The 114,063-nt window shown below is 40.6% G+C and overlaps 1 protein-coding gene, 1 long non-coding RNA gene and 1 pseudogene across 6 annotated transcripts; 2 read left to right on the forward strand and 1 right to left on the reverse strand.

The window, feature by feature from the left end:
* Positions 1 to 2,836: 2,836 nt before the first annotated feature.
* On the reverse strand, positions 2,837 to 57,941 carry LOC100023606 (cytochrome P450 4B1-like). 4 transcript variants are annotated; one of them, XM_056815183.1, is made up of 14 exons: positions 57,616 to 57,941; positions 54,086 to 54,416; positions 37,055 to 37,193; positions 32,136 to 32,180; positions 28,839 to 28,966; positions 28,456 to 28,580; positions 28,030 to 28,184; positions 19,750 to 19,856; positions 18,896 to 19,086; positions 17,151 to 17,210; positions 11,193 to 11,326; positions 9,301 to 9,365; positions 8,168 to 8,250; positions 2,837 to 7,455 (listed from the first exon to the last, which is right to left on the reverse strand). In XM_056815183.1, exons 1-14 carry the CDS (start codon positions 57,750 to 57,752, stop codon positions 7,287 to 7,289), a joined length of 1,869 nt encoding a protein of 622 aa, XP_056671161.1. In that variant the 5' UTR covers positions 57,753 to 57,941; the 3' UTR covers positions 2,837 to 7,286. The 4 variants fall into 4 exon arrangements, with proteins under 4 accessions (XP_056671161.1, XP_056671162.1, XP_056671163.1 ...); XM_056815184.1 differs by lacking the exon at positions 17,151 to 17,210; XM_056815185.1 differs by lacking the exons at positions 54,086 to 54,416; positions 57,616 to 57,941 and adding an exon at positions 46,724 to 47,341.
* LOC100012231 (adenylate kinase isoenzyme 6-like) lies at positions 41,683 to 42,190 on the forward strand (annotated as a pseudogene).
* LOC103106489 (uncharacterized) lies at positions 47,345 to 61,998 on the forward strand. 2 transcript variants are annotated; one of them, XR_008916051.1, is made up of 5 exons: positions 47,345 to 47,566; positions 48,245 to 48,367; positions 56,822 to 56,917; positions 57,731 to 58,037; positions 60,064 to 61,998. It is a non-coding gene; the product is annotated as an uncharacterized LOC103106489 (long non-coding RNA). The 2 variants fall into 2 exon arrangements; XR_008916050.1 differs by having other exon boundaries at positions 47,357 to 47,566; positions 57,731 to 61,998.
* The last annotated feature ends 52,065 nt before the right edge of the window (positions 61,999 to 114,063 follow it).

Here is a 114,063-nt window from a genome sequence, read left to right on the forward strand (position 1 = left end):
TGTCACAGACCAGATTTGAATTCAGGAATGTGAGTCTTTCCTGACTCCAGACCTGGCACACTATCTATCCACTGTGTCACCTAGCAACCTGCCTGGAACATAGCATGTTCTTAATAAATACCTTTTCCCTCCCTAACTCTCCCCTTCCTTCCTTTATTCCTTCTTTCTCTCAATCTCTCCTTCTTTCTTTCATTCCTCCCTCCCTCCTTCCTTTCTTTTTCTTTAAATCCCTACCTTCTGTCTTAAAATTGGTACTGAGTATCAGTTCCAAGGCAGAAGGGTAATAAGGGCTAGGCAATAGGGTCACAAAGCTAGGAAGTGTCTGAGACTATATTGGAACCAGGACCTCCCATCTCCGGGCCTGTCTCTCCATCCTCCATGCTACCTAGCTGCCCTGCTTCCTCTTTTCCTTCCTTCTTTTCTAATGAATCATGGATATAGAGGACCTATTTGGCAAAGGGACATCTCCCAACTTAGAGCCCAAAAGTCCTTTTGCTCTCTTTGTGGAACCCTCCTGATGCCCCTTTATGTCATTCTCTACCATGTGGGTCAGGCAGCCAGGCTTCCAGGATGTGTCTATCTTTCTAGAGTCCTCACCCAGTATTTCTCTCCACTACGAGGAGCTATCCTCCCTGAATCTGCCTTTTCACAACTAACTTGCACACTATGTCTACCTGTCCTGGGTGGCTGCTAACTCATCCATAGCTGCTGACCACCAGACTTTTTTTTTAAACCCTGACCTTCCTTCTTAAAATCAATACTGTATTTTGGTTCCAGGGCAACAGAGTAGTAAGGACCAGGTAATGGGAGTTAAGTGATTTGTCCAAAGTCCCATTACTAGTTAATGTAGGAGGCCAAATTTGAACCCAGGACCTCCTGTATCCAAGTCTGGCTTTCTATACACCAAACCATCTCACTTCCAGTCTTTTTTAAACTGACAAAGTCACCTCCTAGGCAATCCCATTTTAGCATACCATTAGTCTAAAATCATGAAAGAATAATACAAAGAGGAAGAGGTAACCATTCAATTAAGTACATATGGCAGCTGCATGAGAAATAGGAGCTCTCCTTCCTTGCCCTGACCTTGAAGTGGCAGCTCAAAGGACAAGCAGCTACCTTAATCTCAGAAGCAAAGTGACATGAGCAATAGAGGCTTAGGTTTCCCTTTGGATGTTCACCAAGTTCTGGCTCAGTAGTACTTGAATCATCAATTCTTCTGGCTTAGAAGCCAGTGGGAAGACTTTGGTATTCAGTCAACTGTGGCTAGAAGTAGACTCCCTAAATTCCAAATGGTGGATTAGAAACAACAGAAAATGTCTGTACATGCTCTGCATAACCCATCAGGAAGGGAAAATTCAAATGTGTCCTGGGCCTTTTACATTTACTAATTCAACAAGGAGCAAGCATTAACCCAGAGAAAATATTTTTTAAAATACTCCTTGAAGGGCCACTTCCAAAAAACCTAAAAGATTTAAGACGTTTTCTAGAATTTATATTTTACCATAGTAAATTTGTAAAGAATAATATCTTTTTGCTCAACTCCTGAACAAGGTTACTTGTAGACACATCATTAAGGAGAACCCAAACCAGAAGTATATGAAGCATTACTATACTCAAAGACTTCTGAAGGCATTTGGAAGTGGTGGGTTATATATGAATAAGTTTGTAAAGATTTGATCATTTATTTCACACCAATGTTGGTCTATGCAAAGCAAAGCAGGTCCTACAACAGGTGCTAACTGGGAAGGTTTGTCCTATAAAAAGATAGGGATGGTCATTAGAAAATTGTTACCTTTATCCAGAGAAAGAACTGTGGGAGAGGAAACACAGAAGAAAAACAACTGCTTGATCACATGGGTCAATGGGGACATGATTGGGGATGTAGACTCTAAGCAATCACCCTAGTGCAGATATCAATAATATGGAAATGGGTCTTGATCAATGACACACATAAAACCCAGTGGAATTGCTCATTGGTTATGGGAGGGGTTGGGGGAGGGAAGGGAAGGGAAAGAACATGAATCATGGAAACATGGGAAAATTCTCCTAATTAATCAATTAAATAATTTTTTTTAATTTAAAAAAAGAAAATTGTTACCTTTGCCAGAAGAATATTAAGTGACAGTGAAACTCAATATCCTATACAAAAACTGGAGTTTTCTTTATGTGGCCTGTTCCCCAAAATCAGGGACCATCAGTATAGAACTAAATTTCACAGATAGTTTAACTATGGAGACATCTGTGAGGGCTGAAGGGAAACTGAGAAGACAGAGAGAAAGGACTAAAAGAACTCATTCCCAGAGAGAACTGAATTTAATGCTATCTTACAAAACAAAATATGAAGAAATTCTAGAGAAGAAACTGGCTTGCTGAGATGGGAAAGTGGTGTAAAAATGTTTCTAGAAGTAAGGAGATGTTTACAATTGTATTGACGCTGACACATTATAGGTAAACATTCATTTCTTTGTTATCTGTGGGTTTTTTTCTAAATTTTTAACGAATAGCATAGTCAGGAATCTTGGTGGGTTTTTTTTTTTTAAACCAGGAGATGTGGAGAAATAAGAACAACGAGGTGGCCCAGTGATTGGAGTGTTTGTAGGACCTGGAATCAGGAATACTCCTCTTCCTGAATTCAAATTTGGTCTCAGACACTTACTGGCTAAGTGACCAGGGTACATCAAACTCTGTTTGCCTCCATTTTCTCATCTGGAAAATAAGCTGGAAAATGAAATGACAACCCACTCTAATGTCTTTACCCAGAAACCCCCAAATGGGGTCACAAAAAGGCAGATACAACTGAACAACAACAACAAAATGCAGTCAGATAATTCAGAACTCAGGGGGAAGAGATTTTATCATTTATTAGACAAGTAATGCTTAATCAAATGGGGTAGAGATTCGGGGTTATTTAATTCTTAACCTCAGACTCATTGATTGTTGAGAAACATTAGTGATCAAAATAGACATACAAAGATACCACCTGAATTTTCACTGAAAATTGTTTAGGAAAAATGTTCATATATAAAAATACAGATCTGAAACTATTAGTAGCTTTAAAACATAATAGATTTAATAAATCTCATGATTCACCCATACACACATGGAAAAAATCACCTCAAGTTACAATTCCTATTTCTATTTTTAAAAATTGCAGGACTGGAGGTCTGGTCTTCACATAAAATGAAGATGGGACTGACAAACACCAGCAGCCACTTGGATCTACTTGGTCAGCGCAGAGGCCTGAACTAGTATGGCAGCTGAATGAGTGGAAAAGGAAGGAGAGAGGTAAGAGATGTCATAGAGGTAGAAACAATAATTTTTTGCATCTGAGGAACTCTGTTGAGTACAAATGAAACTTTGCAGACAGTAGCTACAGAATGTAACCTGATTTTGACCATGGCCACAAAGAATCGAGACTTTCAGGAAGGAAACTGATCTTTGAAATAGGTTTACCCATATTTCTTGGGGGTGGGGGGTTCACCCTTAAAATCAATTCTAAGGCAGAAGAGCAGTAAGGACTAGGCAATGGGGGATAAGGGACTTGCCCACGATTGCACAGCTACGAAGTATCTAAAGTCAAATTTGAACCCAGGACCTCCCTTCCTATTGACTGAGTCACCTAGCTGCCCCCAATTTGCCCATATTTCTACATTTCATGTCCTTTATGACTTGATCTTTGAAGGATCTTGTGGGAAAGAGCCAGGAGCCATTTTTATTTAACACATTCTCTGAGGCAACTATCATAACACCCATTTGAACTGATGAACTGAACCTAGAGCAAAGCTGCTACTTTTTCTCTGAGTCTAGGGGAAATCCTCAGGGTTTGGGAGGAGGTATCTTTTCTAATGCTATAGTTTACAGATCATGAGCCCCCACCAGTGTGGTTTATCCCTATTGATTATCATAGTATTTAGTCAGCCAGATTTCATTTGCTCTAAGAATAGTAGGTGTAAAAGACACCACAAGTCTATAACACACTCTCCCACGTGGACATACAGAGTCAGGGAAAAGTAGACTCAAGCTTAAAGAGCACATTGTCAAAGTCGTAACTCACAATCTTTTTGTTAGTCCCCAAAATGTTCCTCTTAGACATAGCATAGCTTTTCTTCTGGACTCTTTATGGAGCCTTGAATCTATCTTGGCTCCGGATGCAGACAACTCTGCCAAGTATTCTACGGTACAGATGGGAAGGTGGAAATTCCTCTAGACCTCCCGAGTTCAAAAGGTCCTCCTCTAGACAATGGGGTGAAAGAGTAAAGGAGAAGAGGAAATTCCTTTCTCCTTTCCCCTGCCAGAATCTTTCTCAATCACAAAGTGGTTCAATAGTTTATAAATGGAATTGGCATGGCAGACAGAGCCCTGTGCCTAGAGTTATGAAGATTCATCTTCCTGAGTTCAAATCTGGCTTCAGACATTTACTAGCTGGATGACCCTGGGCAATCCACTTAACCCTATATTTGCTTCAGTTTCCTCATCTATAAAATGACCAGAGAAGGACATGGCAAACCGCTCTGGGATCTTTGCCAAGAAAATCCCAGATGGGGATCACAGAGTCAGGCATGACTAAATGATCAAAATAACCAAGTTTCCAGAGCCAATCAACATTCTCTATACAGCATCACCCTGTACACCACCACTAAATTCAGCTGAGACCTCCAAATTGACTAAGGCCTTTTCACACGTGATTGGAATGTATCTAATTAACAGCATTCAATTGAGATCCTTCTAACCTGGTAAAGGTTATAAAGGCATCACATTTTATTTTACCACTTACTTTAGATGAGGTGATAATTTGATTGATTGATTCAATTAAACCCCACTCCACCGCCGTGACATAGGGAAGGAGAAAGGTGATGCAGAAAGAAGCTATCTTGCTGAGTTGCTATGAAGTGTGGGACAGACAGGGTTGGGGTATTAGAAAGATATAATCTGGAACCCGCTTATCTGTCCCCATCCCCGGATTGCGTGTATCAGGAGGAGCATAAGGCTTCCTAAAACTGATCACAATGTAATTATGATGACCATTTATTAAGCTCCTTCCTTATGAAAAGGCCTGGGAAATGCATTGTCTCATCTGATCCTCACCATCATGAGCCCCGTTAGGACTATTATTACTGTTATCCCTGGTTGACATCTGGAAACTCAGAGCAAGGAAATGACTTGCTCAAGGTGAGCTAGTAAAGTGTCTAGAGCAGGATTTGAAGCCAAGTCTTCCTGACTCCATGTCCAACACTTTAACTATGGCACCACCTGGCTGCTTCCCATTAGTTCATCTCTTTCCTTAGCTTCAGAGACAACCCACTTAACTGATCTCTCCTCCTCTGTTTCTGATACTGATTCTTACTTTTTTCCAGCTTCTCACATCTGTCCTTTGCCACTTGGATAGCCCATGCTCATTCTTTTTCCTCTATAACCTGTTCTTGCTAACTTCTTCATTTCTCCTATCAGTCCATTGTTCAATGGTCAACCCTGATGTGGTCCTCAATTCTCCTGACTCTCACTTATATCCACCAAATTTCCCAATCCAATCAAATCTACCTCCCCAGCCTTCACATTCCTCTCCCATCACAATTCCCATAGCCACCGCCTTAGCCCAGTCCTCATAACCATTGGTTAGAGCTTCCTAACAAGTCTTTCTTCCTACCTCCATTGTCTCTCCTTCTACCATCCATCCTTCACAGATAGAATCTTTCTAATGCATAGGTCTGGGGGAAAATATATAATCCTTTGAGACAGTGAGGTAGCAGACCTAGAGTTGAGAGGACGTGCTTTCAATTTTAGCCTCAGACACTTTCAAGTTATGTTACCCTGGGCAAGTCACTTACCTCCAATTGCCTAACCTTTACTGCTTTCTGCCTTGGAATCACTACTTAGTATAGATTCTAAGATAGAAGGTAGGGGTTAAAAAAAAAGACAAAGAAGGAGTCCTTTGCTCAAAAATTGTCAGTGGCTCTCTATTACCATATGTACAAAATTCAAACTCTTTCCTGGAATTCAGGGACTTCCAAAATTTGATACCAGACTTTCTTTATAGAGTCAGGAAGACCTGAGTTCAAATATTCTCTCTCTGACAGCTATTATTTGTGTGATCGTAAACAAGACCCTTAACCTCTTTCAGCCTCCGTTTCCCTATCTATAAAATGGAGCTAATAATAACACCTACAACACAGTGTTGTTATATGGCTCAGGTGAGATAATGTATATAAAATACATTGTAAATATTAAAATGATATATAAATTTAGTTATCATTATTACTATTCTTTTCCCTCCCCTCCCACAAAGGCAGATGGTGTTCTCCAAATTCCAGCCAATCTGAATTCTCTGCATCCTGAAAACAGCCACTCTTCTCTAGCTTCTCTGCCTTTGTTCACACTTTTTTCTATCCAACTTACTTTGGTACTGGGCACTGTCCTAGGTACTGGAAGTATAAAGACAAAACTGAATCAGCCTCAAGGAGCTTCCATTCTTCTAGAGCAGTGATGGTGAACCTTTTAGAGATGGAGTTCTGGGTCTTACCCCCAAACCCCCACCCCAGACCAAGTGCCATGCCTGCCACACTCCCCATTACCCCACGCAGGGGAGGGAGAAAGCACTCCCATTGGGCTGCTGGGCAGAGGGGTGAGTAATATGAAGAATGTTCTAAGCAAATGTAGAGAGCAGGAGGGGAGTAGCCTGAGCACTCTGCTCCCCTCCAGCTCTGCTGCCTGTGAGCTGCCCACCTTCCCCCCTGTGCACTCCCATTGGGCTGCTGGGCAGAGGGGTGGATGATGTGAAAAAAATGTCATCAGGCACAGTGGAAAGGGGGATAGAACCCTCACTGTTCTAGGGTATACAAAATGTACATAAGTAACCGCTAAGTGTATATAAAATCATACAATATTAAGAGGAAGAATAAGTGCTAATAGTTGAGGAGATTGAGACAAGCTTCCTGTAGGAGGTGGCATCTGAGCCATGCTCTGAAGGAAGACAGAGCCTCAGTTTCTTCCCCTATAATATGAAGTGTTTGAACTATAAACTTGTTCTTGCAAACTGATACAAAATGGTATGATATAGCTTGTTCCTCTATTAGAAGGTATTTTTGCCTATCTAGCTATATATGTGTGTCCAAGGAGAGAGAAAAATCAACATCCTAGTGCTTGTGTCGCTCGCCATTCCTGTAGTGGACTCCAAGCTCCCAGGGACCCAAGATCATGTTCGACCAGCATCAGCAAACCCATTTCAGCACCACCCCCTCAACCCCATTTCCCACTCAGGCATAAGACAGAGCTCTGGGCTCTTCTCCTTCCTAGATCAACTTCTTCAGATTGAGGTAGATGCCATTCTTCGAACCCAGGACGAGCTGAAGCCGTTTGATAGGTGGCTTGGAGGGCTCTAGGGAGAACTCAAAGTGAAGGAGACAGAGGGCTATGACCACTTTCATCTCCATCATGGCAAACTGCTGCCCAATACAGTTCCTATAGTCAGAGAAGGAAACACAAAATCAGCATTATTGCCAGGATTGTTCCGTGGCTGGAGATGGAAACAGGCTCATATTTATGGAACCTGGCATGAAAGCAAGGCAAGCACTTTGTAAGATTAATAAACAGCAGGCATCCTGTGTCAGGGGTAGAATTTGAACTCGTGTCTTCCTAAATTTAAGGCCAAGTTTCTTAGCACCCTCTTGAATTAAATTGAATTGAGTCAGCCTTTTCCTTTCCCCCACCCTCAACTATCCTTTGAGATCATCTCTCCTCATCTCAGCACACCAAGCTCTCTTTCATCTTTTATTTTTAAACTCTTAGAGTTAATACTATATATTAGTTCAAAGGCAGAAGATGGTAAGGGCTAGGCAATGAGGGTTAAGAGACTTGTCCAGGGTCACACAGCTAGGAAGTATCTGATGCCAGATTTGAACTCAGGACTTCTCCTCTCTAGGCCTGGCTCTCTATCCACTGAGCCAGAGAGCTGCCCCCCAGCTCTTTTTCTTCCAGGGTTCCTAGGAAGCCATCCTTGCTCAAGGCCCTCCTCAAACAACCTGTGTGAGAGGTGCAGGGTGGGCTGAGTCTGAGGCAGATTTCTCCAAGTTCTGCCCTGGTCAAGAAGACAGTTGACTCTACTTGGAAGGCTGCAGTTAAAGCATTAATGTGACTTCCCCAACCCACCCAGATGCTAGAACACAGCACGTACCTAGGCCCAGCAGAGAAGGGCACGAATGCATAAGGATGACGAGTAGAGGAGTTCTCTGGAGAGAAGCGCTGAGGGTCAAACACCTGCCACAAAAGGAAGAAAGATCTGTTTTCAAATCCTTCCTCTGACACTTGCTAGCTGGGTGACTTTGGACATCTAACTTTGGCAGCCTAAAACCTTGCGGGTTTGGAGAGGGAATACATTCCAAACACAAGGCAAAGTTGGATCAGAGGTGCAGAGGCTGGAGGACTCAGGGCATATTTGGGACATAATGGGAGTTGTCTAAGTACAGAATATACGTATATGAAAGCTCTCTTATGCCTGGAGAGCTAATGTGGCACTAAGACTAAAAATAGGGGTGGTTAGAGGGTGTCAAGTAGAGGCATTTGAACTTCACTTGCAAGGGAGGAGAGAATGACTAAAAAGAAATTTTTAACCCTTAATACTGTGTATTGGTTCCAAGGCAGAAGAGTGGTAAGGGCTAGGTAATGGGGGTTAAGGGACTTGCCCAGGGTCACACAGTCAGGAAGTGGCTGAGGCCACATCTGAACCCAGGACCTCCCTCCCATCTCTAGGCCTGGCTCTCCATCCACTAAGCCACCCAGCTGCCCCCACTAAGGACTTTTGAACAAAATAAGTCTCATTTGCAAAGATCTACAAGAAGACTATCCTCCCTCCCCCACCTTCAATGGATGGATTGTAAGAGGAAATGAGGGGAGACAGGAAGATAGGTCAGAATGGTCATAGGAGTCTGTACAAAGCCATAGAGCAGAGAAAAAAAGAGTGGATTCAAGAGATGGAATCCATCCATCTGCCACAGAGGTAGAATTAATAGACATTGGTAGCTGATTGGATATGAAAGGGAGAGAGAGGGATGAATCAAAGATAACTTCAAGGTTAAAAGGATGGGAGAAGAGGTGAATTGTGGGAGTACAGGCAGAGAGAGTGAAGACAAAAGGAAAAGCAGCTTAGAGGGCAAAGCTAATGGGCTTTTTCCTAGCAGAAGGAACCCCCAGACCCTCCCCTACCCAAGTCCCTCAGCCTGGCTTCCTAAGAACTTTCCCCTCCCCTCCTCCTGTGAATGCCTTCCTGGACCCTCCTACTCTTCCTTGTGATGTGATGGCTGGAGATACCTCAGGCTTGTCCCACACCGCTGGGTTTCTATGGAGTGCATAGATGTGGAGAGACACCAGGCTACCTGTGGGACAGGGAGAGAGATGCTGGGGAGAGCAGTCGCGATTTCATTGGGATGGAGTGTTCCTAGTAGGGATAGCCTCTCCTCTGGTGCAGATAAGTCACTCGTCTCTAAATAAGTCTTACAGGCCCCTAAGAGATTAAGGGACTAGACCAGAAATCAGGTCTTCCTGCCTTCCTGCCTCCAAGGTCAGCTCTCTATCCACTATACATGCCATACTGCTCATCTCACCTAGTCACTCCAAGATGGGTATTGACAAATGAGAAAACTGGTCCCTGAAAATGGAAGTGACTCTGGCAATGTCTTGAACTCTCTAGGGTTCGAGGTCTCCTGACTCCCAGGATGGGTCTCTCCTCCGGGAAGCTGAATGTATATTGGAATGGGGAAGGATGGTCTAGTCTTCTTCGAGAAGTGACTGAATCTCCTTGGACCTCCCAGTGTCCAGCAAAGCTCGGTGTTAGCCATGCTGCTGTCCACGCCAGGGCCTATTGTGGCAGAGGTTGTCTTGTGGAAAGCTGGGGGAAATTGGGAATATATGAGGGTGGCAGATCACGTGTTCATGAAGGAAACTATTGTGAGCTTAATGAAATGTCAAGGATTGGTCCAGCTGGAAAACAGTCCCTGAGGCAGGGCCAGATCAGTCCACAAAAGGTAATTTTGGTAGCAACCACAAGGGATTAAACAGGCTCATCCTGGTATGGAGGTCACTTAAGACCCCACCAGAATCTATAGAGTAAGTGGACCAGTGGGAAGCCCCAGAGGCAAGAGGGAGGAAGTGCCATAGTCACTCTGTGGCAACCCTATGGGACAGAGAACGAGGTCACACCTGCTGAGCCAGGCTAGAAAGCGTCCACCAGAGCTATGAGCCAAATACACATGGCGATACACCTTCCTCTGCACTCCAGGGTTCCCTTACCCTGTCAGTGATTCAAAACACAAGATGGCAGAGAAGGGAAACCAAGAGAGTCTGGAACTCCTGAGTGGACACCCTCTCCCTTCCCGCAGGGAAAGATTGTGAGCATCAGCTGCAGGGTTGCTCTCATGCTGACATTCTGAGCCTGACTTCTTTTCAACTCCATTTAGGTCAGGGGCTGTTACCCTGGTTGTATGTCACGGACCCGTCGGACAGATTGGCAAGCCAATGGACCCCTTTTCAGAATCACATTTCAAATTGGCATGAGATTAGAATATTGAAATATACTTTTTAGAATGTTTTAAATTAAAAAGCAAAAACAAATTCACAGACCCCAGGTGCAGAACTCCTGCTTCAAGGGAAGGCCATTTTAACTCTTGCAATTTGCCACGAAAGGGAGCAGGACCCTATTATCCATCCTCATTCTCTCTCTCTGTGTGTCTCTGTGTGTCTGTGTGTCTGTCTGTCTGTCTGTCTCTCTGTCTGTCTGTGTCTGTCTGTGTCTGTCTGTCTGTCTCCCTCTCTGTCTGTCTGCCCCCCTCCTCTCTCTCTGTGTCTCTCTCTGTCTGTCTGTCTCTGGCTCTGTCTCTCTCTCTCTGACTCTGTCTCAGTCTCTCTCTGTCTCTGTCTCTGTCTCATCCTTACACACACACACACACACACACACACACACACACACACACACACAGAACTCAGAGAGATCCTTGTCACTGAACATGTTTCCTTCTGCTCCTAGGCACTAGAACTACACTAAGTTATATAAGCTTGTGCCTGAGACTTGAGGTCTGTGGGACTTCTCGAAGCGTGACACCTGGGGCAAAGGCCCTGGCCAAAAACTCAAAGAATTCTGAATGGTCAAGACTTGACCCATGTCGCCCACCTCCCATGCCCAGGCTCCAGGGCCACCCTCATCCCACCTGCAGGTAGTGACTTCCCATCCATGAAAGTAACTGGCTTGTTCAACTGGCGGTATACTTGGGGCACCGGGGGATATAGGCGGAAACTCTCCTTGATGCACATGGTAAGGTAGTTCAACTTCCCCAGGTCTTCCCTGCATGGAAGGAAAGCAGCAGGCCAGAGTGGCCCATGTACAATGGTCAATGCAGATCAGATACATAAGCTCCCCAGCCCTGCCACTTCCCCAGATATCCTAGATCAACCTTACACCTATTTTTTTAGCCCTTACCTTCTGTCTCAGGTCAATACTAAATATTAGTTTCAAGGCAGAAGAGCAATACGAGCTAAGCAATTGGGGCTAAGTGACTTGCCCAGGGTCACACAACTTTTTCTTTTGCAGTAATATAAGTTTTAAATCCATTTGTTCTAATATTAATGCATGCCCCAAAAGCTTTAGACTATAAAAATGATGCCATTGATTGTTTTAAAAAAAATTATGGGTCTTTGCTTAACGATTCTGATTCCAGAACAAGAGAATACAAAAAGAGCCATTTCACAGTGTCAAAGAAGCACAAAGCTTAAACTGTATAGTGCCAATCGAGCACAAGGTCAAAGAGACCAACCAATCACAATGGGATTGATGAAAATTTTGAGCCAAGGCAAGAGGACTTGAACTTGTTTGGGGTTCGAGGTTGTGGCTGTTTAACATGTGTTAAAGGCAGGTCTTCTTTGCCCCACATTCTACCAAATATCTCAAATTTGGCTCCTACCTGGCTCCAATAATCTAGTCCCTTTTCTGTCTTTCATGGTGTGGCAAACTTGCTATAGTCCTGACTACTGATTGGGTAAATGCATAATTTCTTAAATCATTTTACTTGGGCCCTGATAGGTTTGTTTTTCCTTTACTTAGACATAAAACTTTTACATTTTGTATTATATCCACAAGTTATTTTTCTCTTTTATTTGGATTTTTTCATGTTTTTTATTTTCTTTTGCAAATTGATTCATATACCTCATGACTCAGCCATATATCCCTGAGTGATCCCTGTGTGTGTTATTATTCACCTCAGGGGGGCCAAGTTATTATTGTGAACTTTGATTTAAATTTGAGCAATTTTAGGATAAGAAACTTGCTACCTCCCAGAATCCAGAATGCGCCATGAAGATAGATGCTTGCAGAGACCACATGCTTCACCAGAAGATCCAGAGTGAACTTTGGGATGTGAATTGAACTAAGGGGGGTTGAAATGCTTTTGTTTTGAATGTATACTTTTATGCCAAAGGGGACTGCCTCCAAATTGGCTTTTTGTCAACCTAGTAATCATTGGTTTTGTTCTCTTTTCCTTTTACCCACAAATTATTGTCATCTTTAAGTTGATTTGTTTCCATGATCCTTTGGGGGAACCTGGTTTCCCAATAGGATCATAGGGGGGATATCTATAAATGGAGATTTTGAGCCTTTGGATTTCATCCCCCAGAAGTCCCTTAGTGTTGCCCAAAATTCCATTTTCCTGCATCCCCACATTTTGCATGATTGTATTTAAGTAGCTGTAACTCCTCCCTTTTTCTCCCTTGGACCCACAACCTGGCTGAAGTCAGGCAGTTCTTTTGTTTTAGTTATTATTAATAAAACTTTGTAAAATATAATACTTAGTTATTGATTATTCATTTTAAAACCCACAGAACCCAGAACCTCCCATCTCCAGCCTGGCTCTGTATCCACTGAGTCACCTAGCTACCCCAACCTTCCGGCTATATTCAGGAGACAAAAAGAAGGGGTCTGTAATACTCACCATTTCCTTTAGCAATGGGCCTGTCCAAGTGTACATTCTTAATACTGGGTCTGCTAGCCCTCCCTCCTTCTTACTCAAGAGGCTGTCTTTGATAGCTTTGCCCAAGTTACCCCTCCCTAAAATGCTCTTCCCCCTCCCCTGCCTCTTACTCCTCTTCCTTTAAGGGCCTGCATGTGCATCTCTAGTGGTAAGCCCTCCTTAACCACCCCAGCCCACACAGAGCCGGTACCCCTTGGTTCAACCTGTGATCTCTCAAATAGCCCTTTGCCATTTCCTCCCTATTCCGGTCACACTGAGAGCTCTCGGAGTGCTTTTCATCTCTCCTTTGGTGCTTAGCATTGGCTAAGGGGACTCGGGAAAGAAAGAGAGATGAAGACAGGAAACAAAGACTTGCTCAATTCAACTGAACAAACATCCACTGAATATCGACTGTATTCAAGGCCCTCTGCCATGAGCTGAGGACACAGAGAAGGGAAATGACACAGGCATTCTAGCCGCAAACAGGCTAGAACACAACGAGAACCTGGCTTGGGATTCAAAGACCTGGGCAGAAATTCTGAATTCATTCTTCTTAGCTCTGAACTTATGAGAGCCGGGAAAAGTCAATTGGGCTGCTGCCTTGGGAGGTGGGGAGTCTTCTCTCACTGGAGGTCTTCTGGCAGGGGCTAGATGGGCACCTGTCAGGGACACTGTATAAAGGAAAGCCCTTACTGGACTTCCCTTGGACAAGGTGTTCCTGAGGTCCACCCTCGATCTGAAAGTCTCAGATTCTGTAATTCTGATTAATGACTTTATAAGCCATGGAGTACCCTATGAATGGAGCCCCAGGAGGGTCCTCTTCTGAGAACTTCTCTTAGCATGGCAGAGGAGGTGAGGGTGACCCTCAGTTCTTCAAGGTCTGGTCAACAGATCACAAAAGTCTCCATATGTCTTCCGAAGCTGAAGAGATCTAGAATATGGGCAAGAGGATGCTCTGTGGACCTGTCACTTAAGAATCAGCAGAGGTTGGCTCAAAGATGTTCTTTTCTGGAAACTGAGCCACCAGGGAAGGGACTTCTCCAGTCACAGCAATTCATTTACTAAGTCAAGGGGAGTTATGGTCTGTGTTGGCAAAGGGAGGACCACCTTGGGGGAAGCAACCTCAGATCCTAAAAGTCTTATTACTCAAGAATGTAAAGCTTATTTCCTCTACTAGATATGAGATAGAGGCAGAGACAGAGAGATAAGGAGGCAGAAATGAAACCCTATGTTCAAGAAAAAGGGGAAGCCGGAGGACTTTGTTGATGGGAATTGTAGAGAAAAGACATAAGACCAGAGAAAGACATTAGGACTAGACTGTGAAGGGAAACAGTTCCAATGAGGAAGGAAAGGGGGATGTGACTGAAGAGAAAGAGGAAAATGTACAGGGCATTCCTCAACCCTTAGATTCACAAAAGAATTGTACAGAAATCAGAAGCAGGGCCAGCTCTCTAGCACCAGTCCTATAAAAATGATATAAGGAATTGATTTAATAGAGTCAGAAATTCTCAGAATAATCTAAGATTTTGCAAGGAAATCTAAACACAATAAAAGGATCTTTCCTTTGGCTCTTTTGAGGAGAAAAGGAAGAACCAAGAAAGGCCAGGACTGTTGTTTTACATAAATAGGCTGATGATGATTCCCTAAAGACAGAAGGCAGATTTCTTGCTTTGCTTGTTTTCTCTGCCAAGGGGACTGACCTTTACCCTGGCATTGACAAAATAAAAATGATTAACATAGTCTAAACAATGAAATGACACAAGGGAAATAAGGAATAAGGTAAGAGGGCAGCTGGCAGAATTAAAGGCACTTATCACACTGCTTTATCCTCAGATTCTAAAAAACTGGAAAATATAATTGCTGAGTCATTGTGAGTGATCTTTGAAGGACTATGGCAATGTTGGCAAAGACATGGCATCTGTGTGGAGCTGAACCTCAAAGGGCTGTTCCATTCCCTCTCTTCCTACCCCTCCATTCAGCCACCCAAAGCAAGCATGTTCTACCTCAGCCCTCTCTGGTAATGCAGCTGCTCACAGACAGCTTCAATTTGCTCTCTGAGCACTCAAAAAGGTTCACCAACACTGGACTATGGATACAGGGGAGATACTACAAGAGAGAGGAGTGACAAATGTCCAGATTTTTTTTAAAGGGGAAGGGTGAAAAAGAGAACAGATTTTATAAACTATAAGCCAGTGTGCTTCTTCTGAAATCTTGAGAAAACCCCTAGATCGATCTTAAAGAAGACGGTGTAGTTGGCAAACATTCAGAAAAAAAGCAATGATCCCAAAGAGCCTGCCTGGCTTGAGCAAGCACAGATCATGCCAGATGAACTCTATTTTTTCTGGCCAGGATTATTAAACTGAATTCACTGGAAGAACAAAAGGTCAAGATATCAAGGGAATTAATGAAAAAAAAATGTGAAGAAAGATGGCCTAGCCATTACCATAGCAGTAATTATCAAAACAGTCTGTTACTGGATAAGAAAAAGAATGGAAAAGTTAGGGACAGAATCCATTCTAGTAAACAACCATAGTAATGCAGTGTTTGATAAACCCAAGGGATCCAAACTCTTGGGACAAGAACTCACTATTTGACAAAACTACTGTGAAAACTGAAAAACAAAACTAGGTATAGACCAGCATCTCACAAGATATGGTCAAAATGGGTCCAATTTAGACATTTACTATAAACAAAATGGGGGAGCATGTAATAGTTTACCTGTCAGATCTATGGATGAGGGGAGAATTTATGACCAAACAAGAAATAGAGACTTACAGGACATAAAATGGATGGTTTTGATTATATGAATTGAAGAGTTTTTTTCCACAAATAAGGGAATACAGCCAAAATTAGAAGAAAAGCAGAAAACTGGGGAAAAAAATTTCCTCATTTCTCAAATGTATAGAGAGGTGAGTCATATTTATGAGAATACAAATTTTCCCAAATTAATAAGTGATCAAAGGATATGAACAGTTTTCAAAGACAGCTGAGCTATTATGGCTATTTGAAAAAATACTCTAAATTACTCTTGATTAGAGAAATGCAAATTAGAACAACCCTAAGGTACCACCTCACACCTAGCATATTGGCTAATATTGACAGAAAAGGAAAATGAGAACTGTCAGAGAGGATGTGGGAAAATTGGGACACTAATGCACTGTTGGTGGAGTTGTAAATTGAGGAACAACTTAGTACTTTGCCCAAAGGGGTATAAAACTATGCATACTTTTTGACCCAGCAATAGTGCTATTAGGTCTGTATTCCAAAGAGATAAAAATGAAAAGGAGAGATGACCTATTTGTACAAAAATATTTCTAGATGCCCTTTTTGTGGTAGCCAACAATTGAAAATTGTGAAAATGTCCATCAGTTGGGGAATGACTGAACAAGTTGCAGGATATGCTTATGATGGCTTATTATTGGGTAATAAGAAATGACAAGCAGGATGCTTTCAGAAAGCCCTGGAAAATTGAAATGAACTGATGCAAAGTGAAGTGAGTAGAACCAGAAGAACACTGACTGTACACAATAATAACAATATTGTATGGTGGACAACTGTGAATGGCTTAGGTATTCTTAGTAATACAATGACCCAAGGCACATCTGAAGGCCTTATGATGGAAATGCTATTCACTTCCAAAGAAAGGACTCATGGTGTCTAAATGCAGATTGAAACATACTATTTTTCACTTTACTTTATTGGGAGGGGTTTTCTGGTCTGTGATTTCTTTCACATCATAACTAGTATGAAAGTGTGTTTCACATGATAACGCATGTATCAGATTGTTTACCATCTCAGGGAGAGGGAAGGGGAATGGAGGGAGGGAAAGAATTTAAAACTCAAAAATTTTAAAAATGAATGTTAAGGGGGGCAGCTAGGTAACTTGGAGGAATGAGAGCCAGGCTTAGAAACAGGAGGTCTTGAGTTCAAATGTGACCTCAAACACTTCCTAACTGTGTGACCCTAGGAAAGTCACTTAACCCCCATAGTCTTTCCCTTACCATTCTTCTCTCTTGGGACCAATACACAGTATTGATTCTAAGATGATCCAGTAAAGTATTTTTAATGAATATTAAAAGTTGTTTTTATATACAATTGGGAAAAATAAAATCTTTTTAAAGGCTTTCTAATCTGATAGTTGAGAGGAATGCTCTGGATACCAATTACCTTATTTTCAGGAAAGTTTTTGATAATATTATCTTGTTAGTCTGGCAGAAAAGATGTGGACTAGATGAGAAAACAAATAGATGAAATCAGAATTGTTTGGACAAATGGACTCAAAAAGTCCTTGTTCCACAGGGAGGGAGGTTCCAGTGGAATGCCACAGGGGATCTGTGCTTGGCTCTGGGCTGTTGATTGTGTGTATCAATGATTTGGATAAAGGTGCAGGTGGTGTGCTCATTTGCAGATGACACAAGATTGAGAGGGAGAGCTAACACTATGGATAACTGAATCCAAAGGGATTTTTAACCGTCTGGAACATTGGCCTGAATATAATAAGATGAAATTTGAAAACAAAAATAGTCACACTTTGGTAAAAAAAAAAATCATAAATACAAGAGGGGCAGACATAGCTAGATAGCAAATTACCTGAAATTGATCTGGAGTTTTTAATGATCTTTCACTACATTAAGAGAGGTATATAAAGCTAGGTGGTACAGAGGTTACGTCATTGGACTTAGAATCAAAAAGACTTGAGTTCAAATCCTGCATTAGATGTTTTCTATCTATATGATCCTGAGCAGTCACTTAGCCTCTGTATCTCAGTTTCCACATTAGTAAAATGGGGCTGATAATAACAGCACTGACCTCACAGGGATGTTGTGAGGTCATGATGATTTGATATGTGCAAAATGGTTTGCAAACTTTGGTACATTATCAATGCTAGCATAGTTTCCAGTGTATTGTGTTTATTTCTGGGTGCCATGATTTAAGAGGGACACTGATAAAATAGAGAATGTCCAGAGGAGGGCAACCAGGATGGAGAATGGCTTTGAGTCTCCACCATATGGAAAGCAGTTTAAGGAACTGACATGTTCAAGCTGGAAAGAGAAAGCTCAGGTGGAACATAACTGTCTTCAAGTATTTGATGGGTTGCCCTGGGGAGAAGGGACTTGTTCCGCTTGTCCTCTGAGGTCAGAGTAAGAAGCAAAGAGGGAGGATGCAAAGAAGCAAATTTAGACTGAATGTCAGAAAGAAATTCTAACAATAAATTGTCCCAAAGTAGGATGGGCTGCCCAAAGGACGGTGGGGTCCCCCTCAACTGGAGGTCTCTAAGAAGAGGCTGGACAACCATTAGTTAGGTATGTTAGAGTAAAAGTTCCTTTCATATATGGATTGGATTAGAGGAGTACTGAGATACCTTCATGGGAGATTATATCAAATAGACAAAGAAAGGTTCAGTGACAAGGACTATTTAGAAGATAATGAAACATCCAAACCTTAGATCTATAGTCTGGGGTTAGATCCAAGTAGATGAGATGATTCCCTCTCAAGGTCAGGGCTGGAACTGGCTCATGGTCATTCAGGGGACAGGGAGGAGCATGGAAAGGTTGGTGAGGAAGTCTTGTCTTATAAGGATGTACTCCTATAAAGGATGATGATGATGAACTCCCCCCAACTCTGCCAATGGAGCAGATCTGGGGCTACCAGAACCTTGGAGTCAACCATAGCAGTACAGTCATTGGATCCTAGATTTAGCATCTCAAAATCTCTCAAGAGCAACTAGACCAATCTCCTTACTTTATGGATGAGGAACTAAGACCTAGAAAAGGAAAAAAGACTTGCAATGGCCACAACATGAAAAAGTGGCAGAACCAGAGGGAGTAAGTCAGGTCCTGATGGAGTCCCTGCAGCAACAGGTTACATACACTTCTCAACCTGTCTGGAGACAGGGCAGGCCCAGGGCTCACCATTGGATGGTGTCATGATTTCCCAAGATTCCCTGGATCTCCTCCCGGCAAAGCTGCTGGTGCTCTGGGTAGAGGGCCATGCAGTACAGGAACCAGGAGATGCCACTAGTGGTGGTGTCATGACCCTCGAACATGAATGTGTCCACCTCAGCCCGTAGGTCTGCATCTGACAAGACTGACTTGCTATCATCCTTCAGGAAGAAATGGAAATGACAAAAATGAATGGATGGTACAAAGAGGGATTCAAAGAAACTTCAGGGAGAACTTACCCTCAATAAGAGCTGCTAAACAGTAGGAAAAAGACATGAATCAAAGGGAAGTAGATCTTTTTTTTTTTTATGAGGGCTGGAAGAAGAACCATCCTTCTATATTAAGGCTTAAGATTTAGACCTGAAAGGGATCTTAGAGACTCTTGAGCCAAAGCTTCTCATTTTACAGAGGAAAAAAATGAGACTCACACAGGAGAAGTGACTTGGCAAAGGTCACACAAGTGTTACATGTCAGAACCAGGATTTGAACCCAAAGCTTTTGATTCCAAATTCAGTGCTCTTTCTTCTATAGTACATTGTATTATTTTTCACTCTGCCTGTCTGTATCCTCTGTACCACTCACAGTCAATTTCAAGTTATATACTCCTCCCCAGTACCCCCAACTTTGAGTAGACAGTCCCTTTCCCCATTGACCTCTCCTCCTCTTTGATGAATGAGCAAATTCACAAGGACAAAAACAGGAACAGAAAAGAGAGCCCATGTACTATTTGGAGCCTGAAGGGTAGAAGGTTCTAAAAATTCACTTTGGCTTTCCCTCATTTGGGCCCCAGATTGACCCATCCCTTAGAAGCCCTTCAGACTCACTCCAGCCCCAAGAAGAATGTCTAGAAAATCCAGGCGTTTCTTCTCCTTAATCTTCTCTTGTTCCTCTTCCTCCTTCAGGGCCGCTTTCCTCTCCCTAATCACCTTGTCTGTGCCAGGAAATCAGTGCATTAGTACTGGAAGGGGTGGAAAAAGTCAGGTTCAAATACAATTCATAGAAGAGGAAATCAAGTCCTAGAGTGGTATGTGGTGGAGTCAAGGTCACGGAACAAGAGTGGGTGGAAGAATAAGACTAGAAGAGAGGGACTGACACCCCATCCAGGGCTCTTTCCACCAATTACACTGGCGTAGGGTTATGTATGCCTCAGCCAAGCCCTCACCCCAGTGCATTATCCCAATTCACTACTGCTGAGAGGTCCACTGGTTGCAATCTCTAACCTTAACTTTAGTGAGCTAGGGGGAGAGATTCTAAACCAATGTTGTCCTATGAGGAGTTCCAATCCAAGGGAACGTAGGCAAGTAAAGAACTTCATAACTGAAAAAGTAGTTTAAAAAAGAGAAAGACAGGGGACTTCCGGTTAAGATGGCGGCTTAGAGAAAGCTAAAGCTCAGATCTCCGGAAAACCCTTCCCGACCAATCTCAAACGATAAGCTCCTAAGGCGCCGAAATTCAAAACGATCAACAGCACAGACCCTGGGAACCCTCCTCCTGGACCTGGACCCGGTTCAAAAGGTACGGCTCCCCTTAAAAGCCAGAACCCGAGATCACCCGGACCTCAGGGGTAGGAGCGCAGAGTCCAAGGCTCCCGGAAGCCGCAGCCCGGCCGGCTCAGAGAGCAGGGTCCTCGGAAACAACAACCCTCAGGGCCTTCTACAGTCCCGGTGAAAGTTACTGCCTGGGGCTTCCGCTGCAGAGAGCTGGTCAAAACAACAGCAACCCTCAGGGCGGGCAAGACAGCCTCACGGGCTGGATCCTGCTATCCAAGTCTCAGTGAAAGTCTGTGCTCTCGGAGCTTGGGGAAGCGGCAGCCCATCCCCCCGCAGGCCGACAAAACAGCCTCACGGCCAGCGATTCTGAAGGCAACTTCCGGAAAGCGAGCCGGGGGGAGAGTGTGGCCTTGTGGTCCGACCCTTCCATTCCAGTTCCAGTGAGGCATATTCAGTTTAACCCAGGGAAAGCCCATAGAACTATCTGCCCAGGACTGCCTCTGAACACCAGAAAGAGACAAGAAAAACTAATCCTCCACATTCAGAGATGACAAACTCCACAGAACCACAGAAGCCCCAAAATACCAAGAAAAATAAGAAGAAAGGGGCGACTTTGGACACATTCTATGGAGCCAAAATACAAAATACAGAGCAGACAGAAGATAATATAAAAGAAAATGCTCCAAAACCTTCCAAAGGAAATGGAAACTCTCCACAAACCTATGAAGAATTTGAATCAGAAATGACCAAAAAGATGGAAGCCTTCTGGGAGGAAAAGTTGGAAATAATGCAAAAGAAATTCACGCATCTACAAAACCAGTTTGACCAAACTGTAAAAGAAAACCAGGCTTTAAAGGCCAGAATCAGGCAGCTGGAAGACAACGATCGTGTAAAAGAGCAAGAATCAATAAAGCAAAGCCAAAATACCAAGAAATTAGAAGAGAACATAAAATATCTCACCGACAAGGTGATAGATCTGGAAAATAGGGGGAGAAGGGATAATTTAAGAATAATTGGACTCCCAGATAAGCCAGAAATAAACACCAAACTGGACATGGTGATACAAGATATAATCAAAGAAAATTGCCCAGAGATTCTAGAACAAGGGGGCAATACAGCCACTGACAGAGCTCACAGAACACCTTCTACACTAAACCCCCAAAAGACAACTCCCAGGAATGTAATTGCCAAATTCCAAAGCTATCAAACAAAAGAAAAAATCCTACAGGAAGCCAGAAAAAGACAATTTAGATATAAAGGAATGCCAATCAGGGTCACCCAAGACCTTGCAAGTTCTACTCTGAATGATCGTAAGGCATGGAACACGATCTTCAGAAAGGCAAGAGAGCTGGGTCTCCAACCAAGAATCAGCTACCCAGCAAAACTGACTATATACTTCCAAGGGAAAGTATGGGCATTCAACAAAATAGAAGACTTCCAACTTTTTGCAAAGAAAAGACCAGAGCTCTGTGGAAAGTTTGATACCGAAAATCAAAGAGCAAGGAATACCTGAAAAGGTAAATATTAAGGAAAGGGAAAAATGTTATCTTCTTCTTTTACTCAAACTCTCTTCTATAAGGACTACATTTATATCAACCTATGTATACTAACATGTGGGGAAAATGTAATGTATAAATAGGGGGTAAAGAAAGACCAAATAGAATAATCATTCTCACACAAAGATTCACATGGGAAGGGGAGGGGAAGAAAACTCCTATAAGAAGGAGAGGAAGAGAGGGGGGGGGGGGGTTACTTAAACCTCAATCTCAGGGAAAGCAGCTCTGAGAGGGAAAAACCTCCAGATCCATTGGGATCTTGAATTCTATCTTACCCAACAAGGGTAAGGAGAAGGGAAAACCAAGGGGGGGAGGGGGAGAGGGAGAACAAAAAGGGAGGGTAAGAGAGGGGGGAGGGGGAGGGAACAAAAAGGGAGGGACTAAAAAGGGAAACATCAAGGGAGGGGACAAGGGGGACTGTTTCAAAGTAAATCACTGGACTAAAAGGTAGAGCCGAAGAAGAAAAGGTTAGAATTAGGGAAGGCAATCAAAATGCCAGGGAGTCCACAAATGACAATCATAACTTTGAACGTGAATGGGATGAACTCACCCATAAAACGTAGACGAATAGCAGAATGGATTAGAATCCAAAACCCTACCATATGTTGTCTTCAAGAAACACACATGAGGCGGGTTGACACCCACAAGGTCAGAATTAAAGGATGGAGTAAGACCTTCTGGGCTTCAACTGATAGAAAGAAGGCAGGAGTGGTAATCATGATATCTGATAAAGCCAATGCAAAAATAGACCTGATCAAAAGGGATAGGGAAGGTAATTATATTTTGTTAAAAGGGACTATAGACAATGAGGAAATATCATTAATCAATATGTATGCACCAAATAATATAGCACCCAAATTTCTAATGGAGAAACTAGGAGAATTGAAGGAAGAAATAGACAATAAAACCATACTAGTGGGAGACTTAAACCAACCATTATCAAATTTAGATAAATCAAATCAAAAAATAAATAAGAAAGAGGTAAAAGAAGTGAATGAAATCTTAGAAAAATTAGAATTAATAGACATATGGAGAAAAATAAATAGGGATAAAAAGGAATACACCTTCTTCTCAGCACCACATGGCACATTCACAAAAATTGACCATACATTAGGTCACAGAAACATAGCACACAAATGCAGAAAAGCAGAAATAATGAATGCAGCCTTCTCAGATCACAAGGCAATAAAAATAATGATTAGTAATGGTACATGGAAAACCAAATCTAAAACCAATTGGAAATTAAACAATATGATACTCCAAAACCGTTTAGTTAAAGAAGAAATCATAGAAACAATTAATAATTTCATCAAGGAAAATGACAATGGCGAAACATCCTTCCAAACCTTTTGGGATGCAGCCAAAGCGGTAATCAGAGGTAAATTCATATCCCTGAATGCTTATATTAACAAACAAGGGAGAGCAGAGATCAATCAATTGGAAATGCAAATGAAAAAACTCGAAAGCGATCAAATTAAAAACCCCCAGCAGAAAACCAAATTAGAAATCCTAAAAATTAAGGGAGAAATTAATAAAATCGAAAGTGATAGAACTATTGATTTAATAAATGAGACAAGAAGCTGGTACTTTGAAAAAACAAACAAAATAGACAAGGTACTGGTCAATCTAGTTAAAAAAAGGAAGGAAGAAAAGCAAATTCACAGCATTAAAGATGAAAAGGGGGACAGCACCTCCAATGAGGAGGAAATTAAGGCAATCATTAGAAATTACTTTGCCCAATTATATGGCAATAAATACACCAATTTAGGAGAAATGGATGAATATATACAAAAATACAAACTGCCTAGACTAACAGAAGAGGAAATAGAATTCCTAAATAATCCCATATCAGAAATTGAAATCCAACAAGCCATCAAAGAACTTCCTAAGAAAAAGTCCCCAGGGCCTGATGGATTCACCTGTGAATTCTATCAAACATTCAGAGAACAGTTAATCCCAATACTATACAAACTATTTGACATAATAAGCAAAGAGGGAGTTCTACCAAACTCCTTTTACGACACAAACATGGTACTGATTCCAAAACCAGGCAGGTCAAAAACAGAGAAAGAAAACTATAGGCCAATCTCCCTAATGAATATAGATGCAAAAATCTTAAATAGGATACTAGCAAAAAGACTCCAGCAAGTGATCAGAAGGATCATTCACCATGATCAAGTAGGATTCATACCAGGGATGCAGGGCTGGTTCAACATTAGGAAAACCATCCACATAATTGACCACATCAACAAGCAAACTAGCAAGAATCACATGATTATTTCAATAGATGCAGAAAAAGCCTTTGATAAAATACAACACCCATTCCTATTAAAAACACTAGAAAGCATAGGAATAGAAGGGTCATTCCTAAAAATAATAAACAGTATATATCTAAAACCAACAGCTAATATCATCTGCAATGGGGATAAACTAGATGCATTCCCAATAAGATCAGGAGTGAAACAAGGATGCCCATTATCACCTCTACTATTTGACATTGTACTAGAAACACTAGCAGTAGCAATTAGAGAAGATAAAGGAATTGAAGGCATCAAAATAGGCAAGGAGGAGACCAAGTTATCACTCTTTGCGGATGACATGATGGTCTACTTAAAGAATCCTAGAGATTCAACCAAAAAGCTAATTGAAATAATCAACAACTTTAGCAAAGTTGCAGGATACAAAATAAACCCACATAAATCATCAGCTTTTCTATATATCTCCAACACAGCTCAGCAGCAAGAACTAGAAAGAGAAATCCCATTCAAAATCACCTTAGACAAAATAAAATACCTAGGAATCTACCTCCCAAGACAAACACAGGAACTATATGAACACAACTACAAAACACTCGCCACACAACTAAAACTAGACTTGAACAAATGGAAAAACATTAACTGCTCATGGATAGGACGAGCCAATATAATAAAAATGACCATCCTACCCAAACTTATTTATCTATTTAGTGCCATACCCATTGAACTACCAAAATACTTCTTCACTGATTTAGAAAAAACCATAACAAAGTTCATTTGGAAGAACAAAAGATCAAGGATATCCAGGGAAATAATGAAAAAAAACACATATGATGGGGGCCTTGCAGTCCCTGACCTAAAACTATATTACAAAGCAGCAGTCATCAAAACAATTTGGTACTGGCTAAGAAATAGAAAGGAAGATCAGTGGAATAGACTGGGGGAAAGCGACCTCAGCAAGACAGTATACGATAAACCCAAAGATCCCAGCTTTTGGGACAAAAATCCACTATTTCATAAAAACTGCTGGGAAAATTGGAAGACAGTGTGGGAGAGACTAGGAATAGATCAACACCTCACACCCTACACCAAGATAAATTCAAAATGGGTGAGTGACTTAAACATAAAGAAGGAAACCATAAGTAAATTGGGTAAACACAGAATAGTATACATGTCAGACCTTTGGGAGGGGAAAGGCTTTAAAACCAAGCAAGATATAGAAAGAATCACAAAATGTAAAATAAATAATTTTGACTACATCAAACTAAAAAGCTTTTGTACAAACAAAACCAATATAACTAAAATCAGAAGGGAAACAACAAATTGGGAAAAAATCTTCATAGAAACCTCTGACAAAGGTTTAATTACTCATATTTATAAAGAGCTAAATCAATTGTACACAAAATCAAGCCATTCTCCAATTGATAAATGGGCAAGGGAAATGGATAGGCAGTTCTCAGATAAAGAAATCAAAACTATTAACAAGCACATGAAGAAGTGTTCTACATCTCTTATAATCAGAGAGATGCAAATCAAAACAACTCTGAGGTATCACCTCACACCTAGCAGATTGGCTAACATAACAGCAAAGGAAAGTAATGAATGCTGGAGGGGATGTGGCAAAGTAGGGACATTAATTCATTGCTGGTGGAGCTGTGAACTGATCCAACCATTCTGGAGGGCAATTTGGAACTATGCCCAAAGGGCGACAAAAGAATATCTACCCTTTGACCCAGCCATAGCACTGCTGGGTCTGTACCCCAAAGAGATAATGGACACAAAGACTTGTACAAAAATATTCATAGCTGCGCTCTTTGTGGTGGCCCAAAACTGGAAAATGAGGGGATGCCCATCAATTGGGGAATGGCTGAACAAACTGTGGTATATGTTGGTGATGGAGTACTATTGCGCTAAAAGGAATAATAAAGTGGAGAAGTTCCATGGAGACTGGAACAACCTCCAGGAAGTGATGCAGAGCGAGAGGAGCAGAACCAGGAGAACATTGTACACAGAGACAAACACACTGTGGTATCATCGAACGTAATGGACTTCTCCATTAGTGGTGGTGTAATGTCCCTGAACAACTTGCAGGGACCCAGGAGAAAAAAACACCATTCATAAGCAAAGGATAAACTATGGGAGTGGAAACACCGAGAAAAAGCAACTGCCTGAATACAAAGATTGAGGGGACATGACAGAGGATAGATTCTAAATGAACACTCTAATGCAAATACTATCAACAAAGCAATGGGTTCAAATCAAGAAAACATCTAATGCCCAGTGGACTTACGCGTCGGCTATGGGGGGTTGGGGGGGGGGAGGAAAAGAAAATGATCTATGTCTTTAACGAATAATGCTTGGAAATGACCAAATAAAATATATTAAAAAAAAAAAAAATTCAAAAAAAAAAAAAAAAAAAAAAGAGAAAGACAGAGGAAACTGGGAGATCCCTTCCCCGCCCCTCCACACCCCCCCCCCCCGAGAAATATCCTCTTCTGTGTTGAAATGATGGGAACCTCATGGAGAAGTTACTATTCATTTCATTGTTTTCAAAAGCTGGGAATAGACTTACAAACATGCTCCATTTCAAAAAACCAGCGTGTCCCATTTGTCCTGGAAAAGATGAGAACCTTCCAGCCCTAACCCCCATAGAACCACAATGGCCCTTGTCCCCAGGGCTCACTTCTCTTCCTTCATCCCTTCTCCAACTGTCCAGTTCCTTTTCTGATCTATTCCCCGGGATATTCTTCCCACACTACAAATCCCAACCTCCTCTCCCCCTCTAAGCTAGCCCAGTCTTAGAGAGAATGCTGTTCATCTGAAAAGCTGAGTGTCTAAATGAGCTACAAAGACAATAAGAGTTGACAATATGATGTAGGGCAGCCAATAAAAAGCTAATGTGATTTCACATTGCTTCCAGAGAGGCATAGAGGCCATAATGATACAGCTGATAGTTCTGTGATCTGCTGTCCTTTTCTGACTTCCTCTGCAGAACTCGGTTCAGTTCTAGGCACCACATTTTAGGAAAGACACTGATAAGTTAGAGAACATCCAGAGGAGGAGGACTTGGTTGATGAAGGACCATGAGATATGAAGAACGTTTGAAAGGAATAAAGATGCTTGGCCTGGAGAAGGAAGATTTCTGGGCGGAGGGGGGGTCCGATCATTGTTCAAGTATCTGAATGACTATCAGGTGGGAAAAAGATTACATTTATCCTTTTCTCCTAAAAGCAAAGCCAGGACCAATTGGTAAAAATTGCAAAGAGGTAGATAGAGCCCCAGGCTTGGAGACAGGAGATACTAGGTCCAAATGTGGCCTCAGAGATTAAAAATAGGAAAGAAAAGTGTAGAGGCAAATTTGCCGATATAAAGAAAAACTTCTGGAAAATTGGAGGTGTTCAAAGGTGGAAATAGGATGCCTGTACTGCCAAGTGTGTTCCTTATCCTTCGATGTACTTGAGTAGGGGCTAGATAACTTATTAGAAATGTAGTAAGCTTTTCTCCTCAGATATAGTTTGAATTACATGCTCTCTAACATTTCTTATAACTCGGACTCTGTGAAATACTTCCTCCTGCTTCAAAAGGAAAAGTCATGTAGTATGGTTTGGTTAGGGAAGAGATAGAAGACAGGAGGCCACAGGGTCACAGAGGAACTGCATTTCCTGTTGGACAATAAGGAGTAACCCTTGGTGCTACCATGGGGGTAGACCTTGAGATATAGCCTATAAAGAGGGGAGAGCAGAGGAGAGAAGGGGAGGGGAGGGGAGGGATAAAAGAAGGACAGCCCCAGGCTGGAGACACACCAGTGTGGTCATGGGCAACCTTGCAAGCTTGAAGGAATTTCCGGCCAGGAAGTGTAAACCAATAGTAGAAGAAGTCATTGTGATAATGGAAAGTCGCCATTCTCTCTTGCATCAACAGGGTGAGCTTCCCAATGGCCCGATGGTAGTTAATGTCACTGTAGGGACCAAGAATAGGAAGAACTAAAACAATGGAAAGGGGGAGGAGAGAAGAAGGGATGCAGCCATACACCCTGGACCTTGGAAGACTAAGTCCCATATTTTCCATGAAGACCCTTACCATCCAGACCTCAGTGATGTTCCCTTATGATGTTTGTGTCTCTTCCTCAAACCAGGGGATCCCCAGGGCAGGGCTTTCTGAACAAGGGCTTACTTCCCAGGGACAAGGTAAAGGCAGGTCCCCAAGACAGTCAGGGCCCTTTCCCTAACCTCTGTGTCTGGTTCCCACTGCTCCTTCCAAAGATACATTTAGTCAGAGTGTCCAGAGCCATGTGACCTACATCCATGAAGATGTTGACACACTTGTCTGTCTGAATCTTCTTATCCCATTTGTCCTAAAAAAAAAGATGAGAAATCAGAGAGCCTTTCCACCTTTAACTCCCATAGATCCACTGTGGTCCTTGTCCTCAGGGCTCACTTCTCTTCCTGGATACCTTCTCCAAATGTTCAGTTTCCTTTTCTGATCTATCCCCAGGGATACTCTACGCACACTGCAGGCCCCAACCTCATCTCCCCTTCCAAGCTAGCCCAGCCTTAGTTTTGTCCTGAGATGTAAAGCAATGATCAGAGCAAGGCCTCAAGGAGTCTCTCACCACCATAGTTTTGGTAGACTCAACAAACAGATCCATGTATGGCTTCAAGACCTCGGAGTGAAAGGCAGGAGTAAGCAGTTTCCGGTGCTGGAACCACTTGGGCCCATCCAAGACCAGTAACCCCTTCCCTGGAAATGAGAAGAACACATAAGAGAGCAGTACTTCCCTCTCAGGACAGTCATTTTCTGAACATGATCCAAACACATGGAAACCTTGAGAAGGACAATGAACCCTCTTCTGAGAGCACACAGTAAGCCTTCAATTAAATGGAAATTGAAGGAGTCCTTAGTTATGGAATAAGACTTCATTGGGGGGTAACCTACTTAAGAAAGCATATGAAGAAAATGAAAGAATGGCAGAGCTGGGAATGACCTTGAACTTTGAATAGAATAAAGAATGTCAAAACTTGAAGGGATCTTAGAACATAGAAAAGAGAATGCTAGAGCTGGGAAAGGGCTTAGAATACAGAATTTAGAGCTGGAAAGGGCTTTAAAACATATAAGCTCTAAGGGAATATAAGGACAAAAATCTTTATATTTTCACCATGGACTTTGGAGGAGACCTCCAAGTCTCCTCATTTGAGAAATTTACATTTTACTAGGGGAGGTGAGAAGTATCAATCAATAAATCAATCAATAAACATTTACTTAGCACTTACTATGTGCCAGGCACTATGCTAAGTGCCAAGGATACAAAAAGAGGCAAAAGACAGTCCCTGCCCTCAAAGAGATTGGAAGTACACAGAAAAGTAAATGCAAGGGATTTGGAGGAGAGGAAGATACCTGGAAGGATCAGAAAAGGTTTCCCAAGGAAAGTGTCATCTGAGTTGTGTCATGAAAGAGTCTGAAGACCTCAAGAGTTAGAAGTCAAGAGAAAGAGTGTTTCAGGGATTGAGGGCAGCTTAGTCAATGTTTGGCATTCACTCATTTAACTTTCCTGATTCATTCAAGTGATTTTATTAGAAACTTTATTTTCAGTTTTTGCATTGGCAACTACATATAGTCATGACTATGCACAATATGAAAAACATGAGAGGTGAATTGTGTCCAAGTGTGTGGAGCACTGATATCACACGAGGCACTTCATTGGCCCCGTTCACCCTGCCCTTATAAAGATCTCCTCATGCATTCATTGCCTACTTTCACTGTTTGCCTTTAAAACTCAAGTTTTGCATTGCAATGATGCCTCCAAAGTGTGATGTAAGTCCTTTGGTCTCTGAGCCCAAACATGAAAAATCAATTATGCAACTGAGAAAATAAAGGTGTTAAATAAGCATTGCACCAGAATGCCTGCTAATGTTGGCCACAAGTTTGGTATTAAATCAATGATTTGTCATATCCACAAAAAAAAAAGTACTCTCAAGTGTTCATGCAGCTGTGTGACCGTGGGTGTTATTTAACCTTGTTTGCTTTGGTTTCTTCATTTGTAAAATGAGTTGGAGAAGGAAATGGAAAACTACTCCAGTATATTTGTCAAGAAACCTCCCCCCCCCCAAAAAAAATAGGGGGATGGAGGACATGAAGAGTCAGACATGTCTAAAAATGTAATCAACAATCCAGTAAAGGAGAATAAAGAGAGGCAGAAAAGGAAAAGAATCAAGAGAGAATATTATTGTGGATGCAAAGGAAAGAGAGAATAACCAGAGGGGGGGAGTAGACCGATAAGCAGCCATGAAAGCTGCAGAGAAGTCTAGAAGGATAAGGATTGAAAAAAGACCATTGGATTTAACATTTAGGTGGTCATTGGTAACCTCAAAGAAAATATTCAAAGGAAGACAGACAGCAAGTTATTGAAAGGCGAGTGGACGGTAAGGAATTAAAGACTAATTGTGGCTGTGAAATCGAGGAGAGATGTAGGAAGATAGCTAGAAGTCATACATAGATTGCCATGGATTTGAACAGAACTGAAATACGGAGGAGAGGAAGACTCCTGAAGATGATCATTTGACAAGCTGGACTGATAGTATTTCTCAGAGCTCTCATTCTTTAAGAGGCCATCCAGGGTGCTCTTCTCACAGTCACCTTTTAAGGAGCAGAGAGTATCAATTCTCTATTATAGATGAGAAAAAAAAAGAGGTCCAGAGAAGAATCTTTCTTGCCTAAGGTCACATGGTAGTTTAGGGGCAGAGCCAGAGTCAGAACCAGGTCTCCTAAGCTCCCACTTAGGTTTCTCGTTCAGTCTTAGGAAGAAGGCAAGTGTGTGTGGTTTATATCCTGTAATAGGGCAAGGATAAGGATAAGGATAAGATGGGTATATGTCTTTAAAAACCGACATGGGCCAAGAACTCTGAAGAGAGGATTCTAGAAGCCAGGAGGCAGGAAAAGAAGGGCTTTAAACTGACAACTACCACTTGGTGATTTGGGGTGTGGGGGCCTGGGCCTGTTCAAGCTAAGGGAAGAAGAGCTGCTTCTGAGAGCTTTTCTGACCTCAAGCCTTTGGTGGGCAAAGGACAACCCTTCAACCATTCCATGAGATTCCCCGTCAGCTGGAAAACAGTCTTGGAAAAGATCTGGGTAAGTGTGTGCCAACTTGTCTGGGGATTTTACCTTAAACTAGGTTGGACTTTGGGTCTAGCCCAGGGTCAAACCCCACTGGGTGAACTTAATCATCTGAGTTACTTTTATCAAACCACCGAAGATAACTTTAGGAGAGTATCTGAAGATTATAGGCAGGCAGTGTTTAGTCAGGATTTGGGGGTAATATCTAGCCAGCATAGGGAGCTGAAAAGGGAGCTGGAAGACCAGAAGAGCTTCATCTTGCAATGAGCTTGGGTCGGTTTGGGTGGAGATTAGAGAACTGAAGATAGGGAACTCTTTTTTCCTAATCCTCATTCCCTACCCTTAATTTGTAATAAATTATATATTTTCCTATATAACATCAACTTCAGGGCCATTACTGAATATTGGCTCAGTGAAAGGAAAGTGAAATCCACTTTGCTTTCACTAACAGGAACCAAAATACCAGAGACCACAGCTGGGTATTTAAGCGATCTGACATCTATCCACCTTAGTCCCTTCATTACTTACCTGTTTTTTCAATCCTCAGGACTAGGAGCTCCTAGAAAGCAAAAACCCAATCTCTACACAGACAAGTCCAGGATTTGGCACAAGACGAAGACTGGAAATGGCAGAGGACTGAAATGTGTGATGTGGACGGTGCAAGGGAGGGAGAGGAAGAAAGGGTTGGATATTCTTGCTTCTTTCCCCAGACTCAGTCTGTGGAGACTTGCCCCTCTATTTCCTCTACCCCACCCAAGATGAGTAAGAGAGTTATGGAAAGCAGAGGAATCCTACTCACCAATCCATGGTAGGAAGAAACCATATACGTCCCAGGCTTTGGGATCTATAGAGGGGAAAATAAGATGCTTTCAGAGAGGCCTCTCTGCAACCCCCAAATCTGAGAAGGCAAAGCAGGATTGGGTTAAGTTAGGACTTATCTTGCCCTTACACTGAGGATACAAAGTCTAGTATCTAGGAGCCCAGAAGTTCAGAAACACAGCATCACAAAGGTGGAAGAGATCCCAGTGGTCATCAAATTCAACACAAGACCAAAGAAGAAGGCCCTTTCCAGCATCCATGACAAGTAGCCATCCTACCCTGGTTTCAGGATCTTTAATTGAGGGTAGCCACTTCCCTGTCATATCCCCAGGAAACCCATTCCCTTGGTGGCTAATTCTAATTCTGAGGAAGTTTTTCTTGATTATTGTATTGTCCCTTTAAGACTTATGGGATGGGGGCAGCTGGGTAGCTCAGTGGATTGAGAGCCAGGCCTAGAGATGGGAGGTCCTAGGTTCAAATCTGGCCTCAGACACTTCCCAGCTGTGTGACCCTGGGCAAGTCACTTGACCCCCATTGCCTAGCCCTGACCACTCTTCTGCCTTGGAGCCAATACATAGTATTGACTCCAAGACAGAAGGTCAGGGTTTAAAAAAAAAAGACTTATGGGGTTAGCCTGAACAACTTGGAGGAAAACCACTATCCACATCCAGAGGAAACACTGTGGGAGTAAAAACATCAAAGAAAAACAACTGCTTGATCACATGAGGCGAGGGGATATGGCTGGGGATGTAGACGCTAAATGATCATCCTAATGCAAACATCAACAACATGGAAATAGGTTCTGATCAAGGACACATGTAAAACCCAGTGGAATTGGCTTTGGGAAGGGTGGGTGGAGAGGAGGGAGGGAAATAATGTGATTCTTGTAACCGAGGAATCATCTTCTAAATTGACTAAATAAGCTAATTCAAATGGGGGAAAAAAAGATTTATGGGGTTAGGATTAGGATCAGATGGTAGACTCCTTGAGGTCAGAAGCTGGACTTGCCTTTCATTGTATCCCTAGCCTTTAGCACCAGACCCAGACACACAGGAAGCAAATACTTGTTGGCTTATTACTGACTTAAGCCTGCTCAGAAGTCTATATAACTTACAGTTGTTGAAGTAGTTGCTACTAAATTGTTTGTTGAGCTGTTTGTTAATAAGGTTTTCCCCCCAATATTTTCTTTGTATTTTTTCCCAATTACACGTAGAAACACTTTTTAACATTTGTTTTCTGAAATTTTGCAATCCAAATCCTCTTCTTCCCTTCCTCCCATCCCCCTTTCCTGAGATGGAAAATAATCTGATATAGGTTATACATGTGCTATCATGCAATACCTATTTCCATATTTATCATGTTAAAGAAGATACCTATCTGTTTGTTGCTGAGTTTTGGTCTTATCAAGCTCTCGAAGGCGGGAGCAAATGAAAAACATGGTCAACTTCACTGACTAGAATAACATCTGAGTTGATATCTGGGAAAATATGAAAACCAGATGTGTGCATGTATGATGATGGAACAAATATAATTTATTTGCCTAAAGCTTAATTCAGAATAGAGATTTAGTTAAAGATTTAGTAAGAGGCTAGGACACAGGGAAGGAGAGAGGAGGGGAGTGAGAAAGAGAAAGAGAGAGAGGGAGGGAGGGAGGGAGAGAGAGAGAGACAGAGAGAGACAGAGAGACAGAGAGAGAGAGAGAAAGGCAGAGAGAGAGAGAGTATGTGTGTGTGTAGGAGGAAGAGAGGGAGGGAGGGAGGGAGAGGAAGAACAGGTTTCAGAACTTATCAGCTACATTGACTGAAACGTTGGGTCTGATAAGATATTAGTCAAGTATAATATCAGTTGAACATAAAAGTTGAAGTGTTCTTTCAACATAGAAATTACATTTATCAAGGAATTTTTATGAAAAGTTTCTAAGACAGAAAGAATTTACTGAATTTTATAATTCCAGAATTGTGAGTTACCTTGAATATATGGGTTTCCTAGTTTATATGCCTCCTTGGCAAATTTGTGCATATTCACCCTTGCCAATAGTTACTGACTGTTTTTTGTGAGAGTATATGATTCAGGTTTATGCGTTAATTGTGATGCATTTATTATTTATTTGCTTAACACTTAAGTTCCTTTAAAATTATCCTCACTTTTTCTTTTGCCTGATTGTTAATGTAAATAATTATGCTAAAGATCTAAAGCAGTCATTTTGAATGACTAATTGTTCAAATAGAAATGCACTGGTGGGGGCTAAAGAACTAGACTGGTAAAAAGAAAGAACAAATATCTCCCTTAATAGAGTTGCCTCCAGGAACCTAAGAGAATTTTAATGTAACAACAAAGTACATCTGTGGAAAGGTAGGCTTGCAAGTATGAGAACAGATTGGAGTGAGATTACCAGGCCAGAGGCTATGTGGGAGATATGAGGTACAATAGTATAGTAGAACACCCCATGCACCTGCTATATGCACATCAAGATAAAAGCTGTCTTTCTGCAACTCCTCCTTGCACTCCACTGTTCATCTCTTGGGAACTAAGCAGAAGAGGGTTACCATTTTCTATACGAAAATGTTTCTATATTTCTTCAAATTCTTGAAGAAAGCTATAATTTCACCTCTAAATCTCTGATCTAAACATCACCAATGAAAAAGAGCGTGGATTTAGAGCTAGAATAGACACTGGGAATTGTCTGTTTCAAATCACATATTTTAAAGTTGAGAAAAATGAGGCCCAAAGTGGTTACATGACTTATCCAAGGTCACATAGGTAGTAAATAGCAGAAATAGGATTTGAACTCAGTTCCTTTACCTCCTAATTCAGTGCTTTTCCCAATATACCATTATACTATAATCACATGGCATGAACTCACAGTCCTTCTCTAAACTAGTATCCCTCTTCCGATCATTCTCTACCTTATCAATGTCCTTTCCAAAATGTAGATTCCCAGAACTAAACAAAAGCTTCTATATGAGGTCTAATGAGGACAGAGGACAAGGAAACCATTACCTTTTTTCAACCTGAAAGCTCTACCTCTCAATGCCTCTCAAGTAATTGGTTAATATTAGCTTCCTTGTCTGGGACAATTCTGAAGGACTGGTGATGGGGAATGCGATCCACCTCCAGAGAAAGAACTATTGAAGTCGGATGGATGCAGAATAAAGCCTACCATCTTTCACCTCAGTGTATTTACTGGTCTATTTAGGGGCTTTAAAGGTTTTGTATGAGTATGATCTTCTAACAATGACTAATATGGAAATCATACTGGTCCAGATCAAAATGCTTCCCATCTCAGAGAGGAGAAGGGAAAGGGAAAGAGGGATACAGTTAGGATCTTATAAATTTGGAAAATAGACATTGAAAATAATTATTACATGTAATTGGGAAAATGAAATATCTTTGAATTATTTTTTTAAAAATTAACTTTTTTGGTGGCCACATCCCCCTTCAGGCCTGCAGGCTGCTGAAACTTCCAGTTCAGAAGAACTACTTATTAAGCCATGCTCTCATTATCTTTTACTTGTAATTTTCCTTTAAATCAAGTGTAAGGTTTTACATTTGCCTCTACTTCACCTCATCTGATGTTCTGCTGGACATTTAAATATTTTAACTTTTTTATATCTTTGATTTTATTGTCCCGTGTTAACTCTCTTTCCCAGCTTTGAATCAGACAACATTTGCAACAGTTATTTAGTGTGTTCTATGTTCCAGGCACTTTAGTGAGTGCTGTATGGAGGTAGAACACTTCTGAGTGAGATGGTGAGATCTAGAGAACAATCATCTCTGTGTAGGATTGAGATCAAGGGTCTCCCCATTTATAAACGCTATAAAAAATAAATCAAGATTAATTTGGCATAAGCTATTCTTAAAGAAGCCATGTTGGCACTGCTTCCCTTTCCAAATATTTCACCAACCATCTTTAATGGTTCTAGAATCTTGACAAGTATTGAAGTCAAGCTCACTGACATAACTTGCAAACTGCACTCTATTGTTGGGTTTTGTTTGTTTGTTTGTTTTGGGACCTTTCTCCTCATCTATAGTACTTCTCCCATATTCCATAATCTAAAAAAAATTGCCAATGGTTTAAATATTCATATATCTCAGTTCTCTTAACCCTGTCAAGAAATTTGCCTTGGTTGGAAAGACCTCCAGGAATTGATGCAGAGTGAAAGGAGCAGAACCAGGAGAACATTGTACACAGAGACTGATACATTGTGGCATGGTCAAATGTAATAGACTTCGCTAACTAGTAGCAATGCAATGACCCAGGACAATTCTGAGGGACTTATGAAAAAGAACAATATCTACATCCAGAGAAAGAATTGTGGGAGTAGAAACACAGAAGAAAAACAACTACTTGATGACATGGTTCAATGGGGATATGATTGGGGGTTTGATGTTAAAAGATCTCTCTACTGCAAATATGAATCACATGGAAATAGGTTTAACAAATTATTCATGTATAACCCAATGGAACTGCTTGTTAGCTCTGAGAGAAGAGAGAGAAAAGGGATGGGGAAAATCATGAATCATGTAATCACAAAAAAAAATTCTAAATAAATTTTAAAAAAGAGAAATTTGTCTTGGACTCAACCTTTGAAAAAGCAGTTAGGCATTCTTTTATCACCCTACTTATCTTGGTCTTTGATTTTCTATTTGTCATTTTTGTCTTGGACCTTTTCATTCCACAAACTGTTCTTTTTGCCAGAGAAAACAAAAACCCTAATGACAATTATTACCTCTACTATCTCACATAAGTTTTCAGTTCTGGCCTCCATTCATTCCCATGCTTAGGGTCCCTCTCCATTGTACTCACCCATTCTCCTTCTCCATTCATTCCCTACCATAGTTACCCTTCTGCTTTCTCCTTTGACACAGACCTCATTAGGAAGTCTCGAGTTTTCTCACCTCCACGACTGAGCACAGCCTTGATGTATTCAGGGTCATATATGTTCAGGAAACCGAGAAAAGTCCCAAACCACAGCTGGTGTGCACAGGAGTAAGTGTTGGCCCATGACAAAACCTTGTCCAATTCTCCATCTCGGATCTGCATTTGTAAAAGAGAGAAGAGAGTAGAAATCACAGAAATCATATTACTGGAGGTCAGGAGAAGATAAACAAATTCCAGTAAGTTGGAGAATTCCATACACATAGATTAATACACACAGGTGGCAGTCCTTTCAGTCCCTATCCATAAACAAGTTATCTATCACAATAAAGAAAGAAATCCAGGGGGAAGATAAGAAGGATGGAGAACATCTTGGAAAAGTAGAGATATAAGGAGAAAGATGTGGGAAAAAGATACAGGAAGGAAAATGGAAGAAAGATGGAAAAGGTAGTAATAGGAGACAAAGAACAGGAAGGGACAGAGATGGGAGGAGGAAAGATCATGGAATCAGAGTTAAGTGATATCATCAACCATTGAGTCCAACCTATATCTTTAAAAAGAACCTAAAATATACTACCAAATGGTCATTCAACTGAGACCTGGCCTGAAGACACATACAAAAAATGGAAGCAAGGGCAATTAATGAAGGATGAACAAAAAAGCTCCATGGTACTGTAGAGGGGGTGCTAAAGATCCAAATAATTTCAGATTAATGAGAAAGGCTAAGGATAATAAAAATGGGTTGGAATGAAATGGTACTAGGGAAAGAAGGTTTAAAGAAAGGATGAGACCAATGTGCATTCTGAAGATAGATGATAATTGGTCAAAGAGAGAAATCAGAGGTATTCAGTTCACATTCTTGTCCTATTTCCTCTGATTTGGAGAATAGTCTTTGGACTGGAAAAGATAGACCAAAAAAGACTATTAAAGACAATAGCCAATTTAAGTGAGGAAATAGTTGCAGCATACCTAATTGCTCTTTCTGAGTTCAAGTAGCATAGCCCAGTTGAAGGATATGTTTAGATAGTAAAAGGACTGTGAATGTGATTTCGAAGCCACTGTTAGTAATTTGAAAGATCAAGGAGTTCAAGCAAGAAGATAAGGTAACAGATTGCCCAGATCTCTGGTTATCTACTATAAATGCAGCTAAATCCATGATAAGAAAGTTAAAAATAACCAAAATAGTGGAAAGGAAAGAAAACCCAACAAAGATTTCACAGGAAAAAAAAATAGCAGAGATAGCACTAAAGATAAGAGAGCTAAATACACTTCTCAGAACCAAGGTCCAATCCTTTTCCCTAAGCTCATTTCAGAGGAAAGACATGTACCACTATGACTTTGGCAAATATCCACCCCATTTGAAAGCTAGTATCACCCATGCCTTGAAAAATATGTGAAAGTTCTACAAACTATGGAAGAGAGATGACAAAGAGATAATAAAGCAATTATAGGTTTTTTAGAGAAAAATATGATATAAAAAAATCCAAATATCATGATTCTGGAAAATTGCTTAGAAGAAATAGGAAAGAGGGAAAATTTTTAATGGCTACCATCTGCAGGACGCCCACAGAAAAAACCCAAGTTTATCTCATTCGACAACATTATGGCCAACGTGTCCCCAGAAATCCCATCACTTCAAGATTACTTCATCCCTGGAACTCACACTTTATCAGTATTACCTACCCTTGGTACCTCTTGCTCTGAATGGGGAAGGTGGAGTTGGAGATCTCTAACCACAACCTCCATTTAAGGAGGATCCCCACATCAGCCTCATCCTTCACATGGCTACAGTACTCTGGATTTTGTCATAATGACCACAAGCTAGGGTTTTCTTGGCAAAGACACTGGAATGGTTTGCACTTCCTTCTCCAGTTTATTTACAGATGAGAAAATTGAGGCAAACAGGGTCAAGTGACTTGCTAAAATGAATTGGTGTCAAGGATCTAAGAGAATAGAAAGTTGAACTGGTTAAACATAGGGACGGGGATACAAAGGGTAAAAAGTGAGACCAGAACAAGAGTGATAGACTGTGAGAGCAGAGAGGGGTGAATGACTTGAAGTCACATGGCTAATAAGTATCTAAGATTGGATTTGAACTCAGGAAGAGAGGCCTTCCTGACTCCAGATCCAGTGCTCTATCCATTGTACCACCTAGCAGGAATGTCAGAAATAACTCCCAAAAAAGAATGTAGGAATGAGAAAGCTACATTGAGAGAAGGGAAAGGAAGAGGTAGGGTGGGGCAAATTTTCTCACATCAAAGGAGTGCACAAGGAAGAGCTTTTGTAATATAAGGGGAAATGGGCAGTGGCAGGCTATTCTTGAACCTCACTCTCACTGGAATTGATTCAAAAAAGGAAGAATATATATATAGTCTTCATATAGTCTTCCTTCTTTATCCTCAGTTGGGTATAGAAATCTGTCTTGCCAAATAAAAGGAGATAGGAGAAGAAGGAGATAAGATATATGGGGGTGAGGAAGAGGTGATAAAAGAGAGGATAGATTGGGAAGATAGTGGTTGAAAGTAAGAAGGAGGGAAATGATAAAAAAGAGAGAGAAGGATAAATAGAAGAAAATGGAATGGAGGGAAATGGACAGTTAGTGATCATAACTGTGAACATGAATGGATAAACTAACTCAGAATGGAAATGCTTGGCAGAATGGAACAGAGATCAGAATCCAAAAATGGTTTATATGAGAGATACACTTGGGATAGAAAGACACATATAGAGTTTGAAATGAAGAGCTGGAGTAGAGTCTATTATACTTCAGCTAAAGTGTAGAGGGCAGGGGTAGCAATCATGATCTTGGACAAAGCAGAAGAAAAAATAGACCTAATTGAAAAAAGATAATGAGGAAAAATACATTTTGGTTAAAAAGTACCATAGACAATGAAGAAAAAAAAATGTTTTACAGGAGTGGGAAAGTAGGCGGCTCAGTGGATTGAGAGCCAGCCCTAGAGACAGAAAGTCCTGGGTTCAAGGGTGGCCTCAGACACTTACTAGCTATGTGAACCTGGGCAGTCAGCTAACCCTCTTTCCCTAGCCCCTAATGCTCTTCTTCTGCCTTTGAACCAATACACAGTATTAATTCTAAGATGGAAGGTAAGAGTTTTTCTTTTTTAATTTACAGGTATTTTCTCTGATAAAGGCCTAGTTTTTCAAATGTATAAGGAACTGAGTCAAACTGATAAAAAAAATAAGAGCATTTTCTAATTGATAAGTGATCAAAAGTTATGAACAGGCAGTTTTCTAATGAAGAAATAGAAGCTATCTACATATAGTCGTATGAAAAAATGCTCTAAATCATAATTGACTAGAGAAATGCAAATTAAAACAACTCTGAAGTACCACCTCATACTCATTTGAAATGAGAAGTACTGGAGAGGATAGAAGAAAATAGACACTAATAAATTGTTAATGGAATTGTGGACCGTTCCAATCATTCTGGAGAACAATCTGAAACTATGCCAAAAGGACAATAAAACTTTGTATACTCTGTGACCCAGCGATACCACTACAAGGTCTGTACCCTAAAGAAATCGAAGAAAAAGGAAAAGGTCCTATATACACAACAATATTTTTAGCAGCTCCTTTTGTGGTGGCAAAGAATTAGAATTTGAGGGGCTACCCATCAGTTTTGGAATGGCTAAACAAATTGTGGCATGTGATTGTAATGGAGTGTTATTGTGCTATATAAGAAATGCGAAGGGAGGGAGTTTCACCAAAAAACATAGGAAGAACTGGGGGGAAATCTTTATAACAAAACTCTCTGACACAGGTTTAATTTTCCAAATATATAAGTCAAATTTATAAAAAATCAAGCCATTCCCCAATCAACAAATAGTCAAGGTACATGAATAGGCAGTTTTCACATGAAGAAATCAAAACTATTAATAAGCACATGAAAAAGTGCTCTAAATATCACATAATCAGAGAGATGCAAATCAAAACAACCCTGAGGTATCACCTCACCCCTGGCAGATTGGCTAACATGACAGCAAAGGAAAGTAATGAATGCTGGAGGGGATGTGGCAAAGTTGGGACATTAATGCATTGCTGGTGGAGTTGTGAATTGATCCAACCATTCTGGAGGGCAATTTGGAACTATGCCCAAAGGGCACTAAAAGACTTTCTGCCCTTTGATCCAGCCAGAGCACTGTTGGGTTTGCACCCCAAAGAGATCATAAGGAAAAAGACTTGTACAAAAATATTCATAGCTGCACTCTTTGTGGTAGCCAAAAATTGGAAAATGAGGGGATGCCCTTCAATTGGGGAATGGCTGAACAAATTGTGGTATATGCTGGTGATGGAATACTATTGTGCTCAAAGGAATAATAAAGTGGAGGAATTCCATGGAGACTGGAACAACCTCCAGGAAGTGATGCAGAGTGAGAGGAGCAGAACCAGGAGAACATTGTACACAGAGACGGATACACTGTGGTACAATTGAATGTAATGGACTTCTCTACTAGCAGCAATGCAATGACCCAGGACAATCCAGAGGAACTGATGAGAAAGAATGTATCCACATCCAGAGAAAGAACTGTGAGGAGGACCCCAGGCCCACCCTCTCGGCTCCTACCTGGTCCCCTCTGCCTGCTGCTCCAGCATGGAGAGAGAGCAGGCAGCCAGGGCGGAGCCGGTGACCATGAGGCTGCCCAACATCCTGCTTATGGTACACCAGGGGTTGGAAAGACCACACTCGGTAAAGAACTTGCATCAAGAACAGGACTGAAATACATTCATGTGGGTGATTTAGCACAAGGACAGTTATGATGGCTTTGATGAAGAATATGAATGTCCCATTTTGGATGAAGACAGAGTAGTTGATGAGTTAGAAAATAAAATGAAAGAAGGTGGAGTTATCGTTGATTACCATGGTTGTGACTTCTTCCCTGAACGATGGTTTCATATAGTTTTTGTACTTCAAACATAATTCTGTATTATATACAAGACTTGAAAAGAGGGGATACAGTGTAAAGAAACTACAGGACAATGTTCAGTGTGAAATTTTCCAAATTCTTTATGAAGAAGCCATGGCCTCCTACAAGCCTGAAATAGTACACCGACTGCCCAGCAACGTGCCAGAAGAACTAGAGAGTAATTTAGATCAGATAATTAAATGGATTGAGGAGTGAATAAAAGATAATAATTGAACCTTGAGGGGAAAGCATGGATTCTCAAGGCTTTCCGCATAATGGTTACAGATTTTCTTGATGATCTCTCCCTCCCTATACAATAGAAATTAAGACAACATACACCAGCTTTTACTATCCAAGATTATGTTGTAGAATAACAGGTGGGCAAGATAGAAGGTTGAGGTATGGCTGATTTAATTTTTTTTCTCCATGAGAAAACTGAAAACCCTGAAATAAATGAATACGCTATTAAGGACTTTTTAAGTTTAGGAAATACCCAGCATTCTCATTTAATTTGGTAAATTACTAAAGAGTAAGTGAATTTGAGAAAATAGGTGAAAATCTTTAATTAACATGCAAGGGAAAATGAAGGTGAAGAGGAATTGCTGCTGACTTAAAAGTAAAAAAAAAGTCTAAGAATAAAGCTTTAAACATCACATATTTAGGGGCAGCTAGGTGGCAACATGGATGGAGCACCAGGCCTGGAGTTCAAATCTAGCTTCAGACACTTCCTTACTGTGTGACTCTGGGCAAGTCACTTCTAACCCCAATTGCCTAGACTTTGCCCTTCTGTCTTGGAGTCTTACTAAGACAGAAAGTAAGGTGTTTTGTTTTTAATGACATTAAGTGTTCTTTTGGTGAATTGTTGGGGGCTTTCTTTTTTTAATCTTGGAAGTTGGGTAAAATTAGGATAGTCATAAAGTAAATGGTGAGATTTTTGAGAAAATAGTATTTTTTTTTTTAAGTATGAGTTTACTGAACTCTTTTGCCTATAAAATCACTGCTGATCCTAGCACTGATATTGTCTCTCTGGAAGAGTAAGCCAATCACATTTCCCATATGTAAACAGGAAATAGCAAAAGTCTTGTGTGCACCCATGGAAGCTGTAAATATTAATTTATTGGTTGACTAATTTCAATCTTGCTAAATTCCATGAAAATGCATGTGATAATGCTTTGCTACCTTATAGGTGGTGGTAATTAGATAAAATTTTAACATATTTTAAAAAAAAAAAAGAACTGTGGGAGCAGAAACCCAGAAGAAAAACATATGATCGATCACATGGTTCAATGGGGATATGGTTGGGGTTTTGATTTTAAAAGATCTCTCTACTGCAAATATGAATAATATGGAAATAGGTTCTGAACAATGATTCATGTATAACCCAGTGGAATAGCTTGTCAGCTTTGGGAGGGGGGAAAAGAAGAGGGGAGGGGAAAATCATGAATCATGGGACCATGGGAAAATACTCTAAATAAATTTTAAAAATTTTAAAACATAGGAAGAGCCATATAAACTGATAGAAAGTGGATTGACAAGAACTGGGAGATCATTGTACATTGTAATGACAATGTGGTAATGATTATCAATTGTGAAGACTTGGCTACTCTGATCAATACATGATCCAAGACAATTCCAAAGGACTCTTCCAGAGAGAACTCATGAACTCTGAGTGTCAATTAACATATAATTTTGTTGCTTTTTTCTTGGTAATATGACTAATATGGAAATACTTTACATGGCTTCACATGTATGATTGATATGTTGTTTGCCTTCTCAATGGGCTGGGGGTGGGGAGAGGGAGAGAATCTGAACTTAAAATTTGAAAAGAAATAAAGTTAAAAATCAATAAATAGCAAATATAAAAATAGAGAAAATAACACTGACACATATACCCAGAGAACCAAATGATGGGCAGAAATCACAGAAGATAAACTAGACGATTTTGATGATATCATATTGTAAAAATCTTTGTAATGAACAAAACCCATGTAACCAGAACAAGAATAAAAACTGTCTATTGGGAAAATAAGTTTATTTCATCTTTGATAAGTCTGGTTTCTCAGATATATGAGACCAAGCTAATCTACCAAAGTTAAGTGAAGTAATTTGGCTTAGTGATAGAGCATTAAAAAAAGAAAATTAAGGGGGCAGCTGGGTAGCTCAGTGGATTGAGAACCAGGCCTAGAGATGGGAGGTCCTAGGTTCAAATCTGGCCTCAGACACTTCCTAGCTGTGTGACCCTGGGCAAGTCACTGAACCCCCAACTTCCTAGCCGTTACCACTCTTCTGCCTTGGAGCCAATACACAGTATTGACTCCAAGACAGAAGGTAAGGGTTTAAAAAAAAAAGAAAATTAAATAAACATATATGAAAAAAACTAGGTGGATAGAATCTTAGAGTCAGAAAGATCCAAATTCAAATTCCAGCTCAGAAACTTGCTAATAGTAAGGCCCTAGGCAAATCATTTAATCTCTCTCAGCTTTAGTGTCCTCATTTGCAAAATGAGGATTAAAAATGGCATTTACTTCATAGAGCTGTGATGATCACTTATATATTTATACATATATAACGCTCTTTGGAAATGTTGAAATGTTATTTAAAGGGGCAGTTAGGTCACATGCCAAGCCTGGAGTTGGAAGACCTGGGTTCAAATCTGATCTCGACACTTCCTAGCTATGTGACCCTGGGCAAGTCACCTAATCCCAATTGCCTACCCCTTGCCATTCTTCTGTCTTAGAATTAATACTAGGGCTGAAAATAAGGAGTACTAGTTATTACTAAATTCCAGTTATTATTCATCTATCTAATTTCATTTTGTTAAATATAAGACCACGTTTCTAGCCCTTCAAGGTTTCTTTAAAGTATCTTGAAACTGTCATTTCATGTGTTAGCTATTTCCTCAGCTGCATGATCTACAAATACGATGAGCATATTTTAATGTTTTTATACAAGTTATTGATAAAAAAAATATTAGTACAGGGCCAACCATAGATCCATGGGATATTCTTGACATTCACTAACTTTGCTTTGAGTCCCTCATCTGAATCCCTCTAAGTGTATTATCATCTTGTCACGTCTCCACAAGAAACTATCAAAAACTTTGCTAAAATGTAGATAAATTATATCAATAGCATTCCCTTCGTTTATAAGTCTGTCAAAAAATAAAATAATAGGGGAAATGCAGTGGAGGGGGGATTGGAGGGAAGATGGGCTAATGTTTAGTCAGTGCCAAATAATAACTAGCATTTAAGGTATGTGAAGTGCTTTACAAATATTATCTCATTTTTTCCTAGGAGTATAATCTGGATAACAACAGCCCTGGGAGGTAGGCACTATTATTATTATTATCCTCATTCTATAGATAAGGAAACTGAGACAAAAATAAGTTAAGTGATGTTTCCAGAGCCATCGATGTAGTAAATGTGAAACGAGGGATTTGAACTTGGATCTTCCTACCCAAGGACCCAGCACTCTATCCAGTGTACCACCAAGCTACTGTGCATATACAGAACCACCTACATTTGTAACAGACTAATGGATTATTATACTAACAATATAGTTTTGAGCCACTAACATTTTCTAATAGCTAACACACAGGGCAAGATTCGGTAGGGAAGTTGAGCCTCAAGGTAGATCAGATACAAATTGATATCATGTCTATGTTAGATTACATAGTTACCTTAGCCAAGAACAGGTTATAGTTCATTGAGATAAGAAAGTTTACTTAGTTGCTAAAAACTGTTTGGATTGTTGAACTGGTTGTTGCTCAAAACCATACTTGTGTTGCATTTGTATTTTATTACCCATCTCATTTTCCTACAACCCCAAATCTTAGCATAGGGTTAGATAGATTAGAATAGCAAGGAGAGATTGAGACTTTTTTTTGGGGGGGGGGGTTGGAAAATATTTTAGGATAACTATATTTTCACAGAATAGACAGAATGAATTAAGATATAATTTAGGTAAGTATGATAAATAGGGTATAAGATTTCGGGTTGAAATTTGTGCCAAAAACAGAAATGGGGATTTGTGATTGAGAGAAATGGGCACAGACAGAAGAAATGACATGCAAAGGAGACAGAGAGAGAGAGAGAGAGAGAGAGACAGAGACAGAGACAGAGACAGAGAGACAGAGAGACAGAGAGACAGAGAGACAGAGACAGACAGAGACAGACAGAGACAGACAGAGACAGACAGAGACAGACAGAGACAGACAGAGACAGACAGAGACAGACAGAGAGAGAGAGAGACAGACAGAGAGAGAGAGACAGACAGAGAGAGAGAGACAGACAGAGAGAGAGAGAGACAGACAGAGAGAGACAGAGAAACAGAGAATTCCATGGAAGATTGAGGAAGGAGGCAGTTAGCACCAAGCTGAATTCTGGACTCACTTCTGCCTAGGAGAGGTCTGAACACACACCACTTCATTTTCTCTCTGGCTAACCTTTTGAATAGAGGAAAGCTGGAGGAAATCTCTCGGGCTGTTACCTTTCTCCACATAACTTGAGTTGAAGAAAAGAGAGTCTTGCCCAGAAAAGGCCTCAGCAGGATTACTGCTGTTTTCCCTCAGGGGGAAGACATTTTATTCCTTTTGAAGAGATTTACACCAAAGGCTTCAATAAATGATATAAGCCAGAATTAGGGAAGACCCCTTTTCTCTCTCCCAGGTTTCCCCTCATTTCCTTCCCCCAAGAAAATAAATAGATCCTTTTCAACTAAAGAAACTGTTCTGCAGATTTTTGTAATTAGAGGGAGGAACTAACTCACCATCTGTTGAGGCAAACTTCACTAAGGTTGCTTAGTAAGGAGAACAGGAAGTAAGGGTGTACTCTGAAATTAGCTCTCTTCCTTCAAAGCTATTTCCTGGTGTAATATCCTTTTGAATCCCCTCTCATCTCTCACTAAATTCCCCTCAAATCACTACCTACTACAATCAGCCAAATATTATTGTGGTGGTTTTTGTTGTTTTTGTTATCTCTTTCTTATTTTTTTTTCAGAGAGATTCAGATAAAATGGTACCAAGACAAGTTGCTACCTTTAAGTTCCTTAAGTTCTCTCTTCCAAGGACTATTGTTCAGATGGAACAAATAACTATTTTTGTAGTTGAATAAAGGCAAAAAGAGGTAAGCTTCTCCTCTAGAGTCATTCAAACTATCCTTAGGTAAACCCACTCGTAGACAGAACAGCAGAACCAATATGTCCTATACCTAGATGGTTCTTATCTCCTCAGCCAGGATTCTATTCTTGGAAATGTTTTAATTGTTTCTTAGAAGTTAAGAATATTGGTATAACCCTGTACCCAAGTCCATTGGCATGAGACTCATCATTGGTGGAGATAAATGCCCTGCCCTATGCAAGGGACAGGGTGGAGTTGGTAAGATCAAGAGAGCGCCAGCATTCTTCAGTCTTCTTTGGGGCTCTTCAAGCCTCAAGTGTTCTTGAGGGCTCCTCAAGAATTGAATTGCTTGGATGTTCCTGCCTTCCAGCTTTGAGGTTGCTTCACTTCAACACTTCAGGTTGCTAAAGGAAAATGTGAGAGGAGCTGACAGTCTCCATTATGCCCCTGTCCCCAGATTGCCATGACAGAAACTTCAAGAAATTGCCTCTTGGGTGAGATCTAGAATACTCTCTCTCTCTCAGTTAAGCTAAGCTATTTCACTCCCAAAAGGAGAATTCCTTCGCTGTATATTGTCTGGTATGTGTTCTCCTTTGTAGATCAATTTTGCTACAATTTGGATGAATGGATTTCTTTCTTATTTGGCGTGTGTATTCATTAGGATCTGGCATTTGATGTAAAAGAGGTCAGGGCTTGATATAAATTTAGGGGTTCTCCTTCCCCATTAATGATACAATAATCAGAAGTTAGAGTAAACCTGATCACATTCCCTAGACTAATAATATTTAGAGGAGGAGGTTTTTAAGGGATTTTTAAAAATCAATATGTCAAGAAGATTGTGTGTAACAGCAAGTCTCTGATAATAGCCCAGTTTCCATTCACTTTAGTAGTGGTCAAGTTCTCCAAGATATTTTCAGGTCTAACTGCAGTACAAGAATTTATCACTTGTTTGTCAATGCAAAATAGCAAACATTATGTGTCATTCCAGCTCCTGGGTCATGTCTTATTAGGTCTTGCAGAGGCCTTTTTTAACTACCTTCAGTGATGTGATGTAGTCTGTCTATCCTCTTATAAAATCGACACTAATAATTAAATTATTAATTCCTTAAGCTATTTTCTTATGGCAATGATAGGTTTCAGAATTACCATCACAAATCTCTCTATTTCTATAGCCAGATCCCCATGACTTGGTAATTTCTTTGTTGCCATGCCTGAGGATGAATTCAGATGGAAGTCACCCATGAAGAGCCTTTTGACTCTCCTCACGCATCTTGGCCATTTCACAAGCTCTAGAGGTAAACTCTTTTCATTTACATTTGGTACATGACTAGGATCTGTTCTGTCTTGACTTTGCTTGGCAAAATGATGTCTACTTGATCCAAAGATATTTCTGGGAATTAGACCTGCTTATCATAAGCTCTAAAAATATTTAAAGCAGATAGGTGGTTCAATGGATAGAGCACAGGCCTGGTGTCAGAAAGATTCATCTTCCTGAATTCAAATTTGGGCTTAACTGACTGTGTGACCCTGGGCAAGTAACTTAATCTGCTTACCTCAGTTTCCTCATCTTAATGAATGAAGAAGAAAACAAATAGGAAATCACTCTGGTACTTTTACCAAGAAAACTTCAAATAGGGTCATGAAGAGTCAGACATGACTGAAACAACTGAACAAGAATGTCAGTTAATACACTCCATCCTTTCTGGTAGAGAAAGAGAAACTATTAATAGATATGTTGGGGAGGCAGTATGAAATACAGTAACCCATGACCTATAATGGGAGTTAGGTTCCAGAGACCCTTGCGATAGGTAAAAATCCACCAAGTAGCAGCATTATATTTATTATACTATTTATATATTTTAAGGCTTTATAAATCCTTCCCACTCTACTTTAAACCCTTTCCACACTCTTATTAACCTTTCCCACACTCTTATAAACACTAAGCCAATCAGCATCCAGGATATAGAACACAGCACAATGGTTGGTCGCCTTTCATTCCATCAGCCAATAGTGTGCCATATACAATCTCATGCTGGCAAACTTGCACAAGTGGTAGTGGCGTACTGCATTTCCATTGTGTACAGTTTAATATTCATCTGCAAAATCCCACAATATAGCAAAAATGCTGCCATACAGAATTCAGTGTTGTTTTTTAAACATATACAGTGAAACCAAGATAAGTGAACCGTATAATATAGAAAGGGACAACTGTACTTCTCTGAGAAGGTAACTTCTGAGTTGAAATTTAGAGAAAGGATCTTGAGAGATGAACTGAGAAAGAAGTTCTCTCTGAGCAGGGGAGATGGCTTCTGCAAATGCTTAGAAGTGGGTGGGGGCAGCTGGGTAGCTCAATCGACTGAGAGCCAGGCCTAGAGATGGGAGGTCCTGGGTTCAAATCTGGCCTCAGACACTTCTCAGCTGTGTGACCCTGTGCAAGTCACCAATACATAGTATTGATTCCAAGACTGAAGGTAAAAAAGAAGTAGGAAATAAGGTTTTAAATTCAGGGAATGGGTACAGATTGAGTGTGGCAATAACAAAGAATAGAAGGATGAAAATAGTATAAAATACGGTTAGAAGGGCAAGTGAGAACCAATTGGGGATTGATGCCTCAGGCTTAAATGCCAACCTGAGACATTTATATGTTATTTATGGGCAATGCAAAGTCATTCCAATCTGGAGGCAAAGTAGTAACATGATTAGACCTATACTTTAGGAAGCTTATTTTGGGAGTTGTGTGCGTGAATTATGAAATTAGTGTGTAATTCTCAAGGTAATAGTTATTAATATCTCCAAAATGAATATGCTGAAGACCCCAGTAAAGTTAGTCTCACCCCGCTCAGACTACAAAGGCCCCCTAATCCCTCTCAGTCTGAGGGAGGAAGAAACAACCAGTGTCTTTACCATACTAAATGTTTTAGGATGTTTCCTTTAAGTTTATACTTTTAAATGCTCCATGAGTTTGTTGTTTCTCCCTGTTTCTGTAAACTTTGCCCCATATGCAAAATAGAACCTCTAACTGAACTCTGGCCAGAGTGTTCCAAAGGAATCTGAATTGATATGCAGATTAGAACCTTTCCCTGAATCTATGACCAGAGAGAGTGTTCTAACTGAATGTTCCAACTGATTTTGGACCAGATCAAGGATTTTTCCCCCCGGTTTTCTCTCTCTCAATAAAACACTACATTGCAATTGAGTAATTTTGGCTTCTTGGTCTCTTGAATAGTGGCTAGTCTACCACCACACACATGTGGAAGACAGATTAAAAGCTACAAACACTTCAATTCAATTAATATGTCTGTCAGGGATATTGAACTAAGGGTGAAGCTAAGAAATCTTATTGAGTAACCAACAAGAGACTCAAAGGAGAAAAGGAGGGGCAGAGTCAAGATGGTGGCTTAGGAGCAGCAAAAGCTGAAACCTCTCTGACTATCCTTCCATACCAATCTTTAAAAAGCTCTTCAAAAAAGACAGAAATCCAAACCCTCCAACAAGACAGAGTCACAGTACTCTCCTGATATAACTTGAAAGATAGGCAGAGAGAGAGTCAATTTCCATGGTATACAGGAAAGACAAGTAAGACTGGGCTAGTTGAACCCCACTCTCCCACCTGTGTTTAGATGCAGGCTAACTGTGGGATTCTGGGGCAGGAGCTGCAGCCATGACAGAGTACCTCAGATCTACCATGCAAGATCCAAGGCTCTGACAATGGCAGGCAGGGAGGAATTTGAGTGGGGGTATTGGTTTTCATCTGGTAGGACACTGTGGACCTCCATGACAGCTGGCTATGGTGAAGATTGATCCCAGGGCAGATTACCTGGGCAGATTAGCTCAAACAATCTAATCCAATATACCAGCAGAAGAGAGAAGATTCAAAATTCTGTTCCAGGGCAGAGAAGCTCAGATGCCCTGGTCCAGTAAACCAACAGAGGGGCTAGTTTACAGTCCAGGAGGAAAACAAAAATAAGCAAATAACAGAAAAAAGGAGGTACCAATTGAAAGCTTCTACAGGGATAAATGCCAAAGAAGAAAACCAACAGAGGATTACAGGATCCAAGGAACTTCAAGTAAAACCTTAAAAAATCCAGGGAATTGGGCTTCACCTCTGGAAGGGTTCAAAAAGGAATCAAAACATCAAATAAGACAGGAGGAAGAAAAATGGGAAAAGGAAAACAGCTTAAAAAGCAAAATAAGTTATTTGGAAACAAAGGCACATGAATTAAAACAGAAAATGGTGCTCTAAAAGCCAGAATTGAATAACTTGAAAATGAGGCAAAAAAAGTCAAAAGAGGAAAAGAATGACTTGAAAAGAAGAGTGAACCAAATGGAAAATGAGGATCAAAAGGTCATAGAAGAAACTCAGGCTTTAAAAGAAAGAAAGAAGGAGGCCTAGGATGAAACCTGGGGTATGACATTACTAAGGGAGCAAGACATGGACACTGATTAAATTTAGTCAATTTGAGAAGAGGTAAGTGAAATTATCCTACACAGGAAGTATGTTGGGATGGCTAAAGAACCTCAGTCATTCCCTATGGGCTCATATAAAAGAGTGAGATCATCTAAATTCCAGCATCCAAAGCTCTACATGGAGAACAGTCCAGCCAAGTACTTAGGGGGAAGGAAAAAGGGCCTCATGTCTCCTCTTCCCCTGTATGACCATAGAATAACCTTATGAAGTTCCAAAGATTCAGATTTCTTATTGGTGCCCTGAAACAGATGATGACTTTATCTGCATAGGACAAATGAAATACTCTGAGGAAGGGAATTTCAGGACTCTCCAAGAAGCCCAACAGAAAGCTAACCCCTTCCCAAGGGGATGGATAATCCTGAGGGCTCAAGGAAAGACAGAAGGACTCTCCAGGGGCTATAAATGATCTCCACCCTTTGCACCATATGCTCTAAGTTTAAGCCCACTTTCTGTGAGTGGTTGGGTTTGAGGGAAGGCTGTGGACTGTTTTGTGCTAACTCTTCTGACATACCAGATTAATAAATGTCCATTTCTAAAAACCAGTTAAATCCAGCTGGGTAACTAGCATTGATTAGATATTATTGCAGTGGGGGGCAGCACATTAGTGGAAGTTCAGGAGCTGAAATACTAGAAAACTGCCTAAGAGCTATTTCCAGGGGGCTCTTCTTGCCAATTCCAGGGGAAGATAAACCCCAGAACATGTATTCCAAGATTATGAAGAGGAGGGGAAGGAAGAGGAACTGTATGAATGAAAAGAATGAAACAGCTGCAGTAAGTGGTAAGTGGGTAGAATCCCAAGACTTGGAAATTCATCAGGAGATAAAGGAGCAAGAAAAGTAAGGTATGTCCTAAAGATTACAAACCTGGAAGACTTGGGAGGAGGACATCCTCCATAAAGAGACAGAAGTTTGGAGCAGAGGCTAGAATTGAGGGGGGAATGATGAATGGAGAAGTCTGAGTATTTGGTATTCTGTCTCTAATCAATGGGAAAGAGGAATGACATGATCAGACTAGTGCTTTGGCAAGTTGATTTTGGCAGGTGCTTCCAGAAAATGAATTGGAGTGGGGGAGAGACTCAGCAGAAAGTACAAGTACTCCCTGGGAGCAGAGAGAAGGGTACACGTCTTATGAAGGTAGAAAAGACACACTTTGGTCATGGATTGCACTGTAGGGATGGGAGGTTGAGTGAAAGTGAGGACTGAGGAGACCAAGGCTGGGAAACTGAGTGAATGGAAGGATGATGGTATCCTTGGCAATAGTAGGGAAATTCCAAAGCTAGATGAATTGGGGGAGAGGGAAAGAGAAATGATGATTTCTGTTTTGAACCTGTTGAGTTTAAAATGCTGGTGATACATCCTTATGGAAAGACAGAGCAGGAAAGCAACAACAATGTGGGAATGGTGATGGATACATGTAGATCTCAAAGCTGTTGGAATGGAGATACTAACTAAACTCATGAGAGCTGATGAGATCACCACTGACAAGAATGTAGAGAGAGCAGAGAAGAAAGCTCAGGACAGAAACTTGGGAAATATCCCTTTAAAAGCACAAACCAACCTGAGACACAAAGCAACAGAAGTAACTTAGAAGAAACAGTCAACAGATGAGCAAGAGGAGATGCATTAGAGAGGAGGAGTACAGAAGACAAAATAAAATGTCCACATGGATGGCTTCATCAGAATCAAGGAGAATAAGGATTGAGGAAAGGCCATGAGATTTACAGACAAAGAAAACTCCAAACCCCATTTCTCAGGGGACAAGAGTTCTTTTCTCTCTCTTCATCCTCCCCCATGTCCATACCTCCTTTCCCTCCCTCTCCCATGATCTTGTTCCTTCTCAAGTGTTCTCCTCTCCTCTCTCCTTACTTTCTCCTTTCTCTCCCCTTTCCTCTTCACTACTATCTCTATCTCCTATTCTTTCCAACTCTTTCTTTCTTTTCTCTACAACCTTCTCCCTTTACTCCATTCCTTGACTCTCCCCTCCTTTTCTCTGTCTTTCTCTATCACTAATCTCTTGCTTCTCCTTTTCCATATCCTTGTTTCTCTCTCTGTCCTGAGGCATAGTTCTATCTCCAGAGAGGCCAAAGGGCCAGTTTGTGGGCATACTTTTCCCCCTCTCTGCCCAAGGGTAGAACTAGGAAATATTGTGAGCAGGGACAAGTGGTTGTGCAGGCAAGCATATTCCATCCAGATATCAGAACAAACCTTCCTAACAGTGAGAGCTGGCCAAAAGGGGAAAGGGCTATCTGGGGAGGAAGTAGTGGGCGCCCTTCACCATCGATATTCAGACAGAGGCAGATTATTGCTCATTAGTAACGCCGCTGGGGGAAAGGAGGAGTGTCTTGGTCAGGTGTTAGGGGAGCTAGCTGCCTCTGAGCTTTCTATTACAGACATCCTATAATTCATTTTCTGCCTTTACCATCCCTCCTCTTACCATTCTCCCTCCTTGCTCTCTCCCCTTTTCTTTCTCCTTCTATATGTGTCATTCTTTCACCTCCCCAAATCCATGCCTCTGCCCTTGCCCCTGGCCAAGAACTTGGACCTACCTCCATAGAATGCCCAAAGAGCCAGTGAGTGGGTGGCCCAGGGAAGCTATCCAGGGCTTGAAGCAGCTTCTGCCTCCTGGCCAGAAGCCTGGTCAATTGGAACAGGCATAGCGTGAGGACCAGGCCAGCTGCCCACAGCCACAACCTGGAGAGGCTCTCAGGGATCCAGGAAAACATCATGGATAACATGGAGAGTTTTCCTCCAACAGGAGCACTGTCAGCCTTATAAAACAGACCTCCAACTGGCCTGCTCCGGAGCCCCACCCTCTGACCACACCCTTGGAAACAGACTTGGGTCTCTCTGGATCCCAGAGCCAGAACACAATACAAACTGTGGGGAGGAAAGAATGTGAGAGAGAACTTTGCTTGCCACTGGAGAATTTCCCAGAATTATGTAACTGACTCCAAAAGAAAACATCTCGGGGACTTTAGAGGTGTGACAAGGAAATCACTTTAAAAGATTGATATATATTAATTTAAGGTCGCCACGGAATTCAGCTATGTAATTCCTAAATGAAAACTCAAGTCAGCAGTCAACCTTTTATGGAGTTTAATTACAAACAGGATGAAGAAAGGTATTAGAGATAGAGAGAGAGAGGGAGAGAGAAAGGGGAGAGAAGGGAATAGGGCTTAAATACCCCTTCTGTTTAGGCTGGGCCAAAAGGCCCAAGCCCTTAGATAGCTGAGGCAAAGAAAAGAGATCAGTCCCTATCACGACCAAAATGGAGAAACAGTCTCAGGGGCCTCCACCTCCAGCTTCCTTCAGAGCCGACTCTCAAAGCACCACCTCTCCAACCAACCCCCCTCAGTCTTCAGACCCCTCTATCTTTAAGGAAACCATCCAAGTTCCCTCCCCTCAGTTCTCACATCTACCAATCACTGTCCATGTCTTCCCTGTGCCAATGGTGGCTCTACCTTAACCCAGGACTGCCCAGAGGTCTGTGGCTTTGCACATGTCTGTTGAAGGTCATATTCTCAAATAATTAAATCTTGATCCTTTGCTACAGCCCTTCCTAAATCCTGTTACCCTGAGTAGGGTAGAGATTGGAATAATTAAATTTTGATCTATGCTGCAGCCCTTCCTAAATCCTGTTAGGACTGAGTAGGGTGGAGATTGTAATTTCCAAGACCTGGTTCTGTCATTCCAAGTATCTCTATTGTATCAATTCTAAAATCAATCATGACTCAAAGAAATTCCTGTTCTATGCTTAAGCATAGGTCAAAGCCCTTTCCATTGTTCAGCAAAAGGTTTCTGTCCTAAAGTAATCTTAAGAAGGGAGGAGGAGGAACCTCCCATACCAATGGGGTTCACATTCCAATAGAGTTCCCACTATCAATAGGAAATTTTTCAAGTATGAAATTTCCCAATGGTGAAATTTCCAACATTTATAAGTCTAAGAAATTTTAAGGTTTACAAGAGGAAGCAGTCAACAAATCCTAAAAGGAAACAGTTAGTATGCTCTCTTATAGCCTCTAACCAGGCCTCTGGAAGAAAGTAGCAATTAATCTGAGTCTTGAATGGGAACCAGGAATTCCAGGAGGTCAAGATGCAGTGGAAGACTATTCCAGGCATGCAGCATATCTGCTGTGAAGGCATAAAAAAAAAGAGAGAATAAACATTTATTAAGCACCTATTATGTACCAGTCACCATGCTAAGTACTTTAAAATAGCTCATCTGACCCTCTCTATAATCCTGTGAGGCAGTTGTTATTATCCCCATTTGACAATTGAGGCAGAGGTTAAGCGACTTACCTAAAGGACATCCAGCAAGTCTAAGGCTGGATAGCTCTATCCACTGTACCACCTAGCTGCATGTTCTGATTCTGTTTCTAACTAATTCTAGTTCCATCAAGGAGATGAGAACTCTGTTATGAGCAAAAAAAAAAGGAAGTGAGCCAATATGCCTGGCTCACAAAGTTCATAGAAGGTAGTAATGCTGTAAGAAGAATGGAATGACTCAGAGACCAAATGTCCAACCGAGGATTTCATATTCGATCCTAAAGGCTCCACCAGGAAGCCAATTGAGTGTGCTGAATGACTGTGCAGTAGGGAGGGCCCAGCTGGCAATGTTTCATGATCTTCTCCAGTAGCAAAACTCAGTAGCAATTTAAGGAGAAGTAGAGCAGAAAGGCAGTGAGTAACAACTATAGTTGTTGGGTTGGGACTGGCGAAAGTAAACAGGTGTGCGATTCAAAGTTAGAGGCGAGTTTACAATCAAACTGGTCAATCATAGGATCCAACTGTGAAAGGCAATAAAAGGAAACCAGACTAGGAGTAAGAACCTGGGAAAACAGGGAGGCTGAGAAGGACTAGAGGTAACAGGAAGGGTCTACAGTGAGCTTAGAAGGACTGGGACAGGTGACAATATAGAAAAACAAAATGTGGTTGGAAAAAAATTTCAGAGTTTTATTTTATGAAAACATCATAATTATGAGAGAAATAAATTCCCATTAGCAAGAATGAAAAATGAGGAATTAAAGCAAAAGAAGAAAAAGGAAAGCAAGGTATAGCCCGAAGATCTCCTCCGTCTCCTTCTCAAGATCCAAGATACTAGCCCTTGATTCCTTCCTGCCCAGAAGAGGCCAATACTAACTCAAAGAACGCAAGAGTCAAAGTGTTCTGGAGCTTCTATGTTTATAGAAATGAGGAAGCCTAGATGGAAGAAAATCAACCAGCCTATCCATCCATCCATCTATCCAGCAACAACAATTTATTTAACCTCTTCTATGTGCCAGGTCCTGCTCTGGATACTAGGAAAACAAAAACAAGGCAGAAAAACATTCCAGCCATCAAGGGACTTACATTCAATGGAGGAAACATGAAAACAGCAGGTATGTTGCTGTGGGATGACTGGGGCTTTCTTTCCCTGAGTTCCCCTATAAAGATGTTGGCTCAGCTATCAGCAGGCAACTTTCAAACTTAGCTTGATTCAAGACTAGCCTGTCTGACCCAAAGTCAGAGAGGCTTCTACTGCAAAATTCCCAGATCTCTCCTCTCACCCCCACCCATCCCTCACCTTGATCTTCACTTTTTTTGCTTTTCCTGTCCACAGTGACCACCACCTGTACCTTTGCTCCACAAGTCAGGCTCCTCCTGCACCTGAGGAGTTTCCTTCGGTACTGAATTGTAGGGTTGAACTGAATTATTTCTAAAATCTCTTCAAATTCTAACCCTATGATCCTTTTTTTTTTTAGTGGCCATTTCTGAGTTTGGAGAGAATGAAACGTCGGGATCTAGGTTATCTTTTCAGATAATTCAGATATTTTTATATTACTTCCCTATATTTAGTCTAGTTCTATCGATCTACTTGCTGTTCCTTATACTTGACTCTCCATCTCATTCTTCCATATCTTTGCATGGGCTGTCGTGCCTCCACCCCACCTGAAATTCTCTTGCCTCCCTCTCTGCTTCACACACACACACACACACACACACACACACAGAGTCTTGGAATGTTGAGTTCCCATCAAGGTTCAGCTCAGGCACCTTGCTGCCACAGGAGGCATTTCCTTATGTCTCCAGGACTTACGTTGCATTCATGGTGTATTCTTTATCTCTACACATCTTGTGGTCACACAGTCCAAGGTAAGCTCTGAGAACAGAAGCTTCTCCTTTCATTCTTCTTTTATATCCCCAACCCCTAGAAGTGTCTGGCATGCGGAACATAGAAGCTTGCTGAACTGAGTTGTTTGGGTCATGAAAACACTCTGGGGCTTTGAGTCAACACTTCCTTTTTGGAATGTGAGAACATGAAGTGTGACCATCTGAACTCAGGGGAGTAAGTGGATCCAGATTAAGTGAGATTTTCTGTTTCATTCCCCACCTGGATTCCATAAGGGAAAGGACTAATTCTTTTCTTTCTTGTTCTTCTTCCAACTTTACTAGATTTTCCTCTATGGAATCACGTGTGTCTTTGGGGATCTGAAGGTTTCCCTTTGTCTGACCATCCAGGTTTGTTCCACCCTTTTTGCATTTCCCTTTTCTCCAGTTTCATTTTTTTTTAATCCAAGTCCATTTTTTCTTAAAGTGCAAAGGGGAGTCCTTGGAAACAATCCATCATCTTCAAACATAATGTCAACGTAAAAGGAAGACAAGGGCATACCTTTATCAAAGGGCCCATGGTGGTACTTGATTCCCCATCCATGAAAGCAGAAAGGATAAGTGTACAATGCCTGGGAAAACCTAGTGGCCAGGAGATAACATCTGCTGCCTGCCCGTTGTTATAAGGAAATGAGCAGGAGGGGATGCTGCAAGGGAAGAAGCAGGAAGGTTCCAGAATTCTGGAGAAGTGATAGGACTGTTGCTTCTTCTAACAGTTAAGCAGGAGGTTGAGTTTCATCTAGTCTCCTAGTGTGGTCCTAGTGAACTAGCTGTTCTCTCTCCTGTGGATTTCCTTGTGATCCATCCTACCAGCTACCTGTTCCTGTGTATCCTGTTGATGCTGACAGAGATATTCCTGCAGAGCCATCTGTCAGCGAGACCTTCCTTTTGAGCCCTGTTTCTGCTTTCCTTCCAACCTTACTACCTCTATCACCACCTAAGGGGGGATTATGGGTTAGTGAAGTGTATTTTATTATAGGAACTGGGATTCTTAGGTAGAGACGTAACTCTAAAAAGGCAGATACTAAAAAGACGTAACTAAAAAAAAGGGCAGATACCATCTCTCTGAAGCTACCAACTAGATTTGGTGGGAGGTTTATTTATATTCTTTAGATAGATCATCCCAATTCCCTTCCCTCCCTTGCCTTATCTTAAATCAATCCTATTTAATAGCATTTGGTATCCTGTAAGCTTTATCCTGTTGGCCTTACCAAACACTGTGTCCTTCTGATATTGGTCCTAAACAATCATTCCTTGACCCACTAAAATCCCATTACCACAGGTATCTTTCTAGAAACAATTATTTTAGTTATATACTATTATTTCACTGTCAGGCCAAATTTTCCCACATCATCTCCATACTAAGTGGTCATTAAATCCCAACCATAGTTAAGTATGAAACTGAAATTTATTACCTGGTTAATATTTGTTCCTCTGCCTTATGACTTCTCACTCTAGCAGGAACTTAGATAGAACTTAGATAGGAACTTAGACTCTCTCCAAAACACACCTACATATGCACATTTTCACATACTAACAACACACAGTCATTCACACTTAAAAAGTGGCAGTAGAGGTGTGTGCGTAAACAAACTAGTTAGCGAACAATGGCATAAGAGCTGGAGAAAACACCCTCGAGTGGATCCTGGCACTTCCATAAATGATGGAGTGTGTCTTAGAATGAAAGATGGGAAATTCTGAGTGAGGCTATACCTGCCCCAAAACAAGAGCTAGGGACCACCCAATCTATTTCAATCAGATTGTAAGGGTGGGGTCAAAATCATCCTCATTTCGTTCTTGTGCTTAGCAAGGCACAAACACTTTTTGATTTGATCAAATATTTAGAACTAAGTATGAACAAAGTCTATAAAACTCCTCAGATAAATCAAAGTCATTGGGTAAGAGACTGAGTAACCCTCTGAGCACTTTGTACAAATGGTAGGAGTTATTTCAGAATCTGGAGGAAAAGAGATGCTGAGTATGTGGATTCGAGAGGTTAGAGCAAGTGTGGGAGAACTGAGTCATGGAAGAGAGAGCAGATATCAAGAGGAGTCATTGACTCCATAAGACATCTCTAAGAGGGGGGCCCAGGTTGAGCGAAGTTACAAGACAAGGTCTACTCTTTCCCCAACTTCCCCCAACCATGCCTATCTATCCACAGTCACTATAATATCATCCGCTGTTTTGCTACCCAACTGTTTCCAATAAGATGAATTTTGTCTACTCCACAAGTATGTCAGGAGTTAGCTAGAGATAGATATGAACATAAGGCTAGGCAAAGGTGTTAGGAATTTTCTTATCTGGTGGTTCAAAGCTATTGTGACTGAAATCAGAATTTTTTCATCTAAAATAAACTCACTACTGGAATGACCTCCAGGAATTGATGCAGACTGAAAGGAGCAGAACCAGAACATCGTACACAGAGACTGATACACTGTGGCACAATCGAATGTAATGGACTTCTCCATTAGTGGCAATGCAGTGATCCTGAACAATCTGCAGGGACTTATGAGAAAGATGCTATCCACATTCAGAGGAACTGTGGGAGCAGAAACACAGGAGAAAAGCATATGATTGATCACCTGGTTCAATGAGGATATGATTGGGGATGTAGACTCTAAATGATCACTCTATTGCAAATATTAATAATATGGAAACATTATTAATTGCATTAATTAAATACATGTAAAACCCAGTAGAATTGCTTGTTAGCTCTGGGAGGGGAGAAGGAAGATGGGAGGGAAAAAAACATGAATCATGTAACCATGAAAAATATTCTAATTTAATTAATAAAATAAATTTAAAATAAACTCACTAAAACTACAGAGGAAGGAAACAAGTGGACTTTAGGGAATGTCATCACATTGTCCTCCCTCCCATGCTTAAAGCATTAAGATTAAATTGAAAAGCTAATTATTGCCAAAGAGTATTATAGAATCCAAAGGGATTTTTGAATTGGTGGGGAATGTGCTAGAGTTAGAAAGATGTACACTTCAATTTTGTTCCTGCCTTTAACACTTCTAGCTGTGTGCAAATCATTTAACCCTTCTGAGACTCAGATTCCTCATTTATAAGATGGTGATAATAGCACCTACTTTCAAGGTTTGTTGTCAAGATCAAAAGAGATGATGTGTGGAAAGCATTTTGTATACCTAAAACCAATTGATAAATATTGGTGATTAGGAAGCACCTGCTTTCCGCAAGAGTGATAGATAACAAGTGGACAGCATGAGTAGCTTTCAGGTAGTGGGAAAAGACAAAAGCCCCCAGAACACCGTACACCTACCTGGAGTAAGTTTAAAACAGTATATGAATGAGAGCAGTGCAAGATGAGTAGACATGGGGGAGAGGGTGCAAGAGTTTATTGTCTTCCCTCTTCTCCCCCACCCAAAAAAGTCCCCCTTAGTTCCAAACGTCTCTGTTATTGTCAGGGGTACCATTATCCTGTTGGCTACCCAGTCACAGCTTAGGCATCACCCTCACCTCCCATATATCCCTCACCTTCTCCTACATCCAATTTGTTGCCAAGCCCTGTCGATGAAATTTAGTCATTCACACATATGCAAACATCATTTTCTTCTTTCCCTGGAAATATGTTGTCAGTGAATCTTCCTGAAAATCTGCTTAAAGAGATTTATGCAGCAAATAAAAAATGAGAAGCCAGATCGATTTATTGCTTAAATATCAACAAGACCACTGAATCATCCTCACTTTGCTATCAGGCAGGGGATAGAAGTGGTAAATGTCTAACAACCAAATCTCTGAAGGTTAGAGGAGGGAAGTGTGCCATGCCACACTTTAAGTTCAATCTGTATTATTGACATTTTTCTCCATTTGTTTCTTTCTTAAGTTTAGACAACCAATGAAGTGCTAACTCAAGCCCAAATTTGTGGTGTTTCCCAATTTCCAAGATGTAAATGCTCACATTGAACATTTAATATTTGCTGAGCAAGTTTAAGCTGGCTTTGGGACACCCCTGCATCAGATTTTATCAAAACAACATACTAGCAAATTTCTGTTCTTAGGAACCTCAAATGCCTGCCCTAAGTTCCTTCTCACTTTGGATCCCTTGGGAGAAAGTCTCCACTCTTTGACATGTTACTGAATTTAGTGACGAAGATCTCCACCAGAATAACCTACCTGTTGTGTTTCATGATCAATCCAAGAATCAGTCAATCCACAAACATTTATTAAATGACTACTAGTAAGTGCCAGGCACTGTATTAGTGACAGTAATCAATAATTCTCTATTTATAGGGAAGCTCCAGGCAGGAAAACTACCCAATAAAGATGTGTCACAATTGTAAAATAATATATATATTCTCTCTGTCTTCTCCCAGTGGCTCACTTCTGTTGTCTTTTTCTGCTGCATTTCAGTATGAATGAATGAAACAAATCCATAATGGTTAACCACCTCTCTTAAAAATGGGCTTTTAAAGAGAGTTGAAAAAAAGGGTAAATACATTTTAAAGAAACATTGATAAATGTTAGAAACATGCACCCACAGTCCTGAAGAAAGAAGCAGATGGAAGGTGCGGGGCAAGGAGGATGAATGGGGATGAGAAATCATCAGCTTTTGGCCCAAGCCACTGTATATGTTTAGCAAAACAGGCTCCTCCTAATGGAATCTCATGGCCCTTATCCACTGCAACTGTTTGCCATGGCTTCTACTCTCCCACTTTCTTGCCCTATTATTGGTAGGCTGCTCACCGCCCCACACACCAAGTTCTCCACTGCTTGTGTGCTCACTCCTATACAGTCACCTTTATATGGCTTGAGCTCTTTCTCTCCCTTAGGATGGAAGCTCTCTTCCAGGAGGAAAGATGGCAGTTTGGAAGCAAAAGCCAAGTCCTCTGCAGAACACTTCCACACCAATCAAAAACAAAGCGCTTTGAGGGGGACACACACAAAAATTCAACAACAGGACAGAGCCTGGGGACTCTCCTGCTTGATTCAACTTAAAAGGTATCCAGAGAAGGTTGAATTCACGGGTTTAAGGAAAAGAAAGAAGGAGGGTCTTAGGACCCCTTCCCCACCTACTGTGTTAAGACTCTGGCAGTTGCTGGAGTCTCAAGGCGAGGTCTCCAGACCCGAGGGAGTGCTTTGCTGCTGTGGCTGCACATAGCCCAGTGCTCTGACCACAGCTGGTAGGGAGGCCACTGGAGATGAGGGGAAGAGGAGAGAGCAACTTGGTTGCCCAGGCTTCAGCCACCACTCCTCCATCTTGGGCTTCTGCCTCAAGGCACATTCACCTCCTGCAGACCAGACTCAATCCAATCTAGCAATAGTGCAGATAAGAAGCCTTCAGAGGACAGGGAAGCCCAATCTCCAACACCCCTTCTCCATCTACTACACTCAGACATGAGGTAAGAATCCAGTTGACTGGAATCCCAGAGCAGAACCCACAACTGTGACAGAGTACCTTAGTACCAGGACCAGAAACTCAGGACTCTGACCGGGCAACTGGCAGGGAGGTGGCTGGCAAAAAGGAAGAGAGGAGCACAGAGGTAACTACCTTTCTGCCTCCACACCTTCACCCTCAGCTTCTGCTGGTAGCTGGGGAAGATCTGACCTTACAGCTCATTAATACAACTGACCAGCTGTATCAACCTAATCCAATTAGTCAACTGAGCAGAGAAGAAACCCCTTCAGAACAGAATAGCCCAAACCCACAGATACAGCAAATAAACAGAGAAGCAAGATTACAGCCAATGACAGGGGGGGAAGAAGGAAAAAATATGAGTAAACCACAGAAAAAGAAAAAAGAAATTACAATTGACAACTTCTATCCAGATAATGAACAAAGAGCAAATGGAACAGAGGAGGACCAAGGAACACCAAGCAAAAACTCAGGAATTCCAGTGAATTGGACATGGGCTTTGGAAGAACTCCTTTAGGATGGAGGGACTAATGCAACATCTAAAGTTTGACATGGGTTAGTCACAGAATAAATTCAGGTCTCCAGAGAATGGAGGGAGGAAAAACTAGAGATTTCCAGGCAACTGCAGACATTCATACCTAGTGTCTTCTTGCCCCAGTGTAATGTTACACTGGAAGAAAATGAGCAAACTAATTTGTGGTATATGAAAGTCATGGAACTGTCAATGTGAATATTTGGAAGATGCAGTTTACCTCTGCACTTTGAGAAACCCCAGTACTAAGCACATTTATTTTATGTGAAAGTCAAGTATCTGTTTGTTTTGAAAAGTTTCTCTATTAGGTAAAAGTTTCCTCTCAGGAAGCCCAGCTCCTGAGTTTGACCTTTTCCTTTAATTTGTTACAGCTGACTGTTCCCTAATACCATAGCTATTGACTACAAAGAGGTTTATACACCTGTTTGTGGCTAGTTTTTGTAGGCTTCCCAAAAGATATAAAGAGACTCTCAGGTTCAGTATCTCTTTGCAGTTAACATTTAGCACGGTGTTCTCTCCCAGGGCACAGTGGGCATTTAGCTGTGTCTTCTCCCAAGGATATGGTTCCTAGAGTCTCAGGGCCTTTGATTTTGTATGGTATTTGATGTTGGATTCCGTGTAATGACTGAATGATAATAATAAGCCTATCCCTTTCTTGATTAAAGAGTGGATTTTCTAACTACTTGAAAGTTCTGTATTTATTTCCAATGTTCTTGTATTACAGAGAGGCCTGTGTTGGAAGACTCATGTATGTAAAAAGCTGGCAAATGGTTCAAAGGGAAGTAGAATAGATATCTTTAGCTTCTTCCCTCCCCAACTTTCCAAAGGAAGCTTTATTTCTTGTCAAGAAGGGACACAGAAAGTTGGGGCCCAAGGTCACTCTGCTCTTCTCAGAGAGAAGGGGGTACCCATTCCTATTAAAAACACTAGAAAGCACAGAAATAAATGGAGCTTTTCTTTAAATGATAAGCAGAAATGGATGGGTGTGACTTAACAAATTGTGGCATGTGATTGTAATGAAATACTACTGTTGAGCTATAAGAAACAATGAGCAGGATGCTTTCAGAAGAACCTGGAAAGGTCTATATGAACTGAATGCAAAGTTGCAGGATATAAAACAAAAACCACATAAATCTTCAATATTTATATATATATATATATATATATGTGTGTGTGTGTGTGTGTGTGTGTGTGTGTGTGTGTGTGTGTGTGTATATAAATTTGCCAGGAGCCATCAAATCCATACTGTTTGACCTGGTCAAAGGTGGAAACCAGGGATTGCAAAGCATCCCCCAAGAAGGATGGAAACACCCACTCAGACCCCCTCTGTGTGACTTCTCTCACTAACATCCCTTATTATTGGAATTGCTATGATTATTATCCTTACCCAACTCCAGGAAAAATAGATGAGAGCAAAATGCCTGCAGGGTTAATACAGATGTCCCACTCCATCCCTCCAGAATATTACTAAGAGATTCTACTTACAAAATTAAACTTAAGGATTACTATGCAGCCATTTAGATAAAGGATCATAAATGAGATCCCCCTTTCCTAGGTATAAAACCTCTAACAAAACTGCATTTAGGTTCTCCATTCCCACTACAGGCCAGGGACAACAGGTACATTAATTGCCTTTCAGGAAGAGACTGGCACATTCTACTTCACTGATTTGTTTTGCTAACTGAAGCCTAGGCAATCTGTCTTGGAAACTTTAGTGAAACATTAGAAAATGAAAACCTGATATTGGAAAATTTCTTAAATCTGGGTTATGTTTATTAACATAGACTTGGTGACAGTGGTTTATTGATTATCTCCTTAGAAGTTTGATTGATTGTATATTTGATTAGTGTAACAAATAATCATTCTTAGCTTAGCCACATGTCTGAGCCTCCCGGGTTAATGGGGAACAGACCTCCAGCCATGCTGTCTGTGATGAGAAAAACATTTATCTATTGTAAGAGCTTCGTGTTTGTTGTTAGAATCCATGGAATCAAAGTATGTGTATTTGTAACCACTGAGGGTATAAAAATAAAAATCAAGCCAGCAGAAGGCAGAGCAGTTCTCTTGTGATGTCTGAATGCAGATTGAAACTTTTAACTGTTTCCCATTTCTTCTTCAATTTACGCCAACACTGCCCCACCAGCCAAAAGACCCCTGACCCTGTGGAGGGCAGGCCCCTTCCACAGCATAAATTTATGTATATATAATATAGCATAATAATTTTATTATATATATTACCTATATAAATAAAACAAAAACCCAGAAGGAAGACATAGAAAGAGAAATTCCATTGAAAATAACTGCAGGGGGGAGGAGGGGAAGCTAGGTGGCTCAGTGGTTTGAGAGCCAGACCTAGAGATGTGAGGTCCTGGGTTCAGATCTGGCCTCAAATACTTCCTAGCTATGTGTCTCTAGACAATTCATTTAACCCCCATTGCCTAGCCCTTACCACTCTTCTGCCTTGGAACCAATACACAGCATTGATTCTAAGATGAAAGGGAAGAAAGGAAGGAAGGAAAGAAGGAAGGAAGAAAAATCAAACAATATAAAATACTTGGGATTCCACTTGCCAAGTCACACAAAGAAACTGTGAACACAATAACAAAAGACTTTTCACACAAATAAAGACTGATCTAAACAACTGGAGAAATATTAATTGCTCATGTGTAAGCCAGGCCAGTATAATAAAAATGGCAATACTCCTTAAATTAACTTACTTGTTCAATGAATACCAATCAAACTACCAAAGAATTCTTTTATAGAACTAAAAAAAAATAACAAAATTCATCTAGAGGAACTAAAGGTAAGGAATATCAAAGGAATCAATAAAAAACCATTAAGGAAAGGAAGCTACCAGTACCAGATCTCAAACTCTACTACAAAGTACTAATCATCAAAGCAATTTGGTACCAGTTAAGAAACAGAGTGTTGGATTAGTGGAATTGAGTATATAGAGAAGTAACATGTTGTTTGGCAAACCCAAAGATCCAAGATATTGGGGCGAGAATGCACTATTCAACAAAAAACTGCTAGGAAAACTGGAAAGCAGTATGCCAGAAACTAAGGATAGAACAACATTTAACATTGCAAACCAAGATAAGGTCAAAATAGGCAAATGATTTTGACCAAAAAAAGGGTAATATAAGCAAATTCGAGTTCAAGAAATAGACTGAAAAATAATGAAACAACAATAAGGAACTTTATCATAAAAAAAGGGAAGGGAAGGGAAGGGAAGGGAAGGGAAGGGAAGGGAAGGGAAGGGAAGGGAAGGGAAGGGAAGGGAAGGGAAGGGAAGGGAAGGGAAGGGAAGGGAAGGGAAGGGAAGGGAAGGAAAACCAAGACATAAACTCAGTAAAGAACAGACCACAATGTGAAAACAGCTACTGGGCTGAAGTCAGGAAGACCTGAGCTTAAATCAAACAATTTGAACTGTTTCATTTTGGTTACTTGCAATATTTTTCCTTGACCTTGGAGCTCTGGAATTTGGCTATAATACAAAAAAATCTTCATAGCAGCTCTTTTTGTGCAGGCACTTAATTTATTATAACTAGTTACTGCCTAAAAGGCTCTTTTCCAGTTCTGCCTTTCCTCCTGCATGTTTTTAAATTATACAAGATGCTTAGGATACTCCATCAGGAAAAAGCCCTTAGTTCAGCAACCCATTGATTATGAACACACAAAGCCAGGAGAGGTATTCTCACCAATGGAGTCTCTCTCTTCTGTTGTACTGGTTGATTGCCATGGAGTTCTAGTGAAAAAGGGGTTCCCAGAAATGGGAAATGAGGTCCTCTAGATGCTCCTATCTTCTACTCAAATGAAATCTCTATTTACACCAAAGATTTCGACCTAACAGAGGAAAAATCAAGCAGATGAAGAATAACTATTGGCTAGTCAGTAGCAGACACTTGGATAAACAGTTCATGGAGGTGATCCATCAACACATAGTCTTCATTCAAGATGTTAGATACACAGTAAGAATCAGAGGGATCTGGAAATGCGCCATGTGAGAGATGGCACCTAAGCTGTTCTTTGACTGAAAATGAGGACTTCCTTGAGTTAGAAGTGAGAAGTCAGGGGGGGCAGCTGGGTAGCTCAGTGGATTGAGAGCTAGCCCTAGAGATGGGAGGTCCTAGGTTCAAATCTGGCCTCAGATGCTTCCCAGCTGTGTGACCCTGGGCAAGTCACTTGACCCCCATTGCCTAGCCCTTACCACTCTTCTGCCTTGGAGCCAATATACAATATTGACTCCAAGATGGAAGGTAAGGGTTTAAAAAAGAAAAAGAAGTAAAAAAAAAGTAAAAAAAAAAAGAAGTGAGAAGTCAGGTCTTCCAGATATGGAAGACCCCCAGGGCAAAGTCAGGAGATGGACCGCCATGGTTGAGGAATAATTAGCAGACCATTTTGACTGGGCCAAAAAATGCACTGAAATCCAATTCTGAAGTTATGATCCCATCAATGGAGGAGAGAATGAAGAGCAGTTAGAGAAGACTTTTCAGAAGAGGGGACTCTGAGCAAGTTTTGAATGAAGTGAGGGACTCTGAATGGTAGAGGGGAAGGCATGTGGCTGCCCTGGGTTGTTAAAGATGATAGGCTGAAAGAGGCTGGGGCAGCAAAGCCCAGCAGAGGTCAGCAGTAGGGGGTGGGGGTCCCTAGGTCATGGGACAAAAGCCTCAAAAGGAAGTAGGAGGGGGTGATACAAGATTTTAGAAAATCTTGTCCTTGTCTCCTTGGCCCAGGTCCACCACATGTTGTTTACTGAACTCAACATTCTGGACACAAACACTTTCAGTTCAGAAAAGGTCCTTTGGAATGTGCTGGTGCCTGGGAGATCAAGGGGATGTTGACTTAAAGTCAGGGGTAAGTCACTGGTAGCTCCATTAACTCAATGAGGGAGCAACAAAATTTCAGTAGCCATCCTCAGACCATTCCTCTTCACAATCTTAGACCCACCACTGAGGTCTGGAAAAGGTAAACATCCCTGCTCTCAGAGGGTTCCTGGTGTGAGTCTGTTAGACACAGTCTGCCCTAACAGAGCCTTGCCCCATCCCTATATGGGAGAGATGCAGGGAATAACTGATGTGATTAAGCTCAAAAACCTCCAATGGCTCCCCATTGCCTCCTGAATAAAGTCCAAACTTCATAAAGCCATAAAATTAAAATTTAACTATTAAATCATTAAAATTAATTATTTAAAATAATTCTGTATAAAAGGCATTTGTTAAGTACTTTCTATGTTCAGAGCACTGTGCAAGGATCTAGAGGCCCAAAGACAAAAATGAAGCAGTCCCTGACCTCCAGAACCTTACAGTCTCCTTTGATAGAATTTCCACATAGATATAATTTGGAACCCTCCAACGATTCTGGATTCACATAGATACTCTTTAATCCTAGAGCATGACCACCATTAAGATCAATTTCTGCCTTTGGCTCTTTGTCCCAGTGTAGACACTTTGCTAAAAGTTTCCTGTAGAGGGAGATTTAATCTTCCCTTTCTTCTCTGGGAACAAACTTGGTCATTATAACTTTATACCATTTAGGTTCAAGTGTTTTGTTTTTGTTATTCATTATTTTTCAAAAATAATTTTATTGATTTTTTACAATGCTTACCCCAATCCCAATGTTTTCCCTTTCCACCTCCATCTCTTACAATGGAAATAAACTGTTCATCAAAATCAACCGAAAAAAAAAAGAAAGTTTTCTGTATATTCATGCTATAGGCCATGCCTTGATTTCCCCAAATATGTGTCAAAGGGATCCCAGATTTTGTAGAAACTCTCAAAACAACAAATGCATATTAGTATCAGGGCAACCTTTGTTCTGCTCCATAGCAAACAACAATGGAAGAGTAACCCAACCAAACTCTCTCTACATTCTCCTCCAAACAACTTTAAAATAATACCTTGAATCAGATTCTAGAGACTCAGAGCCAACAAAAGGTCGGGGTAAGATACTTCTCTAACCTAAGCCAAGTTAGGGGATCAGCAGGAGAGATCTGTTGTGCCCCTTCTTCCCCTGCCAAAGTCCCAGCCTTCTATAAGAGTTGGAAGAAAAACATTACCTTTATTTCTCTGACCTTCTCTTCCCTGCCAAAGACTTCATAATCCAATGAGTCTTGCCAGTTTCCTCCTGCTGGTAATTTTAGTTCTAAAATTACCCTGAGTGAGTGGCAGTTCTCAGCTTTGATAACCTTGGGAGCCTCTTGGTCTTATCCTAAACACAGGTCCCTAAAGACCTGTGTGTTTCACTTTTTTCTTCAAAGCATCCCTTTCAGTAAAGAGTTACCCAACTGGCCACAATAGTATATTTAAAGCCCCTTTCATCTCTTCATTGAACATGAGAAGATGAAAGTTGAGACCCAGCATGGGGGCTAGAAAGAACCTGGAAGCTGACTTAAGACTCACATCAAAGAAAAGCTCCCTACTAGAGCAGCTATCCAGAAATCTCCCCCTCCACCCTCAGCCTGTTGTCATACTAAGAGACTTCAACATAGATATTGTTGTTCCCTCAAATATTCTCATTTCTCACTGAACTCTCATGCCCTCCTCTTCCACCCTGACTCAGCTATATCCTATAATGGACATCCTTTTGATCTGGAAATAGCTGAGGCAGAATAGAAAAGTAGGAGGAGCAGGAGTTATCAAAGCAATTCTCTAAAACAAACTAAGAAGACTTATATGAACTGATGCAGTGAAGTGAGCAGAACAAGAAGAACAATTTATGTAATGACACTATAAAGACAAACAACTTTGAAAGATTTAGGCACTCTGATTTGATGCCGTTACCAACCATGTGTATAATTAGAAAAATTTGGACTCCATCTCCCAGAATCCTTTTCCCCTTCATTCATGTTTGTTTATTACATTTGCATATAATATATACAAATATATAATGTATATAAAGGGGTGTATGGGGTGCTCAGGGAGGAGTAATATCTTTGGTATGGAGGGCTTGTCGTGCTCTCTAGCCTCTGACCCTCACCTGACACCCAGCTCTCACTTGTGGCTCCCAGTAGCTGCTAGCATGCGGCAGCGGCCACACCCCAGGCAACGGCTTCGACAGGCCGGCTAAACCTTGTGAGGGTAGCCATCGGGTCGACGTCGACCCCTGGTGAACCAGGGCTTTGCTCACCCAGCATGTGAAGACTGCTTCGGCGGAACAGACGGAAGAAACCAACAAGAAGATTCAACGGCTGAGATGGCGACGCAGCAAGGCACTGTGGAGTGCTTAGGGCATGTTGGAGCACAAAAGACAACACGGCCATCCAATGCAGCTGAGGAAGTCTCCAGATGTAATGACTTTTCGTGCCACTGGACCCAGGCTTCCAACGCCAAGAGAGTGGGACCGTCTCTGTGCATCGACTTTTCCACTTGAATCTTCATGCACAAGTGTCTTTGTGCACAAAAACACACAAAGACAATCGTCTTCCTCGGTTACTGAGAGACTACTACTACTACTACTACTACTATATAAGTTTTGTGTAACGCCTCCCTCCTCTCTTTTTCACATGCAAGGCTGGGTGAGCTCTCCCTGTTTCTCTAGCTTTTTAGTTTCCTTTTGCTTCAAGTTAAATATTAATAAATATCATTAAATGTAACCTTTGGAGTATTGAATATTCATTTTAATCTTTACACTCCCTATTACATGGAGTGAGGAGCCTCCTTTAACTGACTCCAGAGCCAGAACAGGCTGCATTTTAATACCACTAGACAATTGCAGTGTTTCCTGCTGCTTCCAGAAGATGAAAGTTCACGTACCATTCACCCACAGTGAAGGTTCCATGAATTGAACTGAAAAGAAGGAATACCATCCCTCCCCCTCTTTCAAGCCCCTGCTGTTTGGGCTAGTTATTTTTCTCCTGTTTCTTTGTCATTCTGGTTAAGGTGCAGGAGGTCTTCGGGTCTTGGCCACGTTGGAGCCAAGATGGGTTGCAGGAAAACCCAGAGAAGCAGGCTGTCTAGGAAAGGTACAGTGAGACTGATGAAGGGCAAATAGCCCTATTTCCAAAAAAAAAAGGGAAGATGATCTGTAAACTGTGGGCCAGTAACCTTGATTTCAATTCCTAGGGAAAATTGACAAATTAAACAGACGAAAGGGGGGAAACCAGTGAGTGAATGGCACACCCGCCATCGCTTCAAGGACAGGTTGTGCCATACTAACCGTATTTCCTTTTTCAATGGATTTAGCAAACTGGTCCCTCTAAAACATTACATTTGTAGCTAGAGTCTGGCTCAATTCTAACAAAGCATTTGACAGATCCTCCTGCTGTACTTCTGGAAAATGTGGATAGGTGATGGCTAGATTGTACTATAATTGGATCAGCAGCTGGTTCAATGGCCAGAGTCAAAGAATAGTCATTTAAAATAAACCTTTAACTTCTGTCTTAGAATTGGTGCTAAGCTTCAGTTCCCAGGCAGAAGATCAATAAGGGCTAGGCAATGGAGATTAAGTGACTTGCCCAGGGTCACACAGTTAGGAATTGTCTGAGGTCACATTTGAACCTGGGACCTCCTGGCTCTCTAATCCACTGAGCTACCTAACTGTCCCTTAAAGCAAAGTCCAGTGCTACTAATCAGGTTTATCAATGTCTCAAATCAGTCATTCTCAGACTTTTGGTCTCAGGAACCACTTTTACTCTTAACTTGAGAATTCCACAAAGGACTTTTGTTTACCTGGGATATATTTATTGATAATACCAAGCACAGAATGGAGGAGATTTGGCAGAGTAGTTTTAAGAAAGAGAAGACTTTTAGGGAGCAGGTGTACTATGAGCTCTTCTTCCCTGGTCAACATCTTGAAGCTTCGCATCACTCCCCCTCCCTCCTAATGCCCTGACCTCTGTCACTGCAGCCTCTGTTAAGCGTTAGGCTTTCTCCCAGTTCAACCACTTCATATGCACCCTTGATATTATTTTCTCCTGTTTTCTCCAGAATCCTGCTTTTCCATTCTTCTTATACCTTGGCTCTCCTCCCCATATTTGGCAAGCCAGTGACAATGGCCTCCCTATTCATGCACATTCCTCTCCCAAATCTATGCCTTTTCTTTTCTTTTTTTAAACTTTACCTTCTTTCTTAGTATTAATTCCAAGACAGACTTGAGGCAAGGGCTAGTCAATCAGGGTTAAGCCATTTGCCCAGGATCACAAAGTTAAGAGGTGTTTGAGGGGACAGCTGGGTGCCTCAGTGGATTGAGAGCCAGGAAAAGAGATGGGAGGTCCTGGGTCCAAAATCTGACCTCAGACACTTCCTAGCTGTGTGACCCTGGGCAAGTCACTTAACCCCCATTGCCTAACCCTTACTTCTCTTCTGCCTTAGAATCAATGCACAGTATTGATTCTAAGATGGAAGGTTAAAAAAAATTTTTTTAAGAAGTGTGTAAGGCCAAATTTGAACCCAGGTCCTCCCAACTCCAGACCTACCATTCTATCCACTGTGCTACTTAGCTGCCCTTAAACCCATGCCTTTCCACTGGCTATCTCCCATGTCTGGAATCCTTTCCCTCCTCAATTTCACCTCTAGGATTCCATGGCTGCCTTCAATTCCAGTTAAAACCCCACCTTTTACAGGAAGCCTTTCCCTATCTCCCTTTCCTAACGTATTATTTTTATTATGTATCTCCAATTTATTCAATACATAGTTTGTCTGTGCACAGTTGTTTGCCCAGTGCCAAGACACAGTGAGTATTTCATGCTTGTCTGTTGCTGCCCACAGAGATGGAATGTTAAATGACTCTTAGAGGGGGAATGACTGTCGAGGACATTTTTAGGAGGGCAGAAACCGTCAAGGAGGCATCACCCTGCGCAGGATTGTGCGGATGCCATCCGGAAAAGGACTCAGCACCATTTGACACCTTCCCAGCAAAAGGCCACGGAGCCCTCTTAAGGCAAAGGCCAGCTGCTTGTCTACTGATTGTGTGCCTCGGCAGCATCTCCGGAACCGAAAGGATCCAGTGCCCAAAGCCCTCCAGAAATGCTGTCCCGCCTCCCGACTCCCGACTCCCTCCTGCCTCATAAAATCTCGGACTTTCTTTCAAAACTCAGTTCAAGCACGGGAGGGGGGCAGCTTCTGGACTCTTCCCCTCCAAGATTCCCTTCCATCAACCCAGTATTTACTTGTTCGTCGCCGCATTTAAGTGAAACACCCCCGAGGGCAGGGACCGAACCTCACCCAAAAGTGCTTAAAGAACGCTTGTCCATTGACTGAGGTCTTACTGCCACCTGGTGGTCACTCTTGGGATTGCAGGCAGTGCTTAGGACACTTAGAATTCAGTCCAACAAACTTCCATGACGGTCTCTCTGCCAGGTACTGAGGATACCAGAATCAAGGTAAAGCAGTCCCTGCCCCCAGGGGTTATATCCTCCTTTTTCTTAAACCCTCACCTTCCATATTGGAATCAATACTGTGTATAAGTTCCAAGTTCCAAGGCAGAAGAGTGGTAAGGGCTAGGCAATGGGGGTTAAGTGACTTGCCCAGGGTCACACAGCTGAGAAGTGTCTGAGGCCAGATTTGAACCTAGTCTCTAGGCCTGGCTCTCAATGCACTGAGCTACCCAGATGCCCCCGGGGTTATATCCTCTTGATGAAAACAAGAGAGAAGCAAAGCAAGTGAGAAATTAGGAAATGCTTCATATAGGAAGCAGCACCTGAGCTGAGCCTTGAAGGAAGCTAAAGATTCCAAAGATAGAACTAAAGAGAGGGTGCCTTTATGAATTAGGGACAGTCTGTACAAAGGCATAGAAGTGAGGGATGAGTCTCACATGTGAGGAACAAATCCAACACACACACACACACACACACACACACACACTGTTCCTAGTTCTGTCCTCCAGGACCAAGAAGGACAAATCTAATTCCTTGCTTATGTGTGTATAAATGGAGATTTTGAACCTTTGACTTCATTCCCCAGAAGTCCTTAATATTTCCCAAAATTCCCTATAATCTCTCCTGCAACTCCACGTTGGCAGGATCACATTATTGGTATTTAATTGGCAGTAACTCCTCCCACGTCCTCTTTTTTGGACAACAATCAGCAATGATGGTGGTGAGTGGGGATGGCTAAAAATGGTTAACCAGCCATGGACATGTGGTTTTTATTTTGTATCCTCTTTATTCCTTGATTTCTAATGATCCTTAATAAACCTCATAAAATATAATATTTTTATTAACAGAGATATAATTTATTTATTACATGTGTCAGCCTTTCAAGTACTTGAAAATGTTTCCCACATCCTCTACTAAGTCTTTTCTTCAAGCTAAACCCATCCTGTTCATTCAATCCATCCTCATGGAACGTGATCTCAAGTACCCTCCCTATCCCTTTTGCCCTTCATTGAATGCTCAACATCCATCCCAAAGTTTGGCTCCAGAATGGAACCAAATCATCCAGGTGGTTCCTGACTTTCTCTTCTTCCCTCTTTCCTCTTCTACCATTATACTTCTTCTCTTTCATTATTCCCTCACAACCTTCTTTCCTTTTCCTTTCCATATCTCAGGGGAAGGGGGGGGGGATGACTCTCAATGTTCTAGATTCTAGAATATGGGATCTTTAATATAGCCAAGACTGGAAGAGGGAAGCAAGGGAAGGTCCTAGTTGGGCAGGTAGACAGTCAGATGGCTGACAGACAGGGAGGGCTCCTCACCCTCTTCTCTCTGGGGCAGGATCAATGTAGTCTTTTTATGCAGAGGTGAATCTCATTCTGGGACCTGAGAACCAGCTTTGAAATAGGCAAGAGAAGCTTCCTGGTGTCTGGATTCAGCTAAAAAAGAAGCAGAATTAGAGCAAGAACCACTTCCATCTCATTTATGGAAAACTTCTGTCCAATGCATTTCCTAGAAACATGGAGGACAGGTGGAGAGAGAAGAGGTTTCAGGTTCCCTTAACCCAGGCAGTGCTTCATTTACTCTCAAGCTCCCATTCTCCATTCAAGCCTTCCCACAGCCTGGTCCAAGCTACATTTCCAGACTGATTGCTGAGTTCTAGGTTTATCACCATCAAACATTTTCATATTTTCTTTGCCCAAGACTTTGGGGAACTCTTGGTGTGGCCCAACACCAAAGATATCCCCAGTGACACACACAGCACAGCAAAACACAACATAGACAAATTAGGGAAGCTACCATGGATAGCTCCACCCTCACTACCATGTTATTTTATTAAAGAGAGGTCTTAATTAACTCTATATCATTTCCTCCTTCCGAGAAAGTAACAGCAATAAGATGGCCCAATATAACAAAACCAGAAAGAACCATAGCCTTCTTATTTTCATGAGTTGGTTTCAGGCAGCTTCAACATTAAAGAGAGGTTGGAGGCTGGTATCCCAGAACTTTAACAGTAGATGTTGTCTTTTCATTCTCACCACTGACTGAATTCTGTTCATTATGGGGGAAACACTAAGCTCCCACTAGTACAACTTCATATGCTCTCAGTAACCCAAACAAAAGTAATTGCTCATAAATCAGTCAGCAAGCATTTGTTAAGCATGGTGCTTAACTTGTGCCAGGTACTAGGCTAAGTGTTGGAGAATTAACGAAAGGCCAAAAAAAAATTGTCACTAGAAACAATTAGTGGCTCAATGGATAGAATATCTGGCTTGGAGATGGAAGGTCCTGGGTTCAAATCCATTCTCAGATACTTCCTAGCTGTGTGACCCTGGTCAAGTCACTTAACTCCAATGCCTAACCCTCACCACTCTTCTACCTTGGAACTGATAGTATCAATTCTAAGATAGAAGATAAAGACTTAAAAATAATCCCTACTCTCAAGAACACTGCAAGTTACATCACATGTTATTTTCATGTTTTGAGCTAAAATGCATCCATTATAGTAAAACTACCCTTGATTACTCCCTCTACATTGCTATGATCCCTCTACCTGATTGGAAGAGTATGACACTTCCATCAAGTTTCCTGACAAAACACTAGTTTTGGTAACTGATCTCTCCCCTTACCTATTTGATTGTGGATATCTAGTTTCTAATTTCAGAATTAGAATTCTGAGGCAAGAGGAGAGACTAGTAATCAAAACTGTTTCCTAGTGTGAAGATTGGATTTAGCTATCTCCTGATTGTAACAATGAAGATACTTAGCTCTTTCTTTATTGTGAAGATAAAATTGTAATCTCCTGATTGTAACAATGAAGGTATTTAGTTAACTCTTCCTTTCAGTGAAGCTAGAATTGTAAGCTACAATCTATTTTTAGATTTTAACTACAAAAAGGTGTTAAGCAACTACAAAAGGTGAATTAATCACAAAAAGGTGTCAAGTAATTACAAAAGGTGAACTTAACAAAAGAGATGTTAAGTAACCCAAAAAGATATAATCTAAACAAAGAAGGTGAGAACTAAAGAATGGACAGTCCTGGAGAAAAGCATCTGCTGTGATTGGTAGACATGAAAATTTAAAGGAGTTGACACAAGAGAAAAAGGTCTTTAAATAGAGAAAAAAAGACTGAAGATACAGTCAGTCACCAGGGCTTGGAGTGAAGGATGGAGGAGTGACTGGAAGACCAACACCCAGACTTCTTTTGGACCATTACCATTGGTGAGTGAAAAGCTGACTTAGTGACCCTGCCTCCAGGTAAGGCCCATCTTCTTGAGACTCTCTTGCCCTGGCTGGGACTTGGAAATTCTAACTGGTATAAGAAGAAGCCAGAGTTTTCTCTCTCTCATTCCTTAATATCTTCCTGAAGAAAATCATCTGGTCCTGGAGGTAAGAATAAGATTAAGAGAATCCTGCTTTTCAGCTTCCCTTTATGTCTTGTCTTCCTCCAGTAGAATGTAAGCTCATTGAAGACAAGAGCTTTATTTCTTTTATCCTTTCAAGGTTATGATCAAAGTATCAATATGACATTGCTAGAGTTGATATTAAGGGTTGTGTTTCAAACTATTTTTTAACATCTTCAAACTTTTTGTACAAGTTCAGAATTACAAAGTTCAGAGTCAGATTCATCTCAACCACATTGCAGAGTGTAAATCTAACCAAAAACTGGATTAATAGGAATGAGAGAAATCATTTGATCAAATGATGGCTCATTTGTCCTTCACAGCAACCCCACAAGGAAAAGATACTGAAGGCATTATTTCCCCACTTTTCAAATAAATAAACTGAGACCCAAAGGTTTAGTGACTTTTCCATGGTCAGAGAACATAATAAATAACAGAGCAAAATCTCAAATCAGATATCTTGCAGTCCCATGATTGTTCCATTATACCACACTCCATCCATAACTAAATTAAACTGATTACAGTCCTTTGGATATATGATTTCCTATATGCACGGCTTCATTAATACATTCTAGAGTGCCCACCATTACCAATCATCATCTCCACCTGGAAATTCTATCCATCCTTCAAGATGCAGTCTTCCCTATAAAACCTTCTTTGGATACTTATTTTACATATAATTAAGTAATAAGATTGTGGCCACACCCACAGGGGAGAGTAATACATGAGGTTTGGATCAGGTACCCAAAAGCAGACCCAAGTTGACTGACTCATTTCCCAAATTACTAGTCTGTGCTAGAGTTCTCCTTACATTGGATTTGAATGGGAATTTGTGAGCAAAGCAAGGCAAACTAGAGAAGCAGAAGGTAATTGCAAGCAAGAGACATGAATGCGAATCCATAAAGGGCTAATTCCTCAAGCAAGAGTAAATGGCTGTAATGATTCTAGAACTGTAATGAATATCATAATTCAAGCCCCAAGGATGTCTTGAGTGAAGCCTGCACTTCTAATAGACTCACCAGGAAAGGGCTACTGACATTTCCCCCATCTTCCTTGGGATAATCCCAGGGAAAACTCAGTCCCGCCCCCCTTTTCCCACCAATCCTTACTTTCCTCATTCCACAGAAAGAGCTGGATCCCCCCTGGGTTATTCGGTCCTTTTAGATGCTGTTTCCCTCATATCTCAAGAAGCATTAGTCTCTGCAATGCTTCATTTCTCTTCTAACCCATTCCACAGGCAATACTCCCTAACAGCTTAACAATATTGATGGATTGGTTGGATCTTAGTCAGAATTTCCGGGGCACTGCTTGTCATCCCAAGAATAGTCACCAGGGGGCAACAGATACCATTCAAGTCCTACAGCAGAGGGAATTCAAAGAAATTGATTTCATCTAATTGGATCTTGCCAGTTTGAGAGTGTGTCCCAAACATCTCAAGGCACCTGGCACTTTCCAGCTGGTGCTGGAGAAAGTGGTCAATAAATGTTCCCTGTTCTCTCCTTCCTCCTTCCCCTGTCTCTCTGTCTCTGTCCCTGTCTTATATTTCTTTTTTCCCCCATCTATCTAGGACACTTGAAGAATATAAAAGTCTGGTTAAAATATTATACAATATCTTGCAAAAAAAAAAAGTTAGTTGGTGACTGTCAATGAAAAAGTGCCCATTTTGTAATCCTCCTCTAAGGTATATAGGTCATATAGTGTCATACTAAGGCACGGGCACTAACCCAAAGAACATCGAATACTTCAAATTGTCCATGTCCCCAGAGCCTCTAAGTTCTAAGAATTTTTCTAGGATTTGACACTTAGTGATACAAATGTGTTAATATCTGTGTTTCCATTGCTAAACCTCTGGATGACCACATTCATCTATACATGGCTGAAGAGAATTAAAAGCAATTTTTTTAATTTTCTAAATAAATACATATGTTCTGCCTTAGAATTGATACACTAAATATTGGTTCCAAGATAGAAGAGTGGTAAGGGCCAACATCCAGACTCTGGGATCCTACCTGGGCAAATAGTGGTATAAGCCAACCCATACCCCTTGAAATTTCAAACCTGTGGAGACTTCTGGAACCCCAATCCAGGGAATTCTAGTCTGGGCTTGGGATAAGGACATAATTCACACTTTGGGGTGGCTAATAGTACTAAGTACTTATCTTTTCACCTAAAGCTCAAGACAAGATAATCAAGAGTGTGCCTGATTGGATCAAATACAGTAAGACCCAAAACCTGAGCCTAAGCCTGGGGCTAGAATTTGATCAGCCCCTGGCATGATTAAGATCAGAATGAGATAAAAAGCTTGCACCTAAGCCTGAGGCTAGGTTGTAAGCTATCAGTATCTCAAGGGTCAATTGAATCATCAGGGGGAGGGGTCTTTCAGAACTCTCAGATCATCACACCATTCCCTCCCCAAGCCCACCTATAATTATATAGGGAAAATGAAAAAAAGAACCTAAATCTAAAGAATTTTTTCATAGTCAAAGAGCAAGATACAGACACAGAAGGGGACAGTGAAAGCAAAGGAAACACATGCAAAAATCCAAAAGAAAAATTTGGATTGGACACAGATTCTGTAAGAACTCAAAAAAGACTTCAAAAACCAATTAAGAGAGGCAGGGGGAAAGTGGGAAAGAGAAATGAAAGTGATGCAAGGAGAAATGAAAGTGATGCAAGAAGAAATGGGTCAATTGAAAAAGGAGAACCAAAAATTGACAAAGGAAAACCAGATCTTAAAAATCAGAATTGACCATCTAGAAACTAATGATTTCATGATAAACCAAGAAACAATAAAGTAGAATCAAAGGAATGAGAAAAAAAGGAGGAAAACGGTAAATTTCTTATTGGGGAAAAACTGACCTAGAAAAAAGATCTAGGAGAGACAATTTGAAAATTACTGGACTACCTGAAAAGATATGATCAAGAAAAAAACTTGGACATCACACTACAAGAAATTATCAAAGAAAACTGCCCAGAAATCCTCAAACAAGAAAATAAAATTGAAATTGAAAGAATTCACAGAACACCTCCAGAAAGAAATCCTCAAATGACAACTTCCAGGGATAGTTAATAGCTATCCTATTATCTAGCTAATAGATAAATTCAAGAACCATCAAGCCAAGGAGAAAATTCTTCAAATAGCTAGAAAGAAAACATTCAAATACCATGGAGCTAAAATCATAATCACAAAGGACCTAGCAACATATACATTAAAAGTTTGAAAGGCATGGAATATGATATTCAGGAAGGCAAAAGATTTAGGTTTATAATTCAGTCACCTATCCAGAAAAACTGAGTATATTCTTTCAGGGGGGGTGGGGAATGGACATTCAATAAGAGAAGATTTCCAAGAATTCCTGAGGAATAAGCCAGACCTAAACAAAAAATCTGAAGTCCAAACACAAGATACAAGAGAAGCCCAAAAAGGTAAATAAGAAAGAGAAAATTTAAGGGACCCATTCAGGTCAAAATGTTTATATGTCTACATGGAAAGAGGATACCTGTAATTCTCAAAAATTAGAATTTCTAATTCTAGAAAAACTAGAAGATAGAAGTAATATACCTAGAAAGAGGGTGGGGAAGTAAGCTGATTATGATGATATGTTGTAATAATAATATAAGATGATATGATATGTATGTAAATGTGATGATATGAAATTATATGTATGTATGATATGTGTGCATATGAACATATACAGAAATTAAGGGGTGAAAGAGGGTTGCACTGAGAGAAAATGGAAGGGAGAGATAGAATATGGCAAATTATATAACATAAAGAGGAATGAAAAATCATTATAGAGAGGGAAAGATAAGGGTTGTGACGGGAAGTGCTTAAACTTTACTCTCATTGTAACTGGCTCAATGAAGGACAAGTATGCTAAGGGGGAGGTAATTGAAGGGAGGGAGAAGTGGAGGGTGTAATATGTATATTAATATATATAAACTAACAAGTTTTTTTTCCAAAGGGAGAATGGAAAAGAGAATCAGGGAATACCAAACTTCTAACCCAAAACAGAGATTACAACCCTTATAATTTACATAAACTAATTCTTAAAGTGGTAATTAAAGTTAGGGGTTTTGGTAGAATCAGGCAAGGGCCAAAGAATCTCACAATACAAGAGTCTTCTTTGATTCAAGCAGTAATCCAGTAGTAAGTCACTAGCACTGTTGAAATCCACTTTTCTGTAGCAGCAGCAAGGACAGGCAGAATATCAAGAAAGCCAAAGAAGAAGGAATCACTGGCTCTCTGGGTCCACCCCAGAAATATCAGACAGAAATCCTCTGGGCTCTTTTGACTGCTATAGAAAAGCAGCAGCCTCTCCCTTTTCCAGAGGAGTCCACCAACTGCTCTCAGAAAAACTGCCTGTGTGTTTAGTTTCCCAGCTCTTGAGAGTTCTGGGTGGAATGTTGGTTTGTAGGATCTCTTGCAGTCAGCTGGCTCCTGCTAAAATCTCTTACTACAGGTGACAAAAAGCAAAATACTGGTGATGAGGAACAGAGTGAAAGGGAATCGAGCAAGATTTAAAGGGGTTAATATGATGGATGTCAATACACAGTTAGTAATCATAAAGCTGAATGTGAATGTAATGAATTTACCCATAAAACAGAAGTGGATAGCAAAGTGGATTAAAAAACAGAATCCTACTATATGCTGTTTACAAGAAACACATTTGAGGTAGGTTGACACACACAGATTCAGGGTAAAAGACTGGAGCAGAATTTAGTATGCATCATCTAAAGTAAACAAAAGTAAAGTAAACAAAAAAAAAAGCAGGAGTAGCAATCATGGTGCCAGACAAAGCTAAAGTAGAAATTGATCTGATTAAAGGAAATAAGGAAGGAAATTACATTTTGCTAAAGGGTGCTATAAACAATGAAGTAATATCATTACTAAACATTTATGCACCTAGCATCTAGATTTCTAAAGGAAAAATTAAAGGAGCTCAAGGAGGAAATAGATAGTAAGAAGAGAAATCTCATTTAAAATCACTCTGGACAATATAAAATATTTAGGAATCTATCTTCCAAGACAAACACAGGAATTCTATGGACACAACTATGAAACACTTTTCACACAATTAAAATAAGATCTAAATAATTGGAAAAACATTAATTGCTCATTGGTAGGATGAGTTAATATGATAAAAATGACAATCCTTCCTAAATTAATCTACTTATTCAGTGCCATACCTATCAGACTACCAAAAAAACTTTTTTATAGAATTAGAAAAAATTGTAACAAAATTCATCTGGAAGAACAAAAGATCAAGAATATCAAGGGAAATATGAAAAAAGTGAAGGATGGGGGCCTAGCACTACCAGATCTTAAACTGTACTATAAAGCTATTGGTCATCAAAACAGTATGGTACCAACTAAGAGACAAAAGAGTGGATCAATGGAATACACTAGGAGTAAAAGACCTCAGCAAGCTAGTTTCAAGAAATCCAAAGATCCCAGTCTTGGGAGCAAGAACTCACTAATTGGCAGAAACTGCTGAGAAAATTAGAAAACATTATGGGAAAAATTAGGTTTAGATCAACATCTTACACCCTATACCCAGATAAATTCAAAATAGGTAAAGGACTTTTAAATATAAAGAATGAAATAATATATATATATATTTTTTTTAATTAGGTGAACATGGACTAGCATACCTGTCAAATCTGTGGGAAATGAGGGAATTTAAGACCACGCAAGAAATAGAGAACATTACAAAATGAAAAATGAATTACTTTGATTATATGAAATTAAAAATATTTTGTACAAACAAAACTAATGCAACCAAAATCAGAAGGAAAGCAACAAATTAGGGAAACATTTTTATAACAAAACTGTGACAAAGGTTTAATTTCCCAAATATATAATGAACTAAGTCAAATTTTTTAAAAAATCAATCCATTCCCCAATCAACAAATGGTCAAGGGACATGAATAGGCAGTTTTCACATGAAGAAATCAAAACTATCAAAAAAAACACATGAAAAATTGTTCTAAATCTCTCTTGATTGGAGAAATGCAAATTAAAGCAATGCTGAGGTACCATCTCACATGTAACAGAATGGCCAATATGGCAGCAAAGGAAAGTGATATATGTTGGATGGGATGTGGCAAAATTGGGGGACACTTCTGGTAGAGTTGTGGATTGGTCCAACCATTCTGGAGGGCAATTTGGAATTATGTCCAAAAGGCTTTAAAAGAGGGGACAGCTGGATAGCTCAGTAGATTGAGAACCAGGCCTAGAGACGGGAGGTCCTGGGTTCAAATCTGACTTCAGACACTTCCCAGCTATGTGACCCTAGGCAAGTCACTTAACTCCTATTGCCTAGCCCTTACCACTCTTCTGTCTTGGAACCAATACACAGTATTGATTCCAAGACGGAAGGTAAGGGTTTTAATAATAATACAAAAAAAATAATGCCTGCCCTTTAATCCAGCCATACCACTACTGGGTTTGTACCCCAAACGATAATAAGAAAAAATACTTGTACAAAATTATTTATTGCCACACTCTTTGTGATGTCAAAAAATTGGAAAATGAGGGGATGCCCTTCAATCGGGGAATGGCTGAACAAATTGTGGTATCTGTTGGTGATGGAATACTATTGTGCTATAAGGAATAATAAAGTGGAGGAGTTCCATGGAGACTGGAACAACCTCCAGGAAGTGATGCAGAGCGAGAGGAGCAGAACCAGGAAAACATTGTACACAGAGACTGATACACTGTGGTACAATAGAATATAATGGACTTCTCCATTAGTGGCAATGCAATGATCCAGGACAATTCTGAGGACTTATGAGAAAGATGCTCTCCACATCCAGAGGAAGAACTGTGGGAGCAGAAACACAGAAGAAAAGCATATGATTGATCATGTGGTTCAATGGCAATATGATTGGGGTTTTGATGTTAAAAGATGGCTCGACTGCAAATAGGAATAACATGGAAATAGGTTTTGAACAATGATCCATGTCTAACCCAGTGGAACTGCTTGTCAGTTTTGGGAGTGGGGAGGGAAGAAGAGAGGGAAAAATCATGTAACCATGGGGAAATATTCTAAATAAACAAACAAATAATTTTATAATTAGATATTTTTAAAGTGATTTGCAAACTTTAAAGCATTATATTAATGCATGATGCTATTAAAATTACTTCAAAGTTTTTTTAAACACTGAAAATGCTTAAAGCAAAAACCACTTTTCATTAATATTCATACAGCATATAAAATAAATACATAGACATTTTTAAATTAAAAAAGGAGTAGGCTTTAAGTGTTCAGCTTAAATTTTTCACAGCTCATATGACTAGAATTAACCTTCCATGTGTGAAATGACAGCAAACCACTGACCTGTGTTTTAACTACACTTAGCTCCCTGTTGTTCCCTGTCACAGATGGCTAACCATATGTGAATTCAGTGCCACTGTGAACCAGGGAAGGTTAATCATGGAGGTCATGTGATACTAAAGTGATGGTGATCCACGAAAAAAAAAAGGATACGATTCTGTGACACCCAGGCAAGTGGGCCCCAAACAAATGGAAGAGTAGCTGAGAGATGTAGATTTCCACCAGTGTGTCACCAGAGAGCATGAACCTTGCCTCACTGAATCAGCCTTCACAGCCTGAGTTGTCTGTAGATGACAATAAATGGCTGATTAAAGACTATTAGAAGTGATTCAAGAAACCAGGCAATGCTGCCAAAGGACTCAAGTGCCATTCCCAAGTAGGCACCCGACTGGCGAGACAATAGCAGGAGTTGGAGTTGCTCGACCATAACCGAACGTGACTGATCACATATAGTGTACCAAGAAGCTGTTGGTGCTATCTAATGCATATTATTCTATGGCTATGAAAGTACTGCATGAAGACTCTTATTAAACTCTCACCTTCCATCTTAGAATCAATACTGTGCATTGGTTCCAAGGCAGAAGAGCATTAAGGCATAGGGAATGGGAATTAAGTGACTAGACCAGGGTCACCTAGCCAGGAAATGTCTGAGGCTGGATTTGAACCCATCTCTAGCCTCAGCTCTCAATCCACTGAGCCACCGAGCTGCTCCCTACATTAAGACTTTTAATGTATAAGTCAAGAAAGACCCCTGGAGTTAGAGGGGGAAAAAATTCACTGGTCCAAGATGTCACTAAGAAGTATGAGAATTTGGGCTTGGTGTGTCCAAAGAAATAGACTTTGAAGTCTTGAAGCGTAGCCTGCCTTTAGAGCTGAGTTCTGGAAGGGGGTATGGAAACATCAGTCATAAGCATTAGGAGCAAAGCATCATTTCAGCAGGGATGCCCAGGCACATCCAGCCAGGAATGAGAAGCGTCTATGGTTTCCAATGTGCTGTGGGAGACGCATCACTGAGAGTGTGGATTCCCCACCAGAATCTGTTCTGACCATGGCAGACATGGAGAGCAAGATCTCAAAGAAAGGCTAACTTTGGCCAGTGCCTGCTGAACACGTAGTAACACTAGTAGGAGAAATCTCTCAAGAGAGTTAACATAACCTTTCTAGCCCATGTGTACCCATCCTCCAGGAATGATGCCACAGGATTTATTTCTATCTCAGCTGCTAAGATTGGGGGACAAGAACACCCACCTACTGCTTTGTGCTTCTGAATCTCAATGATTAAAGGGGGGTGCAAACACTCATGACCAGTCCACCTCTCAACTAACCACCTATCTGTGACTCCTGCTCAGAAGGGTTCAAAAAGAAATAAACTGGCATGAAGGAAATAAGTATTTCTCTTTAAGGGTTTTTCTTCTCCTTTTTTTATTTTCCTGCAAAACACACTTCCATTGTTGTAAGAGCAAAGTCATACATAACCAAAGCCCCAAAATAAAACCAAAAATACACTGACATGAAAGATGGCTCCAACATCTGGAGGAAGATAATAGGGAATAAGTATTCCTTAAGCTCCTACTATATACTAGGCACTGTACTAAGTGCTTTACAAGTATTTTCTGATTTGATCCTTGCAACACTATGAAAAGATACTATTAGCCCCATTTTACAGTTGAAGAAACTGAGATAGAAGAAAAATTAAGTGATTTTTCCCAGAGTTGTACAGCTAGTAAGTGTCTGAGGTCTGATTTGAATTCAGGTTTTCTTGATTCCAGGCTCAGCACTCTATTATCCCACCCAGAATCCTCTGTAGCTCTGCAGTTTCTTTGCTGACTCTTCTTCCATTCAAGACCTTAAAGGTGACCTACACTCACCCCCCCCCACCTTCTATGTCTAACTCTGAGTCATTCATTCACTATTTCATTCATTCATTTACTTGATTCATACAGTCAAAACCTATTTACTCAGAAGGAACTCATGCTGATAATACTGACCTGCCTGGATCCTGAAGATGGGAATGCTGGAGGGTCAAATTCTCAGGGGAGAACCAGAGAGGATGAAATTTCTGCCAAAAATAAAATGTCCTGAGTTGGACTCTGAGCTGTGTTGAAAAGAACAAAGTACATTTTGTAAAGGATAGGGGAAGAGAATAATAAACACACACACACACACACACACACACACACATATATATATATATATATATATAGACAGAGACAGACAGACAGACAGACAGAGAGAAAGTGAACTTTAGATTTACTCCACCCTGCTTAGTCTAACAAAACAGGAATGTCTACACCCCTACTTAAGGATTAAGTATTGAGAAGGATGGCCTATGACAGACATGTGCTAGCAAATGACAAGTCAGAAACTACTGACAGACCCCTGGGCTGTCCTAAGTCAAGCTTACGCTACCATTGGTACATGTGAGACTCAGGAAAGTGATGTAAAAATGGTCTATATATTTCATGTCACTTCCTCTCTTGTCCTCTTTTTGCAGAGAGGTGACTCTGGTGGCAGCATGCTGAGCATCTTGGCATCTTGGCATGGCAGAAGCTATTGTCTGGGTTTGGTGGTGAGAGTCCTTGATATGCTACTGGGGAAACTTGGTAACCTAGTTCAGGTGAGGTGTCTTCTCTGAGCTTTCTCAGAGTTTAGGCTGATTCTTTTCCCCTTTACCTTCCAAAACACTATCCTCTTAGGAAAGCCTCTAATCTTCTTAAAAGACCTTGTGGCAGAGGTCTTTGAACCCCCCCTGGCACAGGCCAGGTGGGAGAAATCCTATACCCTTTCCCTCTCTCTTCTCCTTAATTCCCTCCCTCTATATTAATTAAAACACCATAAATTTCCAAACTGACTTGGGTATTTTATTTGGGATTTTCCCTGGAAACCAATTAAATTTAGATTAAGTCACAACCCTAAAATGTCCCCTTATAAGAGACAGAGACAGAGACAGAGACAGAGAGACAGAGACAGAGAAAGTGCCAGGTGTACCAGGTACTAGACTAAATTCTTTTATTTATTTGTTTGCTTATTTTATAAATATTAACTCATTAGATCCCACAACAATTTTTTGAGCTGAGTTCTATCATTATTCTCCATTTTATAGAGGAAACTGAGGCAGAGGTTAAGTGATTTGCCCAGGTTCAAATAGCTACCATATGTCTAAAACCAGATTTAAACTTAGGTCTTCTTGATTATAGGACAATGCTCTATCTACTGTCCCACCAGCTGCTTTAGCCCCCTCATTGAGTGCCCTCAGCATGGCAGAGAGGTATGATAATTCAAGGTTTACAATTGTCTTTGCATTCATTATATTATTGGAAACATAACAACTCTGAGAAGTTACCTACATTATCTACATCCGACAGGCAAGGAAAGACTGACCAGTGAAAAATCTTGCCTTTTAAGGGCTTCTAGGTGGCTCAGTGGATAGAGAACAAGACCTGGAGCAGGAGGTCCTAGTTTCAAATCTGCTCTCAGACACTTCCTAGCTGTATGACCCTGAGCAAGTCACTTAACCCCAGTTGCCTAGCCCTTACCACTCTTCTGCCTTGGAACTGTGACAAGGGAATCACTTTAAAAGACTGATATATATTAATTTAAGGTCGCCAAGGAATTCAGCTATGTAATTCCTAAATGAAAAACTCAAGTCAGCCGTCAGCCTTTTTTGGAGTTTAATTACAATAGGAGCAAGAAAGGAATTAGAGATAGAGAGAAAGAAAAAGGGAGAGAAGGGAATAGGGCTTAAATACCCCTTCTGTTTAGGCTGGGCCAAAAGGCCCAAGCCCTTAGATAGCTGGGGCAAAGAAAAGAGATCAGTCCCTATCACTCACGTGACCAAAATGGAGAAACAGTCTCAGAGGCCCCCACCTTCAGCTTTCTTCAGCGCAAGCTTCTCCGAGTCCACCGCAATCACCCCGACCAAACTCCTCCACCACCCTCAAGTCTCCAGACTCTCCTATCTTTAAGGAAACCATCCAAGTTCCTCCTCTCAGTTCTCCCATCTACCAATCACTGTTCATCAATTTCCCTGTGCCAATGGAGGCTCTCGCTTAACCCAGGACCGCCCAGAGGTTTCTGGCTTTTGCACATGTCTGTTGAAGGTCATATTTTCAAATGATTAAATCTTTGATCTAGGCTGCAGCCCTTACTCAATCCTGTTAGGACTGAATAGGGTGGAGATTTATTCCAAGTATCTCCATTGTATCAATTCTAAAATCAATCATGATTCAAAGAAATTCCTGTTCTATGCTTAAGCATAGGTCAAAGTCCTTTCCATTGTTCAGCAAAAGGTTTCTGTCCTAAAGTAATCTGAAGAAGGGAAGAGAAGGAACCTCCCATGCCAATGGGGTTCCCATTCCAATAGACTATCAGTAAGAAATTTTCCAAGTATGAAATATCCCAATGGTGAAATTTCCAACATTTATAAGTCTAAGGAATTTTGAGGTTTACAGAACCAATGCACAGTATTAATTCTAAGATGGAAGGGAGAGGGTTAAAAAATAAAACAGGAGGTAAGACTTTTTAAAGAAAGAAAAAAGAATCTTTTCCATTTACAAACTACTGGTAAGTCCCTGAAGCAAGATTAGAATTTGAAGTCTCTCGATTCTGAGTCTAGATAACTTTCCACTGTCTCGCCAGGTATGGTGACTCAGAGGCTTTCAGAAAAAATCCTAAGGAATGGGCCCCAGCTGGGAGTGATGGGAGGGGGAAAGGGGGGGAGAACCAAGTCACTCTACCACCCAAGGAGAGTGCTCAGGGTGAACAGCATGTCTGTGATGTATGACAAAGCCAAGACAGAATTGTTCAACTCTTATTTCACTTATATTTTCTCTACCATAAAGGATAATCTTTGGATTGGAAGGGAAGAAGCATAAAGGGCTAAGAGGGACTGGAGGGATAAAAAGGGACATATTTGTGGCAGGGACAGGTCCCTTGGACATTTCTCTTCCCCTTTCTAGACTTGGTTTCTGTGCCTAAAATGAGAAATTCAACAATATCATTTTTATAGTCACTTCTAGCTCTGAGACTTGAACTTTCTGAGTTATTTCAACCATCAGCATTTCCTTGTACACTATGTTCCTGTTTTTTTCCTCTACCTTGGTTAGAAGAAAGGGGAAATGGTACTTTTGACTAGCCTTAGTTAATTAGAAAGGAAAGTTTGGAGTTCCTAAAAACTTGAGATCTCCTTTGAAGTAAAGGATAAACAGGTCAGAACATTACTCACCCAAGTATGACGCGTGTAAGTGGAAAACACAAATGAACAGTCCTTTGTCAAGGGCAGGGGGGAGGACACTAGCTTGCTTGGCAAGATTTACAAATGGAATAAGATATGGTCTCTTTTCATCTGACACCAGAGTGGAACACAGTCCTCAAGTACTCAGAGAGAATCAGAGAATTTTATAGCCTCAGACCTCAAGCAATCTCTTCTCAGAATCAGGATGGAGCTCCAAGGTCTACTCCAACCTTCCACCTTTCTAGTAGGTGCCCCACAAATATGTTGTATGAGTGAAAGTCAGAGGCTTGGTACCTGCAGTTAAGTAGCATCCATCTAGAAAGCTGATGGTCTCTTGGAGATCCCGGCCGATGGATGGCACAGGAGGGTGGAGACGGAGTGCTTCCTTGATGTACATGGTGGTAAATGGTAGCTGACCCAGAGGGCCCCTGAAATCAAGTAGAAAGGAGAGAAGGAAATAAGCATGTCTAGAGTTCCTGTTGTGTGCCAGGCACTCTGCTAAATGCGGTACAATTATCTCATTTGATCTTCACAAAAGCTCTGTGGAATGGATGCTGTTATTTTCCCCATTTGACAGCTAAGGGAACTAAGACAAACAGAAGTAAGGTAACTTGCCCAGGGTCACACAGCTAGTATAAATGTCTGAGGTTGGAACTGAACATAATTCTTCCTGACTCCATGTCCAGTGTTCTGCCCCCTTCATTACCCAGCTGCCTGAAAGCATTGAGAAACTAAAGAGTGGACACTGGTTGGGGGGCTGGAATGAGGATTTGGGCCAGAGTGGTAAAAAACAACATGGTCTGTCATCACCAAAGAATTAACCCCTAGAAGCTATCATAGATGACATAGGCATTGAATGCCTCTGCATACCAAGGCCAGTTCTCCAAAATGGGCCTCCATCACAGTAGAACCTGTCAAAGCGTGGCCATCAGTGCATTTGTCTTAAATTTCAGATAGCCAATGAATCAGTTTGGAAAATTATCCAGAGATTTTACTACAGTCCAAGGAGTTCCCCAACAACACCACTAACCAAAGTCACTTTCTGAACTCTTTCTGGGGCTTTCTGTTCCATATAGATTCTCACAGTATGCCTTTTTCTGGCTCTGAGCTGACTCCTCTGCTTCTTGTCAGAAGGTGGGTTCTTCTTTGACCTGAGTCCTCCTTGGAACAGTGGAACTGGCTTTTAAAGGTCACTCAGAGCCATAGTCAAGAACGTTGAGTTCATCCTGTGGCCTCCATTCTAATTCACACAAAGAACATCTTTATACTACGTTATCCCTCTTATTTTACTTCTTTAGAGAATTTGTATGATTTTTGACATTTGGATGGGAGCGACAACTTATTGAAAGGTAACTATCAAGCTAATACTTTGACCTAAGTCAAATACTTTTTATAGCATCACAGTCCTGTTGGCAAGACTTTGATGGGCTATCTTGTGGGATGGGATTAGGGAGGGCATGTGGAGCAGTTAAGTCACTAAAGACCCTGGAAGATTTGTTTCTTCAATCTCAAGAAAATGGAAAGTTATCCAGGGATCAAAACTGGAGGGTAGTAAAAACACCGAAGATAAGCAACTGCTTGACTATGGGGGTGGAAGGGACAGGAATGAGGAGAGACTCTAAATGAACACTCTAATACAAATACCAACAATATGGAAATGGGTTCGAATCAAGGACACATGTGATACCCAGTGGAATCGCGCATCGGCTATGGGGGGGAGGGGGGAAATGATCTTTGTTTCCAAGGAATAATGTTTGAAAATGACCAAATAAAATAATGTCTAAAAGGAAAAAAACTGGAGGGCAATTTTTCACATTTAGAATTCATGTGAATTCCAAATATTTCTAGAGTAGTATGCAAAGAATAGAGCTGGGGTGGAGCAGAGAGAGAGAAACAAAGAAATAGACATAGGAAGAGATAGAAAGCCGGAGGAGGAAGAAATGAGATAAGGAAAGAAAGGGGAGGAAAGAGAATTAGAATGAAAGAGCCAGAACAGAGAGAATGAATTGTGGAGAGACAGACAGACAGACAGACAGACAGACAGACAGACAGACAGACAGAGAAAGAGAGACAGAGACAGAGACAGAGAGAGAGACAGAGAGACAGAGAGAAAGAGAGAGACAGAGAGAATAATGGTGGCAACAATAATGTCAAGCTCCCTAGTTTTGCCTACCACTTAATAAATTCATTCCTCATATTGGTTCAGAATGCCCAAAAGACCACTGACCATAGTCTTGGGTTTCATTCCATCTGACATCCCTGATCCTTTATGGGCAACTTTATCCTCAGATATAGGGTATTAAAAATCTGCTGTCCTCATCATCACTAAGCATTTACAAATTGATCTCTTATACATGCTGAAGTGTGGCTACTATGAAGTCTGCCTTGTGGATGATCAGCTCATTCATTAGGTCAAAGAATTTCCTGATTCCTAGGCTGCCACATAGGGTTTCATTATTAAAATTACTCTGAAAGAGATTGTGCCCCACTTTGGCCCTCCTGCTCATATTGATTCAAACAGAGATTCTCATTTCACTGACATGATTCTCCCCCAAATTTATTCTTGTTTTATGTAACTCCCAGGTTTCATACTCCTTATCAGTCCTAGAATTCTGGTCAAGTTGAACATATGAAAAAAGAACTTAATACTATGAATGGCAAAGTGTACACTTAAATGGCCTGAAGCACTCCCACTAGGTGAATGTCAAGCCTGGAGCCAGGAAGACCTGAGTTCAAATTTGAACTCAGACACTTACTAGTTGCAGCAGCGGATGTCTCTGGTAAGCACAAAAAGGTGAGACAGAAATCCAGCCTGGCAAGAGTTGACAAGTTAGGGTTCAGCTTCTAATGAAATTGACAGTTGCTTCTTCTCAGTGTTTCCTCCCTTTTTACCTTTGGTTGAATAATGTATCTCTGAGACATAAATTTTAAAAAATTTAAAAAGGGGGGGAGGAGGGCAGCTGGATGGCTCAGTGGATTGAGAGCCAGGCCTAGAGATGGGAGGTGCTAGGTTCAAATCTGGCCTCAGACACTTCCCAGCTGTGTGATCCTGGGCAAGTCACTTGACCCCCATTGCCTAGCGCTTACCACTCTTCTGCCTTGGAGTCAATACACAGTATTGACTCCAAGGCAAATTGACTTGGCAAATCACTTAATCCTGTTTGATTCAGTTTCTTCATCTAAAATGAGCTGAAGAAGGACATAACAGATCACTCCTATATCTTTGCCAAGAAAACTCCAAATCGGACATTACTGAAATGACTTAACAACACTTGCTTTATCTCATCTGTCAAGCTGACTAAGGTGGGAATTACATCTTTCTCCTTTTGAAATTCTTTTTGGTTATTCTTCTATAACTGTAAAACCTTTACCCCCAATACATACATCATTATCTTATATAAAGGAATTACAGAATAGACTGAAGGAATTTTACAATGCAGGAGCTGCAGTGCAGATCGGGTCCTTGGACTTTTCACTACCTGATTTTCACCCTGGATATAAGGTCCACATCAAGAATTTCCAGTGGAAACAAATCTACCTAGGAAGGGCCTTTCCCAATATTTCTGACCAGCCCATTTATAATCAAGATTGGAGAAAAAGACCCTTGGATACAATGTGCCACATAAAACCTGTTTTTTACTGTTTCACTTGAGAACAACATATCTGAAAATCTTTTTGCTTTGCTTTCTCTTACTACTATCATTTGGTGTTTCTCCTTCCCCAGATAATCAACTATTGGAAAATAGATACTTTTATTTTAAGAATGCCATTTGCTTTATGCCTCACAATAATATTCATCATTTTAAATCTTGCCTGTTTCCTTGTTGCTGCTCAATTCTGATGTTATTATAGGTTACTCTTTGCAAATTCCACTCCTCCCAGGAAGATGGGAACAGAGTACAATTAGTAAACTTCAAGTTGATATAGAGCATCATCTTTGATCCCAGGAATTCTCAGTCTGTTATCATATCCACCAGAGTGACCCTGATCAATGGGTAGTATTCCTTTTTTTAAAATTCCTTGCCTTCTGTCCTAGTATCAGTTCTAAGACAGAAGAGCAACAAAGGCTAGGCAATCAGAATTAAATGACTTGCCCAGGGTCACACAGAAAGGAAGTGTCTATGGCCAAATTTGAACTTGGAACCTCCTATCTCCTTGTCTGGTATTGTATCCTTTGTGCTACCTAGCTGCCCCAAATAGTATCCCCTACTACTGAAAATTAAATTCTCCCAAAACCAGAAGACCACATTGACTCTGCATATCCTAAAACACCATCTTTGAAAGTGCTTTTACACTCTTTATTTTTGCCACTTGTAGTATTTATACCCCTAGAAGGAAAAGTGAAGATAACAAGCCAAGACCAATATAACTGACCCAACATTATAACAAACAAGTTATTTTTTAATTTAACAGGATCCTTGGTGTCATCATCACTTGTATAGTTGCCACTTCCTTTCCAAGTTTTCATTTCTATGTGTCACCAAGAAATAAGGTCCTGAATAAACTATAGATATAGGAGGTTTGAAGATCTTTAAATTGACAGGACAGGGGTGATAGGGGTCTGAACTAGGATGGATAGTAGCTTTGTGAGAGGAGAGACCATATTCCTACATATTCATTCTTTTTCATTATTCACAGTTGTAATAATGAAAATAAATGTAATATATAATAATTAAAATGCTACATGTAATATTTAGAAATTGGTTTTCTTAAATAATATTAGTTTAAAAAATGTTGGGGGGGAGGCATCTGGGTAGCTCAGCAGATTGAGAGCCAGGCCTAGAGACAGGAGGTGCTAGGCTCAAATCTGGCCTCAGACACTTCCCAGCTGTGTGACCCTGGGCAAGTCACTTGACCCCCATTGCCTAGCCCTTACCACTCTTCTGCCTTGGAACCAATACACAGTATTGACTCCAAGATGAAATGTAAGAGTTTAAAAAAAGTCACTATTTGTAAAATTAACTCTTAAGTCACAAGGATGAAAGTTGCTTTTAACAATTTAATTTAATATAAATATGGTATAAGAAAGGAATAAGGAAGGAAGGAAGGAAGGAAGTAGGAAATTATTTCCTAACTTACCACCCTAAAGTCTGATCTGTAGAATTTCAGTTCACTCCACAACAAGGTTCTGATCTCCATGTGGAAGTCTGGTAGTCTCTCTGGAGCAAGAGTCTTACCAGGCAATAAGGTGTCATCCACCACAGCCACTAGCACTGAATGGAGTAGAAGAATCAATCCCAGAAAACTCATGCCAAAGACGTCAATCTCCTCTATGGTCTCATCTTTTCTAGCCCTTTTCTCCACATCCCTTACGGTCTTTCTGCTGGTCTATCCCATCTCAGGAACTAATCAAAGTCTCTCTGACCTGAACCTAAACCCTTAGCTCCAGGTCATGTTCCAAGGGCCTCAACCTGTGTAATAAGGGACTATTTTGATTGGTAATTGATAATTAAAGATCAGAGCTGTTAATCTTCAAATCCAGGTATCTCTTTTTGGAGATGGCTTCCAGTTCTTTCTGTTGGAGTTGCCACTTTCTCCTCTGAAATCACTTGGCCTACTCTAGGAAAGCAAATTCTGGACATTGAGCAGGGATCGGATCCCCAAACCTCACAGAGACAGCAATGCAAGTCTAGAGATCTTTACCCTGACCCAGACAGGCTGCCTAACAAAAGACTAGAGCAGCTACTCCTTGGGACTTCAGAGAGCTGATAGCAGGATCAACAAGAAAAATTTCCTTGAGACAGGGTGCTAAGTGGGAATGATCCCTCCTTTCCTATCCATGAATGGATAAGCGGATTTAAGCGGATTGTCTTCTCTGAAGAATCAAGGCAAAGATTACTATATAAGATGAGTGGGTTAACTAGAAGCCCTTAAAAGTCTCCCATAGCTCTTGACTTTCCAGACTTCAAAACTATGTTTCTGCTCCTATATCATCCTGGGATTTCCCTCAACATGTAGGGCTTCACCCTTGAATGTCCAACTTTCCCTGTGGCCTCTACATTATGGAATATCCCTCTATCAAGCTTGCCCTCCTCTCCCAATAGTTAGTTCTTCTGGTACCTCCATTTTGTGAAAGGGCCTAGGCTGCCCCACCTTCATTCCCCTCCTAGCCCTCTGTTCCTCATTTTCCAGACTAAAACCATGTTCCCATGCCAGGTACCCTCACCTCCATCCTTCCCCCCTTCCTCAGTTCTACAGCTTCCTTTTATGGCTTCTCTTTCCCCATTAAAATGTAAAATCTAGAAAGCAGGAACTCTCTTTGTTTTTGTTTATATTTATATCCTGACCACTTAATAAAATGCCTGGCACATAGTAAATGATTAATAAATAAATACCTTCCCTTCTTTCCTTCCTTCTTTCTTCCCCTCCTGTAGGTTCTTATATTGCCTAGGGGTGAGAACAGTGACCCAGAGCCCTGGCCTCAGCAACAAAAAGGAGGCCTGGGAAGTATATGGAGAAATTCCATTTGATGGACAATATGTGACGTGCTTATTTTCAGAAGGTGCTATCTTACTTTTTGGTAGGCAAGAGATTCCTTGTGCCAGAACTGGAGATCATAAATGTCTGCTCCCTGTTCTATCCTCTGGGTTGCACACACATATTTGTGAATACATGGGAGAGTCTGACCATGTGCATGTGCCTACTTAGGTTTGTATGGATGTACACATTTCTGTATGCTTTGGGTGAGGAAGATTCTACAAAAAGCTGGACCTCCTCAATTCCCCAACTTCCCAGTGTTATCTCTGGGTGCCTCAGAATGTGTGCGTTTAGGTGGGAGGGTTGATAATGGTGGTGAATTCCTTGTGTTTTATTTTTTTAGACCATTATTTTGTTGATGGACAGAAACAAGACAACATTGCCAGGTGCTTTAAAGTAACACAAGAAAAACAGAACTTGTAAATTGAGGAAAACCCCAAATATGGTCTGTCATTAAATTGCCTCTAACCCCTGGCTACAAAATGTTTTGTTATCCATCTCCTAAGTAATTGTGATTGATTGTGAAAGCGACCAAAAGTAACAATGATTCTCCTAGGTCAGGGAGAACTAACCTCTAGATCACCCTGTTTATGTCATTCATCTAGAGCAACAATGTTTCATTAACTATCTCCTTAGACTAAACATCTTGTTGTTAAGTTCCATGGAAACATAAATGTAGAAAATTGATTGTGTGTCAAAGAAGTATGTAATCACCAGCCTATATAATAAACGAACCTCAGTGCTATGGCAGAACACTGTGTGACGCCTAACCACATGGGCCTGAATACACTGTGTCTCTCATCTCCATCACTCGACTGGATTGTCACACTTGGACAGAGAAACCTCAGACCCTCAGAGAGACTGCTGGATGGCTCTTTTTATTTTTTAAAACATTTTTTATTATTGTTCTTTCCTTGCATGTGCAATATAGTATGAGTTTTCCTTTTTTATTTCTCCCATTTTTGTACTTGAAATACATGTCACCAGTATTAAAAAGATTTTTTTTATTTTGTTCTGGCATAAGTTTAAATTATTAGCCCTAAATGTAAATGCATACCTAAAAGCTTTAGACTATGGAAACCTGCCACTGGATGTTTAAATATTATGGTACTTTTCTTGATGAATGTGTCTGATTCCAGGAGAAGGGATCACAAAGGAGCACAGACTTCACCTGCACAGTGCCAAGGGAGCACAGACTTAACCTTCATAGTGCTAAATGAGCACACAGGTCAAAGAGACAAACCAATTCTGGTGGGGTTGATGAGATTCTGTGCCAATACAAGAGGACTTGAACCTTATGTGAGACTCAAAGTTGTGGCTGTTTGACATATATTAGATGCAGGGATCCTTGTACTTCTTAGACCACACTTTCTATCAAGTACCTAACATTGGCTATTCTGGCTCCCCTATCCCTGAGAGATGAAGAAAGATCAGATCAAGGAATGATATTTCCCATCTTCAAAAATCTAGCCCCTTTTCTGTCTTTCATACTGTGGCAATTTACTGTAGTACTGGCTACTGAGTGGGTAAGTGCATGATTGTTATTACAGGCTTATCAGATATAAATCACTTTAATCAGACCCTAATTTAAGGACCTGTTATAATTTTATTTTTCCTTACTTAGGATTTTTTACATATATTTCATCCAGTAGTTACTTTTTTCTCTTTTATTTGGATTTTTGTGATTTTTTTTTGCAAATAATTCAAATACCTCATAACTCAGTCATGTATCCCTGTGTGGTTTCTGTGTTTGTCAATATCCTCCTCAGGAGGGAATGTGTTATTATCCTATTTTACAAACTTTAATTTGTTTTGAGAGAAACTTTAGATTAAGAGACTTTCTACCTTCCAGAATCCAAAAAAGTGAACTGCTTATAGAAGGTGCAATGAAGATGCCTTCAGAGACCACACATTGCTCCAAAAGATAATGAGATGAAATTTTGGATGTGCTGAATTTAACTTGGGGGGGGGGTGGATGCATTTGTTTTGAATGTACATTTTTATGCCAAAGGGGACTGCCTCCTAATTGGTTTTGTTCTTTTTCTTGTTCTTTTCCTCTTATCCCCAAATTATTGTAATTTCTCCTTAGAAACTGCAATACTGTTTGTACCTTTAGTTGAAGATCTTTGGAGTTATAAGTTGGTTGTGTTTAAAATGATCCATTGGGGAGACTGGTCTCTCAACAGACCCCAGGGGGAATTGTGTATTGTAAAAAAAAAAATTGTACCCCTTGGAACTACATCCCCCAGCATTCCCTGCTCTTCCCAGGGTTCCCTTTTCTTAAGTCCTGGCGTGGGTTTATGTTTAAATGGGCAGATCTCATGCTGTGGGAGGAGATGACTTATGGGCTTGCCCTTTAGCTGGGGCTTTGAGGAGGGAGGCTGCTGGGGCTCTGGTTTCTGCTTTCCCCTTTTCTTTCTATTACCCCTTACTTTTCTCCCTTTTCTACATGACCCTATAGACCATAATGTCTGGGGGGTTTTTGGCAAAGATACTAGAGTGGTTAGCCATTTCCTTCTCCGGTGGATTAAGGCAAACAGGTTAGGTGATTTACCCAGGGTCACACAGCTGGTAGGTGTCTGAGGTCTCATATTAATTCAGGCCTTCCTGACTCCAGGCCCAGTGCTTTATACACTGAGCCATCTAGCTGCCCCATGTATTTAAAAGCAAGCTAGTATCCCTATCATTAAAAAAAAAAACCTTTCCCTCAGCCCTGCCATCTCTTCAGTCTGCCTTCCCACAACTCTCTACCCCTTCACTTCCAAAATTTAAAAAAAACATCTACACTCTCTGTTCCTTCTTCCCCCCCTCCCCATCTACAATCTGCAGATATGGTTCTGCCCCAAACTCTCCTGAAAACACACTCTCAGAGATAACTAGTGAATCAATTCAATTCTCTTTTTTAAGACCTCATTTCTTTAGGCCTTTCTACAGTGTCTGATCCCACCTCCACTCTCCTCCTTTGGTTTCAGAGATACCATACTCTCCTGGTTCTCTTCCCTTCCCTCTAATCACTCACTCATTCAACAAGCATCGCTCAGTGTTTCCTACATTCTATGTATAGTGCTGGTGCTAGAGTAATAAAGGCAACAATGAAATGGTCCCTGCCCTCACAGAGCTTATTATTATTGCCCTATCCTCCTCTTAATCCCTTGATGTGAGTTTTTCTTGCCTTCTCTCCTCTCCACTCTCTCCCTTTGCTAGCTCATTCACTCAGACAGCTTGCCCCATGCCCCCTCTGTAAACTGATATCATCCCCCCCCCCAACCCTTACCTCTTCAGGCTACATATTATAAAATTATATTAGGCAATACTTTAATCTTAAATCCTTGGGCTAATCTAAATGAGAAATCCTTATCAGTCTTTCCCTAACTATCCATTCCAAAATGCCCCACACTAAATCCTACGTCCCCCTTGCCAAAGATCCAACCCATTTCTGAAGGGAAATTAAGTAAAATTTCAGAGAGGAGTTCTATTCTGCCTGCAAAGAGTTGACAACCAGACTAGGACCAGGGATCCCTTGAATAATACACTCAAGATCATTTTGCTCCTATCTTCTTATCCATTGCTTGTATAAAGATCAGACAACACCAGGGTTTTCTTCACCCTCACATCCACTCAGTTAACAAGGACACTCTCTTCTCCTATTTAAGGAAAATTCTCTAGCCTGCCTGCTAGATTGTGAGCTTTTGAGAAATAAGCTTTCTTGTTGAATGAATGCATGAATTAAGTGTGAGTATGCTAGGATGTGACAAGCTATTAAAGCTTAAAACAGCACTACAACTTTTGGGACACCTTGAATATCAAGACCATGTTTCTAACCCAGGAAGATCCAAACCTGGGTTCAAAGCCATGTCTACTGGAGAAGAAATGAGCTACTCTGCTCTATCAACATGTTCTTACTCAGCCCCCAACTTCATGACCCTGGGACAGGAAGAAGGATAAGGCTGTTTGAGGATAGGGACCAGCTTGGAGTCAGGTTTCACAGGTTCTGATGGGGATCAGGTCTGTGATGGGGATCAAGGCTCAGTCTGGGACCAGGGTCAGTGTTCAGAGTGTGACCACGGTTAGAGCCAAGGCTGTGATTGGGATCAGGAGTTGGTCCGGGTCTATAGTTAAGACTCAGTCTTGGACCAGGATCACGGTTCATTCTGGGGCCACAGTGAGGACTCAGTATAGACTAAGGTCAAGTCTCAGTCTGGGATTAAGATGAGGGATTAGTCTGGAACTCTGATGAAGGCTCAGTATGGAAGTAGGGTCAAGACTCGAATACCTGGCATCATTATTAGCACAATTTGCTGACTCCTCAGTAAGGATAGTCCCTCAAAGGTACCTCTACCGACCTCTCCATTTTTCAGTTGCTCTGATGGCCGACGGCACATTTCATGAGGGAGTTCAAGGTCATTAGGCTGGTGCTCAAAGATCTCCAGGCTCAAATCCTGGGCACTCAGGATCTCCCATTTATCCTAGAATTGATAATCTTGATCAGGGAGCACCTCAGTCATCCAGGAAGCCAATAAGCATTTATTAAGCTCCTACTATGTGCCATTCATGCACTGAGTAAATTCTAGACTTACAAAGAAAGACAGAAGACAGTCCTTACTTTCAAGAAGTTCAGTCTCATGGGGAAAAGCAGGGTACATCTGAGAGTCATGTTTGGAAGGTTCACAATCTAGTTTTCCCTGAACAAATGGGAGCTAGCCATGAGTCCCAGATGGGAATTGGTGGTTCTTCCAACCTAGTCAGATTCAGAGAGCCTTAGGATAAAATGTCCTGGACTTCCAGTTAAGATGGCGGCTTAGAGAAAGCTAAAGTTCAGATCTCCGGAAAACCCTTCCCGACCGATCTCAAACTATAAGCTCCTAAGGTGCCGAAATTCAAAACGATCAACAGCACAGACCCTGGGAACCCTCCTCCTGGACCTGGACCCGGATCAAAAGGTACAGCCCCCCTCAAAAGCCAGAACCCGAGATCACTCGGACCTAAGGGGTAGGAGCGCAGAGTCCAAGGCTCCGGGAAGCCGCAGCCCGGCCCGGCTCAGAGAGCAGGGTCCTCGGAACAACAACCCTCAGGGCCTTCTATCCGAGTCCCAGTGAAAGTCACTGCCTGGAGCTCCCGCTGCAGAGAGCAGGGTCGAAACAACAGCAACCCTCAGGGCGGGCAAGACAGCCTCACGGGCTGGATCCTGCTATCCAAGTCTCAGTGAAAGTCCCTGCCTTCGGAGCCCCAGGAAGCCGCAGCCCATCCCCCCGCAGGCGGAGGAAACAGCCTCACGGCCAGCGATTCTGAAGGCAACTTCCAGAAAGCAACCCAACCCAGGGAGCCGGGGGGAGAGTGTGGCCTCGTGGTCCGACCCTTCCATTCCAGTTCCATTGAGGCATATTCAGTTTAACCCAGGGAAAGCTCATAGAACCGACAATCTGCCCAGGACTAAAGACTCTGAACACCAGACAGAGATAAGAAAAGCTAATCCTCCACATTCAGAGATGGCAAACTCCACAGAAGCACAGAAGCCCCAAAATCCCAAGAAAAATAAGAAGAAAGGGGCAACTTTGGACACATTCTATGGAGCCAAAATACAAAATACAGAGCAGATAGAAGAAGATATACAAGAAAATGCTCCAAAATCTTCCAAAGGAAATGGAAACTCTCCACAAACCCATGAAGAATTTGAATCAGAAATGACCAAAAAGATGGAAGCCTTCTGGGAGGAAAAGTGGGAAATAATGCAAAAGAAATTCACGCATCTACAAAACCAGTTTGACCAAACTGTAAAAGAAAACCAGGCTTTAAAGCAAGAACTAATAAAGCAAAGCCAAAACACCAAGAAATTAGAAGAGAACATAAAATATCTCACCGACAAGGTGATAGATCTGGAAAATAGAGGGAGAAGAGATAATTTAAGAATAATTGGACTCCCAGAAAAGCCAGAAATAAACACCAAACTGGACATGGTGATACAAGATATAATCAAAGAAAATTGCCCAGAGATTCTAGAACAAGGGGGCAATACAGCCACTGACAGAGCTCACAGAACACCTTCTACACTAAACTCCCAAAAGACAACTCCCAGGAATGTAATTGCCAAATTCCAAAGCTATCAAACAAAAGAAAAAATCCTACAGGAAGCCAGAAAAAGACAATTTAGATATAAAAGAATGCCAATCAGGGTCACACAAGACCTTGCAAGTTCTACTCTGAATGATCGTAAGGCATGGAACATGATCTTCAGAAAGGCAAGAGAGCTGGGTCTCCAACCAAGAATCAGCTACCCAGCAAAACTGACTATATACTTCCAAGGGAAAGTATGGGCATTCAACAAAATAGAAGACTTCCAACTTTTTGCAAAGAAAAGACCAGAGCTCTGTGGAAATTTTGATACCGAAAATCAAAGAGCAAGGAATACCTGAAAAGGTAAATATTAAGGAAAGGGGAAAAATGTTATCTTCTTCTTTTACTCAAACTCTCTTCTATAAGGACTACATTTATATCAATCTATGTATACTAATATGTGGGGAAAATGTAATGTATAAATAGGGGGTAAAGAAAGACCAAATAGAATAATCGTTCTCACACAAAGATTCACATGGGAAGGGGAGGGGAAGAAAACTCCTATAAGAAGGAGAGGAAGAGAGGGGGGGGTTTACTTAAACCTCAATCTCAGGGAAATCAACGCTGAGAGGGAAAACATCCAGATCCATTGGGATCTTGAATTCTATCTTACTCAACAAGGGTAAGGAGAAGGGAAAACCAAGGGGGGAAGGGGGAGAGGGAGAACAAAAAGGGAGGGAAAGAGAGGGGGGAGGGGGAGGGAAGAAAAAGGGAGGGACTAAAAAGGGAAACATCAAGGGAGGGGACAAGGGGGACTGATTCAAAGTAAATCACTGGACTAAAAGGTAGAGCCGAAGAAGAAAAGGTTAGAATTAGGGAAGGCAATCAAAATGCCAGGGAGTCCACAAATGACAATCATAACTTTGAACGTGAATGGGATGAACTCACCCATAAAACGTAGACGAATAGCAGAATGGATTAGAATCCAAAACCCTACCATATGTTGTCTTCAAGAAACACACATGAGGCGGGTTGACACCCACAAGGTCAGAATTAAAGGATGGAGTAAGACCTTCTGGGCCTCAACTGACAGAAAGAAGGCAGGAGTGGTAATCATGATAAAGCCAAAGCAAAAATAGACCTGATCAAAAGGAATAGGGAAGGTAATTATATTTTGTTAAAAGGGACTCTAGACAATGAGGAAATATCATTAATCAACATGTATGCACCAAATAATATAGCACCCAAATTTCTAATGGAGAAACTAGGAGAATTGAAGGAAGAAATAGACAATAAAACCATACTAGTGGGAGACTTAAACCAACCATTATCAAATTTAGATAAATCAAATCAAAAAATAAATAAGAAAGAGGTAAAAGAAGTGAATGAAATCTTAGAAAAATTAGAATTAATAGACATATGGAGAAAAATAAATAGGGATAAAAAGGAATACACCTTCTTCTCAGCACCACATGGCACATTCACAAAAATTGACCATACATTAGGTCACAGAAACATAGCACACAAATGCAAAAAAGCAGAAATAATGAATGCAGCCTTCTCAGATCACAAGGCAATAAAAATAATGATTAGTAATGGTACATGGAAAACCAAATCTAAAACCAATTGGAAATTAAACAATATGATACTCCAAAACCGTTTAGTTAAAGAAGAAATCATAGAAACAATTAATAATTTCATCGAGGAAAATGACAATGGCGAAACATCCTTTCAAACCTTTTGGGATACAGCCAAAGCGGTAATCAGAGGTAAATTCATATCCCTGAATGCTTATATTAACAAACAAGGGAGAGCAGAGATCAATCAATTGGAAATGCAAATGAAAAAACTCGAAAGCGATCAAATTAAAAACCCCCAGCAGAAAACCAAATTAGAAATCCTAAAAATTAAGGGAGAAATTAATAAAATTGAAAGTGATAGAACTATTGATTTAATAAATAAGACAAGAAGCTGGTACTTTGAAAAAACAAACAAAATAGACAAAGTACTGGTCAATATAATTAAAAAAAGGAAGGAAGAAAAGCAAATTAACAGCATTAAAGATGAAAAGGGGGACAGCACCTCCGATGAAGATGAAATTAAGGCAATCATTAGAAATTACTTTGCCCAATTATATGGCAATAAATACACCAATTTAGGAGAAATGGATGAATATATACAAAAATACAAACTGCCTAGACTAACAGAAGAGGAAATAGAATTCTTAAATAATCCCATATCAGAAATTGAAATCCAACAAGCCATCAAAGAACTTCCTAAGAAAAAATCCGCAGGGCCTGATGGATTCACCTGTGAATTCTATCAAACATTCAGAGAACAGTTAATCCCAATACTATACAAACTATTTGACATAATAAGCAAAGAGGGAGTTCTACCAAACTCCTTTTACGACACAAACATGGTACTGATTCCAAAACCAGGCAGGTCAAAAACAGCGAAAGAAAACTATAGCCCAATCTCCCTAATGAATATAGATGCAAAAATCTTAAATAGGATACTAGCAAAAAGACTCCAGCAAGTGATCAGAAGGATCATTCACCATGATCAAGTAGGATTCATACCAGGGATGCAGGGCTGGTTCAACATTAGGAAAACCATCCACATAATTGACCACATCAACAAGCAAACTAGCAATAACCACATGATTATCTCAATAGATGCAGAAAAAGCCTTTGATAAAATACAACACCCATTCCTATTAAAAACACTAGAAAGCATAGGAATAGAAGGGTCATTCCTAAAAATAATAAACAGTATATATCTAAAACCAACAGCTAATATCATTTGCAATGGGGATAAACTAGATGCATTCCCAATAAGATCAGGAGTGAAACAAGGATGCCCATTATCACCTCTACTATTTGACATTGTACTAGAAACACTAGCAGTAGCAATTAGAGAAGATAAAGGAATTGAAGGCATCAAAATAGGCAAGGAGGAGACCAAGTTATCACTCTTTGCGGATGACATGACGGTCTACTTAAAGAATCCTAGAGATTCAACCAAAAAGCTAATTGAAATAATCAACAACTTTAGCAAAGTTGCAGGATACAAAATAAACCCACATAAATCATCAGCTTTTCTATATATCTCCAACACAGCTCAGCAGCAAGAACTAGAAAGAGAAATCCCATTCAAAATCACCTTAGACAAAATAAAATACCTAGGAATCTACCTCCCAAGACAAACACAGGAACTATATGAACACAACTACAAAACACTCGCCACACAACTAAAACTAGACTTGAACAAATGGAAAAACATTAACTGCTCATGGATAGGACGAGCCAATATAATAAAAATGACCATCCTACCCAAACTTATTTATCTATTTAGTGCCATACCCATTGAACTACCAAAATACTTCTTCACTGATTTAGAAAAAACCATAACAAAGTTCATTTGGAAGAACAAAAGATCAAGGATATCCAGGGAAATAATGAAAAAAAACACATATGATGGGGGCCTTGCAGTCCCTGACCTAAAACTATATTACAAAGCAGCAGTCATCAAAACAATTTGGTACTGGCTAAGAAACAGAAAGGAAGATCAGTGGAATAGACTGGGGGAAAGCGACCTCAGCAAGACAGTATACGATAAACCCAAAGATCCCAGCTTTTGGGACAAAAATCCACTATTCGATAAAAACTGCTGGGAAAATTGGAAGACAGTGTGGGAGAGACTAGGAATAGATCAACACCTCACACCCTACACCAAGATAAATTCAAAATGGGTGAGTGACTTAAACATAAAGAAGGAAACCATAAGTAAATTGGGTAAACACAGAATAGTATACATGTCAGACCTTTGGGAGGGGAAAGGCTTTAAAACCAAGCAAGATATAGAAAGAATCACAAAATGTAAAATAAATAATTTTGACTACATCAAACTAAAAAGCTTTTGTACAAACAAAACCAATATAACTAAAATCAGAAGGGAAACAACAAATTGGGAAAAAATCTTCATAGAAACCTCTGACAAAGGTTTAATTACTCATATTTATAATGAGCTAAATCAATTGTACAAAAAATCAAGCCATTCTCCAACTGATAAATGGGCAAGGGAAATGGATAGGCAGTTCTCAGATAAAGAAATCAAAACTATTAACAAGCACATGAAGAAGTGTTCTAAATCTCTTATAATCAGAGAGATGCAAATCAAAACAACTCTGAGGTATCACCTCACACTTAGCAGATTGGCTAACATAACAGCAAAGGAAAGTAATGAATGCTGGAGGGGATGTGGCAAAGTAGGGACATTAATTCATTGCTGGTGGAGCTGTGAACTGATCCAACTATTCTGGAGGGCAATTTGGAACTATGCCCAAAGGGCGACAAAAGAATATCTACCCTTTGACCCAGCCATAGCACTGCTGGGTCTGTACCCCAAAGAGATAATGGACACAAAGACTTGTACAAAAATATTCATAGCTGCGCTCTTTGTGGTGGCCCAAAACTGGAAAACGAGGGGATGCCCATCAATTGGGGAATGGCTGAACAAACTGTGGTATATGTTGGTGATGGAATACTATTGTGCTCAAAGGAATAATAAAGTGGAGAAGTTCCATGGAGACTGGAACAACCTCCAGGAAGTGATGCAGAGCGAGAGGAGCAGAACTAGGAGAACATTGTACACAGAGACTAATACACTGTGGTATCATCGAACGTAATGGACTTCTCCATTAGTGGCGGTGTAATGTCCCTGAACAACTTGCAAGGATCCAGGAGAAAAAAACACCATTCATAAGCAAAGGATAAACTATGGGAGTGGAAACACCGAGGAAAAGCAACTGCCTGACTACAGCGGTTGAGGGGACATGACAGAGGAGAGACTCTAAATGAACACTCTAATGCAAATACTATCAACAAAGCAATGGGTTCAAATCAAGAAAACATCTAATGCCCAGTGGATTTACGCGTCGGCTATGGGGGGTGGGGGGGAGGAAAAGAAAATGATCTATGTCTTTAACGAATAATGCTTGGAAATGATCAAATAAAATATATTTTTAAAAAAATGTCCTAGCTCTGGGATTCAGCAGTTCTGACTACTCTCACTACATTTCTCTTCAACACTAGAGAAGCCCGTGGAGGAGTCCTAACCACTGGCTCAAAATGGACTATGGAGGAAAAAAGAGGCATCCAGGTCAGGGTAGGGAAAGCCTGGTGACTGCCAGAAACATTATTTATCTCCACAAGACCCAATGACCTAGTGACTGACCAAGGTTACATTTGTTTGTATGTCTGCCACGTACAGTCAACAAATCTTGGATTACTGAATGGACACCTCTAGAAGTACCTTTGATACAGGAGAATAGAAGTGTTACGGAGCTGAGGATGTCTAAATGGTACCCAAATACCTTAAAAGGCGATAAACTGGATAGAGGATTTGGTGTAGAGAAAGTGAACTTGTAATAAGGAAAAATGAGGTTCAGATCCCCACCTCTAACACCTAATCAGTGTGTCTTCTAGGCAAATTAGTCCTTTCACCTCCCTAAGACTCCATTTTCTCTTCTGTTTCATGATGTATAATGGCCTCTACTTCATGCAACTGTTGTGAAGATCAAATGAGTCCCTTTGGGTGAAGCATTTACTTGTAAAAGCCCGAGAAATATCAGGAAATTTTAGTCTATGAGACTTTAACCTGAGGAGCTTAATAATTCTTCAGTTCAAGTCACAGAATCCGAGCTGAATGGAATCCCACAAGTTATCTGGTCCAAACCTTGGGGAGGCCTCCAGAGAGCCCCTCTGCAATATCACCAATCAAGGGTTGTCCATCATCTGCTTGAAAACGTCCAGGGAGGAGGAACCCCATCAGTGCATGAAGCAATCTTTACCATTGAGGCAGCTTTGATTACTGAGAAGTTCCTGAAATCCAGATTAAATCTGGCTGTTTTCAATTTCCCCTCACTGACCCTGGTTCTTCTCTGTGGAACCAAGAGGAGTACGTGTAATCCATCTTCCATGTAACAGCCCTCTGGAGGCAGCAAGGTAGCTCAGTGGATAGAAAGCCAGGTCTGAAGTCAAGAGAACCTGAGTTCAGATCTGGCCTCAGACACTTCCTAATTGTGTGACCCTGAACAAGTCACTTTACTCCCATTGTCTAGCCCTTTCCACTCTCTTGCCTTAGAACAATTTACTTAGTATCAGTTCCAAGACAGAAGCTAAAGTTTAAAAATTTTTTAAATAACAGCCTCCTGGATACTTGAAGGCAGCTCTCCACCCACCCACCCCCACCCTAGGTTCTCTCATCTCTAGACTCAACGTCCCAGCTCCTTCAACTAATCCTTCTGTGACATAGCTTCCAGTTTTCTCTTGGACACTGTTCAGTTCATTCATATGCTCACCAAAATGCATTTTCTAAAACTGAACACCATATGTCTGCCATTTTTGGCCCAGGCAGGAAGGATGTCAGGACTTTGTCCTATTTATTGATTCATATTGAACTTTGTGTCCACTGAGATAATATTTGGAAAAGCTCTTATCACCATGCCTGGCGCGTGGTAGGCAATCAATAAAGACTTATTTCCTTTTTCCCTTCCCTCCTTCTTTCCTTCCTTCCCTTGCAAAGAGTTTGACTTTTGACATTAACTGTTTTCTAATCCCCTTCCTCTTCCTGAGCTTCTGCAGTTAGGCAGCAGACATATAATTAGTCTCCTCGCCTCCAGGCTCTCTTCTCTCCAGTCCATCCTTCATACAGCTACCAAGCGGATATTCCTAAACTATAATTCGAAACATATCACATCCCTGCGCCAGAAGCTTCATAGGCTCCCAATAACTTCTAGGAGAAAATGCCAGCTCCTCTGTTTAGCATTTAAGGCCCTTCCCAAAGGAGAGCCACCCTATCTTTCCAAGATGCTTGGGTATTTCTCTCCCTCCTAGTTTCACTTCTCTGTTAATATGCTGTAACCCCCCCCCCCAGTAAAATGTAAACTTCTTGAGGGCAGGTACTCACCTTTACATTCATATTTCCAGGACCCAGCACAGTACATGGAAAATATTTAATAAATACCTGTTAACTGGTTGTATGCCCAATTTTTTAAAACCCAAGTGTAGACTTTATATTCATCCATATTAATTATGACCAAAAAATGTTATCCACCTCCAGAAAACTATTGGAGTGGAAATGCAAATCAAAGCATATTCTTGTTTACTTTATCTGGGTTTTTATTTGGAGGTTTTGATTTTAAATGAAGAGCCTGTCCTCAAAATAATAAACAGTATTTATTTAAAACTATCAGCAAGTATCATCTGCAGTGGGGATAATTTAGAAGCCTTCCCTATGAGATCAAGAGTGTAGCAAGGATGCCCATTTTCACCACCATAATTTCATATTGTATTGGAAATGCCAGTGGTAGCAATTGGAGAAGAAAAAGCTGGCTCCCAAAGAGATAATAAGGAAAAAGACTTGTTCAAGAATATTCATAGCCATGCTCTTTATGATGGCAAAAAAAAAAAACTGGAAAATGGAGGAATGTCCTTCGATTGAGGAATGGCTGAACAAATTGTGGTATCTGTTGGTGATGAAATACTATTGTGCTAAAAGAAATAATGGACTGGAGGGATTCCATGTGAACTGGAACGACCTCCCGGAATTGATACAGAGTGAATGGAGCAGAACTAGTAGAACATTGTACACAGAGACAGATACATTGTAGCACAATCAAATGTAATGAACTTCTCTACTAGCAGCAATGCTGATCCAGGACAATTCTGAGGGACTTATGGGAAAGAACACTATCCACATCCAGAGGAAGAACTGTGGGGGCAGAAAAACAATTGCTTGATCACATGGGTTGATGGGGATATGACTGGGGATGTAGACTCTAAATAATCACTCCAGTGCAAATATTAATAATATGGAAATAGGTCTTGATCAATGGCTACAGGAAGGAGATAGTAAGAGGGGAAAGAAAGAACATAAATCATGTTACCATGGAAAAATATTATTAATTAATTAAATAAATAAACTTAATTTAAATCTTAAAAAAAATCTGACAAAGGTCTGATTTCTCAAATATATAAGGAACTAAGTAAAATGTACAAGAAATCAAACCATTTCCCAATTGGCAAATGATCAAAGGATGTGAATATGCAGTTTTCAGATGAAGAAATAAAAACTATCAATAATCACATGAAAAAGTGTTCTAAATCCGTCCTGATTAGAGAAATGCAAATCAAAATAAATTTGAGGTACCACCTCACACCTAGCAGATTGGCCAATATGACAGTGAAGGAAAATAATAAATGCTGGAGGGGATGGGACAAAATTGGGACACTAATAAACTGCTGGTGGAGTTGGGAATTGATCCATCCATTCTGGAAGGTAATTTGGTACTATGCACAAAGGATCCTGAAAGACTGCCTGCCCTTTGATCCAGTCATACCACTGCTGGGTTTGTACCCCCAAAGAGATAATAATGAAAAATGTTTGTACAAATATATTCATAGATGCACTCTTTGTGATGGCAAAAAAAATGGAAAATGAGGGAGTGTCCCTTGATTGAGAAATGGCTGAACAAATTATGGTACATGTTGGTGATGGAATACTATTGTGCAATAAGGAACAATAAACTGATTTCCATACAGCCTGGAAAGACCTCAATGAACTGATGAGGAGTGAAATGAGCAGAACCAGGAGAACATTATATACAGAAACTGAAACATTATAGCATGATCAAATGCCATAGACTTTGCTATTAATAGCAATTCAATGATCCAGGACAATTCTGAGGGACTTATGAGAAAGAACAATATCTACATCCAGAGAAAGAACTGTGGGAGCAGAAATGCTGAAGGAAAATATTTGATTTATCATTTATTTATATGGGCATTGGATGTGGGGTTGGGTTTTTTAAAGATTACTCTATTTCAAAAATGAATAATATGGAAATAAGTATTGAGTGACAATATATGTATAACCCAGTGGAATTGCTTGTCAGGTATGGGAGGGGGAAGGGAAAAGGAGAGGGAAAGAACATGAATAATGTAATAATGGAAAATTACTAAAATTTCAAAAAAAGAAAACATTAGAAAGTATAGGAATAAAAGGGACTTTCCTCAAAATAATAAGCAGTATTCGTTTAAAACCATCAGCAAGTATCATCTGCAATGGGAACACAATAAAAGCCTTCACAATAAAATCAAGGGTGAAGCAAGGAGGCCCATTATCATCACTATTGTTTAATATGTACTAGAAATTAGAGAAGAAAAAGAAATCAAAGTAAGCAATGAGGAAACTAAAATATCACTCTTTGCAGATGATATGATGGTATACTTAAAGAATCCTAGAAAATCAACTAAAAATCTAGTGGAAATAATAACTTTAGCAAAGTTGCAAGGTACAAAATAAACCCACTTAAATCCTCAACATTTTTATATATTTCCAACAAAAAGAGTAAAAAAGAATTTAAAAAAGAAACTCCATTTAAAATCATTCTAGACAATATAAAATATTTGGGAATCTTTTTTGCCAAGACAAACTCAAGAATTATAGGAACACAACTACACAACACTTTTCACACAAATAAAACTAGATCTAAACAATTGTAAAATCATTAATTGCTTGTGGGCAGGATGAACTAATATAATAAAGATGACAATCCTACCTAACCTAATTTACTTATTAAATGCCATACCTATCAAACTACAAAAAAACTTTTTTATAGAATTAGAAAAAATTAAAACAAAGTTCATCTAGAAGAACAAAAGATTAAGAAGACCAAGGGAACAATGATACATGTACAACCCAGTGGAATTGCTTGTCAGCTCCGGGAGAGGGGAGGGAAGAGGGGTGGGGAAAAATCATGAATCATGGAACCATAGAAAAATATTCTAAATTTTAAAAATTTAATTAAGTATTAAGCCTATACAACATGCCAGACACTCAGCTCGGCCCAGAGAATGAAACAATCTGTATTAGTTAGAATGGGTTTGACTAAATTATAAGAGTAAAAAAATGTTGTGGTCACTGATTATAGAAATTAAGTCACAAGACTGTTAATAACTCTAATAGCTTTATTATAGTAAGATAAAGATAATAAGAGAGGGAAATATAGAAAGGAGGTAAAGAATTACCTAGCCTATCAACCTAAAGAAATACAGGAAGCCCAGACATCCTCCCCAAGAGGAAGCTGTCTCTTTGTGTTCATGAAAATGTGTATCTATGCCTAAGATTTTGTCTATCTCTTGTCTCTATGTGTCCGTAGCTAAAGGGAAGTTCTATATCCCTGGGCAAATAATTGCCTTAAATCAAAGAAGGACTGGATGAGAGAGTATACCTGGTACCCCAAAGTCTATACCCACTACCAAAGCCCAGAGATCAGCCTCATCTAACTGATCTGAGAATGTCAGCTTCCCTTCCAAAGGATGGTCTGACAGGATGGCACCTTTACCAATCAGCCTATGTGGGGGAGGCTGTGAGCTCCCCCAATGGGAAGGCATCCTTCATTTCTTCACTCAGCTTTTATTTTCTGAGCTCCTGGGGGCTGAGGCTGAGAGGAGAAAGGCACGTCAATCCAGGGGTCACACAGCCAGGATGTGTCTGAGGCCAGATTTAAACCCAAGACCTTCCATCTCTAGCCCTAGCTCTCTATCCATTGAGCCACCTAGCTGCCCCCAGAAGGTAAGGGTTTTCATAAATAATAATAATAAAATGTTTCAAAAGAAAGTCTTAGGAACTCTTATCAACACAAGGACCAAACATAATTCCTTGATGAGATATACTATTTGCTTCCTGATGAAGAGGTGATGGATTCAAGGTACAAACTGAATTTTTTTTTGTATGTGGCCAAAACAAGAGTTTGTTTTTCTTGATTATATATATATTGATTATATATATATGTGTGTGTGTGTGTGTGTGTGCATATATATATATATATTTCTTTCCTTGTCCATTCTCATAAGAAAGAAAATTTAAGAAATAATTTAAGAAATTTTCTTTCTTATGAGAATGGACAGGGAAAGAAAGGTGGAGGGGAGAGAAGGCAGATTTTTATTTGAAAAATTAATTTTAGAAAATGATGGCATCCAAGTCTAAAAATCTATGATTTTTTAAGAGTCTGGATAAGTAACTTGACCTAGGTAAAATTCAATTGTCTTATCTGTAAAATGGTCATTATGATTTCTGCCCTGATAATTTCATGAGCACTCTCATGATCATCAAATGAGATGCCATCTGCAACAGGACTTTGTAAACCAGGAAGTTTAAGAGTGGTATGAATTTGAGTCACTTGTGGTAGAATAATCTTTGGATACTCAGTCCAGAGACTAGCCAGCTAGTCTCTGAAAATTAGCTGTTTTAAGCTAGTTTGTTTGACTTTGTTTGACCCTCAGTGTGGCATTATTCTTGGACAGTTGGTCTTAGAGAGAGGAATACCTGGATTTGGGTCCTTCTACCACATCCTGGCTGAATGAGTCTGGAGAAGTCACTTGATTTCTCAAGGTCTGCAGGCAATTTTCTAACGCAGAAAACACTGCTATGCTCTAGGAGAAAGAAGTCTACACTGAGAGCTCTCTACACTGTTAGAATCATAGCTAGTAAAAGGAAAAAAAAATATATATATATATATATCTTCTGAGTCCTTTCCTGCTGGCCTCAAGCCTCCAACCTAAGACCAAAGTGCTCTGGTA

Source organism: Monodelphis domestica, chromosome 2 (genome assembly GCF_027887165.1).
Source record: "Monodelphis domestica isolate mMonDom1 chromosome 2, mMonDom1.pri, whole genome shotgun sequence".
NCBI classification, from domain to species: domain Eukaryota; kingdom Metazoa; phylum Chordata; class Mammalia; order Didelphimorphia; family Didelphidae; genus Monodelphis; species Monodelphis domestica.

What these genes read in the sequence shown, in the direction of transcription:
- LOC100023606 (XM_056815183.1), bottom strand. Translation starts at nt 57,752, where the DNA reads ATGTTCCGCATGCCAGACACTTCTAGGGGTTGGGGATATAAAAGAAGA. An exon ending in TGGGAAGTCACTACCTGCAG is followed by an intron (nt 9,366 to 11,192) that starts GTGGGATGAGGG and finishes CCTGTCCCACAG; the next exon opens with GTAGCCTGGTGTCTCTCCAC. An exon ending in CGGTGTGGGACAAGCCTGAG is followed by an intron (nt 8,251 to 9,300) that starts GTATCTCCAGCC and finishes CTTTTGTGGCAG; the next exon opens with GTGTTTGACCCTCAGCGCTT.